The following is a 143761-nucleotide window of genomic DNA, read 5'->3' on the forward strand; positions in this document are numbered from 1 at the left end:
CAGAGTTCAGCTCAGGAGGCTCGCGGGGATGATCAAGCGCCACTGTGTTAGCTCTCGCCAGAGGAGCATGGGGGCTGGGAGTCTAGCCCCCTGGGAGCTGGACACAGCTGAACTTTCCCTTACTTCGGCATCATGGTCACGAGCTGCAGGAAAGTGTTTCCCAGTAGGGACAGGGAGCACATGCATATGTATTATTGCTGGGGCAGGGGGTGGTATGACAGTGATCCCCCCTGGCTAATTATTCTATTCTACTGGAGCAAATCCATGTTTGCCTATGTCACTGTGCTGGGCACCAGGAGCACCCGGATACCTTAGTGACAATTGTGATAAAGCTCAGATCCTCCTACTCAAGAAGCACAGGCCCTTTCCACTTGAACTGAAGGAGAATCTTCATTAATGTTAGCAGTATAGGGCCTCTGACAAAGAGTTGATCAATTCCATTCCATAGAAGACAGTGGTACCTGTATATATTAGCTAGTTCATTGCACACTCTTCTTTTTAGGAAAAACGTGTGCTCCCGTGTCTGGGTTTTACCTACGCTCAATCCCGCCAGTGTAACAAATCTACAGTCACATATCCTGGGTGGCCACAGGATTGTTATTGTGTTATTAGGCAGAAGTTAGCTGGGGATCAGGGATTTCCATAGGTCAGCTGATATTACCCCATGAATACTTGTCTTACAAGTCCATGCACTAGACAGATGATGCATTACTCATTTGAGCTATCAGACCTGACGTCCTCCAACCGCCCCTGCCAACTTCCAGCTCCCCCTGTACTGACACAGAGGCTCTCATCTTTGTTTCTATTCAAAACAAGTTACCAAATTCTCCTCCCCCACGATCCCAAAATGATGTAGGGGGAAAAAGACAGCTTGCTTAGAACAAAATCATTAGGAGACAACATAATTCAATAGATTCCTTCAACTTGGTTTAATTCTTTGCTCACATGTTTTTCTGTTCTCAGATTCATATTGAAATAGATGGCCCAGTAGTTTCAACTTTGGCGGAGGTCACAGGTGAAATGAGTTTGTGGCCTCGGCTTTCTGAAAGCACTAATGCAATTTTGACCTGTCATTGTTTGGCCAACAGCCGTCAGGGGAGGAATGTTTATGAATAATTGTTCCCATTTGCTCAAAGAATCTAAAGAGCTTTCCAGATGGCATGAACTGCAGGTATCAGTTCCATCACCACCGAAATGCAACCAGTTCTAGGGTGTAACATGGCAGTTGTTTCACAGCACAGGGCAACACTACCTAACATTTTGGAACAGGAAACATGAAAGAATTCTGGATCCATATGAAACTTCAGGGAAAATATAAGGAGACAAATGACCATTACCTACACAAACTGGAACTTAGCCAGGACACCAAGGGTGATATCCTTTCTCAAGTCCCTCCCCTGCCACAGGCTTCCTGTGTGACCTTGGGCAAGACACTTAGTCTCTGAGTCTCAGATCTGCACTGTGCAATGGGCATAACAGCACTGCCCTGCCTCCCAGGGGTTTTCTGAGTATAAATACATTAAGGACTGTAAGGAGCTCAGTTGCTATGGTGATGGAGGCCATATAAGTACCATAAATCACTGGTTCTCAAACTAGGCCTGCTGCTTGTTCAAGGAAAGCCCCTGGTGGGCTGGGACGGTTTGTTTACCTGCCGCGTCCACAGGCTCACCAATCGCGACTCCCACTGGCCGCAGTTCGCCGTTCCAGGCCAATGGGGGCTGCGGGAAGGGCGGCCAGCACATCCCTTGGCCCGCGCCGCTTCCCACAGCCCCCATTGGCCTGGAGTGGCGAACCGCGGTCAGTGAGAGCCACGATCGGCCGAACCTGTGGACACGGCAGGTAAACAAACCGGCCCGGCTCACCAGCGGCTTTCCCTGAACAAGATGTGGCCCTAGTTTGAGAACCACTGCCTTAGACGATGTGTCCTGGGTCTGCTAGTGCAATGACTATCCCAACCCTATCAAGATGCAAGAGGCAATTGCAGCAACTTTGAACCAAATGCACAGCTGGCAAAGTGGCCATAGGCTGCGTGATTTGGATGTAAAAGAGCCTGGCGTGTTTGGCAGAAAGGCTCCAAGCTGTGATTTAGCTGCTTGTTAGCTGGTATGGAGGGAATCAAAATAGAAGGAGCTGGTTTGCTAGCTGAAATGTTGCCACTTCCAAAGGTTACTTAGTCTTTTGTGATTTACCCATTTAACCACTGAGTCTTACTCATAGGTGATTTAATTATCATTTAAAAGGGGTGACCCTTCTGTAGAATTATTAATAGACTGTTTCTAAATTGCACCTGATAGAGGAAGGGAGGGAGGAGTTTCATGGCTCACCATGAGACACTTTCTTCTCTTGTTTCTTCTAAAGAAGTCCAGGGTTTTCCACGGTGCTGATCACAACTCCCCAATTGTTCTTCTGGTGGAATGGGCAGAACATCAGGAGATGTGAGTTCCAGTCCCGGCTCTGCCGTCATTTCATTGCATGACCTATGGGATGACTTCTCAGTGCCTCCATTTACACAGGTGTAAAATGGATGTAAGGACCAATGGGGGATAATTTCCAATGCTTTATCCTGTAGATTTTTGACTCAAGCAATATGGCTTTCACCACTTTCTTTGAGATCTACAGTCAGGAGAAGTATGGGCTAGCGGTCTAAGCATAGGACCAAGAGCCAGAAACACCTGGCACTAGGTCGGGGTGGCCAACCTGAGCCTGAGAAGGAGCCAGAATTTACCAATGTACATTGCCAAAGAGCCACAGTAATACATCAGCAGCCCCCCATCAGCTCATCATTCAGCACCTCCCCCTCCCTCCCCACACCTCCTGATTAGCTGATTCATGCAGGAGGCTGAGGGAGGGATGGGGGAAGAGCGAGGTCACGGCAAGCTCAGGGAAGGGGACGGGAGAGGGTGGAGTGGGGGCAGGGCCTGTGGCAGAGCCAAGGGTTGAACAGTGAGCAGCCCCCAGCACATCGGAAAGGTGGCACCTGTAGCTCCAGCCCCAGAGTCAGTGCCTGTACAAGGAGCCGCATATTAACTTCTGAAGAGCCGCATGTGGCTCTGGAGCCACAGGTTGGCCACCCCTGCACTAGGTGATGCTTTCAGAAGAGCCCAAGGTTAAGACTGCATTGTTTGACATTAAAGAACCCATGGCACTTCTGGTATGAGAAGCGGTTTGCCCTAGTATAACTGGCCAAAACTACATCCTTGTTTCACTTCACCACCCTATAGTACTGTTGTCCAATACGCTGTGTGCCTGTTATTCACTGAAGTATTGCACATCTCCTGTTGGTTTTGTCACCCTGTTTTTCCCAGCATAACACTGAACCCCATTTTTGCCTCATCCACCTGACAGTACCTCGTTTGTTAGACTGTGAGCTCTTTGGGGCAGGGACTCTCCTTTTCTCTCTGTTTGTACAGTGCCTGTATGATAACACCCAGCCCAGATTGTGGCCTCTAAGCACTAAATGTGAATAATATCATCTGCTGACCCTCCACCCCAGAGATGGCTGCATTTCAGTGCTGCCGTCTGCATAGCAAAGACTTTGGGATCGATCAGGGTGAAAGACTTTCTGTAAACCTCAGTTGTTGATGTGTCTTTCTGCAAGTCATGCAAAAAAAAATTTTTTTTGAAATTCCAAGCAAAATATAGAATGAAACATGGAATTCAGTCAAGTCAAATGAAGTCATTTTAAATTTAATTGCTCAGCACAACTTAGCATCTTCCCTCTGTGACAGAACGTACCCCTGTGTCTACACCCTATACTCTATCATAATAATCTTTGTTCTAAGAATGCCTTGTGAGGTATCATTTGAAAACTCAGTATTTGCTGGTCAGTATTGTCCTGGTCAAATATGTGTGGCAACTCTGCATGTGAAGTTATAAGATTCCCCTCTGTGATGTTATTAACACATGTTCCAAACCCCATAGACCTGCCAAGGCAGAAGTCAGCTCTGAAACTCTACAACATGAGGAAAAAGGAAGCAAAATTTAATAGTGACATCTACTTCCTGAGCAAATGCATTAAACAAAACATCATCCCCTGAGGTCTCACCATCTATAATGCGCTGACCAGCTAACCAGTATGTTATGCCTAGCATTTTGCTGTGCTGCTGGGAATTCCTTACCCAGACCTGAAGTAGAGCTCTGTGTAGGGTGACCAGATGTCCCGATTTTATAGGGACAGTCACAATATTTGGGGCTTTATCTTATATAGGCACCTGTTACCCCCACCCACCCATCCCTCTCCCAATTTTTCACACTTGCTTTCTGGTCACCCTAGCTCTGTGTGGCTCAAGAGCTTGTCTCCCTCACAAACAGAAGTTGGTCCAATAAAATATATTACTCACCCACCATGTCTCTCTAAACAATGGAAGGAATGCGTGCATGCCTTAATTTAAGCAGTAGAAAACCAAGGAAATTCAAACAGGTGAAAAAAACAGCAGGGAACATCCTTCCACATAGACTCTTTTTTTCCTGGGGTTCAGCTGGAAATGTGTTTCAAGAGGGGGACTGAAACTACAAAAAGGAGGGATGAACACCCCAAGGCACACCTGTGACGTTGCACTCCATAATGTTTTATGGAAATATGCTTGTGAGTGTGAATATGATGTACCTGGAATACGTTTTATGCAAAAGGTCTCTTGTAAGGTATCATTACAAAGGTTATAACCTACTGAATATATTCCTCCTATTTGTATGCATGTATCAGTCTTGTGTCTGAAACTAGAAATGTGAAGTGTAACTCTGAGGTCATATTGTAATTATGCAAAGTGTGGGCCATTAATGGTGGTTTAGAATCTTAATGGCTCCCATTGACTAGGACAATTGGTTGTAAATGTTTATTTACCTGCAAACTTTCCTGTGTTTGTGTGAGCCCACCCAGGAAGAATGGAGGCTGGGGTCTAGGAGGACATGTGAACATGTCACCTGATACTGGAATCCATCTTAAACCTGGTGCTTTTCCATTTAGAAGGAGGGGTGGGGACCCAGAGAGACAAAAGATTCCCGCCTTGTGCCAAAGCTATAAAAGGGGATGGAACAGAACAAAAGAGGCTGCCAGTTATGAAAACACCCCTGCTTTCCACCTAAGATGTCTGCTTAGGGACTGTACCAAGGACTGTACCAGGGGAAAGGATTGGGCCCAGACTAGGAAGGACTCTAGTCTGTGAAAGAAGCTTATTGGAACATCTCTGAGGGTGAGATTTTACCTGTAAACTGTTTCTTCATGTATTAGGCTTAGACTTGCATGTTTTTGCTTTATTTTGCTTGGTGACTTACTTTGTTCTGTCTGTTATTACTGGAATCCACTTAAATCCTACTTTTTATACTTAATAAAATCACTTTTGTTTATTAATAAACCCAGAGTAAGTGATTAATACCTGGGGGAGAAAACAGCTGGGCATATCTCTTGATCAGTGATATAGAGGGTGGACAATTTATGAGTTTACACTGTATAAGCTTTATACAGAGTAAAATGGATTTATTTGGAGTTTGGAGCCCATTGGGAGCTGGGTGTCTGGGTGGTGGAGGCAAGTAACCTGCTGAGCAGTTTTTGGTTAGAGCCTTCAGCTTTGGGAGTATGGACCAGACCTGGGTCTGTGTTGCAGCAGGCTGGCATGTCTGGCTCAACAAGGCAGGGTTCTGGAGTCCCAAGCTGGCAGGGAAACCGGACTCAGAGGTAATCTCAGCATGTCAGGTGACAGTCCCAAGGGGGTCTCTGTGACCGAACCCATCTAAACCCCCCCTCCCCACACCTCATTCTCTGCTCCTGAGAAGACAAGAGTAAACAGCCTTTGGACTTTGGGGGAGCAGTCCTGACCTGTAGTAACCTTGCTGGAAACATGGTGAGAAAGTTTCCTTTTAAACTGTTAGTTTCTTAAATAGATACTATTAAACAGATACTGTTAGTTTCTTAAATAGATACTGGTAAGCATTTTATCTTTATTTTTCTTGTAACCATTTCTGACTTGTCTACCTCATTACTTGTACTCACAATCTATCTCTTTGTAGGTAATAAACCTGTTTTACTGTTTTATCTAATCCAATGTGTTTCATTTGGACTGTCTGGATACTCTATTTAAAATAATAAAGTGGTATATTATTCCCTTACAGGAATAAGGGACTTAATATATTTGCACTGTCCAGGAGAGGGCTGGACAGTACAGGACATACATTTCTGGGGGGAGCTCCAGAACTGGGTGTTTGGGGGGGGTGCAGGCAGAGGTGAAAGTAAGCTGGTAAGCCCCGGTACGGCATACCGGCAAGAGCTGGTGCGCAGTATCAGGTGGATCAGCTTCCCCAGGCACAATTTAAAGGGCCTGCAATGGCTAGAGCCCCCAGTCCTTTAAATTGCTGCTGGAGCCCTGGGGTAGGGCGGCAGGGCAGGGGCGGTGATTTAAAGGGCCTGGGGCAGTAGCGGCAGCCGAGCCCTGGGCCCTTTAAGTCGTCCCCAGAGCCCCGCCGCCGCTTCACCAGGGCTCCGGCAGGCTCCGGCCCAGGGCCCTTTAAACTGCTGCCAGAGCCCCCGGCTGCCACTGTTACCCCAGGGAGGGGGAAGTAGGCACTTGCCAGTACAGGGTGGGCCGGGGCTGTCTCTGACTTCCCCCAGCCCTGCCCCTTCCGCCCAAGGTCCCATCCCTTCTGGGGGCCAGAGCCGGCCCCAGCCCAGCCCCGTACCAGTAAGTCCCTATAACTTACTTTCACCCTTGGGTGCAAGATAACCGAGGCTGGTGAGAGAGGGTGTAGCTGGCAGGCTGCAGTTACACACAGACACTCAGGGTGTGATCTGCATGCTGGAAGGCACTTTGTGAGCAGCCCAGGTGGGAGCTCCTATAGCAAGGCATTGTAAGGCAGCCAAGGTTGCAGGACAGCAGTGACACAGCCCCCCACTAGTCTGGATTCCATTTTATATGGAAGTACCGGATTGTTCACCGTGGGCCAGATCCTTAGCTGGTGCAAATCCGCATGCCTCTGCTGAAGTCCGTGGAGCTATGGGATTTACACCTGCTGAGAAGTTGGTGAAACCTGAACATGAACCCATGGCTGATGTCAAAGGCCCAAGCTTTTCCTTCTCTGTAACAACAGGGTGGCCACTAGGATGTGAATTGTCCAGGGTAAGGAAGATAAAGTGGGTGGCAAAGAACCAATCTCGAGTTTCTACAGTCACAGATTCCAGATCTCAAAATCTTGGGGTTTGGGTCTCAGGGTTTGGTTTGATTTTATGGGGAAAGTGGGGGGTGGGGTTTGCTGGCTGGGAACAATATGCAAATGTTGCTCTTGGGTTTTAAAAGAAAGAGGACAACCCTTCTGCACCTCCCAGCTACTGGTTATGGAGCGACACTGCAGTATTTGAGTGTGTTCTCTGAACAACCGAGTTCAGAAATCAGGGTTGTTGCTATGAAGGGTATTGAATGCCCCAAAACTTTGTTAATCAGAGATGAGGTTGCTCTGTGGTACCTCATGCCCTTCCAAAATGTGGAGTGGCTAAACGTAAACTTCTGAAATAAGAAGTGAAGGTGCATGCCACCTCCACAATGCAACCAAGTCCTCTTTGAGCCATGCCCCAGCACTCCAATAACACACATACTAGGAATCTCCACTTATAGATGCTATAGAATACTAGGGCATTCAGCACCATGGGCACGTGTAGGACAAAGTCCAACACCTTCTCTTCGCTAAGGCAGAGCTCGGGATTAGGTCAGGTGTCACACACAGGAGCTACCTACACTCAACCCCGAGCCTACTCCACACAAACACCCCAGCCTTGCTAAATGCCACCACTCTGTGACATGGTCATATAAACTCCGCAGTAGCATGGAAGGGGTTAAGGAGCTGCTTTGGGCTGGAGTGGTCCCCCCCGCCATACTGGCAAATCATGCCAGGACTGGAGGAGGAGTTAAAAGGAGGGAACTCCACTGAGATGGAGGTAACCTTGTGGAGATTCTCCAGCCCTGGAGAGAGGACTGACAGCCTGCAGCCCCCCTGCCCTGGCAGAAGGTGGGTGCAGAACCCCTGAGCTGAAGGGGGAAAAGGACTGAGACGTGCACAGGAATCCCAGTGGACTCTGAAGTGGGCCGTGGTACTTGCACAGCCCCCTCTGAAGTAAGAGAGGCCCATAGCCTGGAGGGAGATGCTCACAGGTTTTTCTTTTCTTTCTTTTGCTTAACCCCGCTTGCTGACTGTGGGCTGTTCTGTGATTTCAGCTGGGACCCTGAGTGGGGATGAGAAGGTTGAGAGGCCTTAGCTGCAGAATTAAGCACTGGCCTGGTAGAAAGACACCCTGAAACACCTGCCAGGATGAGAGATTCATTGGGCTCATGTGCACGCTTCCCCTGGGGGGTGCTCTACCACAAACGATTCATGACACGCCTCTTCACCCTTGCCCTGGGAATTCCTTCTGAAGCATTGCCTTCACCTACCCCTCACTAAGCCCCAGAGACGATGTCAGGTCTGCCACCAGGCTGCTGACAATCCCCATGACAAGAAGATACCCTGGTAGATCTCTACATACACAACCTACAGAATGAGGCATATTTGATGTCTCAAGGCACATGTGCACCTCTCAGTCACAGTTACATCTGTGTCCAGCTGCTCCAAGTAATCCCTCCACCATTCAGCACAGCTACTCTTCACACGGCCAACATAGCTAAAGTGCATGCAAACAAATGCTAGAATTCAAATCTGTAGAACACCACAAACCATGGCATGTTCTCTTAGTCCTTCCTCATATCTACATGTAGCAGAATCATAGATTTTATGTCAGTGATCTCCTGTATATCACAGGCCAAAGAATTTCACCCAGGTGCTCCCATATTGAGCCAGTAATTTATAATGATTAAAGCATCTTCCAGAAAGGCATCTGGTCTTGATTTGAAGACATCAAGAGACAAGAATCCACCACTTCCCTTGGTAGTTTAAGTTTTGCATCCCTCTTACTGAACCCTTCCCAGTGGTTATTGCCAGCTCCAGGGGCGCAGAGTTAAGGTTACAATGCGAGGGTGGCATATACCTTAACTTTGAATTTCCTGGTTTTCAGGCGTTATTAAGTTTAGTCACTCTCCATATTTTGGAAGGGCACAAGGTACCACTGCGCAACCTGAGCTCTGCACAAAGTTTGAGGGAATTTTCTATGGGTGAAGCTGGGGTTGAATGGCTACAGTATGTCCCCTTGAGTCGCCCAGTTACTATGACAACAGAATGCCTGGAAACCCTCTTGCTGTACATGTACATTTGACTCTGTTTCGTTCACACAGACCGGGAGTGACAAACTTTACCCTTAATAACTTTTTCACCATGGCTTCTCCAAGGGAACTGTGGGGGACTATGCAGTAGTTGAAGTACATCCTGAATGACTGAGACCAATGTGGGAAGGATCAAAGCCGTAGCTAAAGCCCCAGGTGTGTGCAAAACACAGAAAAAAGTTTTTAAGAATAAGATGATTTTGTAAAATGCTGTTTGCTTGCAGGGGCTGCACCTCAGGAACCCCTTGATCAAATGACCCCAAATTTGGATCACTAACCCTAGCCCCCAGGAGGTGTGGCAAATTTCAAGACAATCCACTTCAGCATGTGGCTTGTAGAGCACTTAGAATAGTCCACCTTTCAAGAGGTAGCAACCCTCAACCTTAACTGCAACAGAGCGGGTACTCTGCTATAATATGGTTAGGGATGGGGAGGATTGGAACAAAGGTGTGAATCATAGAAGATATGGGTTAGAAGGGACCTCAGGAGGTCATCTAGTCCAATGTTCTGCTCAAAGCAGGACCAACCCCAACTAAATCATCCCAGCCAGCGCTTTGTCAAGCTGGGCCTTAAAAACCTCTAAGGATGGCGATTCCACCACCTCCTTAAGTAACCCATTCCAGTGCTTCACCACCCTCCGAGTGAAATAGTTTTTCCTAATATCCAACCTAGACCTCCCTCACTGCAACTTGAGACCATTGTTCCTTGTTCTGTCATCTGCCACCACTGAGAACAGCCGAGCTCCATCCTCTTTGGAACCCCCCCCCCCCTTCAGGTAGTTGAAAGCAGCTATCAAATCCCCCCTTACTCTTATCTTTTGCAGACTAAATAAGCCCAGTTCCCTCAGCCTCTCCTCGTAAATCATGTGCCCCAGCCCCCTAATCATTTTCATTGCCCTCCGCTGGACTCTCCAATTTTTCCACATTCTTTCTGTAGTGGGGGATCCAAAACTGGACAGAATACTCCAGATGTGGCCTCACCAATGCTGAATAGAGGAGAATAATCACTTCCCTTGATCTGCTGGCAATGCTCCTACTAATACAGCCCAATATGCCGTTAGCCTTCTTGGAAACATGGCCACACCGTTGACTCATATTCAGCTTCTCGTCCACTGTAATCCCCAGGTCCTTTTCTGGCCATTCAGTCCCCAGCCTGTAGCAGTGCATGGGATTCTTCCGTCCTAAGTGCAGGATTCTGCACTTGTCCTTGTTGAACCTCATCCAATTTCTTTTGAACCAGTCCTCCAATTTGTCCCGGTCACTTTGGACCCTATCCCAACCCTCCAGCTTATCAACCTCCCCCCCAGCTTAGTGTCATCCGCGAACTTGCTAAGGGTGCAATCCATCCCATCATCCAGATCATTAATAAAGATGTTGAACAAAACCAGCCCCAGGAAAGACTCGTGGGGCACTCTGCTTGATACCGGCTGCCAACTAGACATCAAGCTGTTGATCACCACCCATTGAGCCTGACAATCTAGCCAGCTTTCTATCCACTTTATAGTCCATTCATCCAATCCATACTTCTTTAACTTGCTGGGAAGAATACTGTGGGAGACCATATCAAAAGCTTTGCTAAAGTCAAGGTATATCACGTCCACTGGGCTGGCTAGTTTTATCCTGTCTTCTCAACAGTAAGTCAGGAGTACTGGCGGAAAATAGCCCCCACTTGTATACTTTGTGGTCCTCCACCTCACAAAAAGGGAATTCACCTCATGCCACCTATATAGTCTTGAAAGTCTCAAAATCCTTTAAGCCTCCCAATGCCCCCATGAGCTCTAGGCATTATCACTGCCATGATCCAGAAGCAGAGGGCCAAAGTGTAACTGATTTAGCCAAGGCCATGGCGTGTATCGCTCCTCCCTTTGACTGCATTGAAGAGTAGGTTAAAAAACCATGAAAACAAAGGTTGAGAGTATCAGAGCCACCTGAAATGCCCAAATTCCATTAAAGTCAATGGGAACTGAGCATCCCCTAAGCAGTTTTGAAAATCTCAGCCTCCTCCCCCTCAAAGTTGCACATTTTAAGTGGTTATTGCCTGGGATGGGATCAAAGCTTGAGGAGGGTTTTAATGCTGGGGCTCCACTGACTTCAGAAATGAATTCAGCCTCCATTTAAGAGAATTTTCTCCCCTGAATTCATTCTGGTGGTAACGTCCTCTTTGTTTAAATCTCTCCCTTCCAATACATCAAAATGTTGATAGTTGGTTACTGAAGGCAAGAACTCTGAGAGACTGAATTCCTCAACTGAATCACAATTAAATGGGAGAAGAAAACAGATTAACAAGAAATCTTTTAACTTATTTTCAAACCAAATATTGACCTTGGGTCGTGTCAGTTCAAACCACCCTCCTATTTTCTGCTCACTGTTTTTCTGCCACTCTGCCATTTTTCCTTGTACTTAACTTGTAACTTAACATTTAGCCCGGCTAGTGGATTTTTTTAAATCACCTTTTCCAGATATTTATCTGCCTTTGGCACCATTTTTCAACCCGTTCTGACAACATAATATGGATCCTTTGCTTTTCAATTAAACCATAGGAGTTTCTCTGGATGTACAATAAAAGCAAGCTATTATTCATTGAACACATTCTCAAGGGCTTGGCTGATGGCCTAAAGGTAAATACACAATGTATTACGCAAACCAGCAATCCTAGATTTTGTGTCACTAGACAAGCAAAATAACACCTGCTTCTTTACTTGTTTTATTATATTTAATCTTATTGTATTACTGTTTTATCTATTTTTACAAGCAGGTGAAGTGATGAGACTTTAAAAATAAGTGGCATTTTTCTTCTAAAATTCCCCAGAGGCTGAAAGGATGCATGCTGTGTCCTGCATTTCTGAATAAGCCCTTCAACATTATTATTAGAATTAATTACTTGTATTACTGTAGGGACCCTCGTAATAGACTGGGACAGCGTTATGCTGGGTGCTATACAAACATAGAACTAGACGATGTCCCCTGCCCCAAGGAGCTTACAGTCTAGGGATACAGCTACACTTTAAAACGCTGTTGCAGCTGCATTCTGTAGTGTTTTAGTGTACACTGACAGGAGAGGTTCTCCATCGGCATAAGTAATCCACCTCCCCAAGAGGTGGTAGCTAGGTCTAGTTAGACCTAGCACAGTCTACACCAGGGGTTAGGCTGGCGTAGCTATGGCTCTTGTGGTGTGGATGTAGCTGTACCAATGTAAATTTCTTGTATAGATCAGGCCTAGGTGTAGGTAAGAGACAACAGATGGATAGAGAGAGATGGGAGAGTACAGGGTAACAATGAGACACCACTGGTCAGCATGACAGGCAATGGTCTCAGCATACCAACAGCCTAACTGTTGTCAGGTGTTTAATAGACATCATGGAAAAGGAGAATTTTAAGAAGGGCTGTGGAGTAGGACAACAAGTTAGTTTTGCAAATGTTTATAGGGAGAACCTCTCAAGCTTAAGGGCACCTTGGGAGAAAGCACAAAGGTGCTTGTTTAAAAATTTAACAAGCGGGCAATTGTGACTGTCTGTACCCTTATGTTTTACCAGCCTATGATAAACTTTGTACAAAGTATGCGCTGTGAAGTATCATTTGAAAGCTCATAACCTGCTGAATGTTATTGTCCTGGTAAATGTGTGTGAAAGGTACTGGGTGGGCAGTACAGTCAGCACATTTCTGGAGACAAATTTGGGACTGGGAAGTTTCTGGTGTCACTCTGAAATATAATTCAGGAATGACTTGCGAAGAACACTCATATAACTCAGCTAGAATAATTTAATGCTAGAGACTGGCTGTGAGAAGGCCGGGAGTGGTTGTTCTCACAGCAAAGCAGTGTAAAAGGCACCCCAGGCTGTAGAATTGAAGGGACACAGCTGTCCATCAGTCCAGATTGTACTCTGGGGAATGTCACCGCGATGAATATCATAAGTTGAATGAGAGATGATAGGTAGGGTGAGAATAGACATGAGTCACATAGCCCTTCCTGTTTTAATTTCAAACTTACTTCTCGGGGAAAGCTCAGCTCAGACACAGCATCTATCAGTTGACGATTCAACAGCATTCGTCAATGAAATTCCTGGGCTTTATCCCCATTTATGCTATGACCCCTTTTCACTGCTCTGGCAGTATATTGGGGACTTGAAGTGGGAGTAAATTACACCTGCACCCACTTTAAAGCATTGTAACACTACCAGAATGGTGTAAAGGGGGTTTAGTGTAAAGGAAAATTAAACCCCTTCTGGGGATTTTTCCCAGTTTTGTATGTCATTTGATCATTAAAAGAAACAGCTCACGGTGGCCAGGATCAGGGTCAGAATGCAATGTACACTTAAAGACACAGCAGCTCATTTTTACAAAAGCAAGAAATGTTTCAAATGTTGGGAGTACCGTTTGTTACACACATTTAATTGCTGAAAGGAAGATGGAACAAGCAAGCTGAATTTCTAGTAAAACATGAAAGCACCAAAGTATATTCACATTTCCACAGGTAAGTAAGGTGCTGGGAGCCCTTTATCCCATAGATTCCTCATGGAAAGTTAGGGTGCACTGAAACACTTCTTCAAAAGCGTCCAGAAAAGGCTCAGTGATTTCATCAACTGTGACATGTCTCTGGAGTTCTTCACTCAGGGAGGTGACACCCGTCCCTTCAAGTCCACAAGGAACAATGTGATCAAACCACGTGAGGTCTGTGCAGCAGTTCAGCGCCAGACCATGAGAGGTTATATGCCTTCCACAATGGACACCTGAAAAGCAAACCATACATGTCACCTCGTTCAGTGCTATGTACCACACACCACCCCTTCCCCAAAGTCATCTTAAATGTCAGATTCCAAGGCCAGAAGGGATCATCGTGACATCTAGTCTGACCTGTATAACACAGGCTGTAGAACTTCCCCCAAATAACCTCTAGATCAGATCTTTCAGAAAAACATCCAATGATTTAAAAATTACCAGTGATGGACAATCCACTACAGCCCTTGGCAAATTGTTCCAATGGTTAAATGTCCCCTTCACACTAAGAATCCTATCCACCTTACCACATAGGTTGCCCAGCTGATGAGACAACAGTGCTGTGGTGCTTATCATAGCTTATCACATTCACCAATACGGTCTCAATATTTCCTTGTACTCCCCCACCATCTGTTGACTGCATCTGTTATCTCGTCTTGCACTTCAATTGTAAGTTTTTTGGGGGCAGACACCCGTTTATCTGTACTGTAATTGTGACTGGGGTTCCCAGGCCCTATTACAATATCAATAGTAAGTAACGATAAGTAAGATAGCCCAGGACACTGGGTTCATTGTTATTGCAGAGACATGCATGCATGGTGTGCAGTCCCTCATGAGGAAGTGAAATTCTTGTAAATATCTACTTGTTAGCCAGGAAAATGCTGCCTATTAGCAGGCTTGGCTCTGGTAGCGAATGAGGACAAAGGACAGCATGATGTGCAATTGTTCACAGTCATACATAGTAGATTTCTGAATCCTGATCTACATTGTAATTACTGATTCCAGTAGATTCCTACTGTGACCGTTGTTTATAGAGAATCCTAGAGCTTTTCAGTAGCAGAAAATTTCCAGGAATTATTAAGGCCCATGTCCTGAAAGATTTACACATGCGCACAATTTTAGTCAGAGGAATAATCCAATGAGATTACACACATGAGCAATGGTACGCGTGTGCATAAATCTTTCCAGGACTGAGGCATAAAAATGTGGTTCCTAGTGATTTACAAATAAACCCTAAAATCATTAGAATTGAGATTAGCATGGGGGGGGGGGATCTATTATTTCATTGCGTGGACTGCCTTTAGCCACACTTCATGTATAATCAGTTCTCTTTACCTGCTATTTTCCATGGATCTTTCATACAGCAGCACATGAAAGGAGAAGCATTTTAATAAAGGCCTAACACCTTGTCTCTGCTACAACAGATCTGCCAGTGCAACTATACTGGCAAACCATCTTAGTGGAGGTGCCACTTATATCGGGAAGAGTGCATTTGCTGGTATAACTTATACCAGTTCCAGACAGTTATAATTGTGTCCACACTACCGTTTTACTGTCATATCTACGTTCGTAAAAAATCTCACCCCAAACCAACACAGCAATGCCAGTAAGACTCATTAGAGCAGACCAGGTGAGGCAGAAAAGCATGGCCCTGATCCTGCACTGAAAACCAAGTGGGTGGATCCCTGCATCCATGATGAGCCCCACTGGCGTCTGTGGGGTTCACTGCAGCATCAGGGCTTGTGATCATAAAACCACAAACACTGGTGGGGCACTTGGGCAGGTGCAAAACCTGAAACTATTCTTAACTCACTCAAGGCCGCTCAGCCCCATCTCCTGCCAACTTCCCAGGAGCTCCCCAAGTCTCCACTTGTACCCTGATCCTCTACCTCTCTGCTGCCCCCCATGATCTCCTCACCCCTCCTGCCTTCTCCTCAGTGACACCCTGAGGCCCCACACCCTCCAACTGCTGACCCCATTTCTCCTGCAGCCCTCTTCCTGCCTCCTCCCCATGGATCCACCTCTTCCTGCCTCTTCCCCCAGGGACCCTGAGCCTCCCACATCCTCCAACCCCCACCTCTCTCATGCCCCCCCCTTTTTGCCCCCACCCCTCTTCCTGCCTCCTCCCCAGGGACCACGAGCCCCCCACCTCTCTCCTGCCCCCCCCGTTCCCCTCACGCCCTTTCTGCCCCGGAACCCCGAGCCCCCCACCTCTCTCCTGCCCCCCCGTTCCCCTCACTCCCTTCCTGCCCCCTCCCCAGGGACCCCGAGCCCCCCACCTCTCTCCTGCACCTCATGTTCCCCTCACTCCCTTCCTGCCCCCTCCCCAGGGACCCCGAGCCCCGCACCTGTCTCCTGCCCCCCCCGTTCCCCTCACCCCCTTCCTGCCCCCTCCCCAGGGACCCCGAGCCCCCCACCTCTCTCCTGCACCTCATGTTCCCCTCACTCCCTTCCTGCCCCCTCCCCAGGGACCCCGATCCCCCCACCTCTCTCCTGCCCCCCCGTTCCCCTCACCCCCTTCCTGCCCCCTCCCCAGGGACCCCGAGCCCCCACCTCTCTCCTGCACCTCATGTTCCCCTCACTCCCTTCCTGCCCCCTCCCCAGGGACCCCGAGCCCCCCACCTCTCTCCTGCCCCCCCGTTCCCCTCACTCCCTTCCTGCCCCTCCCCAGGGACCCCGAGCCCCCCACCTGTCTCCTGCCCCCCCGTTCCCCTCACCCCCTTCCTGCCCCCTCCCCAGGGACCCGATCCCCCCACCTCTCTCCTGCCCCCCCGGTCCCCTCACCCCCTTCCTGCCCCCTCCCCAGGACCCCGAGCCCCCCACCTCTCTCCTGCACCTCATGTTCCCCTCACTCCCTTCCTGCCCCCTCCCCAGGGACCCCGAGCCCCCCACCTCTCTCCTGCCCCCCCGTTCCCCTCACTCCCTTCCTGCCCCCTCCCCAGGGACCCCGAGCCCCCCACCTGTCTCCTGCCCCCCCGTTCCCCTCACCCCCTTCCTGCCCCCTCCCCAGGGACCCCGATCCCCCCACCTCTCTCCTGCCCCCCCGTTCCCCTCACCCCCTTCCTGCCCCCTCCCCAGGGACCCCGAGCCCCCCACCTCTCTCCTGCACCTCATGTTCCCCCCACTCCCTTCCTGCCCCCTCCACAGGGACCCCGAGCCCCCCACCTGTCTCCTGCCCCCCCGTTCCCCTCACCCCCTTCCTGCCCCCTCCCCAGGGACCCCGAGCCCCCCACCTGTCTCCTGCCCCCCCGTTCCCCTCACCCCCTTCCTGCCCCCTCCCCAGGGACCCCGATCCCCCCACCTCTCTCCTGCCCCCCCGTTCCCCTCACCCCCTTCCTGCCCCCTCCCCAGGGACCCCGAGCCCCCCACCTCTCTCCTGCACCTCATGTTCCCCCCACTCCCTTCCTGCCCCCTCCACAGGGACCCCGAGCCCCCCACCTGTCTCCTGCCCCCCCGTTCCCCTCACCCCCTTCCTGCCCCCTCCCCAGGGACCCCGAGCCCCCCACCTCTCTCCTGCCCCCCCGTTCCCCTCACCCCCTTCCTGCCCCCTCCCCAGGGACCCCGATCCCCCCACCTCTCTCCTGCCCCCCCCGTTCCCCTCACCCCCTTCCTGCCCCCTCCCCAGGGACCCCGATCCCCCCACCTGTCTCCTGCCCCCCCGTTCCCCTCACCCCCTTCCTGCCCCCTCCCCAGGGACCCCGATCCCCCCACCTGTCTCCTGCACCTCATGTTCCCCTCACTCCCTTCCTGCCCCCTCCCCAGGGACCCCGAGCCCCCCACCTGTCTCCTGCCCCCCCGTTCCCCTCACCCCCTTCCTGCCCCCTCCCCAGGGACCCCGAGCCCCCCACCTCTCTCCTGCCCCCCCGTTCCCCTCACCCCCTTCCTGCCCCGGGACCCGCCGCCGCCCCCATGGCCCCGGCCCGGCGCTCACCCACGGCGCAGAGCTTGCGGCCCCGCAGCCACACGCCGGTGTAGGGCGGCGGCCGGGCGGCGGCGGCGGGCAGGCCCAGGCGGCGGCAGAGGCCCAGCGCCGCGGCCTGCAGCGCCCCGACGTAGGCGCGCAGCGAGAGGCCGAGGCGCCGCAGGTCCAGCACGGGGTAGGCCAGCAGCTGGCCCGGGCCGTGGAAGGTGAGCAGCCCGCCCCGCGCCGCCCGCCGGAACTCGGCGCCCAGCGCCCGCAGCCGCCGCTCCTCGGCCACCGGCTCCGCGGCGCCCCGCAGCCCGCGCGTGTACACGGGCCCCGCCGGCTCGGAGAGCAGCAGCCAGCCCGCCGCGCCCGGCCCCGGCCCCGGCCCCGGCCCCGCCGCCGCCCGCTGCCGCCCCACGCAGCGCTCCTGCGCCGCCAGCGACTCCGCGTAGGCCCGGCGGCCCAGCCGCAGCAGCCGCACCGCCGGCCGGGCCCCCATCGCCCCGCCGCTGCTGGGGGGAGCGCGGGGGGCGACTCGAGGCGGGGCTGGGGGTGGGGGCAGCAGCAGGGGGGGGCGGGGCGGGGTGGGGGTCAGTGGGGGGTTGGGATAGGGGAAGGCGGGGCGGGGTGGGGGGTCAGTGGGGTAGGGGTCAGAGGGGGGTTGGGGTAGGGGAAGGCGGGGCGGGGTGGGGGGGGTCAGAGGGGGGTTGGGGTAGGGGAAGGCGGGGCGGGGTGGGGGGTCAGTGGGGGGTTGGGGTAGGGGAAGGCGGGGCGGGGCGGGGGGTCAGTGGGGTAGGGGTCAGAGGGGGGTTGGGGTAGGGGAAGGCGGGGCGGGGTGGGGGGGTCAGTGGGGGGTTGGGGTAGGGGAAGGCGGGGCGGGGCGGGGGGTCAGTGGGGTAGGGGTCAGAGGGGGGTTGGGGTAGGGGAAGGCGGGATAGGGTGGGGGGTCAGTGGGGGGTTGGGGTAGGGGAAGGCGGGGCGGGGTGGGGGGGTCAGAGGGGGGTTGGGGTAGGGGAAGGCGGGGCGGGGTGGGGGGTCAGTGGGGGGTTGGGGTAGGGGAAGGCGGGATAGGGTGGGGGGTCAGAGGGGGGTTGGGGTAGGGGAAGGCGGGATAGGGTGGGGGGTCAGTGGGGGGTTGGGGTAGGGGAAGGCGGGGCGGGGCGGGGTGGGGGGTCAGTGGGGGGTTGGGGTAGGGGAAGGCGGGATAGGGTGGGGGTCAGTGGGGGCTTGGGGTAGGGGAAGGCGGGGCAGGGCGGGGTGGGGGGGTCAGTGGGGGGTTGGGGTAGGGGAAGGCGGGGCGGGGTGGGGGTCAGTGGGAGGTTGGGGTAGGGGAAGGCAGGGTAGGGTGGGGGGCCAGTGGGGGGTTGGGGTAGGGGAAGGCGGGGCGGGGTGGGGGGTCAGTGGGGGTTTGGGGTAAGGGAATGCGGGGCGGGGTGGGGGTCAGTGGGGGTTTGGGGTAGGGGAATGCGGGGCGGGGTGGGGGGTCAGTGGGGGTTTGGGGTAGGGGAATGCGGGGCGGGGTGGGGGTCAGAGGGGGGTTGGGGTAGGGGAAGGCGGGGCGGGGTGGGGGGTCAGTGGGGATTTGGGTTAAGGGAATGCGGGGCGGGGTGGGGGTCAGAGGGGGGTTGGGGTAGGGGAAGGCGGGGCGGAGTGGGAGGTCAGAGGGGGGTTGGGGTAGGGGAAGGCGGGGTAGGGCGGGGGGTCAGAGGGGGGTTGGGGTAGGGGAAGGCGGGGCGGGGCGGGGGGTCAGTGGGGGGTTGGGGTAGGGGAAGGCGGGGCGGGGCGGGGGATCAGTGGGGGGTTGGGGTAGGGGAAGGCGGGGCGGGGCGGGGCGGGGCGGGGTGGGGGGGTCAGTGGGGGGTTGGGGTAGGGGAAGGCGGGGCAGGGTGGGGGGTCAGTGGGGGGTTGGGGTAGGGGAAGGCGGGGCGGGGCGGGGGATCAGTGGGGGGTTGGGGTAGGGGAAGGCGGGACGGGGCGGGGGATCAGTGGGGGGTTGGGGTAGGGGAAGGCAGGGTGGGGCGGGGGGTCAGAGGGGGGTTGGGGTAGGGGAAGGTGGGGTTCAGAGGGGGGTTGGGGTAGGGGAAGGCGGGGCGGGGTGGGGGGTCAGTGGGGGGTTGGGGTAGGGGAAGGCGGGATAGGGTGGGGGGTCAGTGAGGGGTTGGGGTAGGGGAAGGCGGGGCAGGGCGGGGTGGGGGGGTCAGTGGGGGGTTGGGATAGGGGAAGGCGGGGCGGGGTGGGGGGGTCAGTGGGGGGTTGGGGTAGGGGAAGGCAGGGTAGGGTGGGGGGCCAGTGGGGGGTTGGGGTAGGGGAAGGCGGGGCGGGGTGGGGGGTCAGTGGGGGTTTGGGGTAAGGGAATGCGGGGCGGGGTGGGGGTCAGAGGGGGGTTGGGGTAGGGGAAGGCGGGGCGGAGTGGGAGGTCAGAGGGGGGTTGGGGTAGGGGAAGGCGGGGTAGGGTGGGGGGTCAGTGGGAGGTTGGGGTAGGGGAAGGCAGGGTGAGGAAGGGGTCAGAGGTGGAGCTGAGGTTAGGCTGGGATGGGCTGTAAGTAGGGTCAGAGGTGGTTGTGGGGTTAGGGTGGGATGTGGGATACAGTAGGGGACAGAGGTAGGGTAGCGTGAGTGTAGAAGTTGGGTGAAGCTGGGGATAGGGTGGGATGGGGAATCGGGTGGGGTTGATTTCGGGTAGCATAGGGATCTGATGCATAAGGAGGGCAGGGGTGTCTGGGGGTGGAGCAGGACGTGGGGTAGGGTGAAGTTACGTAAAATGTAGTGGGTTATTCTGTGTTCTTAGCCCCATGCCCATCAGCCAGGTGTCTGACCCATCAACAGCTGAAGCTTTGCTTTCCCCACCATTGCATCTTATTATTTAATTTACGTGGAATTGATGCTTTCCAGTGGTTTACATGTCATGTCCTTTTAACTGACTCTGGTGAGTTAGAGTCGTCGAGATTAAGGCCAGAAGGGACCATCAGATCATCAAGTGTGACCCCCTGTGTATCATAGGCTACCAACACCATCCAGCACCCCGCATACTAACCCAACAACCCAAATTAGACCAAAGTATTCCAGCCTGCTGGAGACTAGACTGTTATGTGCCACATGGAGACAATAGAAGGGACCAAGATGCATCAGTGCCTGAGGCCCCTGCAATGGAAGGGACATGATTAAGTGAGATTGACCCCAATATAACTTCGGCAAGTGACCTCCATTCCACGCTGCAGAGGAAGGTGAAAACCCCTCAAGGTCACTGCCAGTCAGACCTGTGGAAAGATTCCTTCCCTATCCCACGTATGGCAATCAGTCGCTGAGCACATGAGCAAGAATAGCACCTGAGAAGGTGTGCTTGGGGTCACCCACCTCACAGCCCTGGCCCTCCTTATCCAGTGTCCATTTCCAGCCCTGGCCATCTCTGATGCTTCAGAGGAAGGGGACAAAAACAAATAAAACAAAAAAACCCCAAAACAGAATACATTGGGTGGGGGAGAAAAAGAATCCCTTTTTGATCCCTACAGGTGGCTGGCTGAAACCCGGATTAAGGGAACATAAACTGGAAATGAGTCCCAGGGCTGCTGAGCCCTGCCCCTAACCATCAGAAGCAACCCTGTCATACAGTTGCACTCATAAATTTGTCCAGCTCTCTCTTAAGACGAATGAAGTTCGCCTCTACAACTCCTACTGGGAGCGAGCTGCCCTGGAGATTCTTATACAGTGCACCGCCCCTCTATGCTCCGTTGCACATTAGAACAGTACAGAGAATGGCCATCAAATCCTAAGAGCAACCTCAGCAAGCAAAACTTGTGGGTGCATGGCACGTGTCAAGTTATCACAGACTGCTGTTGGCCCAGTGCAGGGCCTGTAACTTGTGCAGTTGTATGCCCTGTGAAATGTAGGTTTCATTTCAGGCAGAAGTAAGGAAAGGAGCTTCCCAGCCTGAGTGGGGAAATTCCCCACGTGACATTTAGTATAGATTAGTTCATATGTTTTTTTAGAAAGCAGCAAAATATATTGTTTGAGTTTTTTCTTAAACAAAACTGCAAGCCGCTCATCTCACTACAGCAACTCTACAGCGCACTCCAGTGTTCCCTTTACCCAGCATTCAAAAGCATGCTCCAGGAACATACCAATCTGTGGTGAGTAACCCTACCATAACAAACCAGAGCAAAACTCCACTGCACTCCTGAGCAGCCTTTTAATAAACCCATTTGTGCAAAATGGAGCTAATGAATTTTAGTCACAAAACCAAGTCTAGAATTATATTGTAGTTAAACTTACAAATGATTATTGTAAATCACAGAATCATAGAAGATTAGGGTTAGAAGAGACGAGGTCCATCTAGTCTGGACATCTAGTCCAACCCCCTGCTCAAAGCAGGACCAACCCCAACTAAATCATCCCAGCCAGGGCTTTGTCAAGCCGGGCCTCAAAAGCCTAGACAGGGTGGAGATTCCATCACCTCCCTAGGTAACCCATTCACCATCCTTCTAGTGAAATAGTGTTTCCTAATATCCAACCTAGACCTCCCCCACTGCAACTTGAGACCATTGCTCTTTGTTCTGTCATCTGCCACCACTGAGAACAACCGAGCTCCATCCTTTTTGGAACCCCCCTTCAGGTAGTTGAAGGCTGCTATCAAATCCCCCCCCCCCCCCTCTTCTGTAGACCAAACAAGCCCAGTTCCCTCCTCGTAAGTCGTGCCGCAGCCCCCTGATCATTTTTGTTGCCTTCCACTGGACTCTCTCCAATTTATCCACAACCTTTCTATAGTGGGGGACACTGTTCCCTCTAAGCTGTACGCGTGTGCACACACATACAGATCCTAAACCCCATGCACATGATGAAACACCGTGCACACAAAAATTTGCACAGAAGCGCAACAATCTGCACAGAAGAAATTTTTTGCACTCTTGGCCTGTCAAAAATTAGAGGGAACGTTGGTGGGGGGCCCAAAACTGGATGCAATACTCCAGATGTGGCCTCACCAGTGCCAAATAAAGGGGAATAATCACTTCCCTTGATCTGCTGGCAATGCTTCTACTAACGCAGCACAATATGCCGTTGGCCTTCTTGGCAACAAGGGCACACTGCTGACTCGTATCCAGTTTTTCATCCACTGTAATCCCCAGGCCTTTTTCTGCAGAACTGCTGCTTAGCCAGTCGGTCCCCAGCCTGTAGCAGTGCATGGGATTTTTCCATCCTAAGTGCAGGACTCTGCACTTGTCCTTGTTGAACCTCATCCGATTTCTTTTGGCCCAATCCTCCAATTTGTCTAGGTCACTCTGGACCCTATCCCTACCCTCCAGCGTATCTACCTCTCCCCCCAGCTTAGTCATCTGTGAACTTGCTGAGGGTGCAATCCATCCCATCAACCAGATCATTAATAAAGATGTTGAACAAAACCGACCCCAGGACCGACCCCTGGAGCATGGTGTTTGATACTGGTTGCCAACTAGACATCGAGCCGTTGATCACTACCTGTTGAGCCTGACAATTTAGCCAGCTTTCTATCCACCTTATAGTCCATTCATCCAATCCAAACTTTTTTAATTTGCTGGCAAGAATACTGTGGGAGACCGTATCAAAAGTTTTGCTAAAGTCAAGATATATCACATCCACTGCTTTCCCCATATCCACAGAGCCAGTTATCTCATCATAGAAGGCAATCAGGTCGGTCAGGCATGATTTGCCCTTGGTGAATCCATGTTGACTGTTCCTGATCACCTTCCTCTCCTCCAGGTGCTTCAAAATGGTTTCCTTGAGGACCTGCTCCATGATTTTTCCAGGGACTGAGGTGAGGCTGACTGGTCTGTAGTTCCCCAGGTTCTCCTTCTTCCCTTTTTTAAAGATGGGCACTACATTTGCCTTTTTCCAATGAGAGTAAATAAGAGTTTTAGTTGTAGTTTGTTTTAAAAATCAGGACTAAGATCCTATGTGGGTTGAAATTAACCATGTCGGGCCTTTAGAGAATAATAAAATCATCTAATCTTAGTTTTTAAGTACTATTCTATAAAATATTCAAATTTCACCTAACTGCTAAATGAGTCAACCATTAAAAACAAAATAAACTGTACTGAGGGAGCTCTTGTAAAGCTGTTGTTTCAAGTTATCAATTAGATTAATCATATAAAAGTTACAATTCATGCATTTATTGTTTACAGACCAATCAACTAGGTTAGTAAACTCTTACTTTATCACAAATCTTATTTCCTGGATATCTACTCTTTGTAATTCTAAACAAATTAGCTCTCACCTCAGCCAACAGCCTTTTTGCAAGGAGTACCGTGTGGTTACTGTTGTACTGGAGAAATTGCAAGAAAGGCAGAAGTGAATGATAAGAGGCACTTTCTTCTGTTTACCTACTCCTTTGTTAAAAAGGAGTAAAGGTAACAAAGATCTATAAGATTAGTGTAGCCTGGGAAAAAGCACCATCGAATAAACACAGTTGTACTGTGCCAGGTCACACTCGACCACATTTAGCCAATTTCCTTAAACAACTGCACTGGCTTGCCTCCATTCAGTTCAGGATCCAGTTTAGTTCAGCACTGCTCCCTTTATCACCAATTCCTGATTTCACTAATTGACTTCAGTAGAAAGAAAAGGAGTACTTGTGGCAGCTCACTTGTGAGCTGTAGCTCACGAAAGCTTATGCTCAAATAAATTTGTTAGTCTCTAAGCTGCCACAAGTACTCCTTTTCTTTTTGCAAATACAGACTAACACGGCTGCTACTCTGAAACCTGACTTCAGTAGAGTTATTCTGGATTTACACCACTGCAACTGAGGCTATAGTGCTTCACTGTAGATGCTAGCTATGTAAATGGGAAAACCCCTCTTGTCAGTGTAGGTAATCCACCTCCCCCAGAGGTGGCAGCTAGGTCAACAGAAGAATTTTTCCATCAACTTAGCGCTGTCTACACGGTGATTTAGGTCATCTTAACAACGCTGCTCAAGGGTTTGGATTTTTCACACCCCTGACCAATGTAGTTAAACCAAATTAATTTTCTAGTGTAGACCAGGCCTGAGATCAGAATCTGGCTTGCTGTGTCGGCCCTTAGCAGAAGAGATTTGCATATTGTGCCAAGATTTTGTGTGTGTCTGTATGTGTATCAAGTTATTTCCTTTTTTATGATTAATCATCAAATTTTTGCTGGACATCAAAGCCAAATGCTCTTCCTTTTTGGCTTGCTGTGGTGATGCATGCGTAAGATCAGGAAAATTGTATGTAATAGGTCTGGGATCCTTTGTAAATAAGAAGCCAAGAATTATCTTGGTCGTGTACTTACAATATTTACTGTCAATATCCGGCTTTTGAAGCCGAGAGGATATGGAGAATTTGCATGGAACGCAGCAATAGATGGCTCAATGTTTCTCCAGATATAAGGACATAATTCTTTTTGTAAAGAGTGCATACAATGTTGCATTTTTCCAGAACGTGACTCACCGTTCAAGGTGACTGCACCTGAATTTCTCCACCTCTCCTGAGGTCCAGCAGGGTTACTCACTCTCGACTTCCCCAGCTGTTGCCTGCGTCTCACTCCCATCTGAGCAGGGTAAGGCTATGCTGCACAGTTCTCTGCCTTCATTGCAGGGACTGAATAGACTTGCTTGTTTTCTCTTCAGAGACTGATAACAGAGAGTTGTTGCAGATATAAGGTAAAAAGCACGACAGTGAAAACAGTACAAACAAGAACAGAACCTATACACATGCTAACATGGATTCTGCCAGGCCCTACCCTTCCAACCCTACACTGAGGATTGGGGCCTTCTGTGGAACAAAGGTCCTATCGGTTTGCTGGATCAGGAAGAAGGCCCTGGGTCCAGGTCATTTATCCAAAAGACTTCTCCTTGTCTCTTGGTCCCTGGAGAATCCAGTTTGAACTAGGATAGGCATATCTCTGCGGCGGGTGGCTTCAAGGGGTTGGTAACAAGGAAGTTCATTAGCATCCCCCTCCTAGAAGAGAAGGTACATACAATGCCACAATAACACATACACAATTGCATTTTGAATACAATGTACAAAGTTATTTACCCTAATCCAGTAAAGTTTATCTTAATTCCATAAAGTTTGTTCAGGATATTACAGGATCTTGTCAGTCTGCCACAACAGAAGCACACAATGTTATTACCATAGTGCCTTCATCTGAGTAGCACAAAGCACTTTACAAACAACCGTGCCTCTGATGACGTGGGTTTTAGCTCACGAAAGCTTATGCCCAAATAAATTTGTTAGTCTCTAAGGTGCCACAAGGACTCCTCGTTGTTCGTGTCTCTTGAAACCTCTATAATTGTTTTTATTAAAGTAGCAGAGTCCCATTGTGCTAAGCACTTTACAGGAAGGAGAAGTTCTTGCCCTGAGGAGCTTACAATCGAATTCAAGACATGGATCCACAGAGTATATAACAAAGTAGGAAGGTATAACAAGAAGGAAGGAGCAGGAGAGGGCAAAGCAATGAAAACAAATGTTAATATAGGCCATCTTTGTAAAGCAGGTATCCTCATTTTACACAGCTACTAAATGAGACGCAAAGGGTGAAATCCTGGCTCCATTGAGGTCAATGGCAGAACTCTCACTGACTTAAATGGGGCCAGGATTTCACTAAAAGAGGCTGAGAGACTTATTCCGAAATCACAACGAGTTATCGGCTGAGCCACAAATCAGATCCAGCAGCCATGTTCTCAGCTGCACAGATTTATACCAGCTGAGGATGTGGCCCCCAGGGGTCCTCATCCCCAGTCCCATGCTCTAACCAGTAGGCTACACTCTCTGTTTTACAGCATAGCTTTTATCTCTGTTTTGTGAATTATAATCCAGACCTAAATTGAGCCTCTTAAAAAGAATCCAAGTCTCCTTTTAAGAACATCACACCTGAGAAGTGTTGTGACTTATTGACTCCCTGCGCTCAAAGTGCCTCTTTGTGCCACATTCCAAGCGTGGCAGAGATTCCAATTGCTTCATCCGTCTTTTTATTACTGTTTTTATTGTTTGTATTGCAGAAGCTCCAGACCTGGACTGGGCCCCATTGTGCTAGGTGCTGTACAAAAACAAGAAAAGGATCCCTGCCTGAACGAGTTACAGTCGAAGTTTATTTCCCGAACCAGAGCATCTTCATCTTCATTCTTGCTCCCCTTGTACAGTATATTCATTGACCCAAAAATACATTCCTGAGGCTGTGAGGGAAGCAAAGAAACACAAGGAAATCCACATTTAAGGCTGACCTCCAGTCCACATGCACAGCAGGATGTATTAAGGAAGTAGTTAAGGAAATTCCCTGCTGTGGTTGGGGATTGGAAGTCAGCCTGTGAAGTGAATTTCCTTATTTTTCTTTGCTGCCGTCATCACCACCACAGCAGACTTTTGATTCAATTAGGGCCAAATCCAGCAAGCTGCTGAGCTGCCTTAAATCACATTAATGTCAATGGGGTCTGAGGACATTCAGCATCTGACAGGTTCAGGCTTTTTGTGAATTTCATTCCGTGCAGTCGTAAGGTTCACTGCCTTGGAAACTGAAGATATCTCTTTATTCACCAAATAGATGGATGAACTTCAAAGAGCAAGCCCCCCTCCTCCTCCAGCCCTGTTAATGTGCCTCAACAATGACCAAGAGTCACCTGCTGTGGGGTCAGAGGAGACTTCATTCTCCATATCCAAAAGCTGTCCAGGGTACTGATTAATGCTAATTGTGGGGGTGTTTTTGAGATAGGTGCACCTGTCTGCATGGAGCTAGAATGAGACCCACCAAACTAATTTCCCATATGCCACACTACAGACCAGAGTGAGGTTCAGATCCAACACCTGCAGGTGAAAGGCTCTGTATCCCATTACCAATTTCCTGAGCTTTCCCTTCCCACACACATTTGCACTATATGACATGTAGCATATCCTTTAAAAATGACTTTTCCCAATGTAATTAACTAGGTCTATTCCGGTCTTTGGGCTGGGGGTTTGTTATTTTTACTTAATGTTTTTATATAGCACCATAAGTGGGGATAGTGCTTTATAAAGAGAATAAATATATCCCCCATATTTCTCTGCACTTACAATCTAAGATCCTGATGCTTCCAAAGTAATGCACATTGGAAAACATAATCCCAACTATATTTACAAAATGATGGAGTCTAAATTAGCTGTTACCACTCAAGAAAGAGATCTTGGAGTCATTGTGGATAGTTCTCTGAAAACATCCACTCAGTGTGCAGCAGCAGTCAAAAAGCAAACAGAATGTTAGGAACCATTAGAAAAGGAATAGATAAGACAGAAAATATCATAATGCTACTATATAAATCCATGGTATGCCCATACGTTGAATACTGCGTGCAGTTTTGGTTGCCACTTCTCAAAAAAGATATATTAGAATTGGAAAAGGTACAGAGAAGGGCAACAAAAATGATTAAGGATATGGAACAGTTTCCACATGAGGAGAGATTAAAAAGAATGGGACTGTAGAGCTTGGAAAAGAGACGACTCAATAGATAGAGGTCTATAAAATTATGAATGTTGTGAAGAAAGTGAATAGGGAAGTGTTATTTACCCCTTCACATAACACATAAACTAGGGGCCACCACTAACATGGCTGCTACTCTGAAACCAATGAAATAAAGAGGCAACATTTAAAACAGACAAAAGGGAGTACTTCTTGACACAATGCACAGCCCAGCTGTGGAAGTTGTTGCCAGGGGATGTTGTGAAGCCCAAAAGCATAGCTGGGTTCAAAAAAGAATTAGATAAGTTCCTGGAGGATAGGTCCATCAATGGCTGTTAATCAAGATGGTCAGGGATGCAACCTCATCCTCTGGGTGTCCCTAAATCTGTGACTGCCTGAGGCTGGGACTGGATGACAGGGAGTGGATCACTCAATAAATTGCCCTGTTTTGTTCACTCCCTCTAAAGCATCTGGCACCATCCATTGTCAGAAGACAAGATGCTGGGCTAGATGGACCGTAGGTCTGACCCAGTATGGCCATTCTTATGTCTGTCCCCCCACCCCCCTCCCCATTGACTGTAATGCAATCCAGTTGCAAGATCAGGTCTTAAAAATGCAAGTATCTTCTCTGCGCTGTGGAGGCTGTTAGTCTGGAGCTGGTGGTCTCCCTCTAAGGACAGACCCCTGTGTAAGTATTTCAGTTATTCCCTTTCACTCAGTGCTCATTAAGTGGAATTCAGATAAGGAGCGGTTCAAAGTAGGCAGGTATTCACTTACCTCTGCTTTAGATGCAGAATGTCTACAGAATGACTACAGAGTATCAGCTGTAGTAGCCAGATATCATTGTGAGCTGGATCCAAAGCCCATTGGAGTCACAGATGCATCAAGTTTAAGGCCACGGGACCATTGTCAATGGGAGTCTCAATGGACTATAGCTCTGGCCTTACTTTACCCTCTAGTACCAATAACCTTTCTCTGTCACAACAAGTAACTTGTATCTTGGCCACCTGACTCGAATATCTCAGTAGAATCAGACTTCTCAGAGCCAAGCTGCAAACTGTCCTCAGATTATAAATCTCCAATGTACTTTTCCCATGACCGCGGACTCAAGAGAGACAAGCACAGAAGGATTTGAGGCAAATTATTCAGCTAAGTGCTTATGTAACTCTAACATCCTGAATTAAGACTTGCCCACAACTAAGGAGGGTTCCTTACAGACTCCTCTTTTGTGGGCAACTGCCCGAAAGTTTTGGTGACTTTGTTCTGTGCCTTTCAGATCCCAGGGGAGTTGGCAGTTTGACTGGCAAATGGAGCCAATTTGGTCTGAAGCTTAGACTCTGTACAGTTAGGAATAAAAGGGTGGAAAGAGCACATGTGCCATACTAATAATACTTAGGGTTTTCATCAGCAGATCTCAAAGTGCTTTACAAAGGAGGTCAGTGTCATTATCCCCATTTTCAGATGGGGAAACTGAGGCAAGGGGAGGGAAATGCCATGTCCAAAGTCACCCAGCAGCCCATGGGTAGAGCCAGAAATAGAACTCCACTCTCTTGTCTAGTGCTCCATACGCTAGGCCACACTGCTCTCCTGATCATGGTGCAGAGGCTCACGTCTTACATTTTTATTAGGGTGTCAGTAGGATTATTGACATGAGTAAGGCTTGCAAGGGCTGGGTACTACTGTCACGATCATGTAAATGTGCATGTAAGTAACTTTACTTACATGAGTAGTGTCATGATAATCAGTGAGATGAGTTCCACGAGTAATGTTACGCACATGTTTATTTATAGGACCCATATAGCTATTATGTACATATCTATTTTTTATCCATTATTATTTGTTCTTATTATTTTATTTATCATTTGTATTACAGTAGGTCCAAGGAGCCCCAGTCATGGATCGGGACTCCGTTGCGCTAAGTGCTGTATAAACCCACAACAAAAAGACAGTCCCTGCCCTAGGGAGCTGAAAATGTAAGTATAAGACAAACCAACAGATGGATACAGACAGGTGGGAGAGAACAAGGAAGCAATGCAACAATATTGATCAGTATGATAGGCAGTGATATTATTACTACATATTACTCATCTAATTATGTGTCTGAAGTGTCTGTCACTGCGTTGTGTAAGCCCTCGATCCTATATGGAGATCCATGGAGAGGACTCTTGTGCCTCTGTGGAGTCAGTCCCATTGACAAGCATATCCCAATGCAGGGCTGGAGCCCAAGCCGTGGCATGCACCAAGCTGGTTACTTCGTGCACAGAGGGTAAAATGTCCCCAGCCCTATCCTTGAAGTAGGTTGACATGGTGCATAAGCTTTGTGCTGGCCCGCTGCATGAGGGTGAATGTCACCCACTTCATGTGCACAGCTGCCTGGTTTTAGACATGAAGCTGTCTGCTTGAATGTGCAAATCTGAAAATGTAAAGTCCATGTCATTGATCCCAGCGCTCCTCTTGCATGAGAACTTCCACTTGCACATTAGTTTATGGGCGTGGACTGGGCCAGTCACCCAAACATGACTGACATGCAGACTGTTTACCATGGGGCAGAAAATTAAGCAATGGGATCCTGTTGGAGGCACTGTTGTAAATTTCTTAGTTTCAGGATGACCACACAGTCCTGCAATCCTCATTCCATGGACTGTATCACTTCTAATCGTCCTGTCAAAGCACAAGCCAGGATAGATTAGAGCTGTGAAAATTTTGGACCTAGTCCTGCAGTGTGCTGGGAACCGCTGGGCTGTGAGTCAGGGAACCGGGGCTTTAGTTTTGGGTCTGCCACTGAATCATTGTGTGGCTTTAGCAAGTCATTTAACTTTTTGTGCTGCATCTGTGAAGTGGGGATAATTCTGCCTGCCTTCTTTTGTGAAGTGCTTTGAGATCCTTAGATGAAAAGTGCCTTAGAAATGCTAATTGTGGGGCACTTGGTACCTTGTAAGATCAGGTCCTTGTCCTAAATCCACTCCAAGAATTCCCACCCACCCCTTTTTAACCTCGCTAGAGACTTGATTCTTCTTTCATTTACACTGGTACAAATCAGAGGTAACTTCACTGAAGCTATCCCAATGTAAAACTGGTGTAATCGGGCCCTGTTCCTGCATCTACTCCTTTCCTGATCATTTTGTAAAAGAAGCGTTCAGCAAAATGACTTTAAACAAGTTCGTTCCTGCCTTGAAAATCATTTGCAAAACCAAGAGAAACACTGCACAATGCATTCGGTGTAGAAACAGCTTTGCACCTACCAGGTCAGGAAATCATCCATGAGGCCCAGAACAGGACATTTAAAGGAGGAAAAAACAATGAAAAAAGAAGCCATAAAAAAAACGATGAGCAACATGTTAAGATCCGAGGATTCCTTCCGTAAACCAAGCTCCTGCATCAAGCCAAGAGCAACATTTCTTGATGCAAGAATAACTCCAGTATGGTATATAAAAAAAAAAAAAAAAAAAAAGCAAGAGCAAGGCAGTGGTAGGAAGAGGATGTATACAATTTTATTACCAGCAAAACAAGCATGATGCACAGCTGAGTAATGCAATTGCTGTGACCACCAGGAAGAAGAATCATTCTCCAGCATGCCGTGGGCTCATGTGCGTCATGTGAGTTTATTTTTAAATCCGGCCAAACTTCTGTAATTTCCTTCCCTGCCTCACTAGGTAAAAAAAATGACGCATTCATGCTAGAGATCCACATCCTTTTTGAATTCTCATGGAGTGACATTCACCCCTGTGCAGAGTGCATCACATCTGAATATGGCCTGGTTGCCTGTCAGGCTTCCTTTATGAGTCCTCTCCTGACATTTTTAATCTTTTTAAGCTTTGTTTGTTTTAGAGTTATGCAAAATAATCAGTGAAGTGTGGGGTCAACTCACCAAGGACAATGACTATCTGCTCCTTTTCGAAAGAGCAGGGCGGGGGAGAACTAACAGCATCTAGACAGGTTTCAGAGGTGTAGCCATGTCAGTCTGTATCAGCAAAAACAACAAGGAGTCCTTAGAGACTAACAAATTTATTTGGGCATCAGCTTTCGTGGCCTAGAACCCACTTCATCAGATGCATGGAATAGAAAATACAGGAGCAGGTATAAATACACAGCGCATGAAAAGAGGCGAGTTGCCTTACCAAGTGGGAGGTCAGTCTAATGAGACAATTAAATTAACAGTAGTATTCCAAGGGAGGAAAAATTACTTTTCTAGTGGTAATGAGAGTGGCCCATTTCAGACAGTTGACAAGAAGGTGTGAGTAACGGTAGGGGGAAATTAGGTTTTGTAATGACCCAACCACTCCAAAACAGACTCCAACGTGAAACTGCAGAACTGGAATTAATTTGCAAACTGGACACCGTCAAATTAGGCCTGAATAAAGATCTTCTTCCAAAGGAGCATCGAGTCTGGGGGTTGAGTGCCTTACGTCATGGATTCACAGGGTTTCGTCTAGGTCCCAGCCTGCTTGGGAGTGACTCCGTAGTGTGCCAGACCCCAAGAGTCCACAGTTCCACTGGGACAGGGCCGCTGGCTCCATGACTCCGAACCTGGGCCTTTTGGAGCCAGTTATCTCTGTCTCTCTTGGTCCCTGCAACGAATCCAACCTGAGTCAGACTCCTGCTGGAGGCTCTCAGTAACCATTTGCAGTGAGACTATGCAGTCTTTTCAAGACAAGGTAACAATTTATTAGTCACCTGGCCTGCAGAATCTGCAAGGCCTTCAGTTAGCACAGAAAGTAAAGGTTAATACAGGTTCAGACTTGCCAGAGCCATGGCTGTCTGCCCCATTTAGACAGACAAGGTGGGGGAGGTAATATCTTTTATTGACCAACTTCCATTCGAGAGAGAGACAAGCTCTCGAGCTCCACAGAGCTCTTCTTCAGGTCTGGGAAAGGTCCTCAGAGTGTCACAGATTGTTTGGCATAAGTAGCTACCTTGTATTTTAAGGGACCATTCCAGAAGAAGTGGCCTGTTAACACCCCTGCAGTCATAGGACAAAAAAGGGGGGTTAGTGGGTTACAAATTGTTGTAATCAGCCAGAAATCCAGTGTCCTTATTAAGACCATGATTGTAAGTGTCTAGCAGAGTTATGAATTTAAACTCCCAGGCTCGCCTTGGTGTTGTACAGATTTTCTTTGAGGATGAGGACTGAGAGGTCAGCTATGGAGTGATCGTTTTGTGAAAAGTCTTCTCTCCTTTCTGTCTGCCAGTCCCAGGGAGAGCCCTGTGTCTCTGAGCTCTGAACACAGCCACCTGACACCTCTTATCTATTCTCCTCCCACAGCCAGGCTGTGCCCATATCTTTGGCTGCCTCTGTAGCTAGGTGTTAATGTTCACCCTTGGGGTCCCAGTGTCTCTGTAGAGCAGTGGTCCCCAAACTGTGGGGCATGCCCCCCTACGGGGGTGCAGAGGAATGTCTGGAGGCATGTCGTCGGGTGGGGAGGGAGGTTCGGGTGGGGAGGGAGCGCCACCTAACTCCACTATGACCCCAGTTCTGCTCCGGCCACACTCCCGACCGCTGCTCCCAGTCTCCAGAACCCACTCTCGGCAGCCGGGTCCCCCTCTCGGCCCCTGGCCCCTGTTCTTGGCTCACGGCCATGGCTCCACTCCCAGCCCATGGCCAGGCCACAACTCCGCTTCCAGTGGGGGGGGTGTGTGGACACATTGCATTATTGGTAAGGGGGGGTCACTTGAGGAAAAGTTTGGGCACCACTGCTGTAGCGTCTTCCATTCTAATGTGCTGCTTCCATTCCAGCCCAGATACTCCTCCAGTATGTCTGCATTACCGTTAGACACCCGTGGCTGGCACATGCCAGCTGACTCAGGCTTGTGGGGCTTGGGCTAAGGGGCTGTTTAACTGCAGTGTAGACAGTTTGGGCTTAAGCTGCAGCCTGAACTCTGGGACGCCCCCACCTCGCAGGGTCCTAGAGCCCGGGCTCCAGCCTGAGCCTGAATCTCTCCACCATGGTTAAACAGCCCCTTAGCCTGAGCCCCATGAGCCTGATTCATCTGGCACAGGCCAGCAGTGGGTCTTTAATCTCAGCGTAGACATACCCCAATGGCTCTGTGCCTCAGATACCTCCTAGCCTGATATCCTATGTCCTCGGGAGAATCCAAGTGGGTAACCGTGCCACAGTGATAGGTGCAGAGTCATACAGATAGCTCGTAAAAACATTACAGAAAATTCCTTTATTCGTCTCAACTCAGGCCCCTTTGAAATCCCAGCCCTACACAGGACTAGCTAAAGATGATGTTTATACAACACCTTTCTTCCTGGAAGATCTCAGAGGAGGGGCAATCCACCTACTACTGAAATGCAGCCACTTCTGCGGAGCAACAGAGCCGTCATTTAACAGCCTGCGAGTCTGAAGTTAAGCAGGACAACAATTATCTCCCCTGCTATTACAATAAGTGGCAGCCGCGTTTCAACAACCACAGGTATAACTGGCAAGCAGGCAGCATGGTGTTATATACTGCCACCTGCTGACCGCGAGAGGTATTACATTAGAGCCTGATATTTTGGTGGGGAGATGCCCAGAACGGAATGCCATGTCTCCCTCAGCGTTACTGTTTCTTGTTGCCATTGGCCCTGTGTGATTGGGTTCTTTCCCCCCAGAGCTATGAGCCTGCTGTTTCTCAAGTTGGATCTCAGTAGGAGCTAAATTCTGGCAGCTTGTGATGCCTCTCCACACAAGGGTGTAAGCGAAAGAGCCTCTGCTTGGGCTACCCAGATCTAGGGTCAAGGTGCGCCAGAGAGAGTATATATCATTTGCCCACTACTCCCTCCCCCAGCCAGAGCAGGGAGTAGCTGGAGCCTTGCTTCTGTCCCCCTGCACACGCAGTGGAGCTGATGGGGAGGAAGTTGGAATTTGCTGCTGATACAGTATAGGCCAGCGGTAAACTGCTATCCCCCCAGAACAAGGCGGGAACAGGGAGGGAATTATGCTTCTCCGAGGATGACTCCTTCCCTGCAGTACTTCTGGGATAGCATAGCTATAGCTGCCCTGATTCTGCTTTCCCAAGGATCTCCTTCCCTTTATCAATAGTTATTTTTTTGAGTTTTTCATTAATTCAAAGTTGTTCAAACTTCTTTTCTTTATTTTTCTTGTTGGAGCTAGATTTTAGAATGGAATTCAGGATCTTTGACTTATTGTTGATTCCACCTTCTACTAGCCTTGCTCCTGGTGTGTGGTCCCACTGATTCCAACAGGACTCCTTGTGGAGTAAGGCACTGCTCCCGTTTGGTACTTTGCCTCTTCCAGCTCTTGTTTAAAAGCTTGTCTCCCCAGGGAAATTAACCAGAATAACAATTGTGGAATGAGCCATTTTTACCTTTTTATAAGCTATTCATTAATTATAATAATGCAATTATAATTATATTATAATTGCAAGTAGAATCATAAAAATGTAGGAGTGGAAGGGACCTTGATAGGTCATTTAATCCAGTCCCCTGTACTCAGGCAGGACTAAATATTATCTGGACCCTCCCTAACGGGTGTTTGTCTAACCTGCTGTTCAAAATCTCCAATGATGGAGATTCCACAAGCTCCCTAGGCAATTTATTCCAGTGCTTAACCACTCTGACAGTTAGGATTTTTTTCCTAATGTCTGAGCTAAATCTCCCTAGCTGCAATTTCAGCCCATTGCTTCTTGTCCTGTCCTCAGAGGTTAATGAGAACAATTTATCACCCTCTTTATAACATACTTTATACGTACTTGAAAACTGTTATCATGTCCCATCCCCTCAGTTTTCTCTTCTCCAGACTAAAACCCAATTTTTTCAATCTTCCCTCATAGGTCATGTTTTCTAGACTTTTAATCATTTTTGTTGCTCTTCTCTGGACTTTCTCCAATTTGTCCCCATCTTCCTGACATGTTGGTGCCCAGAACTGGACACTACTCCAGCTGAGGCCTTATCAGTGCTGAGTAGAGCAGAAGAATTACTTCTCGTGTGTTGCTTACAACACTTCTGCTAATACATCCCAGAATGTAACCCCCAGATCCTTTTCTGCAGCAGTCCTTCCTAGGCAGTCATTTCCCATTTGTATTTGTGCAAATATTATTCCTTCCTAAGTGGAGTACTTTGCATTTGTCCATATTGAATTTCATCCTATTTCCTTCAGACCTTTTCTCCAGTTTGTCAAGTTCATTTGGAATTCTAACCACTGTCCTTTAACGCACTTGAAACCCCTTCCAGTGTGGCATCATCCACAGACTTTATAAGTGAGCTGTAGCTCACGAAAGCTTATGCTCTAATAAATTTGTTAGTCTCTAAGGTGCCACAAGTACTCCTTTTCTTTTTAGACTTTATAAGTGTATCTCTATGCCATTATACAAATAATTTATGAACACATTGAATAGAATTACTGAAGTAATATAAATGATACTTATACTTATTTATAATTAACATATACTTAATCCTCCCTGAATGCGGAGGGGTGGACTAGATGACCTCTTGAGGTCCCTTCCAGCCCTATCCATTTTGGAAGCACACTGATTAATCTGGAATAGAGTGATTTTTAAACTGGAATAGTGGCTCTGTGTGGAGAGTTATTGCAAAATAGCTCATTCCACAATAGTTATTCTGTTCAGTTTCCCCATGAAGACAAGCCCTAAGGCCATGTTCAAAATGTAGCAGACGTTCTGTTCTGATTCGGTCCGTTGCAAACCGGGAGGCATATCAATTTCTGTGGTGTAAGTAAAAGTGACTGATGGTAATGCCTCCAGCTTGTTTGTTGCTCATTTTGTGCATTTGGGAGGAAGGAGGCTAAGGACCTGATTCTTGTTTCACTTACACCAAACCAGTGTTAAACCAGTATGAAACCAATACTGGAAGGTCTCCATTTACTTCCATGGAATTTCTCCTGATTTACACTGGCATAGGTAGGAGGAGAATCAGGCCCAGTGTCTCTATTTGTACATCGATCCTGTGAGTTTCATTTGGTAATTGAAATCCCTGCCCGTTAGTCAGGTGGAACATATTTCCCCCAGAAAACTGGTTCTCTTCAGCAGCCTCTAATAGATGTCTCATGATAAGGTCCAGGAAGAGACGATTCTTCAGTACCAGTAATTAGATCAGCTCTGGGCAGATTTAATTAGCAGGGCTTTGAGACTGGGGTATCTCCTCCCATGCTCTTCCTTCATTCTGCTCAGACACTGCTAGATGTCTTAGGAAATCTCACAATGGAATATTAATCAGAACATTAATAGAACCCAGCTAAATAGACTCCTCCCCAGGGTCCTCTTTTCCAGCTGCTATATATATCAAGGCTCCACTTTGCTAATCTTCAGAGAGGTATCCACGACATGACTGTCACCATGATGAGTCCTTGGGTTTTGCTTCTGCTGATGCTGATGGCTCTGGCTCTGAGCATCTGTAAGTACCGTGTTATCATGACTTTATAGGTGACGATTGGAAGAAAATTGTCTAGTGATTAGAGCAAAGGCTGGGGCTTCCCCAGATGTCTCTCCTGTGGAAGCTGTTCCACTCTGCATAAACATTTAAATCCTCATTGGGCACGAGAGTGAGAAGGACTCGGTAGTCCAGTGGTGAGGGCACCCACTTGGAACACAGAGTTCGCATGCTTCAATTGCTCTTTCAATAGTTATCCAGAGGGCACAGCTTCAACAGGCAAGACTGAGAGTGCCCAGCATCAGAATATGCCATAGCTCAATGGTTAGAGCATGCTCTGGGAGGTGGGAAACCCCTGTTCAAATCTCTTTTCCCCTTGCAGCAGAGCGGGGACTGAACCTTGGTGTCCCACATCCCAGTTGAGTGTGCTAATCACAGAGCTAAAAGTTACAAGCTGAGCTGCAGCACCTCTGTCTCTGGCTGCTTTTCTGTGGAGCAAGGTAGATGCCTAACTCACTTCCGCAAGAGGCAGTGTAAGTGCCTAAGCCCGCTGGCTGCAGGAGATGGGTTCCCGTTCCCGTATCGCAAAGTGTGTGTCTCTGCTTGTGAGCCACAAATGGGAACCCATCCCCTGGATTCAGGCAGCTTAGACGTCTATTGGCTGGTTTAGGTGATCCCCCACTGAGCATGCTGGCTTTTGTGGATTACACTGTAAGATGCCTATCACTCCCCATTCGTTGTATAGCAGCCTAGGTGCCTAACTCAGGCTTTGTGGATCACAGGGTGTTCCTGTGATTTTTCTAGGGGCCTAAAAGTTATGGGCTGTGGTGCTGAGCATTGCACTGCCTAAGGCCTTTTCTACATGAACGTTTAGTTGGCAGGAAGTCGGGGTCTGAGTCTACCCTGCACTAGCCTGCTGCCAACTAATGGCCCATGTGGACTCTGCTGATGCACATTAACAGTTTGTTAATGTGCTTTGATCTAGTCCGCTTGGAAACAGGACGGTTAACCTGCATCAGCAAAGTCCATGTGGACAGTTCAGCCTGATCTACACTAGGAAATTTGGTCACTTATAACTACGTTGCTCAGGGGTGTGAAAAAACGACCTAACCCCCTGTGGAGAGAGCATTAGGTTGATGGGAGAATTTTCCTGTTAATCTAGGTACTGCCTCTTGGGGAGATGGATTACCTACACCCATCGGAGAACTTCTCCGTTGGCATAGGTAGCATCCTCACTGTTGCCCTGCAGCATTTTAAGTGTAGACAAGCCCTTAGTCCATGGCAGGTTAATGCAGCATCAACTCATGCCCCAGCTTGCTGCAAGCTCAATGTTCATGTAGACAAGCCCTAAGTCCCTTTGTGGAGCCAGATCTTCATGCCTCAGTTTCCTCATCCATAAAATAGGGATAACACTCGTGTGTTTCTCAGGGCTTTTGTGTCAAGTGGTTAGTTAACGTTTGTAAAATGTTCTCCCATTCTTAAAGTATCACGGCAAAACCTGCACAAGAGACCACCCTCCTGGGCAACTGAAGAGAATGCCCCCCTCCCAACTATTCCCAAATGTATATTCTGCATTTACCAGGAAACAACTGTTATACCACCAATTGTTGTCAGTCCCTTGAGAGGTCTCTTAAGACTGGTTTTACTGTCTCCATGTGAGCTCATCGCTTTTTCATCTCACTGGATGTGGCTTACCTCTGAGAAAGATTTTTAACAATTTGAGTTCTCATTCTGAGAAGATATTGGGGATTATTGTGGGAGCCTGTCATAAGCTCGCTGCTAGGGGCACCTCCTCCTGGCTGCTCTGGGGATTAGCTCCATCCAGGAACAACGCCCCCTTCTGTCACTCACTCGTTTGCCCTGCTGCCTCTCTCTGCGACGTGGGGTGCTCTCTCTTCATGGCTTGGCCCTCTGGCCAGATCACTATAGTCCTCCCCTTCCAGGGTAGCAAAATCCTATCAGATAACAGTCTGCTCCACTGTCCACTTCCCCAATGGCTGGCGGGGAACCCAGGCGCACCCTCTACTTTGCGTTCCAGTCCGGGGATCCTAGGCCTGCTTTCTCCCAGACCCTGTTGCTCTTTCCCCAGATGCCTTCCTACATCTTCTGGCCTCCCCCTCTCTGGTGTTACCAGCCCAAATTCCCTGACTACTTAACTCCATAGCCCCAAACATACCTCCCTGCTCCTAGGGAGTGACTGCAGACTTCCCCCCTGCAGCCCCTTTCTGCTGCCGACTTCCTGTCTTTATACCAGCCCCACCCATTCCTTCTCTGCTGGGCTCAGTCTTAAAACAGACTTTCGAACCCTGGCTCTCCCCCAGGTGCAGCCTATCAGGTTAATTAACCTAATTTAACCTGCTCTGCCCTGTGTGGGATGAACACCCCATCACAGAGCCGTATAGGAAACGTGATTTTTTTCCATCATCAATCACATCAGGTATAGTACGCATCTCATTTCAAACAATTGTGGAAAGGTACTATCACTGTGTGGGGACATGTAATCTAGTAGTTAGCACAGAGGCCTAGGGCCTAGGACTCCTGAGTTCTGTTCCTGGTTCTGCTATTGACTTTCTTCTATGAGCTTTGGCAAGTCATTTAACTTCGCTTTGCCGCAATTTCCCTATATGAAAAGTGGGGACAAAAGCACTGACTTCACAGGGATGTTGTGTCATACTTAAATAGTACAGGGTTCAAAAAAGAATTAGATCAGTTCCTGGAGGATGGGTCCATCAGTGGCTATTAGCCAAGATGGTCAGGGATACGACCCCATGCTCTGGGTGTCCCTAGCCTCCAATTGCCAGAAGCTGGGAGTGGATGATGGGTGGATCACTTGCTTATTGCCTATTCTGTTCATTCCCTCCGAATCATCTGATCCTGCATGGCCATTCGTATGTTTATGGTCTTAATGGATATTTGTGAAGTTGCCTTATACAGTGGAAATAACCCAAAAGTGTGCATTCCCCGTAGAGCGCTTTGGAGACCAGAGCTGCCAAATCCTCAGTCCAGTGCTAAATTTACAGTGGGACAGATGAAGAAATGTGACAAACCCTCCCCCATCACACACCCTCATCAATGTTAACTTCTGCTCTTGCTTCATCCTGCAAGGTGATGGATTCTGCGCTATAAGACTCTGGCCTCATGCATGGGACATTTTTATACAAGAGTAGAATGTAGGCCTGGTGATAGGATGGTGGAGTGGTATTTTTTGCACACAACTCCACAATGTGATCACCTCGGCCCATCTTATCATAGAATCATAGAATATCAGGGTTGGAAGGGACCCCAGAAGGTCATCTAGTCCAACCCCCTGCTCAAAGCAGGACCAAGTCCCAGTTAAATCATCCCAGCTAGGGCTTTGTCAAGCCTGACCTTAAAAACCTCTAAGGAAGGAGATTCTACCACCTCCCTAGGTAACGCATTCCAGTGTTTCACCACCCTCTTAGTAAAAAAGTTTTTCCTAATATCCAATCTAAACCTCCCCCATTGCAACTTGAGACCATTACTCCTCGTTCTGTCATCTGCTACCATTGAGAACAGTCTAGAGCCATCCTCTTTGAAACCCCCTTTCAGGTAGTTGAAAGCAGCTATCAAATCCCCCCTCATTCTTCTCTTCTGCAGACTAAACAATCCCAGCTCCCTCAGCCTCTCCTCATAAGTCATGTGCTCTAGACCCCTAATCATTTTCGTTGCCCTTCGTTGTACTCTTTCCAATTTATCCACATCCTTCCTGTAGTGTGGGGCCCAAAACTGGACACAGTACTCCAGATGAGGCCTCACCAGTGTCGAATAGAGGGGAACGATCACGTCCCTCTATCTTTAATAGATTCTGTATTGTCTCTTTAAAGACCAGACCTGCCATTGAAGTCAGTGCTCAAACTCCCCTCGATTTCATTGGGAGCGGAAGCAGGTCAATGAAGCTATGCTGATTTACACCAGTGTATAAAAGATTTCCCCCCACAGGCCCAATGTTGCACTATTTACTCCCATGAATAGCCCCACTGAAATTAATGAACCCATTGCAACAGGATCTCACCAGGCCCAGTGGGACTAATCTAAGAATACGGGTTGCCACCTCAGACCCTAAAATAGCAAGTAGATTTATGAGGGGAGGGTTTGTATTTTTGTGTCAGTTGCAAGGAAATGGTTAAATGCCCGTTTTTTATTTTTCCAGGTCTGGATGTCGGCCCTGGAACCTGGGGCTGTGCCAATTACCGGGGTTACTGCCGGGCCGCCTGCTTTCCCCAGGAGAATTCTCTGGGCCCCAAGGACTGTGCTGAAGGGTTTGTGTACGTCCCCATTGATACAGCTCTCCCCTCTGTACCCTTCTTGTTCCGGACCTTCCACAAAAATGGAGAGCTTAAAATGCTGAGGGTAGGCCAGGGTCCCCACAAACACTGGCAATGCCCTGAGTGCCTGAGGCTATATCTGATTATGATCAAATGCAGCAGATTGCCGCTAACCTCAGTTTTAACATGGAGGTGCAGTCTGGGGAGGCTGGGTTGCCACCTTTCTAATTATTGATAACTGGACCCCTGAAGCTCCGCCCCTGCTCCACTTCTTTCCCCAAGGCTCTGCTCCTGCGCCACATCTTCTCTGGAGGCCCCACCCCACTCCACCTCTTCTCCGAGGCCACGCCCCTTCTCCACCTCTTTCCCTAAGGGCCCCCCCCATTGCACGCTCCTCTGCTCCCCTCCCCATGTCACTCACTGGATCGTCTCCACCTCCCTCTTTCCCCAAGTGGGGCTCCCTCTGCTCCAGGGCTGGGACGGGAACTGCTGCAGCCTGACAAAGAGCCTGCCTGCAGGTAGGAGGTGGCCCCGGCTGAGCAGGGACTGGCGTGGGTTAATGACCAGGCACCTCCCTCCACCCACAGTAACCGGACTTTTGGTGTCAGTACATCTGACCGGACACTGCCAGGTCCCCTTTTCGACCAGACTTTCCGGTGAAAAACCGGGCATCTGGGAACCCTCAGTGGCACCTGGACACAGAAACGAAAACCCAGAGGGGAGGCAACCCTAATGTATGTTATGGGCTGTGATAGTTTTAGGGTCAGCCACCTATGGGAAACATCATGAGACACAGTAATCCACTGCATTACATACTCCTCCGTTAGAAAAGCTTATCCGGAGGCTATGTCTACGCTTAGACAGCACAACTGTGGCGACATAGCTATGTTGCTGTAGTGTAGACACTTCCCACAATGTTGGAATGGGTTTTTCTGTCACTGCAGGAATGCCACCTACCCGAGAGACGGTAGTTAGGTCAATGGAAGCATTCTTCCACTGACCTACCTGCATCTACATGAGGGGATAGGTCATCATAATTATGAATTTTTTACATCCCTGAGTGCCATAGCTATGTACACTTAACTTTTATGTTTGAGTATCTGAGATCCGGAGGTGTTGAATTCCCACTTAGGATGCCATTTTGTAACAAACCCTGCTGATGACTATACCATTTGTGTGGGAGCCAGTGTGGCCCAGAGACTAGCACTCAGGGCCGGGGTTCAAGAGACCTTGGCTCTAGTCCTGACTTTGCTACTGACCTGATGTATGACCTTGAGTAATTCACTTAAACTATTGGTGCCTTATTTTCCCCATCTCTACACTGCTATACCACAGGTCTCACTGATGCTACCAGTAACTCGCTTTCACCAAGTGTCTTGATTTTAGTCAGGCCGTTGGCACAATCCCCCAGGACATTCTCATACGCACACTAGGGAAATGTCATTTGGATGGAATTACTATATGGTGGGTGCCCAACTGGTTGAAAGACCATATTCAAAAAGGAATTATCAATGGTTTGCTGTCAAACTGGGAGGCCGTACCTAGTGGGGTCCCACAGGATTCAGTCCTGGGTCCAATACTATTCAATATTTTCATTAATGATTTGTATAATGGAGTGGAGAGTATGTTTATAAAATGTGCAGAAGACACCAAGAAGGGAGGGGTTGCAAGCGCTTTGGACGACAGGATTAGAATCCAAAATGACCTTGACAAACAAGAATTGGTCTGAAATCAACAGATGAAATTCAGTAAAGATAAGTGTGAAGTACTTCGCTTAGGAAGGAAAAAGCAAACACACAACTACAAAATAGAGAATAACTGGCTAGGTGGTAGTCCTGAAAAGGATCTGGGGGTTATAGTGGATCCCACAGTTATAGTGGATCACAAATTGAATATGAGTCAGCAATGTGATGCAGCTGAGAAAAAGGCTAATATCCTTCTGGAGTGTATTAACAGGAGTGCCGTATGCAAGACAAAGGAGGTAACTGTCCCGCTCTACTCAGCACTGGTGAGGCCTTAGTGTAAGTACTGTGTCCAGTTCTGGGCACCACACTTTAGGAAAGACATGGACAAATTGGAGAGTCTGGAAGAGAGCAACAAAAATAATCAGAAATTCGGAAAACCTGACTTATGAGGAAAAGTTTTAAAAAAGGGCACATTTAGGGTTGGGAAAAGAAGACTGGGGGGGGGACTTCAAATATGTTAAAGGCTGTTATCAAGAGGACTTGGATCAATTGTTCTCCATATCCACTGAAGGTAGGACAAGAAGTAATGGGCTTAATCTGCGAAAGGGAGATTTAGGTTAGATATTAGGAAACACTTGCTAACTATGGACCAGGTATCCCAGGGAAGTTGTGGAATCCCTGCCAATGGAGATTTTTTGGGAACAAGTTAGATAAACACTTCTCAGGGATGGTCTAGGTTTACTTGACCCTGCCTCAGCAAAGGGTGCTGGACTAGATGAGCTCTCCATGTCCCTTCCAGCTCTACATGTCTATGATTCTATGATCAGCCTTTCATTTTACTATATCTTCTAAAAGATTTAAAAGGGGGAAATTAGTAGCAAATCATTTCCTTTTCTTTTGGTTGCACATTGTAATTTTTATTGATTTTTTTTTTAATCAGCTACTGTGTGTCAGGTGCTTTTGGATAAGAGTGGCTTAGGCCGAGGAGTCGATGGTATATGAGATGAAGCCCCACGGAGACTTTGCAGGCATTGGGAAGAACACAAGATGCTAATATCAATGCTCAATAATTATCAGCAAGTCCCGGAACCTGCACAAAACCTTCACTGTTTCATTACAATGAATAGGGTGTGGATAATTTTGGTCTTGATCCTTCCCATTGAAATCAGTGGGAAAATCCCTATTGACTTCAATGGGAGAAGGATGGGGCTGTTTCTCTGCCTTCTGTAATTATATTTATCCAGTGTAGCAGCATAAGTACCAGATTTGGCTTTATGATTTTGGGAACCTTCAGTCAGATTATAACCTGCAGAGGGCAAACCCAGCTCTGCTCTCTCTTCTCATTCCCTATCCACAATCTATCCCTCTTCCATTTTCTCTGCCAAATGGACACATAGGATATAGAGTACCGATCAATGTGCTCAAAGATGAAGCGGACTCAAAGTCCCCAAGTTCATTGTGGGACTGTCCTGCCAACTGGGTGGGTCTGGTACACTGGGATGGCCCGCAAGTTTCACATATTCCTAAAACCAACCCAGATGTTCTGTGACAGGCCCTGTTTCTTTTGTTTAGGGATCAAGCCACTACAATGCTTGACTGATATTTCAGTGATCACTACAGACCCTGCAACAGAGAGGCTCATTTCTGAAAAATGAGGTTCTGATTGTGCTTTAGATTTCTAACAAATCTCGTCAGGGTAGGCTGAGGGCTCATATACTGTGGTGATGGGTGCCCCTGTAAGAACACAGGTAGCTAGATTAGATAGAGAAAGGTTTCTGCAAGAGATTAACTAAAAAATCAGCAAATATCTGGTTTCAGGACATAATGCAAGAAAATGTTATTCTGCCTTTGACGATGCACCGCATACAAATTGTTATTATGTGAGTTCAATACCATAGACTCACAATGACTGGCAGACTATATGGGATACAATCTTTCACCAGTTTGAATCCAACCCTTGGTCAATATAACCATATAAGGACTCTCCAGTACCTGATGTGAAATGCTTTAGTGGGTCTCAGTACAGATGTTTTGGAAAGGTATCCAGATCACAAATGCCGCCCAAACTGGCACAAACTTATTCCCTTCTCTGCAATATCAGCAAAAGGACCAAGGTTTGGACAATTAGTGAGACAAGGTGGGTGAATATTTTATTGGACCAAATTCTGAAAGCTTGTCTCTCTCTCACCAACAAATAGTGTTACCTCACTCACCTTGTCTCCCTAATATCCTGGGACCAACACAGCTACAAGTGCACAGCATACAAGATTTCAGTAGACATGGAGACTGAAGTCACCCCTGGAAGTGGTCTTTCTGAACTCCCTTCTGACTCTTAGAAGTGTCTTCTCCAGCTCAGGGAGGAGGCATATTTGAAGAGGAAACTCACACGGATGCTGCCAGGATAGTAGCAGATACCACAGTGATAGGCACTGTATAAAAACCTGAATAGAACAGATTAGTTCTGTAGACTAACAGAAGTGTTCAGGGTCCAGGAACTCATTTCTCCTACCACTGCATCCAAGTAACTCCCAGTGAAGTCAAGTCGTTATTTGTATCCAGTGGCAAAAGAATTTGGCTCCAACATTGTCAGTTTGTGGGCCCTTCACCAGCACTACATTTTCTTAGAGAAGAGCGGTCTATTCACTCATCATGTCCATCTCTCTGGCTGATGCAGGATTGCTCTCCACAGTACTGTATATACTCGAGCATACAATCAATGAATGACCCAACTTGTGGGTGATACCTTTTCATTGGACTTACTGGAAGGCAAAAAGAACTCGTGTGTGATTCTTGACAACTGCTGATTTATTATTTCTAATTAAGACCATAGCTGGATATTGTTGGCTATAATAATGGGGTGGGGAGAGGGAGTTATTTTTTGATAGTGTAATCAATTGTATTCATTACAGAGCAGTAAAAGCTTTGCTTGAGAATGTCTCGAGTGTTTCTGGTGGGTGCAGGTTAAAAATATCTGAAATAACATCTCTCTTCTCTTCTCAGATTAATTGAATTGCATTTTATTGTTCAGGACAAATAAAGGTTGTTTAACTAGAAACTAGCACCATATATCACTGAAGTGTTCATGTAAGAGCAGTTCACCACTGAATTGCAGTGTTGGCTGGAGACATAACTCCTCTAGTTCGTATGCAATTTAGGGTTAATCATGTTAAAATTGTTCAGTTCAAAACTGTACTTGTTTTGGGTGTACTGGGGCCATGATGATGTATCTTATGCTGAATGAATTGATGTACGTGTCAGAATCAGACCTGTGTAACTGGGTGATGGGTCTTCCTTGCTACTTGAGCTAAAGCAGAATGTGGGCTTTTGGAGCAGGAAGATCTGAGTTCTCTCTCAGCTGTTGCTGTGTAGTTCCTAGGTGCAGGATCCCAACAATCGTGAAGTCTAGATGGCCACAGTTTTGCTACAAATCCTTTCCGGCCACGCCAACTCATCATCCTTCTTGAATCTCTTCACTAGCTTCCTATTTCCTCCTGCATTACATTCAAATACCTTGTTTTCACTTTCAAGGATAGTCTTTGCTCTTGCCTAAATCGTTGGTTTCATCTCATCCTCTGTCCCCTCCAGCTAAGGCCAATGCACACAACAAAGAAGAGCTTGTTCCATCCAGTACCTATATACACTAGCCAGTTCATTACAGTACCAGTAAAATGCCCCCAATCCTATTGTGATGACAGGAATGTTCTGAATGCATATTCACTTCCAAATCTTTGCTTTCTGCTCTGCAACTTTACATCTACATATGAAAATTATGGATTACAATGGACCATCTGTCGCTACTGACGAGAGTAAGAAGAGGCCAGTGCAGTTTAGTTCTAGGACTAAATAGATGGTGCTGTGAACAGTAGCCCACTACATTAAGCACACCAAAAATCAGAAAACACCAATAATAAACACTTCAGAATTAATATGTTGTAATTATTCATGTGGCACTCTCAAGCATGTTAGGTGCTTTATAGACATGTTATCCCCTCTTCTTTCTTAATCTTATTGAGATTGCAGGAGCAGCTAAAGTCTCCAATCAGGGATCAGGGCCCTACGGTCCAATGCTCTGTAAAATGAGTAAAATAAAAACAGTTTCAGATTTGGGGCTCATAGGCCATTTTAGTCCATTGTAGTCAAAAGGAGTTTTGCCCTTGATTTCAACAAGAACGGGCAGGATCCAGAGAACTTACATTCTAGGATTATGACAAGCCACAACAGGGTGATAGGCAAACAGGGGTCGGATGGGGGACAAGTAACAGTGCAGATGGGTATGTGAGTATACATTAATAGACTGAGTGCTGTGACGGGGCAAGGCCAGATGGCTATAGAAAAGTAGTCTTATTGGGATCCAGGAAGTGGGCGGGCGAAGCCCATCCACCGCTAAAGGATCCCCCCAGCCTAAAAGGGGGATCCATAGGTCCTAGATACCCAAAAAACTCTGGGGGACAACTAATGAAATAATAGGGACAGGAGTGTGGTCAAAGGGTCAAACGAAGGGAACCGGACAGCGCCCACTGCTCCTCAAAGGCGTCAAGGGAGTCAGAGGACGCCGCCCAGAGGAACTCTGCCCGGATACGTGAATGGACCGAGGATCAGAAATAGGCCCCACAGTCACAGGAGACTCCATCGGCCAACCTCCTCACTCTGGTTTTATAGATGGCCATTTTAGCTAGGGCCAGGAGGAGGCTGACCAGGAAATCCTGTGACTTTGTGGGGCCACGGATAGGGAGTGCATAAATAAGAAGGTGAGGGAAGAAGTGCAACCAAAAACGTAATAAAATATTGGTGAGGAGCTGGAATAGGGGCTGCAGCCTGGCACACTCCAAGTATATATGTGCCAGGGTATCCCTCACGCCGCAAAAGGGGCAGGTGTCTGGGATTGAGGTGAACCGCGCCAAGTACACACCCGTGCTCACGGCTCCGTGAAGGAGCCGCCAACTGACATCCCTGGCGGGCCTTGGGACTAAGGTGGAATATAGGCTGGCCCACCAGGGCTCCTCACCCTCCAAAGGTGGCAGGAGGTCCCGCCATTTTGTATTGGGGCGGGACACGAGGGTGAGGGCATGGAGCATGAGCATGTAGAGATGTTTTCTTGGTGCGGTTTGAAAGCAGACCGGCTGCATCTCGTGCAGCTGGCTTCCAGTGAAGGGGTGAAGGTGTCGGTTGGGTCGACGGGGTAGGGGTCCAATTAAAAGGTCCGGCAGGCCTGGGGTAGTGGGTGGGCGGGGCGTGCCCTCGTGCAGGACCCAGTCGAGATAAACCCAAGCAGCAGGCGGCAAAGCAGCCTTCACCTCCTGAAGTATGCGCCGGGGAGTACAAGGTCTGGAAAGCCCCATACGAAGAGCGAGCATCAGGGGATCCAGCCAGTCTCCCCAGTCATAGTCCATGAGGTCTCCGACTCTTGTGACCTTTGCCAGGACCAACCTCTGGCGTACCGAGCGGGACTCCGCCACCTGCACATGGAGCTGGGGGTTGTGTAGCAGGGGCTCCGCGAGGAGATCTGCCCCCTCAGTGGCCGCCATGGACCTGGTCGTTGAAAAGAGTTTCCAGATCCGGAGGAGGTCCTGGTAGAAGACCGGCAGCCCGGAGAGGTCTTGCGGAAGACCTCTCGGATGGAGATAAAGGAACTGCCGGTCGTATCAGAGCCCTCGAAAGCGGCACAGGAAGGCGTGCGCCAGTATGCTCCACGCCGGACTACCTCCATAAAGGAGCCTCTGCAGGGTCTGGAGGCGGAAGACATGGACCTGAGTAAGCAGACATTTCAGGCCCTGCCCTCCCTCCTCCAGAGGTAGATGGAGAACCCCTGCAGGGACCCAGTGCAGTCCTAACCAAAAGAACTCCAGAATCGATGTCCGGAGGTTGGCCCGGAAAGCCGGGGCTGGGACCAGGGTGTTGAGCCGGTACCAGAGCATGGACAGGACTAGCTGATTAAGCATCAGCGCTCTCCCTCAAAGGGAGAGGCACCGGAGTAGTCCTGTCCATTTCCGTAGCCGCTCTATCACCCCGCCCTCTAAATTTTGCCAGTTCTCCGGCGGAGAGGGATGCGTGGCAGAAAGGTAAACGCCCAGATAGAGCAGCGGACCCATGCTCCATCGGATGGCCTGAAGCGCAGGTGGGAGGGAGCTCGCCTGCCGCCAATCCCCTACCACCAAGCCAGAGCTCTTGACCCAGTTGACCCGCACAGTAGAGGCTGCCGAATAGATGGCCTGGCAAGACTCCACCTGTGCCAAGTCGCCCGGGTCCTGGACCAGGAGGAGCACGTCATCAGCGTACGCCGACAGGACCAGCCGCAGCCCCGGCTCCCTCAGCACCAACCCTGTCAACCTCCTTCGGAGGAGACAGAGGAAGGGCTCGATCGCCAGAGCGTACAGCTGGCCCAAGAGGGGGCACCCCTGCCATACTCCTCACCCGAAGCTTACCGGTTCGGTCAGGGTCCAGTTGAGCCTGACCAGACACTCTGCGGAGGCGTACAGCGTCCGGAGAAAACCCACAAACTGGGGTCTGAAGCCAAACGCCTGCAGAGTGCTCAGGAGATACCCGTGATCCACCCTGTCAAACGCCTTCTCCTGATCTAAGGACAGGAGGGCAAATGACAGACCATTCCTACACCCAAGTTCCAAAAGGTGCCGGACCAGAAATAGGTTGTTGAAGATGCTGCAGCCCGGGATGGTGTAGGTCTGGTCTGGGTGGACCACGTCCGCCAGCACAGACCCTCGCCGCAGCGAGATGGCTTTTGCCACGACTTTGTAGTCCGTGCTGAGGAGTGAGACGGGACGCCAATTTTTGTAAATCGCGGAGGTCCCCCTTCTTCGGCAATAAGGCGAGCACGGCTCGCCTGCACAAAAGAGGGAGGACCCCGCTCTGCAAAGACTAGGCCCAGATGGTGACTAGGTCTGGCCCGAGGACGTCCCAGAACAAGCGGTAGAACTCCACGGTCAGCCCGTCCATGCCTGGAGATTTATTGGGGGGCATGCGACGGAGGGCTTCCGAGAACTCGGCCAGGGTGAGGGGCAGCTCTAGCCAGTCTCGGTCACCTGCGCTGACTGTCGGGAGCTCTTCCCAGAGCACTCTGCAAGCATTAGGATCAGTCGGATCCGGGGAGGAAAGGCTTGCGTAGAAGGCTCTCGCCCTCCCGCACACCTCCACCGGATCCGTGAGGGGGGTGCCATCTTCTGCCAGTAGGCAGATGACATGTTTTTTAGCCCCCCACTTTTTCTCCAGGGCGTAGAAGAAGCGGGAGCCGCGATCCATCTCCCGAAGGAGACGGATGCGGGATCGAACAAAGGCACCTCGGGCCCGATGGTCCTCGAGGGTCCGGAGCTCCTTCCGCTTCTCCTGGCACGTTCCGCAGAGGGGTGGATCCTCGGGGCTGGCGGCCAGACGCCTCTCCAGCTCCAAGACCTCCCGTTCCAACTGCTCTATCGCCGCATCCCTCCGTCGGCTGGCGCCCCGGGTGTAGTCACGGCAGAAGAGCCGCGCGCGCACCTTCCCTAGGTCACACCACCACCGTGCTGAGGGAAAACTCCCGGAAGGACGCCATGAAGCCCGCATCCTCCAGCAAGCTGTTGTTAAAATGCCAATAGGCCGGCCCCGGCCTCTCCGTGCAGAGGGAGGCTGTCACGGTGGCTATATGATGGTCAGAAAATTGGGCCAGCCGGATGCTGGAGGAGTGGGCTCGTGAAAGATGAAAGCGTGATAAATAAATGCGGTCCAACTGGGAGTGGCGTGACCGATGAGCCTCCACCCGGACAAAGGTGAACGTGGAAGTGTCATCCGTGTGGTGGTCGCGCCAGACGTCCACCAGGGACGACTACAAGCCCCTCCATGCGGACCCGGAGGTGCAGCAGGCGGCCCAGCATAGCCTCAGCAACCCCCAGCACCTCGGACCATAGGTCGGGGGAGAACAAGGTCGCCACTCCAGCCGTACGAACTGTGAGGTGGCTGAAGTAGACCCTGTCCCCCCAGTCCAGCCGCCAGCTGTCTTTGGCGGTCGGATCCGTATGGGTCTCCTACAGGAAAACCACAGAGTATCTCCCCTCCTGAAGGAAGAAGAGCACCTGGGACCTGCGGAGACCCATCCTACAGCCACGGGTGTTCAATGTTGCGATGGTAAAGGGTGTCATGAGGAGGGCTGGGGGGGATCCTCGCCGGCAGGGATGCTCGTGGCTCCCGGCAGACCGCACAGCAGTCCGTGACCCACCCCGTAGGTGAGTAAGGAGTCACGGAAGAGGCGGACCCGCTGGTAGGCCGCGGCGCCCTGCCTCCCGGTCCTTTTCCCCTCCCCCATGAGGGCCCTTGCGGCCCGGAGGATTTGATTAAAGTCCCCCCATCGCTGGAGGGCAAGCTGGACTTTGTTGCGGGAGCCACGGACGTCTTCTAGAAACTCCCACAACTCCTCTCGCAGCGCATGGGGGGCTGGGGTTATGGTCTGGTTACTCCCCGACGGGGCCCTTGGTACAGCCCCGTGGCCCACCGAGACAGGCAGACAGGGTGTGGACCCCCGACGGGGTTCCTGATGGGTTGACCTGAATGCTGGGGTGATAGGGGGCGGCGGAGGGAGGATAGCAGCCCCTGGTAGGTCGGGACGGGGAAACACAAAGGCCGCTCCCTGGGGGTCATCTGTTGGCAAGGGGAAGGAGACAGCCCCAGGGGCAGCAATAACATCTCGGGATGTGGACGGGATAGAGACAGGGGCAGGGGCAAGGTTAGAGGTGAGATTTTGGGTGGGGAGAGGGCTCTCAGTGATGCCGGGCGCAGGCTCTATGTTGGATTTGGCAACCACGGCATCTCTCCAGTAGGGCCCTCTCCCGGGAAGGAGGTCGAATGCTCCTTACCAACGACGGTTGCCCCTGGTGGCTCAGGTCCCGGCCGCGTGGCACTGGCCGTCGCCTCAACAGGTTCGGCGGCTCTCAATGGGGTGCCATCTGCAGCCGGGTTGATGGAGGAGTCCAGGGGCCCCTCGGAGGTGGGAGCAATGGTTAGGGGGAGGGAGCATGGGGAAAGGAGGATTGGAGTGAAGTCGCCTATATCGAGGCCCGCTGGCATAGGGTCGTCCTCCTCCTGGGTGACCGGGGTCAGACCCAGGGCCTCGATCTCCTCGTATATTGATGGGAGATCAGTTTCCGCCACCCCGGGATTCTCCCTGCTGCCACCTGACGCGACTGTTGCCTCGGGGCACACTGGGGTTTCAGATGGTGCTTCGGGGGTCTTGGAGGGGAGGGACTCCCGTGGAGGGGAGATACCGCCTTCCAGTGCTGCCACGTCTTCCCCAGCCGGCTCTGGTGGATGGAGCACACCTGTGGGTAGAGCGGAAGGCTCGGCATCGGTGCCCCCCTTCCTGGTCTTCCGGGGGGCCTCCGCGTCAGATGGGAGGAGCGGAGCTCGAGCCTTCCGCTTGCCCCGCTTCCCCTGGACTAGGGCCCAGCCCTCCATAGCATCATCCAGGGGCTGGCTAGCAGAGGTTGTGTCGGGGGGCAGAAGCGATGGCTCAGGGACTCGAGGGGGTAATGGTGGGGCGGCACAAGGGAGGGAAGATTCCCCTTGGGGCGGGCCCTCTCCCATGCCCGGCAGTATCCCTGCCGCATCCTGCTCCACAGGCCCCGCCAGATTGCAAGCAGCAGGGGCGGGGCTCTCCCGCTCATCTGGGCATAGTTGGAGAGGTGCCCCTTGGGCCAGGGCACGAGCGATGGTGGACTGGGAAGGAGGAGGGGTGGTTTAGGGTGCCGGGCAGCCAGGGGTGCTGGTGATGATGGGGCCGGTGCCCTGCCGGGGCTCGGGGGTCCCGGATGCCCCTCCTTGCTGGGCCAGGGGGCAGTCTCTCCGGACGTGCCCCATCACCCGGCAGAGGTAGCACCGGGCCTCCCCCGTGGAATAATGCACCCAGTAATGGGCCCCCTGGTAGGGGACTAGGAAGGACCCCTCCAGCGCCTCTCCGTCGCGCGCCGCCGGCGGCAGTTGAAGCTGCACTTGCCGGCGGAACGAGAGGACGTGACGGAGGGCGGGGTCTTTGCAGCCCAACGGGAGAGGGCTGATGACAGAGATGGGCTTCCCCAAGGTAGAAAGGGCGGGTAACAGGGCGGCATTGGGGAGAAAGGGAGGGACAGAGGTCAGGACCAGGCGGACGCCCAGGTTCTCTAGCGGCTTTAAGGGGACAAAAACGTCCCCTACCGCCAGGCCCTTCTCCACCGCCTCCTCGGCGGCGGCCTCCGATGCTAAGAAGAAGACGACCTTGCCATACATTTTGGAGGCCGCCACAATGGCCGTGGGCCCCACCACCCTCACCAACGCCCGCACATAGGTCTCCACGTGGGGCGAGGTGGGCACCAGGAGGCAATGAACGCCATGCTTCCTGGTCATGGTGGGAAAGGGGCCCCGGCCACTATAGATGGTAGCGGAGGCGGTGGGCTGGAGAAATGACGTAGCGGCAGGCGGGGGGGCTGCCGCCACCTGGGCGTATGCTCTGGGGGCCGGGGGAGGGACACCTGCAGAGCTGGTGGAGGGAACAGCGGGGAGGGGCGCCCCAGCTGGAGATGGGGCCGAGGCATTGGGGGCAGCCCCTGCCATGGAGGGCCTGGTCTTCTTAGCAGGGCCCTTCCCTTTCTTCTTCCCTTGGCCCTTCCCACCGGCTGGGGCGCTCCCTCCGAATCTGAGGAGGTGAGAGACATGGCAGCAGCGGAGGTCACCCCGGTGCCTGTCGCTGCTGGTGCTCCAGCAGGGGCGGTGGCAGATGGTTCGGTAGCGGAGGTAGAGGCTTGAGGGGGTGACACAGGGGCAGGTGGGGGAGGGGTAGCTGGGGCTGTTGGAGGAGCCCCACCCGTCTCATCCTCCTTCATCATGAGCAAGGAGGAAAGGGGGGACACCAGAAGGAGGAGGGGAGAGGGGAAGCAGGTCGACCACTCCTCCCCGCTAGGCTGCAGGCAGAGGAGGAGGGCGCCAAAAGGGGTGGGCTGGACGGGGGGCAATCAGGGGTTGGGGTCAGTCACTGACACAAGGTGGAATTCCGGCTCCTCTTGGTGCACTAGGGTGGGGGGGTACAACAACATTTGGGGTGCAGTGAAAGGGATTGAAACTAAAATGGGGAGTTGCACAAGCGCCTGGGAGGGGGCATGGGCACACAGAGCAAGGGGCTAAGCGGTCTGGAGGTTGAACAGGGAAACCAAGGGGCTAGTTTCAGAGGCTGGGGCGGGACGAACAAACAAAGGCTGCAGAAGGAAATGGGCGGGGCTGGCAAACAAACTGAAGCTAGTAAGGGGGGCTGGGGCAAAAGAGGGGGCAAAGCTACAAGTGGCAAATGGGGCAAGTAGTAAAGGGCAAAGTTGGGGTCTAGGCAGTCCGGGGGAGCACATGTGCCCACGTGCACAAGTCTTTTTTTTAAGCTGGCTGCTGCTTCTGGCCCAAAGGGTGGAAATAGGGCGTGGCAAGCCAAGCAATCAGCTGAGTCCAGAGGCAGGAGCTGAGGCAGATGGTATACAGCCAGTGGGGGTGGTGGAGGGGGCAGCGGTGGTGGTACTAGTGGTGGGGGTTGGGGGGACACGCAGATGGATTGGGGGGCAGCTCCACACCACACCCGTGTCCCTGGAAATACAGTCAAGACCCCCACCACAAGAGCACAGTTTGAAAATTACTCAGTCTTAGGCCTCCTCCACGGTGGTCTGCAAAGTCTCTAGGTGTTCCCCCACTGGCAGATGATCCTCTTCTTCTCCTCCTCGGGCTTCAGCAGCTCCAGGCAGCGGCCTCTGCAGCAGCAGCAGCTCCAGGAACTCTAGGTTGTAGTCCAGGCAGGCAGAAAGGACCCCTCTCAGGTGGTGTTGGTGGTGGTATCCACAACAGCAGTGGCTGGAGTCCCTCACTCCTCCTCTCTGGGGAGTGGGCTAGCAGCCCCCCCCCCCCGCCCCGGGGCTGCAGTTGCAGCAGTAGCAGCACCCAGGAGTGGGGGGTCCAGCAGCCAAGTAACAGAGAATGGGGTGGGGGGTGTCTGGCCCAGCCAGGGGAGAAGCTGCAGCAGCAGGGAGAGCTTAGGGCCTAGCAGCAGGAGTAGCAGCTTCCCACCTCCCTCCATGCTAGAAGGCAATGGGGGCGGGGGGGAGAGAGAGATTCGCTCCAGGCTAAACAAATCCCTGGTACAGGATAAGTGAAATGGCAGCTGCTCCAGGTCAATTAAGACACCTGGGGCCAATTAAGAACTTTCCAGAAGGCTAGGTTGACTGGGACACCTGAAGCTAATCAGGGGCTGGCTGAAACTAGTTAAAAGCCTCCTTTTAGAAACATGACATGTACAATTCCCTGAGCTACTTCTCCCACAGCAGCCCTCACTTCCTCAAGCTCCATTTCACCCTTATCTCAGGGCCTCCTTCCTTGTGCCTGATATGGTGTGTATTACTCAGCCTCTCCAACCGCGCAACTTTTCTTTTTGCGAATACAGACTAACACGGCTGCTACTCTGAAACGGTTATTTATGTCAGTCAGGACCACATTGGTCAGCAAGGAACCTGAGAGAGACCTAAACCAGCTAGGTGACTAGGAAAAACAATAGCAAATTAAATCAGTGTAATCTACATTAGAGAGAAAAAAATTGAACTACTGATATATTTTACGGGGTTCTAAATTAACTGAATTAGATCATGAAACAGATCTGGGTATCACCGTGGGCAGCTCAATGGGAACCTTGGCTACGCGGGTGGGTGTGGTCAACAAAGCAAACAATGTTCTGATGCATATGGTGAATAATACAGAGAATATTCTAATGCCTTTATTTAAATCAATGGTGCAGCTTCATTTGGATACTGTGTGCTGTACTGGTGACCCCTTCTCAAAAAGGACACTGCAGAGTTAGAGGGGGTTCAGAGAAAGGCGGTAAGAGCGATCCAAGGCCTGGAAACACTCTCCTACGAAGAGAAGTTGGAAACATTAGAATTGGTACGTTAGAAAGGAGATGAATAAAGGGATCATGACGCAAATATATACAATAATAAATGGTTTAGAGAAGGGAGATGGGGAATTTCTGTTCTGTCTCATAGTACCGGTCTGTGAGGTTCAAAGACATTAAAACGTGGGAAATTCAAAACTGCCAAAGGGAAAAACTTTTTCACACATCTAATTAGGCTGTGGAACCCATTGCCACAGGAAGGTTAACAATATTTAAAAGGCAATTGGACATTTATATAGATATCCAGTTATCATAACTAACAATAACAAAATGTTGGGAAGGGCAATTAAACCTCATGCCTCCAGGTGGGTGGAATGGGCTTAGGCAGGGAGGAGAGGGGCTGGGATCATGAGGGTTAGGTGGGTGGAATTGGGAGGGGTTGGGGGCTCGGGACTGGGATCACTAGGGACACTGCTGTGGTGGTTTACAGGCTTTGCAAAAGGCTGGGTTGGGGGGGCTGAAGGCAGTGGGGTGGGAGGCGCTCAGAGCTGGGATAACTGTAGGTAGGCAGGGGGATGTTTGGGGCTAGGAGCACTGCGGGTATTGCTATGGTGGCTTGGGGCCCTGCAAGATGCCATGGATGGGAGTCTTTAGGGGGGCAAGGTTCAGGAAGGGGGTGCTGGGATAATTGGGGTTAGGAAGGTGGGGGGACTGGGATCGTTGGGAGTGGGTGTGCTAGGGGCTCTCGGCAGGGGGACTCGGGGCAGGGACCTCAGAGCTGGGGTCACTGGGAGGCTTGGGGCGGGGGTCATTGGGGGCTTTGGGATGGGAATCACTGGGGGACTTGGACCAGGGGGCTCAGGACAGGGGTCACTGGGGGGGCTTGGGCTGGGAGTCACTCAAGGGCTCACACCAGGAGACTCAGGGCTGTGGTCACTGGGGGGCTCGGGGCAGGGGTCACTGGGGGCTCAGACTGGGAGGCTCAGGGTGGGGGTCACTGGGGGGCTCAGGGCAGGGGTCACTGGAGGGGTTCAGACCGGGAGGCTCAGGGTGGGGGTCATTGGGGAGCTTGGGGCAGGGGTCAGCAGGAGCTCAGGGCAGGTGGTTCAGAGCTGGGGTCATTGGGGGGCTCGGGGCGGGGGGCTCAGAGCTGGGGTCATTGGGGCTCGGGGCAAGAGGCTTGGGGTGGGGGGCTAAGAGCTGGGGTTAGCAGGGGCTCGGGGCAGGTATCAGCGGGCTCAGGGCTGGGATCACTGGGGGGGCTTGGGGCAGGAGGCCTGGGGCTGGGGTCATTGGGGGGCTCAGGGTAGAGGTCACCGGGGGCTCGGGGCAGGGGGCTCAGAGCTGGGGTCATTGGGGGGCTTGGGACGAGAGGCTCGGGCGGGGGCTCGGGGTTGGGGGCTCAGAGCTGGGGTCATTGAGGGGCTCGGGGCGCAAGATGTTGGGGGGTTCAGAGCTAGGGTTATTGGGGGGTTTGGGGCAGGGGGCTCAGAGCTGGGGTCAACGGGGGCTCGGGGTAGGGGTCTTGGGGTGGGGGGCTCAGAGCTCGGGTCATGGGGGGGCTTGGGACAGGGGGGTCACTGGAGGGCTAGGGGAGGAGGGCTCAGAGCTGAGGTCATTGGGGGGCTCGGGGCAGGGGTCAGCGGGGACTTGGGGTGGGGGCTCAGATCTGGGGTCATTGGAGGGCTCAGGGTGGGGGGGCTCAGAGCTGGGGTCATTGGGGGGCTCGGGGCAGGAGGCTCGGGGTGGGGGGCTCAGAGCTGGGGTCATTGGGGGACTCGGGGCAGGAGGCTCAGGGTGGGGGGGCTCAGAGCTGGGGTCATTGGGGGGCTCGGGGCAGGAGGCTCAGGGTGGGGGGCTCAGAGCTGGGGTCATTGGGGAGCTCGGGGCAGGAGGCTCGGGGTGGGGGGCTCAGAGCTGGGGTCAGTGGGGGGCTCGGGGCAGGAGGCTCAGGGTGGGGGGCTCAGAGCTGGGGTCATTGGGGAGCTCGGGGCAGGAGGCTCGGGGTGGGGGGCTCAGAGCTGGGGTCATTGGGGGGCTCGGGGCAGGAGGCTCAGGGTGGGGGGCTCACAGCTGGGGTCAGTGGGGGCTCGGTGCGGGGGGCTTGGGGCAGGGGGTCACTGAGGGGCTCGGGGCTCAGAGCTGGGGTCATTGGGGGGCTCGGGGCAGGAGGCTCAGGGTGGGGGGCTCAGAGCTGGGGTCACTGGTGGGCTCGGAGTGGGGGGCTCAGAGCTGGGGTCATTGGGGGGCTCGGGGCAGGAGGCTCAGGGTGGGGGGGCTCACAGCTGGGGTCAGTGGTGGGCTCGGAGTGGGGGGCTCAGAGCTGGGGTCAGTGGGGGGCTCGGGGCAGGAGGCTCAGGGTGGGGGGCTCACAGCTGGGGTCAGTGGGGGCTCGGTGCGGGGGGCTTGGGGCAGGGGGTCACTGAGGGGCTCGGGGCTCAGAGCTGGGGTCATTGGGGGGCTCGGGGCAGGAGGCTCAGGGTGGGGGGCTCAGAGCTGGGGTCACTGGTGGGCTCGGAGTGGGGGGCTCAGAGCTGGGGTCATTGGGGGGCTCGGGCAGGGATCAGCAGGGGCTCGGGTCACTGGGGGGCTCGGGGCGGTGGGGGGGGGGTCACTGGTTCCCGGCCCCGCGCACGAGCAGACGCCGCAGCAGGAAGCGCCGCGCGCTTACCGCGTCAAAGGGGCGGGGCGGGGCGGGGCGGGAGGCAGGGGGCGGGGCCAGCTACCGCAGAGTGGGGCGGGGACGGAGCGCGTGACGTAGCCCCCCACGAGCCTGGTGCGGCGGGTTCTGTCCCCGCGCGGCCGCCGTAGCACGCCCCGCAGGTTGCTATGGAGGTGGCGGGGCCCTGCTTTGCCCTGCGCTGATCCGCGCGGGAAGCGGCGCGGCGCGGCTGGCGCCCCGGCACCATGGAGGACGAGCTCTACCTGGAGAACATCGACGAGTTCGTCACCGACCAGAACCGCATCGTGAGAGGCGGGGCTGGGGCTGGGGTTCGGGAAGCTGGGGGAGGAGGAGGAGGAAGTGGGAGGCGTGGAGGGGATGAGCATGGTGCGGGAGTTGGCGGGGAGGAGGTTGCGAGGCAGCGGGCGGGATTCCATGACTCCAAGAAGCAGCAGCGCTGGGCTCGCAAAGCCCCGTTAGGCTAAACTGGTAGCACCCAGGCCCTCCCCCACGCCACCTCCCACGTGTTAGACCAGCTCTGTGGCAAGTTCCCTCTGCGTCCTATTTAGGAAGGAGCCGCACGACTGCAACCTAGTGGTGCTCCGGGAATGTCGGTGGGGCAGGAAGGACTCTGACTGACCTTGCATCCCTTGGTGGCTGCTACTCTGATACCTGCTGAACAGCATTTCCTGCAGTGCTTGCAAGCCCACCACATAACGCAGAAACGATGGCTACAGCAGGGCGTTCCTTACAGCTGCAACCTGGCTGTCGTTTTCGATAAAAAAATATATATATATATATATATGCTGCCCCTTGTGCAGTACTTAACTTCCAGAGGCGCACAACTCGGTCAAATCCGTACCAGTGTTGTTGGAATAATTAAAAGAGGGCACTTCTTAAGGAGAGCTACCGTCCCGCAGTTTTCTAGTCAACTCTTTTGACTGTACAGAACTGTTGTAACGTTAATTTTGTTGTAAAGTATTTTTTCCGATGTTTCTTGTTCTCCCCAGTAAATGAACTGTTTTCGCTAAAGTCATGTTTCTAAAATCACCGTAGGTCAGAGACAAATGAGGAAAAACTTCAACCCAAAAGGTGAAAGTTACCAGTGACTGAAATCAGATTTAGGATGGAAACAGTTATACAACCTTAACTAGTACTCCAACGAGTCGTACAGCTAATGAGTATGGCTATTATAATTTCCTTGTATTTCAAAAATACTTAAGCCCTGTTATGGTTGGCACTGTACAGAAGCACAGTAAGGACTTGTCTACACACAGTTTTTGTACCAATTTAACTATATTGTTTTAGAAATATATAAAAAGAAAAGGAGTACTTGTGGCACCTTAGAGACTAACAAATTTATTAGAGCATAAGCTTTCGTGAGCTACAGCTCACTTCATCGGATGCATTTGATGAAGTGAGCTGTAGCTCACGAAAGCTTATGCTCTAATAAATTTGTTAGTCTCTAAGGTGCCACAAGTACTCCTTTTCTTTTTGCGAATACAGACTAACATGGCTGCTACTCTGAAACCTTAGAAATATATGTATTTAAACTGGTGCACCCCCATAGTGTGGTCGCAGTTATACTATTATGAAGGTGCTTGTATAATTTACAGCTTATTTCAGTAAACTTAAGCATCTAAACTGATACTTAAATTAAACCTGTATAAAAACAGATGTACACCAGCCCCCAATGACAGGCCCTGCCCTGAGTACATTAGTCTGAATAGACAGGAGGGAGGGAAGACGGACACAAGGAGATGATTTACCCCGGGTCACATAACAGTTCAGTGGTAGAGCCAGGAGCAGAAGCCATGAAGTTGCCATGCTATGCCGCAGCACCTGTAACATAACTGGAGTTTGCCCTTTGCGTGAGACCCAAAGAGAGCCATGGCAATCTTTGACATAGATTCCAAGGCCAGAAGGGACCACTGTGATCATCCAGTCTGACCTGTATAACCTAGGCCCTGGAATACCCAACCCCCCACCCCCCCAATTGCTGTTTGAGCTAGAGCTTATGTTTTGTTTTAATTCCCAGTCTTGATTTAAAGTGCCAGTTATGGTGAATCCATCACACCCTTGGTGTGTCCTTGATAGCAAGGTTGCATGAACAGCAGCCACTTTTCACAATTATATATTGGGGTTTGTTTTTATTTTCTTCTCTGCTTTGGAAACCTCAACTCAGTAATGTCTATGTGTTGCTTTCTGAATGTCATTGGCTATATCACCACCATTCTTGGACTGTTTCAAAACAACATTCACAAATATGCACCATTTAGGTAGAGGTAGCTTGTTAAATATCTTTTAAGCACTACTAGTCTGCTCAGCATGGTAGGACACACTTAGGCAAATTGCTTCCTCTCTCCGTTTCTCAGTCTCCTCAAAGGCTGGTGGGATTTAGTGCGTCACTGAATGGGGTTTTGTGTGTGTCATGAATTCAGATCGAAAGCAATTTTTTTTGTTGCAGGTTACATACAAATGGCTGAGCTTCACCCTGGGGGTTCATGTCAACCAGGCTAAGCAGTGAGTATTTGTGTATACCACAAGCCTTTTATTCAGTGGCAAAGCCTAATTAGTTGGTGGTTTTGATTAAAAAATTAAATCCAATCTTTTCCAGAAAGATGTAAAGTCCTGTGTTTTTTCTCAGATACTTATTTAGGATTGTATTTAGCATGCCTTATTCATGTCTCACTTAAGCAAGTATTGCTTTAGAAAGAGATCTTAATTAGGCCCTTTGTATAGCTTTATATAATAGGTGTGAATATTATGTACAGAAATGATAATCTTAGAATTATATTAGTGTAGGAATGTGTATAGGTCCTCTTTTGCTGAAAGGTCTAAAAGCGTTTTACAAGCTATGGCCCAGTTCTGCAATTGGATCTGTGCTGATGTAAGAGGCTGCCTCTGCATATCTAATTTCAGGATTGTGATCCCCTGTATTATGCAGCAATAAGGTGGAAATATAAAATACAGTCAGGAAATACAAAAAGTCACTGACAGCAACAATAACTGACCCATACTACAAATAAATATTTGCAATCGCTATCCAGGGGGTTAAATGCACACTTCACTGTATACATACACAAACAGCCTAGATATAACCAAAGCTAAATATTTGCAATATGGATAAGTTAACTTTACTATCGGAACCTTTTGGCATTTCCAGACTTCAGTGTAAATTTGCAACCTTAACATTGTAGTAACATAGCTCTTTGTACTTCATTTTTCTAGGAGTGTGAAAATATGAAAGTAACTTACATTCCTTGAAGTACATAATTGTCCATTAAAGTCATTGGTGTGGTACTTACAGGAGCCATATGATTCCTCTAGGAAGTTTGTTGGGAAGTGGTCTGTACGTCGACTTCTCAGGGTAGACTACAAGCGGCCAGTGAGAGTCCTAGGTTCCTGCCCCCCACCATGGAGGGGGAGGGCCAAGGAATGGCCCAGAGACCCATTCCTAATCTTGAATGAATACGGTCTTGAGGATGGACAGAGGACCCCATTTGTGTATTTAGATGTTCTGGGGGCTGGACTGTGTTCTAGGGTGAATGAAAAAAGTACTCCTTGGGATGAGACAGGAAGATTAAGGTGAAGAGGAGCTAGTTAGATAAAACATAAATGGGAGATGTTTCGATACCATCTTATATGGATTCCATCACTTTGGTATCCATAAGTATCCCAATAAATACAATGAATTGCTCTGTGTGTGTGTGTGTGTGTGTGTGTGTGTGTGTGTGTGTATAGATGTATATAATAATATAAAAAATCAGACACACACACACACACATTTGTCTAAACCCAGTTTTGTGACGTGAGGTGAGGGCATACAAAACAGGAACTGGAAGTTCAGCATATGTATTATGTGAACAGAGCCTTTAATATCCTAATGATAGGCATGGTATAAATGACTAGATAGAGCTATGGAGTGTTGTAGCTGTGTCAGTCCCAGGATATTAGGGAGACAGTGCGGGTGAGGTAATGTCTTTTATTGGACCAACTTCTGTTGGTGAGAGAGACAAGTTTTTGAGCTACACAGAGTTCTTCAGAAGAAATAAACATATTTAGTGAGTTCAGAACATTTTACTGTTGTTGATCCTATGAATGTCACATAAATCACTGGGAATTAGTAGATGATAGGTTGAAGGGTTCTTTTCCTTCCAGGTGGTTAACATTGGTTTCTTTTGTTGTACAGGATGCTGTATGACTATGTAGAAAGGAAGCGAAAGGAGAATTCAGGAGCTCAACTGCATGTCACCTATTTAGTGGCAGGAAATCTCATTCAGAATGGACATGTTGTGAGTACTCAACTCCCTCAATTGTGTGTGCATTGTTTCTCTGTGTCCTGCCTTGTTCTGTAATCTTTGGCGCAAAAACTATTACTGCTTTTACTATTATTTATTTTTGGTGGTGCCCACAATGTGCTAGATCTTATATGACCATAAAAAAAGGTGCAGTCTCTGTCCAATGAGCTTGCAATCTGACAGACAAAATGACAGAGTGGGGAAGGAATTATATTGACCATGTTTGATAATACTTTGATAACAAAACGGGATTTTATTCTGTTGATATTACACTGTCAATTAAAATGCACAAAACCAGTGTTTTTCTTTTTCTTTTTTTTTAAACGGGTTAAATAAAATTACCTTAAATGTGCTGGATACATAGGGTGGAAAAAAGTAAGCTTAACGAGACATGTTTTGCATTTAAAACTAACTAATATTTATTAAACAAAGGAATTATTAACTGTAGTTAGTGAATTGCAGAGTTGTCTGATCACCCTGGGCCAGATTTGCAAAAGTATTTAAGCACCTAAAGATGCAGATAGTGAATCCCACGAGGCACCTAAGTAGGTTAAGTGCCTGTCTCCTGTTGAAACTAATGGGGGTTAGGAGCCTAAATTGCTTAGTTGCTTTTTGAAAATCCCACTTTAGATGCCTAAATACATTTGAAAATCTGATCCCATGTCCTTCATGTTTTTAAAATTAGTAGATCTCGTCCTCACCCCCACAGTTTTATCCATAGATTAGAAGAGGAAAAAAGCCTTGTGGCTTTTTCAACTTCTAATCAGTTCCTCAACTTTGAATGAGCTAGACCAAAATGAAGAAAATATTAATTCTGCACCTGCTAACTAAACTGAAACCCAAAGTAATTCGGGCCAAAGCTTATCTGTACAGCAAAAATTGAAAATACTTACATTTGAAAAAAATGTAATACCAGGATTTCTTCTATTGTAAAGATTAAATACTACAGATATTTACTAATGCTGTACGTTACATTTTGACACATTTATGAAGCTTAAGATAAGTAATAAAACAGAATACGTTAATTCATAAATTTGGGGAGGGCTCTTTTATGCAGCATTTTTTTATTCATTTACATGATTTGAATAGATTACAGTAAATTTACGCTTTAACGTAGATTGTAGGCTGTCATAATCTCAAATTTAGTTTTAAACAAGTTTATTTTTTAAAATTAAAATGTATTTAATTTAAATATAGAGCATCCATTTATAATTTAAAAAAATATTTGTATCCATTCTGGGAAATATTATAACAAGCAATTAGAATGACACGCAAGGAAGGTAATACTTAGGAGCAGCATTTTGTAAGTGCTGCGTGGCGGGGGGAAGTTTTAAGAGAAGCCCAGAGAGGAGCTGTGGGAATTTAAAGAAAAGGCCTGGTCTTGGAAGAAATAACAGGTTTTGGAATAGATGAGGCTTTATCTGACACAAGGTCATTTTAATGTGGAGGAGAATAATGAGCTTGCGTCATGCATTTTACATTAAACATTGTTTCTTAATTTGAGAGTTCCTGATGATCTTGCAATACTGACTCCTCTCAGGAGGGGCTGCTGCAGGGCTGTAGATTTAACACTGCAAGAATTACTTGAGTGGAGAGTTGGAAATTGAATACCTCCATAGATCTCTTCATAGTATCCTATTTTATTCACTACATGTTCCCTTTACTGTAATCACACTGTTCACTACCTTTTCCAACCCTCAAGGGATGGCTCAGACTGCTGCTTTTTCTATCCTTGGCTCTTAGACTGTTCCCAAATTTCTCTTTCCTCCCACTTCGACTGCCTGTTTGTGGGTATTGAAAGAACACACAATTGATAAATGTTGTCAGACGCATGAATTCTGATATTCTTTGCATGGATTGCAATTGTCTTTACATGGTAATCCAGCTGTACACAATAATAATACTTAGCTCTTGCACAGAGTTTTTCATCAGTGGATCTCAAATCAGGAATTACATGCACATTGTGGAACACGTTTCCCTGGATCTGTCTCTCTGGGTGTTGGATGAATGCTCAATTTCTCATTGTACAAGACCTTGTCTGCGCTAACCATGTTAACTGATGTGTCGGTCATCTTAAATGCTTACAACTAACATGGGTCAATGCATCAGATTTGTTCCTGGCACAGCCATATGTTAGCTACCTTAGCTTATGCACACGTACCGTGCTGCAGAATTGTTCTTTAATGCATTTGGGCAGCTGTTCCATTACTGCTTCATCTACTGCCGCCAGAGATGGAGGATTGGGTGTTTCTCCAATGTTGTAGTGATTTGGTGGATATTGCCCCAGGAAAGTAGGCCTACAAGGCCTCAAAAGACTATTTTGACAGAGCCATGATCAAGTTTTGTGCTACTATAAAGCTGCATCAAATATCCATTGACCATTTATTTCGTTTTCTTTAAATTTAAAGACCTTGGTTCCTCATTGTGATAAATTATCATTTCTTTACAGTGCCACAAGGTTGCAGTAGTGAGAGAGGATAAACTGGAAGGTAGGTGATTTTGGGAATTATGATTTTTGTAACTTTTTTTTTTCTCTGAAGGAATAATGTCAACAAAAACATTGCCCATCTGTACACACTGTCTTCAGGTATTTTTAATCAAATTATTGGATTCAGGTGTATTCGCTTTTTCCCAGAACCTTTAGAATCTGAGCCCACATCAGCACAACTTCTCAAACTTGTAGCTTAGTAACTGATTTTTAGGTAGCACTTCTTTTATGGAGCAAGGGATCACTTCACCTGTCACTGAGGCAGCTGCCATTAGGCTGGAATGCAGCAGTACTGGAATTGTGCACAGCAACACCTCACAACATTTTAGGATGGCAAGGGAAGAATACTGAATCTGATTGTGAAACTACAAGGGGAGCTTAGGCCGAATCAGAACACTGGGGCCAACAGCCCTACTTTCTGGGAAGTGCAGTGGGGATCTTCATTTGCCATGAGTGTCTTAATGTCCCATAACCCCATGCAGGGAAGTTTGATTCAGTACTGAATGGGAAATGCTACTTACTAAACTGCTAACGTCGCTTTCTGAAGCAGCTGGGGTCATTTGCTGTTGGTTTTTCATCCAACTATCTGAACCTAACCCTGCTTGTGAGATCTGATGAATCTCAGCCTAAATGCTTAGGACTACAGGCCATTATTAATTTCCATCTGATGATTTTGGCTTCAGATAATATACCAATATATTCATTGTTCAGTTGAGTCTGCAAATGCCTCCGTACTGACATTCCAGCTTCACTAGTCAGGCTTTTGTCAAGTCACTGTTGAAAACCAAAACTTAATAAGTCTAACATGGGATTTTTCATAACTATTCCATTCTTGTATCTGAACACCTTCCAGTAGTACATTAGGCAATGTGACTAACATTGCCACGTGTTTTGTTCTCTCATCCTCTCTCCAGGGAGAGAGTTGTGTGTATGGTGGAGAATGTTGGTTTGATAGGGTTTTTTCTGTAGTTGTCTTTTATGTGCATGTTGCTATGCGTTTATATTAGACTTCAAAGCCAGATGGGACCAATGTGATCATGCAGTCTGACCTCCTGCACATACCAGGCCACAGAATCTCACACATACGCTCCTAAAATAGACCCATATTAAAGAAGGCAGATCAAAAATATGCCTTGAACTTGGAGGGGAAGGTGTTGAGGTTTATGATGGTCCATAATTCTAATGAGAGTACCTTTCACAGCCCGGGAACATCCTCCATGACAGCTCTGTCTCCCATGCAGATAAACTTTACCCTTATGATAGAAGGTTCCATTGTGCAAGAGGAGAGTTATCAGCCACAGCCTTCAGCCCAGCGCTTTAGGCAATCTCTTAGATATCCTGGATCCAGGCCACGGAGCACCTGGAAGATTAGGATTGAGACTTTGGAATTTACTCAGTATTCTGTGAGAAGCCACTGTAGAGTGGAGAACAGGTTTGATGTGCTTGTGGTAACCTGAATTCTGAGTCAGTGGGTAGGTTAAAAACCGGTGATACTAAGATCCAAGAATGCTTTCTCAAAGTTAGAACCACCGCTCTTCAGCTTTTCTGCCACCTTCGATTGATGCTTGCTGTGCTAATGAAGGGCTTTCCTGTTCATTTTCAGCAATGAAGTCTAAGCTAGCCACGATTGCTAGTGTGCATGTCTACAGCATTCAGAAAGCCATGCTGAAGGACAGCGGGCCCCTCTACAATACAGACTATGATATCGTCAAGACAAACCTGCAGAACTGCAGCAAGTGAGTTAAGCAGTGCTATCATATGAATGTTCTTCTTGGACCCCCCTTTTCCTTTTAAAATTGTTTGAATGTGGGGCTGATGAGTTGCATTAATATAGCACTCTTCATCAGTGGAACTCAGCGTTTTACAAAAACGAGTCTGCATTGTTACCCTGTCTGTCCGAAAGGCAAATTGAAACTGATGTCCAGAAACGTGCAGTGACGTGCTCAAAGTTGCCTATTAAGTCAAAGGCAAAGTCTCAGCTAGAACCCAGGTCTCTTGACTCCCACTCCTGTGCTCTATCTGCTGGAGCATGCTGCCTCCCTTAAAAGGTGCCCTGGAAAATGATGTCCTTTTGTACAGACAGATAGTCTGGGCAGAGGCAGTGCAAGCCTTCCCCACACCTGATTGGGAAAGGGATCACCCCTGAATTAAGGGGAATTCTGTCTCCATGACTGGTTAATCCTTTTTCCTTTCTGAGATTGATAGTAGGGGGCCAGTTGTGAAGGTGATTTCTGTCAAGTCGGCATTTGTCCACAAGGGACTGGATTGAGGCCACCAAAGTAACTTTAAATAGGCCTCCAGACAGCTATTGGATAATGACTCCACATTTGAGCCTCTTGTGGAATTACTATTTCCATTGTATTTATGCACCTCTGTTTTACAAACACCTGTTGTGTACTTTTTTCTTTGTACACTTGGGCAAATTAGAGTGAATTTAGTTTCCATAGTGATAGCTGATCGCGCCATGAAATCACTAGGGACTTTTCTATGGCCAATCTATTTCATGTGGAAGGCACTCCGCTACCAAAGTGACGGGCAGCAGAACAAATCCTAAAATAGGTAGCTGCTTTCAAAATGCCTACAAGAGAATGTTTACTATCCCAACCAATGTTCTGTAGTTCAGGGGCACAGGCAGAGAGTTGTTTTTCCTGAGTAGATGATAGCAAGCACCATAGAAAACGATAGAAAATTATGGTCCAATTAAAATGTACAAAGTTTGGCCATAGTTGCCATACTTCAATATTAATGTATCCTAGGGCAGTGCTACTCAAAGTGGTGGTCCGTGGACCGGTGCCGGTCTGCAAGCCATTGGCTGCTGGTCTGCGCGCATAGTGGGGAAAAAAAAATTGCCAGTCCCCCACATCAGATAGCTTGAGAAGCACTATCCTAGGGCACCCTCTGCAGTGAAATCTGAATCTTGGCGTAAATCCATGTCTCTGACTTAAAAATTGCTAAGGTTTAGGCCATATAGAACTTTAAAATAACTCTCTAAAGCTTGTTTTTAAATTCATGTGGCGTCTTGGTGCTGAATTTTCTAACTGAATTTAAAACATGAAGCCTGTAATTCAGAGGTGACTTATACTGCAGGCAATGCTTGCTATTATGAGCTGAACTGGTTGGGCATAGCAGAGGAATAAGATATTCTTCTCCATATTATCATTGTAGCCTGTTAATTTGTGATCTAATTAGAGTAAATTTAGACTGATGTGTTTCCTCTTTCTGAAAATTGTATTAATGTAGTAGTCAGCTGTTGGGTTTTAACACACACACAAAAAGCAGAAAATCTTACAGCTGGTTTTCAACATGAAAACAATCCTGTGGACTTTGAGCCTGATCCAAAGGCCATTGAAGTCAGTGGGTAATGGGTTTTAATTTGGGCTAATCACACTGCTCCTCATTAAGGTGTAGTGCAGATGCAAAACCTTAACAGTGACCTCTGCAATGTTAAGGCAGATTAACTTCCCAAATATATGGAATTTGTGGTGGTCAGATATGTTGACCCGTTGATATAATTGAAGTAAGTGAATGAGAGTTGACTGTTAAAGTTTTGCATTTTGGTGTGAAATTGATGAAGTTGGGGCATGTATTACTTATGGGTGTCTGGAGATGGCATCTAAAGTGAAAGCTTTATAGGGTGTTGGAGTGTGGTGTTTAGTTTTGAAGGCAAATGAAGGTGGAAAGGAATGCATACATCTTTTCCCTTATTTCAGTGCTTGTAAGGTTTTGGATGGACTGGGTATGTCCTGTTGCAACCTTAAACTATGTTAGTGACTATGTTGTTTGTTAGTGTATGTTAGTTTCTACTTAATGTGAAATTAATCATGAGCTGTGCTTATATAATGCTAAGGCACAGTAGTGGAATGGTATGAGATTGTTTTGTTTGTTTTTTATTTCTTATGTAAATAAAAATATTCCATGATGAGTTAATTGTATTAAATCAGAAAGTGCAGTTCTTATCAGCTCCCATAGTGCTTTGGTGTTTCAAAGAAAAATCAGGATGGGAGTTGATCTAGTGGTTCACATAGGGGATAAGGATTCAAGACCTGTCAGTGAATTGCTTTGTAACCTTGAGCAAATATTTACCTTCTGCACCTCAGTGTCCCCTGTCAACCAAATTTCAGATCATATAAGGATGTTCCTTATAGCCAAAATGTGCATAGAAATAACTTTTGTGTACTGAGTCTCCAAATGTTTTGGATGTCTTCTGAGCCACTTGGATAGTATGGCTCAATCTATAATACTTGCCTATTTCACAGGGTGGTTCGTGAAGCTTGGCTACTACTGTGAGGGGTGCATTAGAAATTCTGAAAATAAGATCATTCATGTTGTAGACTGTCAGATGAAATATATTTACAAAATATTATGACATTTATATGGAAAGCTTTAGCAAGTGATTCACTGGTAATACAAATGTAACCAATTTAGGAATAAAATTGCTGCTTTCCCTCCCCTTTTCCCACTGTGTAATGACAAGTGTTTTTCCTCAATGAAATTTGATCAGCTTGTTTTGTATTTTAATGCGTCAACCCCTGCTGACATGTTCAAATGATCGTTTCAGTGTGATGTCTCTCCCTCTCAACTCTCTGCTAGCTTTTCTTTGTAGTCCATGCCTAAATTAAATTGCTTCTTTTCCCCATAACAGTATAATATAGAACCAGGAAAGTAAGACACTACTAGAAAGGAAACTGAGGTGGAAAATAAGATGTTAAAGTGCTAATTAAATTTTTCACTCCATCACCCAGGTTTAGTGCCATTCAGTGTGCTGCTGCAGTCCCCAGGACGTCAGCTGAAGTTCCTCAGGCATCTGCACAGGCTGATTCCCAGACACCAAATGACACACACGCTGTCAATGTGCCTACAATCAATGGTCATGTCTCATCAACTGCTAAACAGCCCTCCCCTCAGCCCAAAGGGATCATGGGAATGTTTGCTACAAAATCAGCTTCCAAATCCCAAGACACAAATAAAGAAACTAAACCAGAGTCCAAAGAGACAACAATTGTAAGTTACCTCAACATCCTTTGGAAATTTGTTTGGATAATAACCTTACTAACTTCACTTTTAATCTTCAATCTAAATAAATTTTTTTCAGTGGTGACTCCCTCCCATTGCTTTGAATTCTAGCCTCATTGTCACCCGAGAATACTTAAACCCTCTCCTCATTTAAAATATCTAATGGCTTAGTATGATGATGTCTGCTCAGTCATTTTTTCTGTAGCTAATTCGTGCCTCATTCACTTATCTTTTCTTCAGAAGTTCTGTTTTCCAGATCTTTTGTGTTTTTTCTTTGCTCTCCTTCCTTTGGGACAGATCCTCAGCTGGTGTTAATCAGCGTAACTATTGAAGTCAATGGAACTATGTCCATGTAAGAGAGAGAATTCAGCCTTAGTTAAACAAGATAAAGATGCTTAACTGATCACCCATATCACCTTTCTTGGGGCTCTTTGAATTTTTGATTGCTTAACTAAAGATAAGGACTTGACATTCAAATTTAATTTTATATCATTTTATTAATTATCCTTAATATAATAGCCACTAATAGGATAGGATATTAGAATTCAAAAACAGTATTGGACTATGATTTTGCTAACAAATTAAAAACTGGTCAATATGATAGCCATTCAGGTTTTCAGAATCAAATACTTTCTACTGTGGTTGTATTAATACACAGTCAACCACTATCTTGGGAAGGTGACTTTGTTCAGATTTTTTTTTTTTTATGAAGGCCAGGTCTACACTACAAACTGATATTGGTATAGCTGCGTCGCTCAGGGGTGTGAAAAATCCACATCTCTGAGTGATGTAGTTATACCTATTAAACCTCCGGTGTAGACAACGCTATGTTGACGGGAAAATTTCTCTTGTCGACATAGCTACTGCTTCTCTGGGAGACGGGTTAACTGCGCCGACAGGAGAAGCTCTTTTGTTGCCTTAGGTAGTGTCTTGACTAAAGTATTACAGTGGTACAGCTACAGTACTGTATGTGAAGACAAGCCCACAATTCCTCAAAATAAAGCTTCACTTGTGCCAGTTTTTTATCAACTCCAGTGTTGCTAACACAACAGAGGAAGTACAATCCAAAGCTAAAGCATGAGGCAGTTTGGTCAGTTACTTACATCCAGTTCATTTAAGGTCTCCTTCCCAATGACTCTATCATAGTCAATCCTTTTAACTCACATCCTCACAAATTGTATTAGCCCTAGGATCTGATTAATACTCCTAACTACCGATCATAAACTCCTATATTTATAACAAACTGTATATACTGAGTGCACTTTAACAGGTTTGCATACTTGATCTCATTTTATGTCTGTATACACTTAGAACTCAAAAGGCAGTATGAAACTTAACTGTGGTAGATGTGTACACCGTTTCACAATCTTAGTTAACAACTGTAATTTGTTTAGTTTCAAAGATATTTTACAACAAAGCTGATTGGAACCTTTTACAAAACAAGGACACACGCTGTAACTGTGACACTCAACACTCTTTAAAGCTCATGCCCAAGCATAAATACTTCCTTACTAATTTGTACCCAATTTCAGTAATCAGTCAACTAAGAAAAACTGTATTACTTACCAGACTTTTCCTCAGCTCACTGTTCACTGTTGACACTGCAAATGCAGGTGGAGGGAAGAACAGACAAGTCTTCCCAGTGCTCTAGCAGGCAACCTGAATTGCTGTAAAATAGAAAATGACATGGAAAGGTTCCTATACAAGATAGTATTTGATGTCACCCCCAGGACCCCAGTCTTCTACCTTTCAGGTGTCTTTGGCTTTCAGAAAGTGATGTGATGAAGGAGACAGGTCATTTTAGCCCATTTCTGCTGGGTGGTCCTGCTTGACTCCTGTTTTTGGAGGTGCTGGTGTGGACCAATGAGATGGTGACCATACTTCTACCGAAGATTCAAAATGTCCAATCAAAAATGAGAGTTGTTCTCTCTCACCATCCGATCAGGAAATGAGTTATCACCTTTGAGTTTTCACAAGTGGGGCTGGAATTTTGCAGTCTTCTAAAACATAAGAACAGCTGTACTGGGTCAGACCAAAGGTCCAGCTAGCCTAGTATCCGGTCTTCCCACAGTGGCCAATACCAAGTGCCCCAGAGGAAATGAACAGAACAGGTAATCATCGAGTGATCCATCCCCTGTCGCTCATTCCCCGCTTCTGGCAAACGGGCTAGGGACAGCATCCCTGCCCATCCTGACTAACAGCCATTGATGGACCTATCCTCCATAAACTTATCTAGTTCTTTTTTGAACCCTATTATAGTCTTGACCTTCACAACATCCTCTGGCAAAGAGTTCCACAGGTGTAAAGAAATACTTCCTTTTGTTTGTTTTTAAACCTGCTGCCTATTCATTTCATTTGGTGATCCCCTAGTTTTCATGTGATGAGAAGGAGTAAATAACACTTTCTTATTTACTTTCTCCACACCAGTCATGATATTATAGATCTCTATCATATTCCCCTTTATTCATCTCTTTTCCAAGCTGAAAAGTCCCAATTTTATTAAACCCTTCTCATATGGAAGCCGTTCCACTCCCCTGATAATTTTTGTTGTCCTTTTCTGACCCTTTTCCAATTCCAGTATATCCTTTTTGAGATGGGGTGACCACATCTGCACTCAGTATTCAAGTTGTGGGCGTACTTTGGATTTATATAGGGGCAGTATATTTTCTGTTGTCTTATCTATCCCTTTCTTAATGATTCCCAATGTTCTGGTCACTTTTTTGACTGCCACTACACATTGAGTGGATGTTTTCAGAGAACTATCCGCAATGACTCACAAGATCGATCTTGAGTGATAACAGCTAAATTTAGATCCCAGCATTTTATATGTATAGTTGAGATTGTTTTCCACTGTGCATTACTTTGCATTTATCAACATTGAATTTCATCTGCCATTTTGTTGCCCAGTCACCCAGTTTTGTGAGATCCTTTTGTAGCTATTCGCAGTCTGCTTGGGACTTAGCTATCTTGAGTAGTTTTGTATCATCTGCAAATTTTCCCACCTCACTGTGTATCCCTTTTTCCAGATCATTTTTGAATATGTTGAACAGGACTGGTCCCAGTACAGACCCCTGGGAGACACCATTATTTACATCTCTCCATTCTGAAAACCGATCGTTTATTCCTACCCTTTGTTTCCTATCTTTTAACCAGTTACTAATCCATGAGAGGACCTTCCTTCTTATCCCATGACAGTTTACTTTGCTTAAGAGCTTTTGGTGAGGAACCTTGTCAAAAGCTTTCTGAAAATATAAGGTTTCAGAGTACTATATCCACTGGATCCCCCTTGTCTATATGCTTGTTGACCCCCTCAAATAATTTTAGAGGATTGGTGAGGCATGATTTCCCTTTACAAAAACCATGTTGACTCTTCCCCAACATTATGTTCATCTATGTGTCTGACAGTTCTGTTCTTTACTATAGTTTCAACCAGTTTGCCTAGTACTGAAGTCAGGCTTATTGGCCTGTAATTTCTGGATCGCCTCTGGAGCTCTTTTTAAAAATTGGCGTCACGTTAGCTATCCTCCAGTCATTTGGTACAGAATAACTCTTTGTGCAAAACATTTGTCATAGCAGCCTGCGTAAGACAAGTTGGTCATAGTTGGTACAACCACCTTGTGACATGCATTAAACACTGGATGGTTTGTTCTGGTCAGCAACTTACCTCCATAACTTACCTCACTTTCCATGGGCCCCTCTGTGGTGCCTCCCTTGGCCAGCTTTGCTGTTATGCTTGCTCAGGTTGCAGTGTCTCCATCAATGCTCTACTAGCTGCTGAAGTGTCCAGTTCTAAGTTCCTATTGCTAATACAAAGTCCCTCAGTATTCTTTAAACTTGTTTTATCAGTCCATTATACAATTCAAAGTCACTTAAAGAACAGTTGCTCCCTAGTAGGCTGGCACAGCTGTATAAATCTTCCACTTCTTATTTTACCAACAGTGGTGGGACCTTTGTAAATATGGCTCAGTTGAGTCTGTGCTTTATTGATCAGTACAGTTCTGATTATTCTACTTTGTGATCAAATGTCTTCATAACATACTACTTCTGTCTTTTTTTATTTATTGCCTCTTTCAACACAGAAGTATTTCACTAACTTGATAGCATAAGCATGTTTGATTGCAAATATTAGCCTTGCTTCTTCACTTTTCACTAAACTACAAGAAATCGATATGAATGCAACCCCCTTTCCCTAACAGATTTGCCCCTGAGTTAAACCCTGTCATTAAAGTTTACTACGTTTTGACCAAAGTTGTATCACTTATAGTTGACTTCCGTTTTACACAGATAACTTCATTTAATCGCAATTGTTGATGCAGGCTGGTTCTCTATTTTTCATTTTACTTCGATCTGGCAACATAATATAGTATCTAAATATTTAGTATCCATTTTTAGTTCATTCATTCATAGACAGGGAAAAAGGGAAGTCTCTTCAGCTGCACCAACAGTACACTCTGGTGAAAGGCTGAAGAAACTCAGTCTATGTGGAAAGTTTGATGAAACCTTGCTGTTAGACTTTGAGGTTTTTTTTTTTTTTAATTCTCTCAGCCCTGTGTCCTATCTTTTCTGAAAAGTCTTGATGTCAGGGCAATTCTTAAATAGTGATGACTAAGGTCTGCAAATTTTAAGTTATTATGCCCAGTAGAATGATGCCAATTTATGCCAGCTGAAGTTCCTGCGCTCTGTAGTGCTCAAAAGTGAACTGTTCCTAGCAGTTAGTGGAATGTGAACCTAAAGAGTATCCATGAGCTCTCCCTAGATGATAACTTATGTTAGGGTCATTAAAGTTTGGACTCTGAGAGGGAGGGAGAGGGAGAGAGGGGCAGGCATTTGCAGCTGGCTTTTCAGGTGCCAAAATACTCTTATCCCCTGTTTTTTTCGAGAAAGGTAGGATACTCATAGTATTGAGACATTTAAAAAAAAAAAAAAGAAAAAGAGGAATAGCAGGAAGATTAGACCTTAATTTAGAGTAATGTTGATGGATTTTTTTTTTTTAAACGCTATGACAGATAAATGGATATTTAAAAAAAAATGGTTATGGTAGCTTCACAATGTCTGTTTTCATAATTTAACATACATTGGTTCAAAGTGAATTTAGGGATGGTGAAATATATTAGCTTGATGATCTTGGAGACTAAGGGAGTTGGGCATTGAAAGTCAATGAGACTCGGGCATCTAATTCCCATTAGCACTTTAGAAACTCTTCCCCTGCAGATTGTGTATGTTTACAGAACAGGTATAGCATGAGTAGTAGAAGTGCAAGCTCCTTTACGCTGTTCTGCCAGTGTGTCAGTAAAATGGGGTAGCTAAATCTCCATGGCCCGTTCAGTCTTTGGATGGTCTTTTGTCAATCAATGCAAACTGTGGTAGTGGTGTTTTACGATATGAACATTTCTTCACTGGGAATTGGTCTGAACCCCAGCAACTTATTTAGTAAATGATGCTGAACAGCTGTCAGATGGGAATGACTTTGCGATCTGGGTTAACCTTGAACCAGTGACCTAAGTGTGAAAAGTTCCATGCTCTTTTAACAATTCCCTGAAACATTAAGTCTCTGCAATGGAGAAATTCAGTCTTTGTTTTCCCATAAACATGCTGTTGAAAAGAAAAAAATCAGTATGTTGTATTAGTGAGTTTTATGTATCTAGAGACTGCAGTACTATGTATTTTTTGAAGGCTGCATGTGCCAGGTTTGGTGGAGGTCTCGTGTTTACTAGAATTTTAATTGTGTATGAAAAACTATCTTACAGTTTCTCTTACCTTTACTTCCAGGCAACTACAGTAAGCAGCAAAACTTCACCCAAAGGGAATGCAATGAGCAACTTCTTTGGAAAAGCTGCCATGAGTAAGCATGATATAATATGCATCTGTCTCCTGAAATCATTGTGGTAATGGGTGGGCTAATTGTAGTAAGGAACTACTTTGGAACATTAGGAAATCATTGTTTAAGTAAAGTATTGAAGCAGTTAAAATATGGATGTTAACAAGTGTGTATGCTTTGCTATATAGGAGAATTGTAAGTGGAATATTTTATACTAGAAACTTACTAGGTGGAGATCAATTGGGCTGACACGTGTCATACAGATTTTTAACCCAGGAGGAATTTTTATTGCATAAAATTTTTGATTTAAAAGGAGCATTTTTGGCCAGGAAAACTGACTACTTGAAAATAGTTCCTGAAAACTGCAATACACAGTGTGTGTTAATGGTAGTGATTTGAGAGAAAAAGCAAAGGAGGAAGAGGTAGCTGGTCTTGGAATTTAGATCATTTGTGGGATAATAAAGAGCGGACAATTGGAATGGATGAATGAGGGAGATTTTTACCATGAATCCAAATAAATACTTAATATCTACAAAGAGCCCAAGATCAGAAGAACACGTTCTAAAAAGTGGAGAAGCTGACATAAAATGGAAAGGTAACTAATTTGGAATAAATGACTTTCTTCCTCTACTCTGTTGCCATGTGTGGTGTGCTGTGTACTACTCTGGTACTGAGCTCCTGCAAATACACCCCTTCAATGACCTTTGTCTGGTGACTGAAAGGATGGAGTAGCATTGCCAGGAACAAGGGGGCAGAGAGAAACTTGGCTCTTGGAAACTAATATCTGTTTTCCCTAGCCTCAGAAACTTTATCTCAAGTCTCTGGCAGTGACAAACAATGATTGGGTCCTCTGACTTTTGCCGCTCAACATGCGGATGGTCATTTTGTATCATAGGTGAGATGTGTTACCTAGCTAGGATCGCTGAAATTTTGCTAGATGAAGCAGCTGGCCCGTTTTTGATGGACCTTCATCCAACTGACATCTTGATTCAGCATGAGCCAAAGGATGGGTGCCAGAAAGATGCTGATGGGAATTTTATTAGAGCTGTCAGCAGTCTCTGATCCCATTGATCATGAGGTTTTGTTGACTCAATTATTGAATACTTACTCTTACTCCTTGAAATATCTAAGATGTGGGTTTTAGTTGTCTTTTCTCCTATTCAGTATACATGTAAGGCTGCTGAGTGAAATCAAGGCATTGTGGTTAGACTGCTGGTGTATAAGACCACTGCCTATCATTCTGCCTATCAGTATCAATATTGTCTCACTTGTTCTTTGTATTCCCCTGTCTGTGTCCCTCTGTCTCTTGTCTCGTACTTAGATTATAATCTCTTTGGGGCAGGGCCCATCTCTTTAGTCTGTGATTGTACAGTGCCTAGCACAGCTGGGTCCTAAGTTATAATTATGGCTCCTCAGTGCTGTGGTAATACAAGTAATAATCATGGGCTACAGTGTCATGACCATAGAGGCTAAACACAACTCCATCTGCAGTTCATCAGTCCTGGATTTTGCTGTTTCTCTGCTTCTCGTACCTGACTAATATTTGGACTTGGATAGGAGTGAAGTGGCTGAGCTGAACCCAGAAGATGGAAATTATGTTGCGTTGAGGGATTCATCTAAAGCAGTAGAGGGGAGCATGCGTGTCCTTTCATATGGAAGTGTAGTGGTTCCCTTTTTCTGGTATGGCTTGCAGTTGTAAGGTCATATAGGATTCCTTGATGCTTTTGGATTTGGTCTGTAATTACTACTTCCATCTGTGGCTGACTGAGACTACAAGCTTTCCTTTTGCGTGCAGACACTGTTTATTAATTCCTTTGTCACTTCCAGTCCATGTCGAATAACCAGTGTGCGCTCTTACTTTGTTTGTATTATTCACAGATAAGCTTAAAGTCAACTCTGAGTGTGAACAGCCAAAGGAAGAAAAAACAGTAGCCAAGCCCTCAGTTTCAGCAGTGGAACCAAAATCACCCCCCAGTGCAGCAGTGGAGAAACCTGGGAAGAAAATGGAGCCTATAAAAATTCAGCAGAAGGACAAAAGAAGGTAGAGCAGTGGTTTTCAAACTCTGATCTATAGGTCCGCTTGCTGATGGTCTGCAGAGAGCTGCCTGGTCACATGGTGCTGGCTCAAATCCTTGTTTCCAGCAACATAAATTGCATTAAAGACAGCTAAAAATATATTAAAAAATTTTCCTGGTATTTCTTTTCCATGTAAGCAATAGCTGTAGCTACAATAGGGACATTATGCAATTGCAAATGGTAGGGCAGTAGTCCAGGTAATCACCAGTGAGCGGGGGAGGTGTTCTACGAGACAATCTCTTTATGAAGTTGCGGCCCACACTGAACAAACTTGGTAACCTCTAAGAGCAATATGGGGAGCTGGCAAGAGCACCTGTATTGCAGGGTAGATTTATATTCCCAAGCTTGTGTACAGACAGCTTTCAACATGTGAAGTTCTGCTTGATGGTTGAAGTAACTGATGTACTGCTGCATTTTAAGACACTGAATTACTTTGGGTGGTGTTCCAAGTAAAATTAAGTGAAGTCCTGTGTTTTTAATCCAACCCAAGCTGACAGACCAAAAATCATCACAGCCTCATGGCTGTTTGGTGGCCTGGGTATAATTAATTGGTGGTCTCATTCCATTTCCTGCTGCATAGGTATACACATCACCCAGCTCGCTGTCACAGCTGCTGCTAATTGGCTTCCTTGTAGATCGTCTCATTTGAGAAGCCAAGGGCCTGGAAACTGCACGTTGGCAGTGCAGTGTAGGGAAGGCTACTTGGGTTTACCTGTTCTATGAATATGCAGAGGCCTTCAGCCTCCAGGGCTTTTAGTCTGGCATGTCGCGCCAGCTCTAAAAGAAGAAAGAAGCTGTTTTACTTTTCCAGTAGCAAAATGCGATTACATTAAAAAAGTCTTTAAAAAATGGCTCCAGAAATCTGAGACACTACCTCATAGTCAGTGGCAAGGAGTCTATCAAAATAACTTCTGAGAAGGTCTGTTAGGACACTAGTTCTTAGAAGGCTGAGCTGTGGTGACGAGGTCAGTAATGCACTCCTGCCAGGCTACCTTGGTCAAGCAAGATGAGGTTCTAGACAAACCTCTCTGCATGCTGCACTGGAGGGGTGCTAGAGAAATTTTCACCATATGAAGAGCTGGGACTGGGTGAGAAGTATGGACTTTTTGTTGTTGTTGTTGTTGTTGTTGTTGTTTAGGACCAGCCGTGTGTGTGTGTGTGTGTGTGTGTATCCACTTACGTACTTAGTTGTGCGTTTTGGAGATGTCTGCAAGGTACTTGTTTTCCTTGTAATCTGAAGATTGTAATTTATGAAGATTGTAGTTGCCTAAATCTGTCTTTTTTTATAAGCACACTAGAGGGGTGAAACATGTTCAATTTGTTCCTTTGTGGCAGTAGAGCGAAGAGGGTGGATATGTCAGATAACGAGGGGAAAGAGGATGAAAATCTGAAGAAAAAGAGGAGGCGAATCAAGCGACCTCAGTCTGACAGCAGTGAAGATGAAGGTAAAAAGATGTGATTATAAGAAACTAACCAAGGAAACCTGGGGCAGGGGTTCTTGTTTTGACCATATTACTAAGTGATACCACCACCAAAGCTGTTAAAGTCAACACTTGAGGGAATAATTTGGAAGACCTGAGAAGTATTTGTGGGCCCAGTATCCATGCAAGTGGCTGCAGTCTGAGGTTTTTTTCAATATTTTTGCCACAAGCCACCTTAGTGTACATTCTGGAGGCCCCGAGTAATTTGGTCTTATCGTAGCTGAGCTCACACCTGGCTCTGTCCTCTGCGAGTATGTTGCCAGTTGCTCTAACTTGTGCAAAGTGGTTTCTTTGATATCCTATAAAAGGTATAGCGCCCTCCTCAGTGTCATAACCAGTTCATTTAGTAAATTGTAAGTAGGGTGCCCCAGGAGTTAGTTTTTAGGATCTTGAGTATTCATAATGCTTATAGAAATGGTTTGGATGACAATACTAAAAGTGAGACTTTCAAGAATACAGATAATAGAGAAACGGGAGGCAGATCAATACAGCCTGACCCAGCAACATGCTGAGTGTTCTTGATGCTCATTGACTTTTTGATAGAAGCTGAATGCACAGAACTTTGCAAGATAGGGGCCTGTAACAAGGAACAGCACAGCCAGATTCCAAAGGATTTGGGTATTGGAGGTCACAGATGCCGTTCAATGTAGATAATTGGGAACCAAATTGGGGAATGCGTGTTAAATGAAACAATCGTTCAACAAGCTGATCAGGAAAAGAATTTGGAGATCATTGAAAAATGAATGAAACCATCATTCAGTGCACAACAACAAGAAAAGGTACAACAGATGCTAGGTTGTATTGGAAAAGGATTGGAATGCAGAATGAGAATTTGCTTTGAGAAATACTGTGCAGTGTTCAAGAAACATTCCTAAAATGAATAGAAGTTGTCATAGAAGTTAGATATGGGAAAGGTCTCTTAGATTATTTTGTCAATCTCCCTGCTAATGCAGAATTGCTTTCTTTTTTCACGTTTTGTCCAATCTAGTTTCAGATGTCCCACATGATTGGACTTCTACCGCTTCCCTTGTGAAACTGTTCCTCAGCCTGATTAAATCTCTCAGGGACTTTTCCCTGATGTTCCATCTTAATTTTGCCTTTCTTAATTTATTCACATTATTCCTAAATACAACTCCTTGTACACTGTTTTAAAAAACACAACAAAACCCTGCTCACCCTCCTTGGTATTTACATCTTCATGTTATCTGGCCTTTCCCTTTAGTTCCCAAGCTCTTATAAGGGAAGATTAAAATCAGCCTGTTTAGCCACCTGATCATTTTCATTGCTCTTCTATGATTTTCTTCCAGTTTGTCAAGATCATTCTGGTAAGAAAGTGACCAGAACCAAATGCATTATTTCAAGTTTCCAGTAGAGCCAAAGAAAGAGACTATTCCACTGCTGTGCATGTGTAACCCAATGTTTCATTGGCCTGTTTTTTTGCTGCTATATTGCATTGCAAGTGCATCATATTTGCTGTTCACCAACACTTCTGTCTCTCTTCTGCATTAGAGTTCTTCTGGTCTCTCCCATTCAATATCTGCTCTGGATTATTATATTTTGAGTAGTTAGGTCTTCTGAGTATACTATCTTGTCACTTACCCCTGGATCAAGTTTTAAGGTATATGTGTTCTCTTCTTCCTGTCTGGGTGTCTCTAGCACAGGGCAGGCAAACTATTTGGCTCGAGGACCACGTCTGGGAATAGAAATTGTATGGTGGGCCATGAGTGCTCACAAAATTGGGGTTGGGATGCAGGAGGGGGGTGAGGGCTCTGGTTAGGGGTGCGGGCTCTGGGGTGGGGCTGGGGATGAGGAGTTTGGGGGCATAGGAGGCTGCTCTGAGCTGGGATTGAGGGGTTTGGAGGGCGGGAGGGGGATCAGGGCTGGGGCAGAGGCGTGGGAAGGGGTGCAGGTTCCCACTGGTGGTGTGGGCTCTGGGGTGGGGCTGGGGATGAGAGGTTTGGGGTGCTGGGGGGTGCTCCTGGCTGGGATCGAAGGGTTTGGAGAGCAGGAGGGAGATCAGGGCTGGGGCAAGGAGTTGGGGTGTGGGGAGAGGCTCAGGAGTGCAGGCTCTGAGTGCTGCTTACCTCAAACGGCTCCCGGAAGCAGGGGCGTGTCCCTTCCCTGGCTCCAACGCGGAGGCGTGGCCAGGCAGCTCTACATGCTACCCCATCCGCAGGCACTGCCCCTGCAGCTCCCATTGAAGCGCCGGAGGGGGCCATTGGAGCATGGAGGAGCTGGAGCGGGGCCATGCTGCAGTTTCCAGGAGCCACGTGGTACAGCCCCGGCCCAGCGCCCTGGCCAGAGCGGGGCCGAGCTGCATGGTGCAGTTCCCGTCCCAGTGCCCTGGCCAGAGCTTGCGGGCCATAGATTGCCCACCCCTGCTCTAGTAAATTACCTCAGTTGTCCTTCCTTTGTTTTCAGTTTTCTGTTCATTGTCTCTTTACTCTAAGAATGTTGCCACCAGACTTTTAATAAAATTAGAAATATAAGAACTGCCACACAGGATCACACCAGTGGTTCATCTGGCCCAGTATCCTGTCTCTGAATATGTAGCTCATAAGTGTTGTAAATAGTTTTGGCATAGTGCTACCTCTCTTCCCCTTTTGCCCCAGTTCACTTAAATTGATTGTAGCCAACCCGAGTCAGTTTTGAATCCAGAAGACTGGTACCTCTATTGCTTAGGCAAAGACCTTCTCAATCAAATCTGATTTAAAAACAAGGAGGGGCTGGAATTCATTGGAGTACTCAGACAAGAGCAGTGTGTCATCAGCAGAAATGCATAACATTCAGTGTGTTTAATATAAGAACAAGAATATAATAGATTCCAGTGCTTTGTGAATCCAAGCTCCCGCCTTGTTTGTATCCTGTTCGTTTTAGAAGATTTTCACTTGAGCGATGTAGTTAGCAATTTGTCAAATTAGGCTTTGTCTAGGCTAGAAAGTGTTGCTGCTTTGATTTTATCAGTATAATTAAAGTGTGTCAAAACCTTCGCTAGGGTGAATGCAGTTATACCTGTATAGCTTACAGTAGTTCAGGAAGTCCATTACAATGTATTGGTATAAGGCACCTTTATACTGGTATACAGGAAACAGATCACACCCCTAACCAAATTTAGGTTGCTAGGTGAGAGATTGAAGTCCAGGACCTCCATGGGAGCATTCTCTGCAATGCTTCCAGTTCCACGCGCAGCGCCAGTTAGACAAGCAAACTTGCAGGGTCTGAATGCGTGGATGAGACAATGGTATAGGGAGGAAGGGTTTAGATTTATTAGGAACTGGGGAAACTTTTTGGGAAATGGGGAGCCTATACAGGAACAATGAGCTCCACCTAAACCAAAATGGAATCAGATTGCTGGCACTAAACACTAATAAGGTCATACAGCAGTTTTGGGGGAAAGCTGACAGGTGTGGAGGAGCACATACATGGTTCAGGGGAGGATCTATTAATAGAGATTCTCTGTGTCCTAGTAAGGAGTAGGGGATGGAAGATAATAAAATACAGGTAGGATCTGATGAGAAACAGTCAAATGAAAAAGAATCCCATTCAGTTACATCACGTAATGGCAGACAGCTAAAAAGTGACAACTTTTTAAAATGCTTATATACAAATGCTAGAAGTCTAAATAATAAGATGGGTGAACTAGAGTTCCTTGTGTATGATATCATCGATTTAATAGACTATGACAAGTTGAATCACAGAAACCCCCTTGGGGACTGCCACCTGTTGTGTTGAGGCTACCTCTGAGCCCGTTTTTCCCCCTGGGACTTCAGAACCTTGCCTTGTTTGAGCCAGACACACTTGCCTGCTGCAAACATAGACTTAGGTCTGAACCACGTCCCCTAAAAGCTTCAGGCTTAACTGAAAACAGCTTAAGTGTTCCTGTCTCCAACACTCAGATGCCCAGCTCTCAATGGGGTCCAAACCCCAAATAAATCAGTTTTACCCTACATAAAGCTTATACAGGGTAAACTCATAAATCGTTCACCCTCTAGAACACCGATAAAGATGTACAGCTGTTTTTCCTCTCTCCCTCCTCCTTCTGTGGCCCCTCCTCCCCCCAGTATTGATACATACTCTAGGTTAATTAATAAGTAAAAAGTGATTGTATTAAATAGAAGTAGGTTTCAAGTGGTTCCAAGTAATAATGGACAGAGCAAAGTGAATTATCAAGCAAAATAAAATAAAACACGCAAGTCTAAGCCTAATACAGTAAGAAAACTGAATACAGATAAAATCTAACCCTGGATGTTTCACTACGCTTCTATCACAGACTGGACGCCTTCCTAGTCTGAGCACAATCCTTTCCCCTGGTACAGCCCTTGTTCCAGCTTAGGTGGTGGCTAGGGGATTTCTCATGACTGCAGCCCCCTTTGTTCTGTTCCACCCCCTTATATAGCTTTGGCACAAGGCGGGAATCTTCTTGTCTCTCTGCGTCCCCACCCCTCCTTCTAAATGGAAAAGCACCAGGTTTAAGATGGATTTCAGTTCCAGGTGACGTGGTCACATGTCCTGTGAGACTCCAAGCCTTCATTCCTTCCAGCCTGACTCACAGGAAGGCCTGCAAGCAAACAGAGCCATCCCCAGTCAATTGTCCTGGTTGATGGGAGCTATCAAGATTTCAAACCACCATTAATGGCCCACACTTTGCATAACTACAGTAGGCTCTCAGAGTTATATTTCATATTTCTAGTTTCAGGCTCAAGAATGATGCGTACGTACAAATAGGATGACCACACTCAGTAGATTATAAGATTTTTTTAATGATACCTTACAAGAAACCTTTTGCATGAAGCATATTCCAGTTACATTATATTCACACTCATTAGCATATTTTCATAAAATCATGTAGAGTGCAACGTCACATAGGCATCACAGAAACTTGGTGGAATGAGGATAATCAATGGGACACAGTAATACCAGAATACAAAATATATCGGAAGGACAGAACAGGTTGTGCTGGTGGGGCAGTGGCACTATTTGTGAAAGAAAGCGTAGAATCAAGACACCATAATAGAGGCTCAACTTAAATATATACCCCAAATTAAAAAACATACTAAGAGAACCAAAAAAGTGCTACCATGGCTAAACAACAAAGTAAAAGAAGCAGTGAGAGGCAACAAGGCGTCCTTTAAAAAGTGGAAGTTAAATCCTAGTGAGGAAAATAGAAAGCAGCATAAACTCTGGCAAGTGAAGTGTAAAAATATAATTAGGAAGGCCAAAAAAGAATTTGAAGAACAGCTAGCCAAAGACTCAAAGTAATATCAAAACAATTTTAAAGTACATCAGAAGCAGGAAGCTTGCTAAACAACCAGTGGGGCCATTGAACGATAGAGATGCTAAAGGAGTATTCAAGAACAATAAGGCCATTGCGGAGAAACTAAATGAATTCTTTGCATTGGTCTTCACAGCTGAGGATGTGAGGGAGATTCCCAAACCTAAGCCATTTTTTTTAGGTGACAGATCTGAGGAACTGACCCAGATAGAGGTGTCATTAGAGGAGGCTTTGGAACAAATTGATCAATTAAACAGTAATAAGATACTAGGACCAGATGGTATTCACGCATGAGTTCTGAAGGAACTCAAATGTGAAATTGCAGAACTACTAACTGTGGCTTGTAACCTATCGTTTAAATCCGCTTCTGTACCAGATGACTGGAGGATAGCTAATGAGAAGCCAATTTTTAAAAAGGGCTCCAGAGGTGATCCTGGCAATTAGAGGCTAGTAAGCCTGAGTTCAGTATCGGGCAAACTGGTTGAAACTATAGTAAAGAACAGAATTGTTAGGCATATATTGAACATAATTTGTCGGGGAAGAGTCAACATGGATTTTGTAAAGGGAAATCATGTCTCACCAATCTACTAGAATTCTTTGAGAGGGTCAACAAGCATGTGGACAAGGGGGATCCAGTGGATATAGTGTACTTAGATTTTCAGAGAGCCTGTGACAATATTCTTCACCAAAGGCTCTCAAGCAAGTAAGCTGTTATGGGATAAGAGGGAAGTTCCTCTCATGGATTGGTAACTGGTTAAAAGATAAGAAACAAAGGGTAGGAATAAATGGTCAGTTCTCAGAATGAAGAGAGGTAAATAGTGGTGTCCCCCGGGGTCTGTACTGGGACCAGTCTTATTCAACATATTCATAAATGATCTGGAAAAAGGGGTAAAGAGTGACATGGCAAAATTTGTAGATGATACAAAACTACTCAATATAAATCCAAAGTATACTGGGAAGAGCTACAAAGGGATCTCTCAACACTGGGTGACTGGTGAAGAAAATGACAGCTGAAACTCAATGTTGATAAATGCGAAGTAATGCACATTGGAAAACATAATCCCAACTATACATATAAAATGCTGGAGTCTAAATTAGCTGAAAACATTCACTCAATGTGTAGCGGCAGTCAAAAAAGCTAACAATGTTGGGAATCATTAAGAAAGGGATAGATAAGATGACGGAAAATATCATATTGCCTCTATATAAATCCATGGCATGTCCACATCTTGAATACTGTGTGCAGATGTGGTCGCCCTATCTCAAAAAAGATAGTTATATTGGAATTGGAAAAGGTTCAGAAAACGGCAACAAAAATGATTAGGGCTGTGGAATGGCTTCCGTATGAGATATTAATAAGACAGGGACTTTTAGGCTTGGAAAAGGGATGACTAAGGGGGCGGGGATATGATAGAGGTCTATAAAATCATGACTGGTGTGAAGAAAGTAAATCGGGAAGTGTTATTTACTCCTTCTCATTACGTAAGAACTAGGGTTACCAAATGAAATTGATAGGCAGCAGGTTTAAAATAAACAAAAGGAAGTATTTCTTCACACAATGCACAGTTAACCTGTGGAATTCTTTGCCAGAGGATGAAGGCCAAGACTATAATAGGGTTCAAAAAAGAACTAGATAATTTCCTGGAAGTTAGGTCCATCAATGGCTATAAGCCAGGAGGGGCAGGGGTGGTGTCTCTAGCCTCTGTTTGCCAGAAGCTGGGAATGGGCGACAGGGGATGGATCACTTGTTGATTACCTGTTCTGTTCATTCCCGATGGGGCACCTGACATTGGGCGCTGTGGGAAGACAGGATACTGGGCTAGATGGACCTTTGGTCTGACCCAGCATGGTGGTTCTTATGCTAGCAGGTTTAGTCCTCTGGCTAGCCTTTGGTGAATGTTTCAAACCTTGCAAAGGAGCTTTCCAGATTGTAGTTACTTTCAGAATAATTGCAAATGAGGAGAATTTGAAACTGTCTGCAACTTTTCACCTGGGAAGGGCTAGTAACGAGCTTTGTCTATCTCAGCAAGTAGCACCTGCAGAAAAGATCAGTGATTAGGTGTCATGGGTGAAGAGGCTCGGTGCTCTGGAACCGCTCTGAATGAAGTTCAGACAGAACCCTCCTGTAGGGTGGCACGCTGCAGGGCACACGCTCACAAGGGTGAGCTTCCTTGGCTTCATTGCTTCCTGGGTCTGACCTCAGAGTGTTCAGCATGCGTTTCACACCATGAGTTCCCATAGCGACTCCACCTGAATAGGACACCTGGGAAAGCCTTACATGCCCCCTTAAGTGGCCACGCAACCCCAGCTTCCCAGTCACCAGTGACTCTCAGCCAGTGTTGTAAAACGTCTGTAATAATAGATGTTATTAGTCATCTGGAATACAGCATAAACAGTTCTTGTTAGCAGAGAAAGTAGGAAGGTTCAGCAAAGTCCATCGGGGGGCGGGGGGAGGCAGGGCTCTGGACTCCCCTGAGTCCCAAACCAGAAGACTGCCCAGCTTCCAGCAGCCCTCCCTCAGTCATGCCTAGTTACCTGTCCTCCGTCGCTTTCCCGGACATCTCTCTTTGGTCTCCAACTCCTTCGGCTGGCTCCTTGCAGAAGATGGACCCTGGCCATCAGTTGCCAGGATTCAGTGTGTCTGGCTATTGACTGGGCCCAGGGAACTATGCGGCAATCAGACCTGTCCTCGAGGGGTCTCTGCCACAATCACCCACCCTTGTCCCACCACCTAAATACTTGTGCAACACATAGGGGGAATCTGGAGCACTCATACTGTTCATGCAAAACATTGAGAGTTCCCACTTCATCACATTAGGTTCTAGTGTTTGCATGACACCTGCCACCTATCGACTGTTTGCAGCAAGATGAAATACCGAATCATGTGATCCTGCTCGCTGTTTGTGTTTCTGTGTCTCGGTCACTGGAGTAGTTATGAGATTGAGTCCTGGTTTGAAGAACGTAATTTATTATTTAGCATTGGCAGCCAACTGTTTCACTTGAGCCCTGCTTACCCTATGAAGGTCAGCTGGCCACACGCCTGGCACAGTCAGAACTCTTAATCCTGACCTAATCGGTTGGGATAGTTACAGATCCAGAATTCATGTTACATCTACAGTATGCACGTGGCTCTACAGCCAGCAGAGGTAGGGAAGAGGTGGAGCCCAGCAGGAACTGTGTCCCCCCTGCCAACACTTCCATTGTTCTTATTAAGCAATAGGTTGGAGGAGGAAGTTTTCCCCTCACTACTAGCTCTCCCCAGGTTTGAAGTCTCACATGGTAGCAACTTTCACTTGGGCTGAAGAGAACTCTTCTTATAGCCATGTAAGTTAGTCAGAACGGTGCCTCTTGAGTGATGCAAGGTACTTCTCCCCATTCCCTGCGCTGAACTCACAACCCCTTCACATCTCTCTCCCTCTGCCGAACCCACATCTCTTACACAACTACAAACCTTGTTGGCTTCTGTCTAGCAAAGTTATGGGAAGTGCCAATGCTGCTGCTGCTCTCCACAGGCTCCAGAAGGTAACACAGCATCAGGTTTTGTTCCATTTGCAATTTGAAGCCATTGAGAACTGGGGGTCTGCAGCACCTTTGACAATTTAGCCAGTCACTTGGGGCCTAAACCTGGATTTAGGTGCCTGACATTAGGCATGCAACTTGGAACATTTTGCCCTGACTTTAATAAGACGGCAGCTTTACAGGCAAGGGCTAACTGTGCTTAACAAATGCCAGGGGAAATGCTGCAAGCCAATATGGGGGCACTGTCCCAAATGCCATCACTATGTCCAGCTCTTTTTTTCTCTTGGCAGATGTCTCCGTATCTCCCACACCTCAAGAAGCTACCCCCCCCATGCCTTCTCCAGAGCCTGCACTGAAGATTGAACAAGAACCAGAAACCACTGAGGTAAAAGCACATTATGGTGATAACTTGCATTTATATGTGTTTTTTATCTTGATATGAGGAAATCCAGGGTGTTTGCAGAAGCAGGGGTGTAGGGGGTGCTGAGGGGGGTTGGGGGGGAGGATAGTTGGTTAAACCTGACTTTGATAAAGAGACTGACAACGTTTGGCTCTTGGTGATCATGCCCATAGAAGCTCTCTATACACACCCTGTCTTAACTCTTGGTCCCTTGTGATACCCTTCAGGCTTCGACAGGAGGGAAGAAGCGGAAACGGAAGCGCGTGCTGAAATCCAAAACATTTGTGGATGATGAAGGCTGCATGGGTAAGAATAGCTAGCGTTCTCCCGCACCCACATGTAGGGGCTCACTTTATTGAAGACTCACTGGGGTTTTTTGCAAGTTTTATAGACCAAACCTATCCAGGAAAGGGCCCCACAGTATCACTTTATTCTTCTTTTCTTGAGCTCTGAGGATTCCAAGTTCACTTTCCTGAACTGTAACTGTCCCTCTGTCAGAGGAGGGTGGAGTAGAGTTGTCATTGACTGTCTCACTCTCAATCAAAAACTTTTTGAATATTTTCTTTTGTTCCCTCTTTCCTACCATTATAACCAGCACTAGCACTTTCCCTCGTTTTCAAAAATGCATACCTTTTTATTTAAAAAAAAAAAAAAGCCTCAGATTATTGATCATTCATTGGTGACACAAGCAGATAGAATGGTCCAGAATAGCTGGGTTATACCAGTGAATCTGGCCCTCAGTATAATGCGGAATACCCCAAATAAACTGGATAAGAACAACAAGCAGCATGTTTGGGATTTGGGATTTAAAACTCTAAAAAGCAAGTTCTTTGCTCCTAGCAGTCCTGTGTTCTCTTGCCCTTGGGAGGAAGCAGGTCTGAGCACAGATCTGGGAGCCAGGAATGTTTAAATTCTAACCCAGCTCTGATTCATTTGGTGATTTTGAGCAAGGCACCTATTTCCCTACCTTGCAAGAGTGTTATAAGATTTAGGTAATGTTTATAAAGTTCTTTAAATTTGAAAAACTGGTGGAAGCATTATTTATACTAAGCACAATGTGTACCTGATCCTACAAGATACTGAGTGTCCTCAATTCCTCTTGATTTGAATGGAATCCAGGGAGCTTGGCTTATTCCAGGAGAGGGATCAAGTCCTTTGTTTTATATCTCCTTTAAAGAAAGCTAAAGCTAGCAGGAAAGTAACTGGCTTCAATAGTAGCTAAAGGCTCTAGTACTAGGTTTTTGTCAGAGGAAAACAGATTTGTTGAGAATTGCTTGTTGACATGATAGTGTGTTTTGGAAGGAAAATGAAAACCTTGCTCTACAGCTAGTGGCTTTAATAAGGTCTGCATCCAGAGCTCGCCATAATGAACATTAAAGCTTTTATTACCAGCAAAGAATTCTGCATTCCTTTTTCTATTCAGCCTTTTCCAAATGCGCCAGTACTGGGAAGCTTGCCTTTTTCCCCAACTGGACCATGGGTTTAAATGGTCTCTTGTGAAATAGGCAGACCTTTGGTTTACAAATTAATATCCACTACAGTTTTATGAAGGGGAAAATAAGGCCCCTGTGGTGCACTTGAAAAAGGCTCAGAGTAGCAAGGAGAGAGTCAGATGGGGCTATGATGCTGAAGAATTGGGTAAGAAGGAAATACTACTATATGTACCAAAAATTCGCACCAGTCTGTGGTCCAGAACTTGCTGTGTCCCCATTTCATCCCGTCTCTCCACCTGCCCCATGTAGGCCTGATAATCCTATGGTCTTGCAAACCTCCTGGGCTGATATCAAATATTTGTATCATTTGAATTATGGGATTTTTCACCTTTTTAAATGAGTTAAAGCTGCCTAGATCAGAGCCAAGATATTGGATCTTCCAATCTCATTGTTTGGAATATCATCCTGCTATATACCCTCCCTTGAGTGTCTCCATGATTTTAGTGCTACTTTCCCAAGAACTACTACAGCTAGAAATTGGTGATTGTAAAGCAAATAAAAAAACTAAGCACCTGCAGCACCTAGTTAAAGTCAGCAGGAATTGTGGGTGCTCACCATCTCCTAGGATCAGGTCCTTTAATCTAAAGGCTCATCTAATCAACTATGTCAGCATGGTTAAAAAACTATACAACATTTGTGAAGTTCTACAACCTCCTCCCAACACCATTACCACCCCAGTGTGGATGCAGTTATACTGGTATAAAGGTACTGCTGCTCATATAGCTTAGGGCTTGTCTGCATGGGGAATGTTTTAACAAGTGAACAGCTGTAGTTCTAATCCCCCATGGGGACACTCTTACTCCAGTATAAGAGTGGCTTTATTTTAGGTTTAGCTTAAACACCTTTCCAAGTGACGCAAGCTAAACTGAAAAAAGGCACGCTTATGCTGGAATAAGAACGTCTACATGGTGGGCTATTTTGGTATAACTATAGTGGTTTAAATTCACACCTTAAATTATACACAGGAAAGTTATTTTTTTGTATATGAGACCTGCATCCCTGAAAGGAAGGAGAGTTGCTCATACTGGTTTAAGATACCTGGATACCGCTATAACTGTGTCCCCACCAGGACACTGTAACCTACTGTAACTTTCTGTTGTTAATTAATAATCACACCCCTAACCAAAAGAGTGTTACTGGTTCAAAAACTGTATGTGGACCAAGTCTGTCTTAACTCTGCATCTTATGAGATTGGTTGCTAATGTCACAATGGGACACTTTCAGATTTAGTAAACTCCTCCAGGTATTGGGCCTGGTCCAGGCCTGTGAGAGTGTTTCAATCCCTGTTTACCATGGAAAAGCAGCACTTGAAATGTGCACTGGCTACTACAGAAACGCAAGATAACCTAGCAAAGAAAAATGTTCAGCTAAATGCTAGATTCTCTGTCCTACAGACAGTCTCTTACAACTTGGGCCTTATGGAAACCCTCAATAAATGATAGGCTAGTTTAACCTCCGAGGATAATTCATGCTAAGAGCAAAGGTGGGGAGTGAGTCAGCCAGGAATAACGGCCTCTTAAGTCTGCTTGTTGAAAAGCTAATTGATTGTAAAGAGAAACTGGCTTATGTGTAGAGTCCCTATTTGACTGACTAATCACACAGAGGAGCAGGGTTTAGTACTACAGGGACTGGTGCTAAATGGTTTCTCCTTACAGCCACGGATTGTGTAGAAGACCTCCTTTGATTAAGCTGGTACAACTAAAAGCCGATTTTCCAGAAGTGAAGTTCAGACACCTGCAGAAAAAAAAAAAAAAAAGAGTAGAGTTGCTAAAGAAAAAATGGTTTACTAGAAACATACCAGAACGCTGCATTGGAAGCTGGTGGATCAGTGTTTACTTGTGGATGTTGATGGTTGCCATCAGTGGAGTTGGGTCCAGATCCATTTTAGTAAGCATTGTTTTATAAACTGAAAGACTCCATCATTAAACACTATGACAGCACTGAAAGGGGGGAATCCCACTAAGTAATACTCATTCAATGATTGGTTGATTACTAAATGAACCCTTTCCAGTCCTGCTTTGAAACACCAGCTATTTACCCTCTCTGTAGAAAGAAGCAACCATCTAGGTTTAATTTGTGTCTCTCTCCCTAGGTTGTAATAACTTTCAGAGAGGTGTTATGTAAAAAAAATGAGCTCATCCATCTGAATTTCAGAAGCACCAAGCTCTCTCTATCTAGATATACATATAACCATCATCACAACAGCATCCAAATCAAGTCAGTGGATCTTCAGGTGCTCAGTATGATGGGTTCCCCCCAGGGTGCCACCTGGAACTGGGATACCACTGAGTCCCCCGACTCACCAGCCTGGGCTCCCTCATACACTGTATTGCTCTGACAAGCTGCAAAGCCCTCCAGGCTTCAGCCTGCACTCTCACCACATACATACAGGTAGGGGGACACACCCAGTTGCAGTTGCATGCAAGCGCTTTGACCAGGCGACAGCTAGGGCAACAACCAGCTCCTCAAGCACATACCCCTTCTGGAATATAAACCCAAAACTATACTGTCTTGTGCTGCACAGGGAACTGTACTGCGTAAGCTCATAAAATTTGCCCCCTCCCTCAGTGTGGAGAAGAATGTGCAACAGCCTTCTGCCCCTAAGTTATGATTCCCACACACTGGTTTAGATAAAGCAAAAATAAGTTTAACTACAAAAGATAGTTTTGTTTTTGTTTTGTTTTGTTTTTTTAAGTGATAGCAAACACCTCAAAGCAGATTGCCTAGCAAATAAACAAAAAACTCAAACTAAGCTTAAGATACTAAATAGATTGGATATGAATAACAGATTCTCACCCTAAGAGATGATACAAGCAGGCTGCAGATTCTTAAGGGGCAAGCTGCACTTGCTTTGCAGCTTGGAATCCCCAGGTGTTCCATTCACAGGCTAAAAATCCCTTTTGTCTGGGTCCAGCACTTCCCCCAGTTCAATCTTTGTTCCTCAGGTGTTTCCAGGAGTCGTCTTGGTGGGTAGCGAAGAACATCAGATGATGTCACTCCCTGCCTTATATAGCTTTTGCATATGGCGGGAGCCCTTTGTTTCATAGCTTAGCTCCCAGACCGATCTGTGGAAAAACACTAACATCGCAAGATGGAGTCCAGAGACATGTGGTCACATCACATGTCTTCGTGGAGTCATAGCAGCCATTACTCAGAGGCTGTCTGTAGCATCCTCAGGAAGGCTTCTCAGGTGGGAGATAAACTTCTTCTAAGGCCTGTTGTTTTCCTAATGGTCCATTACCCTGAATAGGCCCTTCCCCATCCACTGTCTAGAATGAAACTGTCTTGTCTAGTGGGCGTTACCCAGGTGTAACTACATTGGAAATACGGATACATAGTCAATAATCATAACTTCAGATACAAAAATGATGCATGCATTCAAACAGGATAATCGTATTCAACAAATCATAACCTTTTCAATGACGCCTCACATGACTTGCATAAAATACATGATGATTGTCATAATCGTATCATAATATCACTGTGAAGAATATGGGGTGCAGTGTCACACACAGGAGCTTGGAAAATCAGGCCATCTGTGTATCATGTTTTTTGTAACCATTGGTGGAAAAGGTTGCCCTAACAGTGCTGTTGTGGGAGTGGATGGGATTCGGATTGGGCTGTTGAACCTTTCTGTTTGGGTAACGGCTCAGATTCAGTCTTGGTCAGTAGTTACTGAAAGCCGTTACTCTCTGATAGCTGCTGCGTGTTCTGTGAAAAATGAATTGGTGTCTGCAGTCTAGTCCCTAGCGGACAATTGTCCTTGTTGCAAAAATCTTCAGTGTACTTGGCACCCTCCCTGTTGTAGGCTCTATGCAGTGAGAAGATTTGGCAACTGAACTGCCCTCTCATCCAGGAAGGCAGTCCCACCCAACAGGGCTGAAGCGCTTGGGGAGCCTGCTCTCTGGCGGACTATGCACTCAGATACCAAGGAGATGGGCACTGCATAAGGCCCTAGGTAGAAGAGAGGACATAATCTTCCACGGCTGTTAATGTGCCATCTTTCACTACGTAACCTCACTCCATTCATCTTAAAAGTGATGGAGGCAGTCTAGCCCAGTCAATAAGAGCTCTGGACTGGGACTCAGGAGACCTGGGTTTTATTCCCAGCTCTGTGATCTGCTGAGAGACCTTGGACAAGTCATTCCACCTCTGGCCTCCATTTTCTCATCAGTAAAATGGGGACAATGATACTTGCTACCTCTAAGTGCTTTGAGATCAGTAGGTGAAAAGTGCTGCATAAGAGCTAGGTATTGTTACTGTGTCAGTGGGAGCTATCCCAGCTAGTTCTTTTGTTTTTGGCCTCTGCCTTGCTGACATTGTCGTAACTTGATGTCACAAATCTGGTTGAGTGCCCTCTGCTGGACACTCGCCAGACTGCTGTGAGGGGATCCAAATGCTGAATCCCACGTACCCTTAATTTGCTGGGGCTGGGTAGAGTGTAGCTTGGCTTTGGGCCTCTAGGCACGTACTCCAGGGGCAAATCTTGTGCCTGACTCCCTTTTTGGCAGTGTGGACTCCAGGACCAAGGCGATTAGACTTGGAAACCAGAGTCATCTCCCCCAAGCCTCCCCAGCAGCTCTTGCATGTTCCCCAGAATGCCACCAAAGGTGTGAGACTTCTAGTTTATGGTTTACTTCATACACAGGATCTTAACTCCTCTCCATTGTCCCTGGTTTGGTAGGGGGATACATATTGCCATCTGTATCAGCAACTGGTACATTCCGCATCCACATAGAGGCATTCCCTGATGCAACAATTTTATAACTTTGTAGCACCAACCAGAATTCATACACTGAACCGAGGCAGAGTCTCCAAATTGTCCCACTTGCATACCTGAAAACTGCAGAGCCAGGATGCTATTAATTTTAACTGTCCTTGTGTTGTGTGCCTCTCATACATCCTCATTGATTCCCTGAATATACTGCTTGGTTGATTGAGGCTGTTCTGAGCAAAGGCTTAACCACTCCTGTCATGTTCTCTTTCCAGTGACTGAAAAGGTTTATGAGAGCGAATCCTGTTCAGATAGTGAAGAGGAATTCATCAAGTCCAAGCTGCCAGCTGCACACAGTCAGTCCACGGCAGCTGTGAAGAAAGAATCCAAGGAGGATCGGAAGGGCCTGAAGAAAGGGGCAGCCACAGCCAGCAAAGCCAACAAACAGGTCTCCATCATGGGCTTCTTCCAGAAGAAATGAACTGAATCTCTCCCCACGATCCTTGGGCAGCTTGGAAATGTCGCTCCTTTCAGTAGCTTTCGGCTTTGGAGGAGAACAACAGACGGGCTACCTTGGTGGGAAATATCTAGTTTACTGTGGAAGTAAGCTCTCTGCCCCAGGTTTTGCATCAGAAAACTTAATTATATCCATTATCTTGTAATTCTGTTTCTATGCTAAGCCATATAGAAAGCAGTAGCTGGGAGCAAGCTCTAGAGGAACACTTAGAGATCTGTTAACTTGTTTACATGATGACGTTTAAAATTTTTAAGCATGGCCTTTGATCTATCTGGTACTAAGGCCTGTTCCAGGAGTAGATGGACGAAATAAGAAGCTAATCCTTTTAGTGGAATCATTTTGATTATTTTTTTTTGTCTTGTTTGTTTAAACGTTCAGGTTGGTTAAAAACTATAATGTAACAGGCACATGCACAAATAGTGAACATCTGCTGCAGTTATAACTGGATGAAATGAATTTGATTTCTCCCCCAAGGCTGGTAAATAGTTTTCTCTCTGCCTTTATAATCTTTGTTGGACAAAGTACCACATACAAAATTCTCTCAACCATTTCTTCCTTAAGTACGTCCTCTGTAAAGTGCTTGGATGCCTAATTATAGACCATGACACTGCTTGTGCTCCATCACTCTTTGCAAAAACATCATTAAGGGCTTCCTACGCAGTTGGATATAGTGAACCTGGGACAAGGCTGAAGCCCAACCAGCCACTGGGAAAGGAACTGTGTGCTCAGCTCTCAAGTGGGTGGTTATTGACTCAAAGGTGGGCATGTGGGTGGGTTGTCCTGATGAAAGTGGCCGTGTACCTGCCTGCATCGTAGCCAGGGACATAAAGCAGTATGCAGCTCCTCTTTTGTTGGCTTTTATTTATTTAAAATCTAATGGGCATGTGCCATGTACAAATGTTTTGGGTTTTTTTTTGTTTTTTAAAAAGTCTAGTGTCTAAGGAAATGTGCCATAGCAAAATACTGGTCCCAAGGAACCAACAGCCTGTGAAGATAATGTGCAACACATTGGGGCCCAAATTGTCAAAAGTGACTAGAGATTTTGGTTGTCTGAGCTCTCGTTTACAGCTAAAATTTAGATGGACCTCTCTACGTTGCTCAGGGGTGTGAAAAATTCACACCCCCGGGGCACTGTGGTTAAGATGACCTAATCCCCAGTGTAAACACAGCTGTGTTGATGGGAGAATTCTTTAGTCGACCTAACTAGCACTGCTCAGGGTGGTGGATTCTGCACATGGACAGAAAACCCCCTTCTGTTGAGCTAGGGAACGTCGACACTATGGTGCTACAACTGAGTAAGGTTTGGCATGTTTCGGACATGTTTTAATGGAAGCAGAGGGCCACCATTGGAAAAGGATGGAAATCTTTACAATGAACTTTTGTATCTTTCCCAGAAAAATACCACTTCAATGTTTCTATTTTTCTTGGCATAGCTGGAAGTATATTCTAAGAGTAATGTTAAATAATAAAACCCTTTAAACACTTTTGTTTGTGTTACTTATTGTTCTTGGAGAGTTGTGCTAGTTTCTGATTTCCCATATAGCTTGTATAAATCTGAATAAAGCAGGTTCATGGCATTCAATTGCATGGCAAAACTTCCAGATATAAAAGCAATCCAAGACTTTACAGAACAAAGGATACATATATTAAAAATACAGCTGGAACTATTAACCAGTCCAATAACAATTTGGGAGTCCAGATGGGGTTTTGAAACAATGCTTTAAAATTCCAGTTATATCTATTTAATATGGTGCTGTGCTAGAAGACAAAGGTGCTGGTTTCTCCTGTCATTTATAAAGATTAAAAGGGCACATTCTGGCATAACTGTTATCATGATAGATTCTGGCCCTTTGCTCTATCCATTGTTCTCAGATTCCTTGGTGGTCCAGAGGTTAAGGTGCTAGCCTAGGACATGGGGGAACCAGAGGTCAGTGGGCAAGTTCCCCATCTGTAAAAACTGGAATAGCGCTTCTTGCCTCCCAGGGGTGTAGAGGATAAATACATGAAAAGATTGTGAGGGGCTCAAACACTAAGATAATGGGGAGCCATATAAATACCATGGGTAGTAAGATTTTCTTTGTACTCCCATGTTCAGATTGTTTGCCCTGGATGTAGCCCGCATTAACATTCTATGTCTCTAGGTATAATAATACACAGTTGTGACAGTGCTGCCCGCGGGAGCCAGCTGAGGTCACTCAATTAGAGTGAACTGCAAACAGAACAGGGCAGACAAATCCCAGAAGCTGGTGGATATTCCAATACTTAGATTTACTAAGCCAGCCCAAAACAGCTTCTATAGCACCTCCCTGGTTACTCAGCAGTCCAAACAATGCAGTTCCCTTAAAGTACCCAGCCTCAGGCCTTCCTCCAGACACACATGTCAAACATAGGATGATAAATTCTGAAAATCTTATTTCATCATATAAAAGAAAAGGTTCTCCTGATCCCAAAGGACCAAGCCCCAGACCCAGGTCAAATGATAACTTAAATCTTACCCAAAATACATGCTTATAGTCAATTCTTATTAACTAAACTAAAATTTCTTAAAAAAGAGAGAGCGTGTTGGTTAAAAGATCAATATACAGACAGACTTGAATTCAATTCCTGAGGTTCAGATACGTAGCAGAGCTGAGCTTGTAGTTGCCAAACGTCCTTTGAGAAACAGTCCATAAGTTATGGTCCAATATCCATATTCAGGGTGACTCCAGTCAGTGACTGGGGATCTCAACCCTTATGGCTTAAGGTTTCCTCCTCTTGAAGCCCAAAGCAGATCTGAGATGAAGAAGGATCATGTCCCAAGGTTTTTAAACATTTCCAGCAGCCTTTTGGCCTGAGAAAACAATAGGCTTAACTTTCCTTCTCCTAAATGTCATGGCAATTAGTACAGGGTAATTTATCCATTTAACAGTTCAGCTACAGGTTACCACCACCTTCAAAGAGACCTATTGACAATAATACTATTTCACTGAAGTGTCTTCCTAAATGTTAATTCTCCTTTTTTGATCTTTGAATCAAAGCTATAGCAATAGACAAGACTTGTTTGCCTGCCTCACAAGACCTGAGCAAACTACCACCCTTCTATCTCTAACAATACAGGCTTGCATTTCAAAGCTCTATTTATTTACATATCTTCCTAACTAGTCTCTAAAGTTCGGCCATAAGTCAAGTCAGTTTGTGAGTTAATTAACTCTTTCTGGCCCTGTCACCTTTCAATGAGATATTATAATTTTATTAAGATAATGTTGAAGTAAAAAGAAAACGGTACAGAGTTTAGGCATAGTATTACACTCATAATGTCACAACTTGCATGATGAAAAGGAGTACTTGTGGCACCTTAGAGACAAGGTGCCACAAGTACTCCTTTTCTTTTTGCGAATACAGACTAACACGGCTGCTACTCTGAAACTTGCATGATGCCTCTCTTCTGGGGATCTCTGAAAGCACTTTACAGATGTTGGGTCACTATCCTCATTTTAGAGATGAGGAAGTTGAGGCTCAGAGGGAGTAAGTTACACGTTCTGATATTGGGGAATAAAAATCAAGAAGCTCAGTCTGCCAGGCTCCTGTTCTGACCCCTGGATCTTGTTGCCTCGAGGCGGAGGGTAGTTTAAAAACAATGCACACATGCTAAGTGATGGCTTGAAAAACTGCAGATTGTTTGAAAGGTGAAAATATACGTCCTTTGCTTTGTAAGAGGTCTGGAAAGATAACTTGTAAAAATGCCTCTGACAACTTCCCGCATCATTAAGCAGAGCAGATTCTGTTTGGAATGAATGTCAGCATTTTTACTCCATGCTGCCTTGGACTGGTTTAAAAAAGTCCTTTGACTATAATCGCCATTGGAAAAAGAAAGCAATTTTGGGAGAGGCTGGGAAGCATTCTTATCAACTTGTACTGCCCTGTTCAAATAAATGTCTGCAGTGAAATCCATCAATGCTTGGCATGGAAATCAGTCATTTCTAAGCCATCCCTCTCCACATTCAGAGTGGTGTTAGCTCCCCCAAAAGAGCATGTAGAATTGTTTTGTTCTCTCTGTATCTTCATTCCTGGAATGGAATGCCAGCAGAACAATAGATATTGAACAGGAGAGTGCAGAGAACAGCAGGCCCATATAAGGAAATAAAATCACTCCACAAGGTCATGAGTGGATAACGTGCGTTTGCCAGCAATGTACTGTGCGTCAGTACTCCGTTTTCATTGACTCCTCTTTTTCCTCCACTGTTAGGGGATCCTACAAAGTGTAATAGCAGTTTTAGTTGGAGCTCCTCTTAGTGTCCGTGTGCAATAGATTATGGGAGCTGTGGCTTGGCCTTCAGGACATCAGCTCCCTGGATTCAGTTTTGTCCCATTGTCCAATCTGGGTCACATAAGACTTTAAATTCCACCGCTCTGCAGGTCCACTGTCCCTGTTTCTTCATTTGATAGCTAAGTCTCTCTAGTAGCCCTGTCCATGGGGGAGCAATCAGTATGTGCACCTTGATTTTGCCCAAACCAGTAACTGTATCCCAAATAGTATAAGTCCAGTCGTATCAAGGAAATGAATGTTCCCTCCCCATTCCAAAGTTCACTTGCATATCCAATTTAAGTTCTGTGGTCCACTGATTTCCTGGTGACGACACATCAGACCCCTCAATGCTTAGCTATTACAGTGAGGAGCACTATAGATAGCAAAGGTATGTTCCCTCAGGGAGATTTTGCTATTTACATCTTGCCCTATTGCTTTTCCCTCCAGAGTCCTCAGGCTGGTTTACCTAACACATCTTCTCACCCTTCAGATAGACGGAACAGAACAGGTGCTTCTCCAGACTATTAGGCTGTTTTGTTCCAGCTACTGGTGAATTTCCTAGACCCCCACCCTTTCCTTAGTGCTGAAGACTATCCGGGACCAGCAAAGATTATGACTACCGTGGAATGGGCATTTGTTCCTAGCCTTCACATCTTTCATTACTATCAAACCAGTGTATGGACTGGAACCTCAACTGATGTCCATCAGTGTAGCCCCATGGAAGTCAATAGCCCCATAACACTAACTAGCATAGAATTTTCTCTCAACCCCATTCTGACACCTTTCTTGGCTGTTCTTGCTTTTATCCTTTTCTTAGAAATTTTTGTAAAGCTCAGACCAAGAAATTTCACAAACCAGTGTTTGCCCCAGGCATGCTCAACAACGCATGCTCTTGAATCTCTCTATGTTTAGAATGAAGTAGACTTGCAATGGTTTTTTTTTATGCCATTGACATTTCAAATTGGATCTTTCAGTAAGTATTAATACTGTACTTACAAGGCGGAAAACCTCCACTGATGTCTATTATTATTATGGATATGTAAAGCTGGAGAGAGAACTTCTGACCATATAGAACGAGGGTAGAATTCGGTAGAAAGAATTTAACCTCTACTTTCTTTGCTCTGTGTGGCTTCGATTCGCAGCTTAGCTTAATTCTTGCTGGCTGAGTGGTTTCAACTTTCTTCCTTACATCTAACAGAACAATACCTATTGAAATGCATAACCTCGTCCTATAATTGCAGGATCATGGAGAAGGAGTCAATAGACGGTCTGGTGCATAAGGACCCACATCCTAAGGAAACGGCTCATGCATATGCTGCCAGTAGTCCCTTGGAGCATCAAATATCTATGAAAAATGCAGGGAACTCAACTGGAGCATCCAAATTATTTTTGCCTAGAGCGCGATTATGTGCGCATGGTGCATTAAAGACCTGACATGCTTCTGCTCTTGGGCTGAGAATTGAATTTCGTCTCACAACTATAACAAGAGGTGAAGACAGACAAAGGGTAGCTGATATAAGACAAGCTCAGGTTGGACAGGAGATATTCTGGGAACTCCTAGGTTCTCTGGGGAGTTGTGATGGTTATGCAGTAAGTGAAATTCCTTCCCTCTAAGCCACTGTTGAACCAATGCCCAACAGGGTATTGGAGGCAGGCGGGTCCACACTGATAGAGATACTGTCTTTCACAGGGGACATAAAATCAAGTTCCTGACTAGTTATGGTCATTTAAACTCAAAATTCTTTCTACAGATCATTGTAATCTAGGCCTTTAATAATATAACGCTACTATGGAACTGCAGTCTGTACCTGTTACACGTTAACATGGATCTGGTCATTTCTGGAGAGCAGCAGTTATTTACTATTGGATATTTACATGGAACCTTAAGTGTGTGTGCGTGTTGCTTTATGCAATAAACCAGCCCCTGCCCCAGAGATCTTTGCAGCAGATTGGGGTCCCCTCTTGGTGAATGTGTATGTAAAAACATCCTGAGGAATGAAACTATCACTGACTGTATCTGTCTATCACTGTAAGGACCTATCTGCATCATCAACAAGCAGCAAAGCTTGTTTTTGGACATGGAGACTGGACACTGAAGGATGGTAGAAAGGGTCAGTGTTTCAGGGACCTGGCAGAAGCTGTTGACTCACCTTCCATTGAAGGTATCTGACCTCTGACTGCTAAGATGGGTGTGTGGTCATGGATCCATTTGGACCCATTGCTGTTCCTGGACAATCATATATCAGTGGCCAGAAATGGCTTTTTCTTTGTTAGGCTAATTAAGAGACTTCACTGTGGTCCTTCATGGTGGTCCTCACAACTTCATCTCCAGGCTTGTCTACTGCAACACATTCTGCTACCGTGGTGTCCGCAAACGGAAAACTTGGTCTTGCTAGTCTGTTAGAATTCTTTGAATGTTGCTAAAGTAATGGGTAAAGGAGAACTCATTGATGATTTATTTAGCACAAGGTCCCTTGCAAGAGTCTGATAAAGAAACTAAATAGTCCACACATCCAACCTTGAGTTTATGAAAGGTTCAAGCATGTCAGTATAAGATATGGCCTCCTCCCTTTCCCAGGAACCAATGCCTGCCTTAAAACACAAGTAAGCAACTTGAAAGACAATCTTTATTGCCATATACTTTCACTGTTTCTTTGCTTTTACCCCTAGATATATATCTGTTGGACAATCAAAGGAGCTACTTCATTCCTATGGACCCCAAATTGAATCCAACATATATTCTATACTAATACATTTATTAAAGTACTAATTAAATGCTAAATGTTAATTTGTTAACTTGAGACCATGGGCGGAGACATTATGTAACCTTTTGACCATTGGCTACTGTGTTATCATGTCTTGCAGCTAAACCTATCCGGGGGTGTGGGACTGCCTACCCCGTCACTTTCCCCGCCCATAGAAAATCCATATATTCCATTGTAATCAATTGATAGTGTCTCTGAGCCTAATAAGCGAGGTGACACTCCGTCAGCGCTGTACGTAATAAACTCCTATGCTTGACCTCTACATGGTGTGGATTTATGTCCTTCAGTCTGGGGGCTCGTCCGGGATACAGGCTTGTGAGCTGATTGAGGATCTCAGACTAAAATCCAAAAAGGAGGTGAGTATGTTTACTTTACCTCCTCATTAGGCCAGGGATAGAAGTCTCTCATCCCTTCAGACACATCTTGTTCCCACTTTTTAAATTTAAGTGTGAAGGAACCTAGACACGTGTAGTCCAAGCAGAGGGGTTAAATAAGGGTACCAATTGGGAGGGAAGACAAGTGCAAGAGGATCACGTACTGTTTAAATTAAGGGGGTGTTATGGAGGATTTGGATAAACCACCAGCAAGTGATTGACCATGAGTTAAGCCCAGTACTGGCTGGGTACGCAAGCGGTAGGCAGTGCAAACTGGTGGTCCCATTTCCTTATTGCACATAACATTGCAAGTCCTAGGGGAGTGCCCCCCTCCCAGGCATGTAATGTACATGCTTTCAAATAGCACGAAGTCTCCAACCAATAAGGCCGGCAGCTGGGTGTAACGTAAGACCGCGTGGTAGTTAAAAAGAGGGGGGAGACGTCTTCATAAAAGGCTGTGGAAATTGAGACCATAGCATAAAAAGGGGGAAAGGTAAATCCCCATCAAGGCTGTGGAAATTGAGACCATGGCATAAAAAGGGGGAAAGGTAAATCCCCATCAAGGCTGCAGAGATTGAGACTACAGCATTTAGAAAGAAAAATGTAAGTTCCCAAAAACAAGGTCTGCAGCCAAGGCGAGTAAAAGCCCATGGCATCAAAAAGAGAGGCGATCATCAGCCCACAAGAGTGTTTGGAATATAAACATGTCAAAACTTGACAGACAGCGGCTAAAAAAACAAACTACTCTGCAGCCAGACCAGAGGCAAATCTGGTACTTGGTGAAATAATCAGAAAAGTGACAAAAAAGCCAAGGCAGTAATAGTGCTATTAAATATACTCAACCTAAAAGAAAGAGAAATTGCAACTTTAAAATCTGAGAATCAGGCTCTAAAGGATAAGAGCTTGTTCTTTAAACCATGTAATTATCAGGAAATTGGAAAAGATCCCAGAACAAAAGAACTACATTGACCATGCCTGGGACACACACCCAGAGCAGGAGGGGGAGAGCCCACTCCCGGCATTTGTCAGCCAACTGCATCACTGGTTAACTATCTGGGGGAAAACTCAGCAGCACAAGGCAAAGGGGAGGAATCAGAACCCCCTCCATACATTTCTTCATGTGAAAGGTCAAATTTGGGCACCCCCAGAGACAATAAAGGGGCATCACAAGGATTAATTGCACCAGGGGAGCAAGTACAGCATATGGCTCCAATCAAAATGCAGTTAAGGAGGTTCAGAAATGTTAATGCAGAGGGTGAACCAGTAAGGGGACTCAGGACTGAAACAACGGAAATCTACCGTCCCTTCGCCCCCCAGGAAAAACAGGCGTTACTGTCTGATTTACCCAAACTCAAACAAGATAACAAGAATACTGAGTTCTGGGACAAGCTGGATGGCCTGGCTGAAATACATGGCCTCCATAGGAAGGATGTTCACATCCTGGTCAAGTGTAAATGCCCCAGGGATGCGTGGGACAACCTAGAAGATAGAAGACAACCTCTTCAGCACTGGGCTGAAGATCATAACCCCAACCCTGCGGGAGGGGATCAAAGCTGGAGAACCAGCAGGAATTCCAAACCCAGAGGCAGGCACCGTAACAGAATTCAGAAATGTACTATCTGCTGTTCTAGGAGCCCAGACCTCTAGCTGGGGGTGCTTTGCAACCAGTGGTTCAGCAGAAGGGGGAGTCTGCCATGTCTTATGCTGAAAAGAAATGGAATGCATTTTGAGCTTATTCAGGTCTGGAGAATATAACATCCCGAGACCATGATGTATTCCTCCAAATCCTAAAGGAAAGGCTGTCTGAAGACCACCGAGCAGTCCTGGCATTAGGCATCTCAGTGGGAGAGACATACTCAGCAGTAATGAAATGGGCCACAGAAGTAGAAAACAGGAAAAAGAGGAAGGTAGCAGCAACCACCCCCTCTGAGGAAATTACAGCAGTTCATAGAATCAAAACCACTACCTGCTTCACGTGCAATAAGCCCAGACATCTGGCATGTAACTGTAAAAATAAAAATAAAATCAAAACATGCAGCAATTGTAAAAGGAGTGGCCACATAAAGGAAGACTGCTTCACCCCAAGGGGTGGGGTGGGGTGAGGTGGGGTAAGGAGGGCCAATGGCCAAACAAACAGAATAAAACTGATACAACTAGTACCCAAGAACAAGAAAAAGATAAACAAATCCAGGAGTTGCTCAAACTCCTGGCTAGCAAATAGGTATTAGCGGCCTCTGTGGCTGGAACCGAAGGTGACCCCAGGATGTTTCTTAACGCACGTGGGGGGCTGACCGTGCAACATGTTAATAGACACAGGAGCCTCAGTATCGATAACCAGCCAAGATCTCCCCCTCACCTGTTGAACCATATGGATTGAAGGGGTGGGAGGGGGAATATTAAAAGCAACCCTAAGCCAGCCAGTAGAAATAGAATTTGAAGATATAATCACAGTCAGTCAAATCTGGGTTTGCCCCAAACAGGGAGACACAATTTGCAGCATAGATCTCCTTAAGGAGCTCGGGGGAGTAATCAACCCCAGAGCTAGCTGCATTGAATAGGCCAGAGGGTCCAAACAGGAGAGATTATCTCAAAATATAGCCATGATAGCCAGTAGTAAAGCAATAATACCGGGGGGTAGAAGGGAGAGTCCAGTAGAAACACTGTGTTCCCTTCACTCTGGAGTGTGGGCAACAGATAAACAAGATTGTGGGCTAGTAAACATGAAGCCTATATCTGTAGAAGGGCCAATTCATAAAGCCCACAGGCAGAAGCCTTAGAGGCAGTTAAAAGTATAGTCACTAATTTGGAATCTAAAGGGGTAATTAGAAAAAAACACCTCCATAACTAACTCTCCAAATTTGGCCCATCCGAAAGCCAGACGAGACCTGGAAGTTAACTTATAGACTACACCCACCTTAACTGGGTGACTCCAAAGGCACATCCTATTGTGGCAAGCCCTGCCACTAACCTTAATTTGCTAAAACCAGGACATTCAGTATTCTCAGTCCTGGATATAGCTAATGGATTTTGGAGTATTCCCCTTGCAAAAGAGAGTCAGGAGAAATTTGCATTTACCATGAGAGACCAGCAGTACACTTGGACCCGAGTACCCCAGGGGTTCCATAATTCTCCCTCTATCTTCCACAGGGCAATGGCAGAAGTAATAACACTGGTGCTTTTGGAAGGGGATACTGTAATACTGCAGGTTTCAGAGTAGCAGCCGTGTTAGTCTGTATTCGCAAAAAGAAAAGCAGTACTTGTGGCACCTTAGAGACTAACAAATTTATTAGAGCATAAGCTTTCGTGAGCTACAGCTCACTTCATCGGATGCATTTGGTGGAAAAAATAGAGGAGAGATTTATATACACACACAGAGAACATGAAACAATGGGTTTATCATACACACTGTAAGGAGAGGTTTCAGAGTAGCAGCCGTGTTAGTCTGTATTCGCAAAAAGAAAAGGAGTACTTGTGGCACCTTAGAGACTAACAAATTTATTAGAGCATAAGCTTTCGTGAGCTACAGCTCACTTCATCGGATGCATTCGGATGCATCCGATGAAGTGAGCTGTAGCTCACGAAAGCTTATGCTCTAATAAATTTGTTAGTCTCTAAGGTGCCACAAGTACTCCTTTTCTTTTTACTGTAAGGAGAGTGATCACTTAAGATAAGCCATCACCAGCAGCGGGGGGGGGAAAGGAGGAAAACCTTTCATGGTGACAAGCAAGGTAGGCTAATTCCAGCAGTTAACAAGAATATCAGAGGAACAGTGGGGGGTGGGGTGAGGGGGAGAAATACCATGGGGAAATAGTTTTACTTTGTGTAATGACTCATCCATTCCCAGTCTCTATTCAAGCCTAAGTTAATTGTATCCAGGTTGCAAATTAATTCCAATTCAGCAGTCTCTCATTGGAGTCTGGTTTTGAAGCTTTTTTGTTGAAGGATAGCCACTCTTAGGTCTGTAATCGAGTGACCAGAGAGATTGAAGTGTTCTCCAACTGGTTTTTGAATGTTATAATTCTTGACGTCTGATTTGTGTCCATTCATTCTTTTACGTAGAGACTGTCCAGTTTGGCCAATGTACATGGCAGAGGGGCATTGCTGGCACATGATGGCATATATCACATTGGTAGATGCGCAGGTGAACGAGCCTCTGATAGTGTGGCTGATGTGATTAGGCCCTATGATGGTATCCCCTGAATAGATATGTGGACAGAGTTGGCAACAGGCTTTGTTGCAAGGATAGGTTCCTGGGTTAGTGGTTCTGTTGTGTGGTGTGTGGTTGCTGGTGAGTATTTGCTTCAGGTTGGGGGGCTGTCTGTAAGCAAGGACTGGCCTGTCTCCCAAGATCTGTGAGAGTGATGGCTCATCCTTCAGGATAGGTTGTAGATCCTTGATGATGCGTTGGAGAGGTTTTAGTTGGGGGCTGAAGGTGATGGCTAGTGGCGTTCTGTTATTTTCTTTGTTGGGCCTGTCCTGTAGTAATACTGCAGTATGTAGATGACTTGCTAATTGCCAATTCAAATAAAAAGGACCATTTAAAAACCCTAAACAGACTGTTTATATATCTCTGCGAGGCAGGATTTCAATTAAGCACAAAGAAAGCTCAATTGCAACAGCAGCAGGTTTTATATCTAGGGCATAGCAGATCACAGGGAGAGAAAGCACTCACAGTAGACGGAAAGCAGGCAATTGGAGAGTTAAAAAAAACACGTACAGTTAAGGAAGGCTGGAAGGTGCGGGGACCTCAATTTTTGTAGAACATATATTTCGGAGTACTCAGAGATGGTGGAACCAATTCAAAGCCTCACTAGAGGAGGAAAGCCTGCAAACGAGTTAGTAATATGGGGCAGAGAACAAGAAAAGGCATTTATAAAAATAAAACAGGCTTTAGCCTCTGCCCCCAGCCTGGGTTTACCCAATATGGGAAAGCTGTTCCACCTTTACTGCAGCCATAGTGAAACTCAGTACTCAGCTGCATTGCCACAACTTCAGGGAGATAAGCAGCATCCAGTAGCATACCTATCTACCTTGACAGGTTTCAGAGTAGCAGCCGTGTTAGTCTGTATTCGCAAAAAGAAAAGGAGTACTTGTGGCACCTTGAGACCCCCTGTATCCCAGGGACTACTGGAGTGCGTAGTAGCTCTAGCTTGAACTATGTGGGCGGTAAAAGCTTGTAAATCATACGCTCTCACGAGGAAATTAGTGTTACATACACCCCATACACTTATTGATCACCTTAATACCGGGCGGCTAAGATCTGTAACAGATGCCCGCAGGAGTCAGTGGGAATCAACATTGTGCTTGCAAAACCCCAACTCCCCTATAGTAAGGGACAAAGGAATAAATGTAGCTGAATGTCTGAACGTAGAGGGAGAGGTACACGCATGTCTTATAGATAGGGAAGAGGAAGTGTTGGGGAGAGTTAAAGAAGAGCCATTAAAGAATTCAGATATAATTCTGTATGTAGATGGATCAAGAAAGTATGAAAATGGAGTGCCACACACTGGATGGGCACTGGTACTCGGTGACGGGACAATGATAGCGTCAGGTCAGATGGAAGGATCAAAGTCAGCACAAGAAGCGGAGCTAACAGGCCTCACTGAAGCTTTGAGAGTGGGGGAAGGCAAGAAGCTTACTGTATACACAGACAGCAGATATGCATTCGGAGTAGTACATGATTACATGGACGTGTGGTCACGCAGGGGTTTTATAACAACAACTGGCAAGCCAATTAATAATATGGAGGCAGTTCAAAGACTAACACAAGCTGCCAAACTACCCTCAGAACTGGCAGTAGTAAAGATAAAAGCACATAATAAAATCTCAAGCGAGGAACAAAACGGAAATTACTAGGCAGATAAACGGGCCAAAGAAATTGCACAAACAAGTCCTATTAAGATTTGTGCAGCTGTAGTGCCCGAAGAGGAAGTAAATTTAAAAAAACAATATGCAACCATAAGCCCAGAAGAAAAATGTAAATTGGAAGAACAAGGCTGTGTGTATAAGAATCACTTCTGGTATGGGCCAGGGGAGGAGGAGCTGGTAGCCCCAGAGTGCGTACTGGCTCTGCTGCTCCATGCCATCCAGTCTCCAGCTCATCTGGGGTGGAGACAAATGAAAGCCGCCCTGAAACACTGATGGTGGCCCTCTATGAAAAAAGATGCTTTATTATTTTAAATCAGCATCTGTCAATACTAACAATGTTTCCACAAGTGTCTCCACAGGTAAACAAGAGGAAGTGGAGGAGGAAGGACTGAAGGGTGACCAGGACAACCAGAGCGACCATGAGGAAGCTCCTGCTGTAGCTCCTGCTCTCCCTGTGATGCATGAGGAAGGACGCAAGTAGTGTGCCATGTACAGGGTGACACCCTTAGATGATGCTGTGGCCCTCTTTGAGGGTCTGTACTTAATGCAACCAGTGTCCAGATTATCTTTAAAGGGGGACAGCTTGAAGGATCTGTCAACCTCTGTATCCACCTCATTAGATATAACAAAATACCTGGGTCAAGAAGTCACCAGCCTGCTAATAAATGGTACTAAAATAAAGGCACAGGAGGAGAGTTGTTGGAGAGCAGGACAAACTTTGGCCATCACCACACAGGGAATTGTAACCGATCTCCTTGATGGCCGGGTCCACCCAGCCCTTATGGAAGTAGTGGAACCCTATCTCCCCAATACCCCTCCATGGGCATGGGGAAACAGAGAATCAATAAGAGGCCAAAGACCAGTTTGGACAGGTCACAGTATACTCTTTAACCTTTTGGTACCTCTGGGCATCCCTCATTTACAGCGAGCCAGGATGGTGACCTCCATGCAAGTATGGAGGAGGGATCATGTTATTAAGATAGAAGGCATTGCATATTCCGAGGTCACTGGGAGAGCATTGCATCCTAGTGAATGTTGCACACACTCTGATAAGGAAATTCTGTGTACATGCCCATATAATATTCTAATGAATCTGTCTAGGTTCGAGCTAAATGGAAAGCCCTGGCCCTCGAGGCATCCATCCGTATGCATGATGGTTCCCCAAAGGGCAACCCTGACTGTTGACGGGATGCGGCTCCACCGTATTTCGCCAATGATGAGTAACCTAACATGGGATCCGGAATGGCATTACAGCAGTAAGTATCTAGAGGAGGTTCTACAGGCCCTGCAGGCGAAGCTCGAGGCGTTGGTGTCCAAGGCCCAGAGGCATAATGGGGAAGGCCATCTGAGGTACACCCTGATAGGGAAAACCGTGGACCAGGCTAATGTGAAGTACTCGAAGGCGCAGAACCAGGCAGTGGAGGTAAAAGTGAGATCATGGGCAATGCCATCTCAGGTGATAAGGTCCCCTGGGGATGGATCTGGGTGCTATTTTGTCAAGTTATGTGGGGAGTGTCTATACTGACATTCCTGATGGTATTTGTGCTTTATCGGCAACTCCGAAATAGACTGGGTACATTCAAATTGGTATATTTGACCTGGCAGGTTAGGGAACCCTAGGGTCAAGAGGAGGGACTGAAGGGTAAAAATCCATTGCTGATGTAATAACCTGGTATATGGATTTGTGTACAGGCCCAAAGTCCAGAATTTGGTCAAGAGGTAGAGGCCTAGCAATAGCTAAGAGAAAGCAGAATAACCAAAGATAACCTTGCTTTTGCTAAGATATGCCTGGTCAGCAAAACACCAGATGTTGGGGGCAATAATTATGTCTTATTCAAAGTTGCAAATAGAACAAAGAAGCGCTGTTCCTGTTGTGTTAGTTTCTTCTGTAGGGAGATGTTCTTCCCACACATCCAACCCTGAGTTTCTGAAAGATTCAAGCATGTCAGTATAAGATATGGCCTCCTCCCACCTCCCTTTCCCAGGAACCAATGCCTGCCTCAAAACACAAGTAAGCAACTTGAAAGACAATCTTTTTTGCCATATACTTTCACAGTTTCTTTGCTTTTACCCCTAGATATGTATCTGTTGGACAATCAAAGGAGCTACTTCATTCCTATGGATCCCAAATTGAATCCAACAAATATTCTATACTAATATATTTATTAAAGTACTAATTAAATGCTAAATATTAATTTAGACCATTGAGACCATGGGCAGAGACATTATGTAACCTTTTGACCATTGGCTACTGTGCTATCATGTCTTGCAGCTAAACCTATCCGGGGGTATGGGACCGCCTACCCCGTCACTTTCCCCGCTCATAGAAAATCCATATATTCCATTGTAATCTATTGATTGACAGTGTCCCTGAGCCTAATAAGCGAGGTGACACTCCATCAGCACTGTACGTAATAAACTCCTATGCTTGACCTCTACACGGTGTGTATTTATGTGCTTCAATGGGCATGCTATAAAGTATTGTTGTCATGGATCAAAAACTGGCTTGGAACAGAAAACAAGAAATAGGACTAAATGGTCCATTTTCATCATGGCAAAAGGTTAACAGTGGGCGCCTCAAGGTCCCATACTAAATCCACTGGTATTTAACATTTTTATTTATGATCTGGAAGGGGCGGGGTGAGTAGTGTAGTAGAAAAATTAGCAGATGTACAAGTTGGGAGCAGAGAGAATTGTGAAGACCTTCAGAGAGACCTAAACAAACCAGGTGAATGGGCAACATGATGGTAAATAAAATTCGCTGTTGATAAATATAAAGTAAAGCATGTTGGAGGAAGAAATTAGAGTACTCATACACCTTGCAGGGTTCTAAATTAACTGTATCAGTGTGGGAAAGGGATCTGGGCATTGCTGTGGACAGCTCAATGAAGACCTTGGCTCAATGTCAAAAAAGCAAACCAGATGCTGGAATGTCTCTGGAATAGGATAGTGAATGATACAAAGAAAAGTATAATGCGTTTCTATAAATCAGTGTTGTGGCCTCATCTGGATACTTTGTGCAGTCCTGTCATGCCATCTCAAAAGGATATTGTAGAGGTAGAGAAATTCAGAGACGTGGAAACAAGGAATGAACATAGATCTGGAAAAACTCTCCCATGAAGAGAGTGAAAACATTGGGATTGTAACTGATAAAAGGAAATGCTTTTTCATACAACATATAATTAGACTGGGGAATTCATTGCCACAGGATGTAATTGGAGCCAAGAATATAGCAAATCTAAAAAGGGATTGGACAGTTATCTGGTAACATGCATATCCAGAATTATTATCATAGTTAATGCTTTCCAAAAAAATTGGAAGGGATCTTAACCCTCATGCTTCAGAGTTTCAACAAATCTCTGGCTATTAGAGACAAGGATTAAATCTAACCTGGGTGATAGGTTATCCTACATCCACCTGTTGTGAGGTCCTTGCACCTTTCTCTGAAATAGCTGGTTCTGGTGACTGTTGGAGCTAGATGGACCTTGTGTATTGTGATATTGCTGTTCCCGTGCGCCTGGGACTGACTGTGAGGGGCACATGGTACCATTAGCTGGTCTACCATACAGCACCCATTTATTGGGTCATACAGACCAAGGGCAACAGAACACTGTTTTCTACACTGGTTCCCTATCCAGTACCAAACCCCCTCCAAGGCTCTGGTGCTAACCTTTGATGGACTAGGGCCTGGAGACTACTACTCTCTCAGGAATGGGGGATGCAGTGGCTGACGGAGCCTGAGGTGAGACCGCCATGAGCTGTAACCTAAGCATGCTGGGTGGCAAGCTCTCTACTATGGAACTCCATGCTGCTGGGCGTCAGGATGAGCCTGATCTGCCTAGTTTTTGGGTGCAATGCAAGATTCATCTGTGTACCATGACAACTACTAATATAAACTGAATTGTCGTCAGTGCCTTCTTTTGAAGCAAACCAGGAGCAACCCTTCTTAGCAAGCGGCAAAACCTATGGAGAGCATGAGCATTTTGTTTACTGGTGAGTTGTGTGCATGTGGCATCTAGACACACTATTTCTGTGGTATTAGATATGGCTACTGATAAGTGAAAAAGCAGCACAGGGTGGGTCACGCTGCTGAAGGATCAAGAAAAGGCTCAAGCTTTTCCCCTTTTGGTAACCTCTGCAGGGAGCCTTTCCATGCACGCACGGCCGTGCTATCTGACAAAATGTTTCTCATACTGGGTCTGAAGGCAGATCAGCAGTTTTGAACCCTTTCTCACAAGGATTAGTAGAATTCCATTACTTCTGAAATTTGAGAAGCACATCTCGTGCCAAGGGGAAAGTGAGTGTAACCTGAGCAGATTTCATTTTTCCATTGCCATGCCCTGATCTGAAAAGAACTAGATTAGCTTTTGATGAGTTACAAGTATTTCTCCTTAGAGGCTAATTAATATCCTTGTGGTATTTTGAAGTATTTTAAGAAAGGTTGTGGGCAATTCTTCCTTTGGTTGTGTCACCCGGGTGGAATGCGTCTAAGATACCAAATTACAGTAACACTTTTATTTGTGTTGCTTGATGCCATTACTTGACATTTTCAAATCATGTTATACCGTAAGCAAAGCAAGGATTGCAAACAACAAATCGCCTTTTATGGAAGCTAATAAATCCAGATACTTTAAGGAGACAATGATCAGAAGTATAACTGCCCTTACTCCAGAGGAATGTTGAGGTTGAATGAGGAGATAAAGTGGTTAGCTAAGATTTTATGAATAATGTTGTTGGTGTTTTTACATGTGGGGGATCCTGGAAGGACAGGTTGTTGGGGATTATGCTTTACAGTATTAGTCTTTTAAAAACAAGAATTGAAGTGTCATGGCAGTGTGGCATAGTGGATAAGGCATTGGACTAGGAATCTAGAGAATTGGGTTCTGTCCCAATCCATGTCATTGACTGGATCTGTGACCCTGGGGAGCCACTTGCCCTCACTGTGCCTCTGTTTCCTCATCTTTAAACTGGGGGCAATGATACTGACCTCTGTTGTGAAGTGCTTTGAGATCTTGAGCTCCTTGTTAGCTGCTGTGTGTGAGGAACCACTGGGTAGTTTTCTTTCTTGTGGGGGTTTGCAAACATATTTTCCTCCTCTTAAAAACCCTCTTCTTCTCCATGGCTCACAGGAAGGGAATTCACCATGTCAAAACTCAATGTTCTCCCTACCTCTGGGTTTCCCAGAGTGAACTGTTTACTGTGGGCCAGATCCTCAATACAAGTGTCTCTTTTACAAGGCCTTTGTGTCATTTCTGTTTTCCCCTTCATTGGTTGTAACAGTGCCTTGGAGCTGCAGAAATAACATTTGATCTTTTTGCCCATCCTGTCCTCTCTCACTGGGCAGCTGCTGCTTGTTTTGCAGAGTTGGAGATGGATGTGAAATTGGCTGAGCTGCTGCGTATTTTAACAACTTCCACTTAGATCGCCCTGATGCCAGAACAACATTTATCTTTGTCCACTAAAATTTGCCAGCACAGCTTCAGTTGTTAGACTTCTCGCTGCTGCCAGGCCAGCAGGGGGAGCACAGAACATTTGAAACAAAGGTGTTTTAATTTTTACAATTTCTGGATGAGGCTAAAGAATTTTAGTAGCAGCAAAAATGGTCAAAGCCCAGCCAAAACGCCTGATCCAAAGCCCATTGAAACCACCAGGAATCCTTCTATTGACCTCAACAGGTGTTAGATCAGGTCCAAAGAAAGTTCACTCAATATGTGCACATGTGGCAATGGGTGGCAAAAAGGGACAGACTTTAAGGTACAAATTGATCCAAAGCGTCTTTCTTTTATTTATTTCAAGCACCCATGCATTGCACGGGGCATGCATGCAAAAATTAAAACACACACTACAATCGTTGGAAGGGATATAAACCCTCATGATTCAGGGCATGAGCCAACTTCTAAACTATGGGGGTCAGGAAGAAACTTTCCTGGTAGGCAGCTTACTCTGTAACCGCTGTTGGGTTATATGTACTTTCTCTGAAGTGGCTAGTCCTGGCTACTCTTGGATACAGGATTCCTGATGAGATTGACCATTGGTCTGACCTTGTCTGACAGCAAGCTCCTCTTCTTAGAGCCTTTACATCTCCTTTCCTTTATCCTTGTGAAAAAAAAAATCTAATGTAATGAACTAGTAGGGGGAAGAGAAACTCGGCATTCATGGGTGGGGAATTCAGGCTAAGTGGCTTAATTTTGATTTGATATACTCCCGATTTACACTGGGGTACTCATTTGAAAACAATGGATTTACTCCAGTGGATGCTGGTGAAAGTGAGATCAGAAGGAGACCCAAGTTTTCTAATTCAGTTTTTGTGCACTTTGCATATACATAGCAGTTTCTGTGGAGGATCTCTCAATGTATATGGATGTGCAGTTCAGCTGAGTTAATCTTGTGTTAATCTATGTTCTTGAATGTCCTGCCTAGCTGTGCAGTGGGGTTGAGAAATTAACATTAGATTTTGCATGTGAGGATACATTTTACTTTGCACAGAGTCTTACAAACTGGGTGCTGTTTAGTTTACTGCGCTATACAGGTCACACTACATCATCTGATGATCCTGTCTGGCTTTAAACTCTATGGGTGCGTCTACACAGCACAAAGAGACCCCTGGCAGTGAGACCTAGCGAGGGGGGAAGGATTGAACATCTACAGCTGCTATTTTTAGCCTCTCGGCGAAAGCCCAGGGCTGGGAAACTCAATGCTGCAGGTTTTTGGTTTTTTGGGGTGTGTTTTTTTTGTTTTGTTTTTGCTCTGTTGTACAATGATCAGTAAAATTAGAAAGCGAAATTATAAGCAGGTATCAGTAGCTCCTATGGGGACAATCAAGTTTAATTGCCAAATATTCAGTGAGAGAAACAAATATTCTGCCAAAAATCCAAGATCGTTATTTACTTTGAGGAACATTTTAAAAAAATTATGAAACAAGAAGTCAGTATTTGCATCATATCCTTTTTTATTGTCACAGTCGGTCAAACAGCCAGACTAGAATTCCATCTAAGTACATAAACCGCCAGCAGGTATTTTTCTTTAAAACTAACATGCTAAAGGGGACAGAATGTCATGCAGGTCAGTATTATTACCCCCATTTTACAGATGGGGAAACTGAGGCCCACAGTGATTAAGTGACTTGTCTAAACCCGTACAGGAAGTTAGTGACAAAGCCACTCCTCTGTTGCCATTAATGTCACTTACCAAAACTAAGAGGGCAGTAGCTATGCATTACGCTATGGACTCCTTGCACCAGCCTGGGGTATGGGGAGAAGGAGGGCAGCCTACATGTCATTACATATAGCATTAGAGGAAGATGCAAGAACTCCCTTTGTGGACAATTATGGAATAACATGCCAGTGGGGAAGCTTCTTCCTAACACCTAGCAGTTAGTTATTGGCTTCTGATATATGAAGCTTCATAGTTCTTTTATCCTTTCTATTATTACTGTGATGTTTTCATTCATATGAATGCCAGATCTTGGTTTTTTTAATCCTATTAGGCTCTTGCCCTCTGTGTTATCATGTGGCAGTGAGTTCTCTAAGTTAGCTTGTCTCCTCTCCATACAAAAAAGTCCCAGTCTGTTTCAATCACTCCTTTTTAAGGAAGTCTCTCTATGCCTCTAAATGTTTTTATCAACCATATCTGGCTCCCCACTCACTCTCACCCCTTACCATATCCAATGTGAGCTGGAGTGACAAGTACTGAACACAACTTTCCAGATGAGGTTCTACCAGTAATTTCCAGAATGACAGTTTAATACTTTTAGTATTTTCCATCTTGTTCTTTGGAGAGCCTAACACATGCTTTTCTGATCACTGTGGCGCACTGAGCAGAAGATGAGCTGTTTGCAGGTTGCCCCAGCCCCTTTTCCTAGGCCAGACAGAGACACCATTCCTGTCCCGAAGAGTTTAGGCCTCAATCCATTAAGGTACATAAATGCCCAAACCCCAAACACAGGTTCCTAAAACTGAGGTTTAGGGACATAAGTACCAGTTGTAGGCTCCGCTCCAATTCACAAAATTCCCACCGACCGCTGTGGGCACCTAAACTCGCTCTGCACCTAAGGACTTGTGTAAAAACTTCTCTGGGTGCCTGTTTCTCTGCCTCTGGGCTGCCTCTGTTTCTCTGCTGCTTCCTTCTAGGTGTTTGGACACCTGTCTCCCACCTAAACCCCAGAGCAAGTCACGAACCAGGGGAAGATAGACGGGTGGGGCCTGATCAGGAAAGCATGCTCAGAGGCTGCCTACTGCACTGAGTCCCCTTCCAAATATGGCAGGAGGAGAAGTGAGGCTATTGTGGATAAATTCTTAACTAGTCACTGGGCCAGAGAGCGTGAGAGTGATGCTGTAGCCTGGTGCTTAAGTTACATCCAAGTGGGAGGTGGGAGACCCAGGGCCTGGCTCCCTGCTCCAATCCCTCTTTATCCACATTGGAACTGCTTCAGCCACATCAGACTCTCCCATAGTTCAGTGATTAGAGCTCACTTCCTCCTGAGAGATGCTTGTTCAAATCCTTTCTCACCTCAGGCAGAGGGAGGAATTGAACCTGGACCCTCCAACATTCCAGGTGAGAGCACTGGGCTAAGAGTTATGAGGGGAGTGATTCTTCTCCCAGCTTTAGGTTGAGTGAAGCAGGTGCCTAATTCATTCCCCCAAGAAAATATGTCGATGCCTAATTCTGTGAGAAGGGCAGAGCTTAGGACACACCTCTGTCCTCAGCATCTCCCACCATATGGCTTAGATGGCTCCCTGCCTAACGTGCAGGCTTTTGTGGATCATATTCTAAGGCACCTGTCTCTCCCCATTCACTGGGTGCCTCCCTCAGGCTCTATGGATTGCAAGGTTGCGCCTGTAGTTTTCTAGGTGCTGCAACGCCTAAATCCCTCTGTGGATCTGCACCTTACAGTCTAAATAGACACAACAGACAAAGCGTAGGTAGGAATTGACTTGCCTAAGATCATATGGAGGCAGAACTGGATCTAGAACCCATGTCTCAGTGTAATGAGCTATCCACTGGACAACGCTGCCTCTAGCCTTCATTTTTAATTCATTCATTGTCTCCCATTTTGAAGCATTTCTCTGCCATACTCTGTACTGTTGAATTGCAGCTCACTGCCATTACAAATACCTTGAACTCGGCCCCTTTTTCTCACTCCTATACACACGTTACCCATTTAGATCGATATTCCAGCGGGGGGAATCATGCCACCAGATTCCAATTATGCCCAGTGGATCATAATCACCATCGTTTGATAACGCTTCTTCTTCTGGCTTGTTTCTCTTGCCCCTGAAATTCGGGCACAAATCCTTTCCGTACATCTCCCTCGATATCTAGTGTGGGAAGCTCCATTTATCTCACAAAACTGCCGCCAGGGAGTGGCACCTTTCAGTCAACACCAGCATGGTCTGGATTTGAACCCGGGAGTTACTGTATAAGTTGTGCGACAGTTGTGCGTAAACTGAAAGCTGTTAGGTGGGGGAGAGGGGGTTTGCACAGCCTGGGACAGCGCGCACTGGGGTCAGGGCACTGGGCTGAGACCTTGGAGACCTGGATGACCCAGGCAATTACCGATCTGGCAACCTGACACTGAACCCAGTAAGAAATGTAGTGGCTTATATGGGATTCAATTAATAAAGAGTTAAAGGAGGGGAATGTAATGACTGCAAATCAACATGGGTTTATGAAGAAAACTTTCAAACTAACTTGGTATCTTTTTTTTTATGGGATTACAAGTGTGGTTGATAAAGATAATAGTGTTGATGTGACATGTAGATTTCTGTAAGATGTTTGACTTGGTACCATGTGACATTTTGATTAAAAAACGAGAATGATGTAAAATTAACCTGACTCACATTCAATGGGCTTAAAAATAGGCGAATAGATCTCAAAATGTATTTGCAAACAGAGCATTGTCATCATGCAGGTGTGTTTCCAGGGCGGTCTTGCATTCTGCTATTCAAAATTTTTATCAATGAGCTGGAAGAAAACATAAAATCATCACTGATAAAGGCTGCAGATGACATACAACTTGGGGAGTGTAAATAATGAAGAGGACAGTCACTGATTCAGAGCGATCTGGATCGCTTGGTAAACTAGGCACAGTGGCTGCAGTGTGGAGGGGGCCTCTGTGCTCCAGTGAGGGGAGGGGCAGAAGGGGCGGGACCTTGGGCGGAAGGGGTGGGGCTGGGGGCTAGCCTCCCCAGCTAGTGGTTCACAAACCACCCATGGAGAAGAGCCACAAGAGAGATTAAAGGATTAGAAAACATGCTTACAGTGATAGACCCAAAGAGCTATTTAGCATAACAAAGAGAAGGTTAAGGGGTGACTTGATCAAAGTCTATAAGTATCTATGTGGGCAACAAATATTTAATAATGGGCTCTTCAATCTAGCAGAGAACAGTATAACATGATCCAATGGCTGGAAGCTAAACCTAGTCAAATTCAGATTGGGAATAGGGTGTAAATTTTTAACAGTGAGAGTAATTAACCATTGGAACAATTTGCCAAAGGTCGTGGTGGATTCTCCATCAGTGGCCATTTTTAAAACAAGATTGGATGTTTTTCTAAAAGCTCCGCTCTAGGAATTATTTTGGGGCAGCTCTATGGCCTGTGTGATATAGCAGGTCAGACTAGATGATCACAATGGTCCCTTCTGGCCATCTAGGATTCTATTCCTGCATTGGTCACTGACCTGCTGAAGACCTTGGGCAAGTCACTTCACCTCTCTTTGCCTCCATCTCCCCTCTCTGCCTTCTCAATTTCGCTTGCAAGCTTCTGTCTCTCTTCTCTGTTTCCACTGTAAGCTCTTCAGGGAGAACGGATGGTCTCACTGTGTGTTTGGAGGGTGCTTGGCACAACGGGGCCTTTATCTCCTTTGTGGGGTCCGGGCCCTACTAGGAGCAGTACCAACAATAAACAAAGCAGTGTGTAAATCTGACACTCTAAATGATTTTCAGTGGTCATACTGAATGTCACCAGTTTTCATCTGGTTCCGAGTCCATGTACAACCACTTCCTCTTCAAGACAGAAGGGGATATTCCCTAGAGGATGCGCAGTCACAAAAAAGAAAACTACTATGTCTGGAAAACCTGCGTTACCGTGAGAGACGTAAGCAGCTCAATCTATTTAGCTTATCCCAGAAAAGGTTAAGAGGTGACTTAATTGCAGTCTGTACCTACACAAAGAGAGGATTTCTGAGGTATGCAGCCCTTTAATCTAGCAAGCAAAGGCAGAATGCAGTGCAGTGGCTGTACACTGTAGTTAGACACATTCAGACTAGAAATAGTAAAGTGCACACTTTTAACAGGATAATTTACCATAGGTGTTGATTTCCCATCTTTCCTGTGGGTGCTTGACATCTCTGCTGCCCCCGGCCCCGCCACATCACCCCTTCCATGAGGCCACACTTCTTCCCACCCCTTCCCTGCCCCCATTCCAACCCCTTTCCCAAAGTCCCCGCCCCAACTCTGCCCCCTCCCTGCCAATACTCCAACTCCTTCCCCAAATCCCCACCTCTTCCCTGCCTCGTCCCCTGAGTGCGCCACATTCCCGCTCCTTACCCTCCACCCCAGAGCAAGTGAATGCTGCCAAACAGCTGTTTGGCGGCGGCCAGGCAGGAAACACTGGGAGATAGGCGGAAGAGTGGAGATGCAGTGCTCTTGGGTGGAAGATAAGGAGGTGGAGTGGGAGGTGGGGGGAGCTTGGCTGCTGGTGGGTGCAGAGCACCCACTAATTTTCCCCATAGGTGCTCCAGCACCGTAGCACCCACGGAGTCAGCGCCTATGTAATTTACCATTGGAACTACATACCTAGCGATGTGCTGGAATCTCCATGAGGTTAGACTAGATGATCACGAAGGTCCCATCTGGCCTTGGAATCTACGAAAACTCCCACTGAAGAGCTAAGGGTAGCTGCATGGCTAAAGGCCTGGATTCAAGATCTACCTTATGGCCACAATACAGCTGTATAAAGAAGGTGGAAGGTAATGATGCTGTGTGCTGAGCAAGCTCTCTTGATGTATTTTCACTGCTTCTCTGAGTTTCCAAATGCTTTTTGGTAGCTGACAAGGGGTGTGTTCAGGAGCTGGGTGTCTCCTCTCACCCCTCTAGTCTCTGTTATTTTTCCATAGAAAGGAGCATTGTGCAGTTTAAAGCAGGTTGGCTCAGTGCATTAATCACTGGTTTGTCACAGCCAGAACCCCAGCTTGATTCTAGTGCTGAGCAGAGTGACAGAAATTTTATACAAATCAGATGGCAGCGAAGGGTCCCCAGTGGAATGAATTTCATGATCTCATGTCGGTTCAAATTCTGGTGGGCTGCAGTCCATAGCACACATCACACTCCCAGCTCAAAGCTGGTACATCTGGTGATGCTTCTGTGAAAGACTTTTTTTGGGGAAGAGGGGAAAAAGCAAACCTCCGTTCCCTCCAGTAGAGGGCAGGTTCTTCAGCTGAAGGGTCAGGTAGCTCACAGTTGCATTGTGGCTGGAAAGCATATTGGGACAGATTTATATTATAAACACCAGGAAGGGGGGAGCCCTTTTGTTCTCCACTCCCCCAGAGATGTCTTCATCACAGAGCTCACGTACATTTCAGCTTCAGCCCTGAGATTAAAGCGTTCGATTGGTTTAGTGAATGCAATACATATATCATCCTGCTGTGAAGCTTCCATCTCTGTCTTATCATAGTATCTAAGCGCTGCACAATCATTCATGTATCTAGTAGTACTAACCTGGAGAAGTCCTGTTATTCATTTTGCTGGTGGAGAACAGAGATGCGCAGGCCCAGATCCACAAAGGCTTGATTTCAGTGGCAGGCAGGAGCCGAAATACATTTGTGGATCTGGGCCCAATGGGCTAACTGGCTTGCCCAAGGTCATGCAGGAAGCCTGTAGCAGCCCTGGGTAGTGAATTCAAGTCTTGAAAGACAAGGGTTACCACCCTAACCGCTGCACCACCCTTCCTCTTAGCACACTGCTCATTCTAATGAGTTCAGCTTCCGGACACCCTGTAAGGTACTTAAATACCATTGCCACTGTTTACAACCAGGGAAATGGAGGCACTTTCTGCAAACAACCTAATGTGCTCAGCAGTCCTTCTCAGCATGCGTCATTTGTTCATGATGGCCACACGGAAATTCCTTACATTCCCATAGTCTTTTGTCTTGCCGATGCAGGAGGAGAACTTCTCGGTTTACACTAAATTTCCAAGAATCCATTGCAACTGGTACTTCAACGGCCTTCTTGAATGTAAGCGCTGATACAGTCAGTAACTTCTTCCAGACCTGGTCATTGTGTAACACAGAGACTCACTGGCCATACAGGGCACCACTTAATGTTTGCCTGAACTGACAATGCTCTGACACCTTCCTTGAAGCAGCAACAAACTGTGCTACTCCTTGATGTCACTGGTGAAACTGACATGGGTCTGCTATCACCGATGGGGTAGGAGAAAAATGTTCCTGCATTACTGCAGAGCTTGTGGCATACCTGACAGCTCCAGGCATAGTTGATGACAATAGGTCACACAGCAGTCCGTATGCCTTCAGACCTGTCACTGTCAGCGAGGTTGAAACTCGTCGTCCATCTGGAAAGGAGCTGCAGGTAACAAATTGCTCAAAATGTTTGCAGTACCCCATCCATGATTTGCAGTTTTTATCGAACTCGCCAGCATTGCCCACAAAAGGTGCCATTTCTCTGCTGTCCTGTGGGACTTCACGCTTCCTGGACGTCTTTTCCGCAGGGAAGTTTTTTTTCCCCTTTATTTTGAACTGTGGCATATCTGCACTGGATCACCCTCTGCTGGCTGTGTGCTTACACACGCCTTTGGCTGTACTTGGGCTCCCTCTACTGGCCACAGCGCCTCAGTGTAGCAGGCTAAGTTCTGTTTCTCTGCCACCTTGCACGAGTCCAGTCAAGATGGCTGTTTGCTCCCCCTCACTGCTTCTTTATTTGAACAGTCCTGGCAGTAATTGCAAGTACTCTTATGCTGTGTTCTGCCTTTATTTGCCTACTTCCCCCTCTCTAGCTGGCTGATTCTTCTTGTTCAGGCATTGGGAGCACTGGACACTCATGGGATATAAATTCCATGTTGCCAAATATGGTATTTCTGGAGCCAGCAGAGAAAGAGACAGACAGACAGATACAGAGGGAGCTGACAGATACACACTAGTCTGCTGTGGTAGCTTTATTGTTCTGGCTGCAAAACTGAAACTAATGCAAAAGTAAAGGAGTACTTGTGGCACCTTAGAGACTAACACATTTATTAGAGCATAACCTTTCGTGAGCTACAGCTCACAAGCTTATGCTCTAATACATTTGTTAGTCTCTAAGGTGCCACAAGTACTCCTTTTCTTTTTGCGAATACAGACTAACACGGCTGCTACTCTGAAACCTGTCATAATGCAAAAGTGATGCTTTTAATTGGGGTGGGGAGAGTATTGAGCCCCCATGACATTTAAAGGGACAAACTAGGTCCCCTGATATAGATGTTTTGGTTCTTGCTATACAGGCCTCATTACCAGCACAAGTGACAAGCTTCGCTTCATATCTGTGCACGCAATTTGTGATGCATTCCCTCCTGACTTCTGCAACTTACTTCCTGCTGTGTCCACATTAGCAGCATTGTGACCCTCTGTCATCTCTATTTGGTATTGGGGCGGGGTGGGGGGGGAATCTGTGTTTAATCTTGTCAAAACAAATGGAACTTACCACTTCAGAGAGGCCAAATTGGGAGAGAGTGACAGACAAACGGCAATTTCTGCAGCAAGGAAGTTGGTAGCAGTGCTGCAGGACCAGAGTGGGAAAGAAAAGGAGACCCACAGAGACCTGAATTACTTGTGCCTCAGTCTAGCCCTCACAAAGGACAAGTCACTGAACAAACTCCCACCATGGGAGGACAGTTTTGAAGAATGTGTCAAAATAGCATCTTGGCAAACAAAGATTTGGATGTCTTCGCACATAAGTAAACCAGATACTGCATCACCATTGCAACATGGATGGACACATGAGGATGATGAACTACTTCAAGGTCCCAGTGGCATCTGAACTGCTACAACGCCTTTTTTGTGCCTGTACCAGTAGGGGTCGCTGCACAATCAACTGTGTATGTAGTCAGAACAATCTTCCCTGCACAGAACTGCGTACATGCCAAGGTAATGAACATAGTGGTAACCCACACACTCTTAACAGAGATCACATGTGTCATGCTGTCTGGAGTGACTCACAACTGTGGATCACTATGCCAGTCTTACCATGGAGTCACAGACAGTCCCCTTAGACCCTCCAGCCTGTCTCGCCACCCAGATAAACTGAACTTAGTGATAAAAGGGTATTAAAACCAAAAATGATGCCACTTCAGGTTATTCCCAACCCCAAAGGGTCAGTTACTTACCCCAGGTCAATGGATACTCTGGATCTCACACCAAAGACAACACTGACAGCCAGTTTCTCTAGTAAACTAACTAAAGGTTTATTAGCTAAGAAAAAGAAATGAGAGTTATTGAGAGATGAAAGCAGATAAAATACATTAACAGGTGAGTCTAAGTCCAAAATGATAGCAGAGATGTTGTAATCTGCTAGTTTTCCATAAGTCTCTCGGGGTTACCCAGAATAACATGGGGGATCTCTGACTTGCATCTGGAAAGCTTCCCTGTGACTGTCCAAATAGTTCAGAGATACAGGATCGTTCCCTGGATCCACTCTTAGAGTTCCTTTCCACTGAGAGCAATCTGGCAAGTGTTGTCATTCACAACATGGGCTTTTCCTTTGTTGATTGAATGCAGACTGCGTCTGTGAATTTCCATTGTCAAACACAATGACCCATGCTTTGAAGTTAGCAACCTTCTTCATTTACATTTCCAAGGTTCCAGTCCTGTTTGATGGGTAAATGTAATTACAGAGATATTTTTGCAAATACAGACTAATACGGCTGCTACTCTGAAACCTGTTTAGATGCCAATATGTAATTGCACCCAATAATCCTTCATTAGTTTTCATGAAGTTTACACATCAAGTACTTTCTTATCTTAACACACCTTTGATCTAGGTTTCAGAGTAGCAGCCCTGTTAGTCTGTATTCGCAAAAAGAAAAGGAGTACTAGTGGCACTTTAGAGACTAACAAATTTATTTGAGCATAAGCTTTCGTGAGCTACAGCTCACTTCAGCGGATGAATTCAGTGGAAGATACAGTGGGGAGATAATTTATATACACAGAGAACATGAAACAAGGAGAGTGATCACCTAAGATGAGCTATTACCAGCGGGGGGGGGGGGGGGAAGAAAACCTTTTGTAGTGTTAATCAAGGTGGGCCATTTCCAGCAGTGACAAGAACGTCTGAGGAACAGTGCGGCGGGGGGGGGGGGGGGGGAAATAACATGGGGAAATAGTTTTACTTTGTGTAATGACCCATCCACTCCCAGTCTCTATTCAAGCCTAAGTTAATTGTATCCAGGTTGCAAATTAATTCCAATTCAGCAGTCTCTCGTTGGAGTCTATTTTTGAAGTTTTTTTGTTGAAGGATAGCCACTCTTAGGTCTGTAATTAAGTGACCAGAGAGATTGAAGTGTTCTCCGACTGATTTTTGAATGTCTTCATTGGATGTATCCAATGAAGTGAGCTGTAGCTCACGAAAGCTTATGCTCAAATAAATTTGTTAGTCTCTAAGGTGTCACAAGTACTCCTTTTCTCTTTGATCTAGGGTTATTTAATTACTGGGTATACATAATGTAAATGCAATTTCAGGGGTATATGCAATGCAAATGTAATGTAGTAACAGACAACCAGTTACAGATAAGTGAATACAATAACATTAGCATCTGTTTTGATCTCTATTAGCATAGGAGTGAATTAGTCTGTATTTTCCACTGAATGCATCTGATGAAGTGAGCTGTAGCTCACAAAAGCTTATGCTCATATAAATTTGTTAGTCTCTAAGGTGCCACAAGTACTCCTTTTCTTTTTTCTGAACACATACTAATACTTAACACTTCTTTGATATTTATATACAATTGAATTGACCTATTGGGCCATGAGCTGGCCCATCAGCGTCCTGAACAAGATAATGATGTTGACTAGGAACGTCACCAGCATTGTTACATTTCAGTGGTACTCGTACAAATTTATTATCAGGTTTAGTTTTACTCTCCAGATTGTTGTCACAGAGAAATCTAATTTTATATCTTGAAATAACACATGTCACTAAACTAACAGAAACAGAGTGGTGCCAGGTCCCATGGGTCTTGAATCTGGGTCTGTGGGGTTCTGGGAAGGCAGCACACTTCAATCCTCCAGCAGCCCACAAACAGCACCTGGGATTGGGGTCCATGAAGTCCAATTGGAGCTCAAGCCCCACCCCCATACTCTCATTGGGAGATTTCCAGGGCTCCTAATTGGGCCACAGCCCCTATTTGAACCAGAGGAGGAAACAGGAAGTTTTCTGAACAATTGAGCTCCATCCCACTGTGGATAGTTTGCTAGGTGTTTACCTATTCCTGCCTTCTGACCCTGAGCTCCTGCTAACTGCCTCCTGGCTTCTGTCCTCTGGTTTTGTTGGCTGGTCTTGACCTCCTTGTATTCTGACTTGGCCTAGTAACTGGCTCTTGATCCTTGTCCTATGGTTTGTCTTTTGATTCTGATCTCCTGGCCTTCCAGCCTGGCCCAATTCCTGGTTATTGGCTCCTGGTCCTGGACTCTCAGCCTATGCTGATGCTAACCCCTAGTCAAGACTGCTCATGCCCTGGGCCAGACATGTGTGTGTGTGTTCCCTTTATCTAACATTTCCCCTCTAATTCAATAATAATTTGGTCTAGAGAAAGAGAGAGGCTGATGTCATCTCACCCAGCAGGGCAGTAAAAGCTCTGATGTTTCTAATTGGAAAGTCATTAAATGTCATTAGATTTAATGATGTTAAAGCATTCCCTACAACAATGGACATTAATTATGTCTCTCTGTGAGGAGCCAGTCAAACAGAGGCACCAGGCTGCCAGCTGGGTGGCATGTCCAATTGTACTTCTGCACTGAAAGTTTATTAATGTAGCTAAAGTGATCAGACCAATTGGGTTCAGATAAATAAGGTTCCTTAGATAAAAAAACACAGAGGTTCCCCTGATGAACTCGGTAGATGTGATTCAATTAGCAGTCAGGCAAACTTAGCCAGCAATACCATAGCCTTCAACTATAGCCCTGAAATGTACAATGGTCAGCTCTCCCTAGCTATGCAGCAGTAAGTTAAGCTAATATGTGGATGGGGAACCTCTAAGGAAGATTTAGGTGTTGTGGGAAGGGGTGACTCAGCAGGTGGGGCTCCTGATGGTGCTGAGATTTTGTGGCAAGGGCTCCATATAAATACCTAGCAGGAAAGATTGTAAATCAGTGTCCTAGTAAGGCAGAAAGAAAAGGAGAACTTGTGGCACCGTAGAGATTAACAAATTTATTTGAGCGTAAGCTTTCATGAGCTACAGCTCACTTCATTGGATGCATTCGGTGGAAAATACAGTGGGGAGATTTATATACACACACAGAGAACATGAAACAATGGGTTTTATCATACACACTGTAAGGAGAGTGATCACTTAAGATGAGCTATTACCATCAGGAAGCGGGGGGGGGGGGGTAGGAGAAGGAAAACCTTTTATGGTGATAATCAAGGTGGGCCATTTCCAGCAGTTAACAAGAACATCTGAGGAACAGTGGTGGGTGGGGGCGTGGGGGAGAAATAACATGGGGAAATAGTTTTACTTTGTGTAATGACCCATCCACTCCCAGTCTCTATTCAAGCCTAAGTTAATTGTATCCAGTTTGCAAATTAATTCCAATTCAGCAGTCTCTCGCTGGAGTCTGTTTTTGAAGTTTTTTTGTTGAAGGATAGCCACTCTTAGGTCTGTAATTGAGTGACCGGAGAGACTGAAGTGTTCTCCGACTGGTTTTTGAATGTTATAATTCTTGACGTCTGATTGGTGTCCATTTAGTCTTTTATGTAGAGACTGTCCAGTTTGACCAATGTACATGGCAGTGGGGCATTGCTGGCACATGATGGCATATATCACATTGGTAGATGCGCAGGTGAAGGAGCCTCTGATAGTGTGGCTGATGTGATTAGGCCCTATGATGGTGTCCCCTGAATAGATATGTGGACAGAGTTGGCAACTGGCTTTGTTGCAAGGATAGATTCCTGGGTTAGTGGTTCTGTTGTGTGGTGTGTGGTTGCTGGTGAGTATTTGCTTCAGGTTGGGGGGCTGTCTGTAAGCAAGGACTGGCCTGTCTCCCAAGATCTGTGAGAGTGATGGGTCGTCCTTCAGGATAGGTTGTAGATCCTTGATGATGTGTTGGAGAGGTTTTAGTTGGGGGCTGAAGGTGATTGCTGGTGGCGTTCTGTTATTTTCTTTGTTGGGCCTGTCCTGTAGTAGGTGACTTCTGGGTACTCTTCTGGCTCTGTCAATCTGTTTCTTCACTTCAGCAGGTGGGTATTGGGTGATGCAGGTCCTGCAGTGCAGCTCAGAGCATGGTGGTCGGGCGGGCTCCATCCCAGAGAAAACAGGTCTGACATCAAAGGAAGGAAGAAAATATTACAGTGATGGGCGCAATGGAGAAAGGAGACCCAATCTGTCTAGCATTTCAGGTAAAGTTAGCAGACAACCTCCTGGTGGCATAGAACTGCCTAGGACTTTATACTGTTATCATTCATTATCTGTATTACAGTAGGGTTTCAGGGTGCCAGCTGAGATCAGAGCCCAGTGGTGTCAAACACTGTATAAACACAGTAGAGTTATCCTAGAGTTATCAGTAACTCAGAACCACAGGATCTCGAATGCTTTGGATCTCTGTGTTATTAACAAAGCCCAGGAGGGGGTACTAGTGAGGGTCTGTTACAGCCCACTGACACAAACCAGAGAACAGGATGAATGACTCATTACATTCCTGTCTATAATGCATGGAAAGAAAAACTGCATTATGGGGAACTCCAGTTTGCGGGAGACATGCTGGAGGTCTCCAGTAATAAAACATCATTGGAGTGTCTAAAAATTATAGATGACAATTTTCTAACACAATGTGTTGCACCCAAAGTATTGCATTCATCATAAAGAGAAGTGGACCTCTTTATGATGGATAAAAGGTTGCCTTGGGATCAATGATCATGACCCAATTGCATTCACTATGGGCAAACAGAGAAAAATCCCAACCAATAATACATATATTTGATGCTTAGAAATGACTGACTTCCAAAAGCTGAGGAAAACTATGAACAAAATTGACTGGGAGTGAAAATGTAGACAGAAAAATGTCAGTGAAAATTGGGAGGTCTTTAAGAAGAGTTTACAAGATGGGCAAAAAGCCATGATTCCTCAATCAAGAAACAAGACAACTTTGGCTCAAAACCCATCCTGATTCAGTGGCAAAGTGAAAGCAGCAATTAGAAATAAAAAAACTACATAAAAAGGGGAACTAGCAATCAACATAAATTAGAAGTTATGAAGTGCAGAAAATTGATAAGGAAAGCTAAAGACATCAGACAAAACTCTGTTGATTGCAGGGCTAGGAACAATAAGGAGTTTTTAAAATGTATTAGGAACAAATGAAATCCTAGCAATGGTATAGACCCATTACTCCATGGAGATGGCAAAATTGTTAACAGTGATGCAGAAAAGGCAGAAGTATTCTGTAAATATTTCTGTTCTGTATTTGGAAAGAAGACGGATGAGGTACTCGTATCATATGAGAGTGACAAAATATCTTCCAGTTCTTTAGCAACTGAGAAGATTTTGTCTAACATCCTTCAAGGGAATAAACATTTTTAAATCACAAGCCAGATAACTTGTACCCGAGAGTCCTAAAAAAAAGTATTGATGAGGAGACCTCTGGCTCAATGATGTTACATTTTAATAAATCTTGGAATTCTGGGGAAATTCCAGAAGACTGGAAGAGTGCTAATGTGCCAATATTCAGAAAAGACAAATGGGATGACCCTGGTAACTATAGGCCAGTTAGCCTGACATCAACATTGGGCAAAATAATGGAAAAGCTGATACTGGATTCAACAGAAATAAATAACGGATAGGAATACAATTAATGGCAGTCAACATGGTTTTATAGAAAATAGGTCTTGTCACACAAATCTGATTTCATTCTTCAAGATTGCAAGTTTAGTTGAAAAAGGTAACTGCATAGGTGAATGCATCTGATGAAGTGAGCTGTAGCTCATGAAAGCTTATGCTACAAATAAATTTGTTAGTCTCTAAAGTGCCACAAATCCTCCTTTTCTTTTTGCATAGGTGTAACATACGTAAGCTTTTGTAAGGTGTTTGACACACTATTCTAATTAAAAATTAGTACTATTCAATATCAATAGAGCACACGCGAAATGGATCAAGAACTGGCTATGTGACAGATCTCAAAAAGCAGTTGTCAATGGGGGAATCATCACTGAACGGGTGTTTCTAGGAGGGTTGCACAGGGATTGATACTAGACCTGATGCTGTTCAACTCTTTCATCAACAATCAAAAAGTAAATGTAAACCCACTGGTAATAAAATCTGCAGATGAGACAAAGATGGGTGGAGTGGTGAATAACTTTGAGGCCAGAGCAGTTGGTAAGCTGGGCCCTTTCAAACAACATGCGTTTTCATACAGCCAAAGTTACACTTGGAGGAACAAGGAATGCTGGCTCTCCCTACAGAATGGGGTCTGTAAAGCCTGTGACATTGATTAGGATGTAGGGATCCTAGCAGATGAACAACGTGAGTAGCGAGTAGGAGCAGGGAGGTGCCGCACCTTGGTAAATGGCATTGGTGAGACCGATACAGGAATGCATCATACTGTTGTGGTGTCCACATTTTCAAAAGGATGTTGAGAAACTGGAGAGGGGGCAGAAAAGAGCCACAAAAATGATTGGAACACTGGGGAAAAATGCCTTGCAGGGAGAAGCTCAAAGAGCTCCAGCTGTTCAGCTTATCTAGAAGAAAAGGTAGAGGTGACTTGATTAGTGGATAAGCACCTTCATGGGGAGAAAATACCTGGGAGCAAGGGCTCTTTAATCTAGCACAGAAAAGCAGAACATAGGAATGGCCAGACTGGGTCAGATCAAAGGTCCATTTATCTCAATATCCTGTCTTCCGACAGTGGCCAAGAACAAGAATCAACTTCTGGAAGCTGAAGCCAGACAAATTCAAACTGGAACCAAGGCACGCATTTGTTAACCCTGAGGGGGATCAAGCATTGGAACAAACTAGCAACAAAACAGGTGGATTCTCCACTCTGGATGGTTTCAGATCAGGACTGGCAGCCTTTCTGCAGGAGATGCTTTAGTCAAACACAAGTTATTTGGCTTAATTCTGGGGTAACTGAATGAAATTCAATGACCTGTAATATATAGGAAGTCAGGCAAGATGCTCTAATGGTCCCTTCTAGCCTAATTCTCAATGAATCAGAGACAATCCCCACCTTCAGGAGCTTATACTCTATGGAGACAAAGTAGAGAGAGGTGAACTCACTTGCCCAAGGAGGGTCACACAGTAGGTCATTGGTGGAGCTGGGAATAGAACCTATGGTGCGAGGACATACACGCAAAGAGCCTTAAGCAGCAGGTAGTTAACTCCATGACTGGGAGGTTCCTACATTTATAAAGCTCCCCCTGCAACACTTCCTGGTTTTCTTTTGTTCTTTACAATAAAAGATTAAATCTTAAATTACAAGCCAATGTATAAACACACAACCATTCAAAATAAACTCTGTACATCACTATGTCCTCTTAGCAATTTCATTAAATAGCCTCTTTGAGAGGCTCTGATCAGCCCTCCAGGCTGTGTTCTCATATCTGTTAGGTTTGCGGGTAGAGTTCCCTGTGAAGGGGCTGACTTCCTGGCAGAGTACCTGCCGATCTCAGATCCTCTCTTGGTGGTGTTCAGAAGCACTGAACCCAGTTCCTCCAGAGAAGTCTTTGTGGAGTATCCACTAGGTAAGATCTGGATGTTTCTGGTGAGTTCAGAACCGTTCCAACCGTCTGGGAGTTTTTGAGCAAACTTTGTTCCCCGGTCTCAGTTCAGGTGGTGCTTTTGCTTCGTGTCGATGTCACAGATCCGAGCGAGTGCTCCTTCCTGGCCACCCACTGGGACTACTGTGACGGGAATCCAAGCTTCTGTTCGGAGTCCCGAGGATGTTCCAAGCGCCTGGTGCCTGAACAGAATCGAGCCACTGCCTCAGTCTCAGGGTGCCTCGGCACACACTCAAGGCATAGACCGTCTAACTGGCACCGCCCTTTCAAGTGTTGGAACCAGCCATCTAGCCCCCTTGGGTGCAGCGCTGACCTTTCAGTCTCCCCGGAACTTAAATACCTGCCTCGCACAGAACTCCACCCAACAGGTGGGACACTTCTGGTTACAGTTTACCTTTCGCAGGGGGCATGCAGCGGTTGTGAAGCAGTCAACACACACAGTTTGCACCATGTAACAGCTTTTTATATTTAATCATGTAAACACAGGAGAGCTCAGATCATGCAAACTAGTGAAGTATCCTAACCGCCATGTTCCACACTAGCTCACCCGTCCCTTGGGTGTTCCATGGGGCAGGCAGGGTCCTCTGCCCCCTTGCCTATCCTGTCCTTGCAGCACCTCCCTCATGCTAAGCTTGGGGGTTAGATTAGCTTAGGGTTTCTCAATCATTGGGATGGGACCCAAAATAGGGTCACCAGAATGTTTCAAAGGGTTGCGTGGCAGCTCCTGCCTCACAGGGCTGGCTGGACTCACCTCCCTGCTCCAGGCATTGCAACCTCTGGAGTCCCAGTGCCAGTCAGCCCAGCTGTCATGATGACGGGAGTCCAGGTAGGCCAAATGTGAGTGAGTGGCACTGCAACCCCATGCACCAGGTCACAACTCCACTCGCACAGATTTGGTCCAGTCAGGAGGGTGGGGCCAAACCTGAGTGGTGCTGCAACCCCAGAGGTTGCAACACCCGGAGCTGAGAGCCAAGCCCAGCCAGCCCCAGAGCACAGGAGCTGCAGGAACCACCACTGTGGGGTGAGTGACAGGCAGGACCCAACCCTCCAGGGGGCAGGATCCAACTGAAACCATCACAGGGCTTCCACCCCCAGGCTATTTACTGGGTCCCGACAAATGGGTCCTGAAAGCAAAAAGGTTGAGAACCATGGGCTAGATGACCCTTGTGGTCCCTTCTAACCCGAGGCTTCCAGGATGGTGCAAAATCGCCTTCTCCCCTTATAGAGTCCTGCTGGGGTTCCCTGCTTCTTTTGTTCTGCCTTCTGGTAAATTTCCATTACTCCCAATCCCCCTGCATGCCTTTCAGACAAGACGAGGAAGTGTCTTCTCCCACCTCCCCCATTGTCCCAAAGCGTTTTACGTTGAATAGATGAGCCTTGAGTGCTGGTCACTCACTGCTGTCTCAGGCCTGGCAGAGACATCACCCAATCCCATTACCTCCTTGGGGGAGCCACATACATAGAGGCTTTCTGTGACACAGTAAGATACAATTTCATAGTCATCCACAAGTGCTACAGACAGAACCCTCATTCATCCCAGTCAAACACTGACGGTTTGGTGATGCCTGCTTTTTATTTCAACATCCCATTTTCAAAATGTCTTCAGGTCGGGCCACTTAGGTTTAACCAGTATTGGTACTACATGCAAAGTTGTCATTAGTCTTCCTCCCAGCAAAAGTTCTGCTGGAGATACTTCCAGACATAAGCGGTGTTGACTGATGTGCCAGGATAGCCTTATTTGGGTGTATTGAGTTTGACAGAAGTTTTTTTAAAGTCTGCCCTGCTCTCTCCACCACCCCGTTGCTCTGGGGTACTGTGGACCGCTAGTACAATGGTCAAAATCAAAGCCCCCTGCAAACGCTAGAAATCTTTCAGAGGGAAATTGAGGCCTTTTCATGTACAGCATTCTGTCTGACTTGGAATGAGCATCAAAAGCCTCCTTCCCTTTGGGTCTTGCCTCATCAGAGAGGTGTAGGGCACATAGGATAGCAGCATCAACCATGGAAACTAGCATGGCATTTAACTGGCGCTTTTTCTGTTAAACCAGAAGCTATCTGCGATCACTCAAATCTTTGGATCCAGCAAGGCCAACTGCCTGCGTTGCCAAAATCAAACTTCTCTAGCAGAGCCAGCTTGCTCTGACCTCCACTGCTGTGCTGAGATAGGACTCTGCCTCCTTCCTGTTGCAACTTCCACAGGTGTCCTCCCTGATTTGCCACTTTCCTCCTCTGGCAGGCTAGGGTCTCTTTTCTTTCCTCTTTCTTTAGCAAGAGCGATTCACTCACTGCTGACACCAGGTAGCATGAGGACACAAACTCAAAGAGCCATGCCTTAAACAGCAACTAGAGACCTCCCGGAGGGGGAGGTTCCTCTGTTTATTAATCATCCTGCTGCAACACACCCTGATCCTTTCTGGTAACTACAACCACTCTGCAGAAACCAGGTGTCTTCTGGATGCCTAACATGGTTCCTAGGGGCCACTGAAATAATGTATGTGAAACGTCAGGATAAAAGACCATGCTTTCGGTTAAGGGGTGCTGGTTTCCATGAAAGGTGCAGCAAGGAAAGGAGAAGGACAAGGGAGATTTAGACAGAGCCGTACTACAGTAAAGCTGAGGGTAGCCTGGGACCCCTGCTGTCCCATCCCCAAACACGGCCCTGGAAGGTATGCTGGAGAGCACTGTGTCCACTGGAATAAGCAGGCTAGAAAGCGCAGCAGCACCTCTTTGTACAGTCAGCCTCGTTCCTTTACACTGGTTAATTAATCAGGAAATACGAGCTGGGACCAGCAGACGATGTGCTCCCATATTGATGTGTTCCCTTGAGTCCCTGGGCTGCTGCCAGAATCTACCACCCACGGGTAAGAAATGGCTTCTCCCCAACTTGGCCCATCACATTGGGGAGAAGGAGTCTGTCAGGCTGCAGCAGGAGCCTTTCAGTTCAGCATCTCGCAGGCTGACAGAGTCTAACCAAACAACTTCTGTCTATGACTTAATTGCAGCTCCATGCTTGGCAGGGGGATCGCTGTTCTATCTACATCTCTATCTGTCTGGAGGGCCCAGCTGCAACGTGTTTATGCCCGAGACCAGGCTTCAGATCCACGAGTGGGTGGAGGCTGGGAGTGCTGTGGGGCATCATATTTATCCAGCACTGCCAGCCCTACATGTTCAAATGTCATGAGTCAGGCCTCAAAAACTCATGAGACTGGCTTAAGAACCTGTCTGTTTTTTCCCCTCTTTTTAATACGTCTGGGGTTTTTTCTTTGCTTTCTGGTTTCTGAGTTTTTAGGTTCTGCTCGAGTCATGTTCGCACAATTTCCAACCACAGTCTTGAGAACTAGACACGTTCTGTGTTTTTAAAACAATGAAAGCGAAAATCCTCATGTAACCACTAGACCCCTTGAGCTGGGGCTTTAAGAAAACCACTAAATATCACAAGATTGTAGGCAACATGTTTCATCTTCAGCAAAAGCAGGGCAAGGTCTTTAGACAATGAGCTCCTTGAGGTAGTGGACGCGGCTTCCTCTGATTTGCCCAGCACTGAGCACTTTGTTGCTGCTTAATGTAGAATAATCAATACGGTACATACACTCTAGTTTTCAGCCTGGGCTCTCAGAACCCATTTAGGGGCAGCCAGGACACTTACTCTCAGTTCCTAGCATCAGCCAGCATCAGGCCAGGGAAGGCCTTCTTGGTTAACAGCCCTTGCTAATGGAGGACATGCCAAGAGGTGACATGTAGGATGCCACGCTGCCCAGAACAGAACTTTATCACATATGCTGAGGCTCTAGTGTTTGATGAGTCTGACCCTGTATTACATTAGTGAACCCCTGGTGCCATACCAAACTACATCTCTCCTGAAACCTAACCCTCATTCCTCCAGTTCCACTCATCATCTGACATGTTTGCAAAGACCCTGCCTCATCATGGGCCCTTCCTTTTTCCTCGTTGTGTTGTATTAAGACCCGTTCCTGCTATTTTACTGCTGGTGGGGCTGTCCATTATGCTTTCCCAGTTGCTCAATAACCTTTTGGTGTATCAGGCAATGTACTGGTGCTAGCAGGCGCATGGGTTTTTATTATATTGCATGTAGCTGTTCTGTGAGCATTGCCTTCTGAATGGGTTACATAAATAAGAGCTCAGTGTGCTACTGATGCTCACAATAATATCTACGCCTGTGCTAACCTACTGAATGAAGGAACTATTAATAAATGAAAACTGATTCCACTCTGTCTAATCCCTGAGCTGAAACTGTCAGCACAGTGGGTCAGGGTGAGGGTGCCTTCTCTACTACAGAAAATATGGGGAAAAGAAGGGCAGAGATGGAGCTATTTTTTAATCACAGATGTTTATTACTCCAGAAGAAACAAAGCTACAGAGAATCCAGTCCCACAAAGGTGCTTAATGACATTTTGCTTAAAAAACCCAGAATGATATAAAATTAACCTGGCACACATAAAATGGATTCAAAACTGGCCAACTGATAGATCTCAAATGTAACTGTAAATGAGGAATCGTCAAGCAGGTGGGTTTCCAATGGGGTCCCACAGGGATCGGTCTTGACCCTACATTATATAACATTTTTATCAATGGCATGAAAGAAAACGTAAAATCATTACTTATAAAGTTTGCAGGTGAACCAAAAATTGGTGGAGTGCTGAATAATGAAGGGGACGGGTCACTAATACAGTGCAATCTGAATTTCTTGATAAACCGGGTGCAAGCAAACAATATGTATTTTTAATATGGCTAAATGAAAACCTATATATCTAGGAACAAAGAATGCAGGCTATACTTACAGGATGGGGACTCTATCCTGGGCAGCAGTGACTCTGAAAAAGATTTGGGAGTCATGATGGATAATCAGCTGAACATGAGCTCCCAATGTGTCACTGTGGCCAGAAGAGCTAATATGATCCTGGGATGCATAAACGGAAATATCGAGTAGGAGCAGAGAAATTATTTTACCTCTGTATTTGACACTGGTGCGACTCCTATTGGAATACTGTCTTGTGCTGTTGCCCACAATTCAAGAAGAATGTTGATAAATTGAAAAGAGTTCAGAGAAGAGGTACCAGAATGATTAAAGGATTAGTAAACAGGTCTTTATTGATAGACTTAAGGATCTCAATCTATTTAGTTTACCAAAAGAGAAGATTAAGGGGTGACTTGATTATATAACTATAAGTATCTACATGGGGAACAAATATTTAATAATGGGCTCTTCAATCTAGCAGAGAGAGGCGAGAGAGACACGATCCAATGTCTGGAAGTTGAGGTTAGACAAGTTCAGACTGGAAATAAGGTGGATTTTCCATCATTGACAACTTTAAATCAAGATTGAATGTCTTTCTAAAAGATCTGCTCTAAGAATAGTTTTGAGAAAGTTCTCTGGCCTGTTTTATACAGGAGGTCAGATTAGATTGTCACAATGGTCTCTTGCAGCCTTGGAATCTATTATTATAAAATATTATTGGCTCCCCTAAAAAAGCCAGAAAGTCTTTTTTCCAAATAAGAAAGCCCCTATGTATTGGCCTTCAGCATGTTCCATCATCCCCGGGCATATCACCACACTATCTCTGCTGCTTTCTCTAGTACTACCCAGCAGGTAGAAAAGTCTGTATTGTATAGGGCCCTTGGCTCCTCCCATTCCCAGCATTCCTTGCTAAAAGGAACTCACTAGGCAGACTTTTCCTTTCCCCATGTTTCAATGGGAATAGCCTGCTTTATAGCGTGCTCCAAGTCTATTGCTGAACTGATGACAAACTTCAGGATCTATTTCTTGTTTTTTCCTGAAAGGTAACACTAAGGAAAAAGGAGTCCTGACCTCCTTCTCCCAGGGGTCCAACCACAGGGCTTTAATAATATGATTAGGGAGAATAAGTCCAGCTTCTTAAAGAGCATGACATATCTTCTGATAGGCCCTTCTTTTTCCTCATGACAGCTCACTCTCTCACAAGCTGGGTACTGGATGGTAACTGTGGCTGGCATGTCTGGATCCCTGCACAATCTGCACAAGGTCCTGCTTGGTTTGAAAAGTCACCGCAAGTCCAAATCCATCTTGAAAATGTGCAGATTGAACAATGTGAGCAGAAACACCTAGCATGTAGCCTGCAAAATCTACCAACGCAGGTTTCACCATCTTATTTGCTGGTGTAAGTCCTTCACCCTCAAGGTTTGAATTCATTACCTTCAGCTCCAAAACATAGACCTCGTTCACTTGAACTGAAAGAGTCACTCTATTAGTTGGAAGCAGTAGTCGGCTGTTATCTATATGGAATAGCTGCTAGAAGCAACACACACTTTACAAGTGTATGACACTGGCTGGTTGGTATTTCAAGGAGTGGGGGAGAGGCTGAAGAAATCTCCCTTTATAAGCAACGGGATCAATAGGTTTGTAATTAAAAGGCATTTGAGCTGCAAAATTCAGGCCTGGATCCAGATTTCAAACTCTCCAGGACTGCAGGAGGCATTTGGATCCAAAGTTCAGTTCAGCCCGTGAGAGAGCCCAAGCCCAAAATTTGTATCCTGATCCCAGTTAGGAAAACCATCTGCAGCCCACTTTCAGGTGTGTTTGGATTGGCTGTATTGGAATCCATGTGGATAACCAAAAGCATCAAAAATGTCCTGAAAGCTCCTCTTACCCATTAGCAGAATGAAGCCTTGATACGCTGCCATTGCTTCAGGACCAGCTTGAGAACATTTCTATGGTCCATTTGTACTGGTAGGAAGAGGTTGAAATGGGAGCCCGTTCCCCACACGCCTTGGAAAATCTCAAATAATCAAGGCTCTGTAGCTGGGCAATGATTCAGTAGTGTGGCCAAATCCAGGCCTGGCACTATTGTGAAGAGTTATTTTTAGCAGAATGTTATTTAGCATTTCATATTAATACACCTGGAACGTCTTTACTTTCTGACTCTCATTGAGGGCTGTGGCTCCTTTCCCTGTGAATCAGTAGAGTCCTTTCTACTCTAAATCTCCATCCTAAATATTGCTAGTAGTGTGCTTACCTGTGTTGCTCTCCACCCACAAAGAGAAACCCTAAGTTTTCAGTATGAATGGAGTTTAATTTTGATGAAATAATAAGAAAGGACAAACACAAAGTCTCCATGAGTGAGAACTCTGAGTGTGTGTGTCGGGATGGCGTGAAGGGGCTCTTTAAGGTGCAAGTGATGAGGATTGGTGGTGGATATATAACCCATTGGTGGGCATGTGTTATGAGTCTCCCTCATGCTTCAGGGTGTCAGATCTTCACCTGCATGGTCAGGAAGGAATTTTCCCATGTGTGCTGCACACTGTGGCACCACACAATCTGGACAGGCAGACTCCTTGGGCCTTTAAAGATACAGAAAATAAGTTCCTAACAGTTACATGATGGTTGCTAAATGCAGGCCCCATTCACATTGAGTCAGCAGGATTAAAACTGTGTTAAAAGGGACCATCGAAGATGGTTAAAAGATAAGACTAGATAAGGTCTAAAGACCCTGATTATGAAGGACTTTTAGTTTTTGAGTGTGTAGCTGATCCAAATCTGCACCGGTTGAAGTTCATGTGAACAGCTGTAGCTGACAGTGACTGTATTAATACTATGTGGAAGCATTGTTACTGGGTGGGTGTGTGGACGGTAAGTGGGGGGTGGGTGTTCAGGAGAGAAAGGCAAGCTCTCTTTTCAAAGGAAAGCTGTTGATGACCAGAAATGTTAATACTACTGGTTTGCAGATTGCACTCAGTGGAGGACATGCACCCAATAGCAAGGACTTGTGTACACATTGAGTTGCACCTGGTTAACTCCCTGAGTTCCTGTTTAACTTAACCCAGTGCAACAAGGAGCTACATGCCAGAATAAATGTGTCCACACATGGTGTTAATCAGGAACAACTTCATTTGTAGACAAGCCTGAAACCATCCTGTGTTTATATAGCATGTTCCATCTCAGTGGTTTCCAGGCTTCTCCATGCACTATGTGATTATTCAGACCTCTCCCCTGACATTCAGCCTGCGGTGGGATAGGACTTAGCATCTGCCAGCACACAGCAGTTGTATGGAATAGCTGAGGACAGGAAGTGACAAAGGATGTCTTGTCTAGTTTAAATTGCAAGGGGATTTTAGGTAGGTAGGTAGATAGAATGATCTTATATTGTGTCCCTTACGCTGTAAGCTGTTTGGAGCAGGGGCTGTTGAGGTCTGTGCTTTGGGCAGGGCTCATCACCATGACGGGTTAAACAAATAATTTCTGTTAATAATAAGTTAATTCTTGATCTGGAACCTGGACGGCTCAGCGGGTTCTACCACTCTTGCTCTTCTGAAAAACACCATGAGATCTTTGAGGTCAATAAAGTGCAGAGAGTTACAGCTCTGCTCCCAAAGACAGCACCTCTGGTGCCCCCTAGCACCACTCTGGGGCATTGCCGCAAGGGGGAGAATGGCACAATGTCCTAGCGAGCGAGTGGTTTTTCAGTGCGTGGTAAGAACGATTGTGCAGGCGTGGCTTGTTTCAGCAATGCTCCTGGGCAGGGGTTGGGGCAGCCCAATAAGAAAAAACATGCCAAAAGCGCCAAGATTTCCCATTAGATAAAGCCTAGACTGTACTAAAGAGCAAAATGACACTGAGATGAGACTGCTCTGTCCATTTAGAGGCCTTCTGTTTCCCAGACATCAAGGATAGAGGCCCAGGCAGAGACAGATGCATCCGGGAGGTGAATGCCTGGCTGTGAAGATAGTGTCGCCAGGAGGACTTTATTCCTTGACCATGGGATGCTGTTCCAGGAAGAAGGACTGCTAAGCAGAAGTGGGGTCCACTTATCGGGGAAGGGGAAGAACATATCTGGATGCAGACTGGCTAACCTAGTGAGGAGAGATTTAAACTAGGTTCAACAGGGGCAGGTGACAAAAGTCCACAGGTAAGTCAAAAACATGGAGACCTGGGAGAAGGGTCGGATCTGCGGGGAGCACGGGCCATTACAGTAGGGCTAAGGGAGAGACAGAGAGAACATAGGTGGGAAATCAAATCAGTATCTTAGATGTCTGTATACTAATGCGAGAAGTATGGGGAACAAGCAGGAAGAACTTGAAATGCTAGTTAATAAACAAAACTATAACATAGTTGGCATTACATGTTGGGATATTGCTCATGACTGGAATATTGGTATAGAAGGGTACAGCTTGCTCAGGAAGGATAGACAGGGGAAAAAATGGAGGAGGTGTTGCTTTATATAAAAAATGTATACACTTGGACTGAGCAGGTGTAGATGGAAACAGGAGACAGACTTATAGAAAGTCTCTGGGTAAGGATAAAAGGAGTAAAAAACAAGGGTGATGTCATGGCAGGGGTCTACTACAGACCACCAAACCAGGAAGAAGAGGTGGATGATGTTGTTTTAAACAACTAACAAAATCATCCAAAGCACCGGACTTGGTGGTGATGGGCGACTTCAACTACCCAGATATGTGTTGGGAAAATAAGACAGCAGGGCACAGATTATCCAATAAGTTATGGGAATGCATTGGAGACAATAATTTTTTTCAGATGGTGGAGAAAGCTACAAGGGGAGAGGCTGTTCAGATTTGATTTTGACAAATAGGAAGGAACTGGTTGAGAATTTGAAAGTGGAAGGCAGCTTGGGTGAAAGTGATCATTAAATGGTAGAGTTCATGATTCTAAGGAATGATAGGAGGGAAAATAGCACAATCAAGATAATGGATTCCAAGAAGGCAGACTTTAGAAAACCCAGGTAGTTTGCAGATAAGATCCCATCGGAAGCAAGTTTAAGGGGAAAAACAATTGAAGACAGTTGGCAGTTTTTCAAAGAGACATTATTAAGGTCACAAGAGCAAACTATCCCACTGTGTTGGAAAGATAGGAAGTCTGGCAAGAGACCACTCTGGCTTAACCAGGAGATCTTCAATGATCTAAAACTCAAAAAAGAGGAAGTGGAAACTTGGTCAAATTATAAAGGATGAATATAAACAAATAACATAAGTATGTAGGGACAAAATTTGAAAGGCCCAGGCACAAAATGAGATTAAACTAGCTAGAGACATAAAGGGTGACAATAAAACAGTCTATAAATACATTAGAAGCAAGAGGAAGACCAAGGACAGGGTAGACCCATTGCTCAATGGTGGGGGGGGAGGGGGCGGAAATAATAACAGAAAATATGGAAATGGCAGAGATGCTTATTGACTTTTTTGTTTCAGTTTTCACCAGAAAGTTTAGTAGCAATTTGACTTCTAACTTAGTGAATGCCAGTGAAAATGAGGTAGGATCAGAAGAGGCTAAAATAGGGAAAGAACAAGTTAAAATTACTTGGACAACTTAGATGTCTTGAAGTCACCAGGGCCTGCCGAAATACATCCTAGAATACTTAAGGAGCTGACTGAAGAGATATCTGAGCCATTAGTGATTATCTTCAAAAAGTCATGGAAGATGGGAGAGATTCCAGAGGACTGGAAAAGGGCAAATCTAGTGCCTTTCTATAAAGAGGGGAATAAGGACAACCCAGGGAATTACAGACCAGTCATCTTAACTTCAGTACCCAGAAAGATAATGGAGCAAATAATTAAGCAATCAATTTGCAAACATCTAGAAGATAATAAGGTGATAAGTAACAGTCAGCATGTATTTGTCAAGAACAAATCTTGTCAAACCAACCTGATAGCTTTCTTTGACAGGGTAACAAGCCTTGTGGATGGAGGGAAGCAGTAGATGTGGTATATCTTGACTTTAGTAAGGCTTTTATACTGTCTCGCATGACCTCATAAATAAACTAGGGAAATACAACCTAGATGGAGCTACTCTAAGGTGGATGCATAACTGGCTGGAAAACCATTCCCAGAGAGCAGGTATCAGTGGTCCACAGTCAAGCTGGAAGGGCATATCGCGTGGGGTCCCACAATTATCGGTCCTGGGTCCGGTTCTGTTCAATATCTTCATAAATGATTTAGATAATGGCCTAAAGAGGACACTTATAAAATATGTGGACGATACCAAGCTAGGAGGGGCTGCAAGTGCTTTGGAGGATAGGATTAAAATTCAAAATGATCTGGACAAATTGGAGAAAGGGTTGGATGTAAATAGGCTGAAATTCAATAAGGACAAATGCAAAGTACTCCACTTAGGAAGGAACAATCAATTGTAGACATACAAAATGGAAAATGACTGCCTAGGAAGGAGTACTGCAGAAAGGGATCTGGACATTATAGTGGATCACAAGCTTAATATGAGCCAACAATGTAACACTGTTGCAAAAAAAGCAAACATCGTTCTGGGCTGTATTAGCAGGAGTGTTGTCAGGAAGACATGAGAAGTAATTTTTCCGCTCTACTCCGCACTGATTAGGCCTCAGCTGGAGTATTGTGCTCAGTACTGGGTGCCACATTTCAGGAAAGTTGTGGACAAACTGGAGAAACTCGAGAGAAGAGCTACAAATATGATTAAAGATCTAGAAAACATGACCTACAATGAAAGACAGAAAAAATTGGGGTTGTTTAGTCTGGAGAAGAGAAAACTAAGAGGGGACATGATAACAGT

The 143761-nt window shown here is 46.3% G+C and overlaps 2 protein-coding genes and 3 long non-coding RNA genes across 10 annotated transcripts; 4 read left to right on the forward strand and 1 right to left on the reverse strand.

The window, feature by feature from the left end:
* Window positions 1-13600: 13600 nt before the first annotated feature.
* Window positions 13601-18152, reverse strand: LIPT2 (lipoyl(octanoyl) transferase 2). Its single transcript, XM_038386998.2, has 2 exons — window positions 17658-18152; window positions 13601-13959 (listed from the first exon to the last, which is right to left on the reverse strand). Exons 1-2 carry the CDS (start codon window positions 18130-18132, stop codon window positions 13727-13729), a joined length of 708 nt encoding a protein of 235 aa, XP_038242926.1. The 5' UTR covers window positions 18133-18152; the 3' UTR covers window positions 13601-13726.
* Window positions 17717-46398, forward strand: LOC119849782. Of its 5 annotated transcripts, XR_006277535.1 has the most exons (7): window positions 17717-17854; window positions 25055-25175; window positions 34233-34463; window positions 35144-35248; window positions 37317-37401; window positions 41549-41663; window positions 44289-46398. It is a non-coding gene; the product is annotated as an uncharacterized LOC119849782 (long non-coding RNA). The 5 variants fall into 5 exon arrangements; XR_006277536.1 differs by lacking the exon at window positions 35144-35248 and having other exon boundaries at window positions 37278-37401; XR_006277533.1 differs by lacking the exon at window positions 35144-35248.
* On the forward strand, window positions 28494-31596 carry LOC122457857. Its single transcript, XR_006277537.1, has 2 exons — window positions 28494-28734; window positions 29920-31596. It is a non-coding gene; the product is annotated as an uncharacterized LOC122457857 (long non-coding RNA).
* Window positions 46399-58920: 12522 nt separating the features above from the next.
* POLD3 (DNA polymerase delta 3, accessory subunit) lies at window positions 58921-97455 on the forward strand. Of its 2 annotated transcripts, none has more exons than XM_038382040.2 (12): window positions 58921-59183; window positions 61346-61401; window positions 63071-63173; window positions 65629-65668; window positions 67271-67403; window positions 70410-70668; window positions 76450-76522; window positions 78377-78539; window positions 79913-80019; window positions 89137-89231; window positions 89474-89552; window positions 95729-97455. In XM_038382040.2, exons 1-12 carry the CDS (start codon window positions 59124-59126, stop codon window positions 95932-95934), a joined length of 1374 nt encoding a protein of 457 aa, XP_038237968.1. In that variant the 5' UTR covers window positions 58921-59123; the 3' UTR covers window positions 95935-97455. The 2 variants fall into 2 exon arrangements, with proteins under 2 accessions (XP_038237968.1, XP_038237959.1); XM_038382031.1 differs by having other exon boundaries at window positions 58946-59183; window positions 79910-80019.
* Window positions 97456-102978: 5523 nt separating this feature from the next.
* LOC122457858 lies at window positions 102979-110089 on the forward strand. The gene is made up of 2 exons (XR_006277538.1): window positions 102979-103376; window positions 109622-110089. It is a non-coding gene; the product is annotated as an uncharacterized LOC122457858 (long non-coding RNA).
* The last annotated feature ends 33672 nt before the right edge of the window (window positions 110090-143761 follow it).

This window comes from Dermochelys coriacea, chromosome 1 (assembly GCF_009764565.3).
Source record: "Dermochelys coriacea isolate rDerCor1 chromosome 1, rDerCor1.pri.v4, whole genome shotgun sequence".
NCBI lineage: Eukaryota > Metazoa > Chordata > Testudines > Dermochelyidae > Dermochelys > Dermochelys coriacea.

What these genes read in the sequence shown, in the direction of transcription:
- LIPT2 (XM_038386998.2), bottom strand. Translation starts at nt 18,132, where the DNA reads ATGGGGGCCCGGCCGGCGGTGCGGCTGCTGCGGCTGGGCCGCCGGGCC. An exon ending in CCGCAAGCTCTGCGCCGTGG is followed by an intron (nt 13,960 to 17,657) that starts GTGAGCGCCGGG and finishes TTTGCTTTTCAG; the next exon opens with GTGTCCATTGTGGAAGGCAT.
- POLD3 (XM_038382031.1), top strand. Translation starts at nt 59,124, where the DNA reads ATGGAGGACGAGCTCTACCTGGAGAACATCGACGAGTTCGTCACCGAC. An exon ending in AAGAACCAGAAACCACTGAG is followed by an intron (nt 89,232 to 89,473) that starts GTAAAAGCACAT and finishes GATACCCTTCAG; the next exon opens with GCTTCGACAGGAGGGAAGAA. An exon ending in GGATGATGAAGGCTGCATGG is followed by an intron (nt 89,553 to 95,728) that starts GTAAGAATAGCT and finishes TTCTCTTTCCAG; the next exon opens with TGACTGAAAAGGTTTATGAG.